Source organism: Fistularia commersonii, chromosome 14 (genome assembly GCF_037954325.1).
Source record: "Fistularia commersonii isolate RoL2024-O1a breed Wild chromosome 14, RoL_Fcom_v1.0, whole genome shotgun sequence".
Classification (NCBI taxonomy): domain Eukaryota; kingdom Metazoa; phylum Chordata; class Actinopteri; order Syngnathiformes; family Fistulariidae; genus Fistularia; species Fistularia commersonii.
In genome coordinates, this window is record NC_141297.1 from 1,346,194 (window position 1) to 1,483,869 (window position 137,676).

General features: G+C 45.4%; 12 protein-coding genes and 1 long non-coding RNA gene across 28 annotated transcripts in view; 3 read left to right on the forward strand and 10 right to left on the reverse strand.

Annotated features, from left to right (window-relative positions):
* LOC147226829 (cell division control protein 42 homolog) overlaps positions 1–992 on the reverse strand; it is a 5,423-nt gene extending 4,431 nt beyond the window's left edge. For both annotated transcript variants that reach the window (XM_086158987.1, XM_086158988.1), the window contains exons 1-2: positions 875–992; positions 253–402 (exon numbers count right to left, since the gene is read on the reverse strand). In XM_086158987.1, coding sequence (XP_086015113.1) covers positions 253–357 — 105 coding nt within the window. In that variant the 5' untranslated portion in view covers positions 358–402; positions 875–992. The remainder of the gene's footprint in view (positions 1–252; positions 403–874) is intronic.
* Positions 993–8,490: 7,498 nt separating this feature from the next.
* On the reverse strand, positions 8,491–13,004 carry slc60a1b (solute carrier family 60 member 1b). The gene is made up of 10 exons (XM_086159644.1): positions 12,762–13,004; positions 12,429–12,627; positions 12,097–12,339; positions 11,839–12,001; positions 11,558–11,673; positions 9,924–10,097; positions 9,694–9,841; positions 9,546–9,616; positions 9,284–9,404; positions 8,491–9,155 (listed from the first exon to the last, which is right to left on the reverse strand). The coding sequence occupies exons 1-10, from the start codon at positions 12,989–12,991 to the stop codon at positions 9,061–9,063; spliced, it is 1,560 nt and encodes a 519-aa protein (XP_086015770.1). The 5' UTR covers positions 12,992–13,004; the 3' UTR covers positions 8,491–9,060.
* A 7,954-nt stretch (positions 13,005–20,958) lies between these two features.
* Positions 20,959–37,776, forward strand: lemd1 (LEM domain containing 1). 2 transcript variants are annotated; one of them, XM_086159711.1, is made up of 6 exons: positions 20,959–21,007; positions 32,846–32,963; positions 33,823–33,963; positions 34,035–34,099; positions 35,378–35,451; positions 36,232–37,776. In XM_086159711.1, exons 1-6 carry the CDS (start codon positions 20,963–20,965, stop codon positions 36,533–36,535), a joined length of 747 nt encoding a protein of 248 aa, XP_086015837.1. In that variant the 5' UTR covers positions 20,959–20,962; the 3' UTR covers positions 36,536–37,776. The 2 variants fall into 2 exon arrangements, with proteins under 2 accessions (XP_086015837.1, XP_086015836.1); XM_086159710.1 differs by lacking the exon at positions 20,959–21,007 and adding an exon at positions 30,051–30,510.
* Positions 37,777–42,619: 4,843 nt separating this feature from the next.
* pm20d1.2 (peptidase M20 domain containing 1, tandem duplicate 2) lies at positions 42,620–48,996 on the forward strand. Its single transcript, XM_086159291.1, has 13 exons — positions 42,620–42,908; positions 43,010–43,096; positions 44,950–45,185; positions 45,274–45,360; positions 45,445–45,578; positions 45,684–45,803; positions 45,887–45,962; positions 46,061–46,122; positions 46,211–46,289; positions 46,374–46,445; positions 47,719–47,884; positions 47,961–48,060; positions 48,176–48,996. The coding sequence occupies exons 1-13, from the start codon at positions 42,689–42,691 to the stop codon at positions 48,303–48,305; spliced, it is 1,569 nt and encodes a 522-aa protein (XP_086015417.1). The 5' UTR covers positions 42,620–42,688; the 3' UTR covers positions 48,306–48,996.
* A 5,151-nt stretch (positions 48,997–54,147) lies between these two features.
* On the reverse strand, positions 54,148–57,257 carry LOC147226833 (acidic mammalian chitinase-like). The gene is made up of 10 exons (XM_086159966.1): positions 57,233–57,257; positions 57,126–57,155; positions 56,842–57,046; positions 56,346–56,402; positions 56,077–56,242; positions 55,873–55,997; positions 55,678–55,801; positions 55,430–55,612; positions 55,110–55,226; positions 54,148–54,288 (listed from the first exon to the last, which is right to left on the reverse strand). The coding sequence occupies exons 1-10, from the start codon at positions 57,255–57,257 to the stop codon at positions 54,148–54,150; spliced, it is 1,173 nt and encodes a 390-aa protein (XP_086016092.1).
* A 2,896-nt stretch (positions 57,258–60,153) lies between these two features.
* LOC147226834 (acidic mammalian chitinase-like) lies at positions 60,154–62,502 on the reverse strand. The gene is made up of 11 exons (XM_086158984.1): positions 62,478–62,502; positions 62,375–62,404; positions 62,091–62,295; positions 61,941–61,997; positions 61,690–61,855; positions 61,484–61,608; positions 61,284–61,407; positions 61,020–61,202; positions 60,822–60,938; positions 60,422–60,572; positions 60,154–60,380 (listed from the first exon to the last, which is right to left on the reverse strand). The coding sequence occupies exons 1-11, from the start codon at positions 62,500–62,502 to the stop codon at positions 60,154–60,156; spliced, it is 1,410 nt and encodes a 469-aa protein (XP_086015110.1).
* Positions 62,503–63,593: 1,091 nt separating this feature from the next.
* Positions 63,594–66,759, reverse strand: LOC147226835 (acidic mammalian chitinase-like). The gene is made up of 11 exons (XM_086159025.1): positions 66,645–66,759; positions 66,548–66,574; positions 66,245–66,449; positions 66,107–66,163; positions 65,850–66,015; positions 65,171–65,295; positions 64,960–65,083; positions 64,696–64,878; positions 64,329–64,445; positions 64,099–64,231; positions 63,594–63,991 (listed from the first exon to the last, which is right to left on the reverse strand). The coding sequence occupies exons 1-11, from the start codon at positions 66,667–66,669 to the stop codon at positions 63,717–63,719; spliced, it is 1,437 nt and encodes a 478-aa protein (XP_086015151.1). The 5' UTR covers positions 66,670–66,759; the 3' UTR covers positions 63,594–63,716.
* Positions 66,760–68,774: 2,015 nt separating this feature from the next.
* LOC147226836 (uncharacterized) lies at positions 68,775–72,887 on the reverse strand. Its single transcript, XM_086159967.1, has 13 exons — positions 72,863–72,887; positions 72,748–72,777; positions 72,468–72,672; positions 72,280–72,336; positions 72,027–72,192; positions 71,828–71,952; positions 71,595–71,718; positions 71,337–71,519; positions 71,042–71,158; positions 70,731–70,863; positions 70,641–70,663; positions 69,125–70,530; positions 68,775–69,069 (listed from the first exon to the last, which is right to left on the reverse strand). Exons 1-13 carry the CDS (start codon positions 72,885–72,887, stop codon positions 68,775–68,777), a joined length of 2,889 nt encoding a protein of 962 aa, XP_086016093.1.
* A 1,788-nt stretch (positions 72,888–74,675) lies between these two features.
* nfascb (neurofascin homolog (chicken) b) lies at positions 74,676–94,344 on the reverse strand. 7 transcript variants are annotated; one of them, XM_086159321.1, is made up of 26 exons: positions 94,044–94,344; positions 89,063–89,186; positions 86,954–87,059; positions 86,662–86,852; positions 85,961–86,083; positions 85,668–85,886; positions 83,416–83,527; positions 83,151–83,338; positions 82,949–83,080; positions 82,708–82,851; positions 81,453–81,564; positions 81,215–81,378; positions 80,974–81,121; positions 79,884–80,008; positions 79,681–79,782; positions 79,242–79,439; positions 78,939–79,009; positions 78,637–78,859; positions 78,431–78,546; positions 77,939–78,149; positions 77,691–77,813; positions 77,349–77,522; positions 77,126–77,257; positions 76,970–77,039; positions 75,734–75,769; positions 74,676–75,622 (listed from the first exon to the last, which is right to left on the reverse strand). In XM_086159321.1, exons 2-26 carry the CDS (start codon positions 89,145–89,147, stop codon positions 75,397–75,399), a joined length of 3,531 nt encoding a protein of 1,176 aa, XP_086015447.1. In that variant the 5' UTR covers positions 89,148–89,186; positions 94,044–94,344; the 3' UTR covers positions 74,676–75,396. The 7 variants fall into 7 exon arrangements, with proteins under 7 accessions (XP_086015447.1, XP_086015448.1, XP_086015450.1 ...); XM_086159322.1 differs by lacking the exon at positions 94,044–94,344 and adding an exon at positions 91,308–91,379; XM_086159324.1 differs by lacking the exon at positions 94,044–94,344 and adding an exon at positions 83,616–83,665 and having other exon boundaries at positions 86,662–86,800; positions 89,063–89,596.
* A 431-nt stretch (positions 94,345–94,775) lies between these two features.
* Positions 94,776–103,611, reverse strand: LOC147226838 (calcium-independent phospholipase A2-gamma-like). Of its 3 annotated transcripts, none has more exons than XM_086159473.1 (9): positions 102,451–103,611; positions 100,359–101,757; positions 100,055–100,207; positions 99,826–99,983; positions 99,649–99,743; positions 97,979–98,150; positions 97,846–97,903; positions 96,332–96,526; positions 94,776–96,260 (listed from the first exon to the last, which is right to left on the reverse strand). In XM_086159473.1, the coding sequence occupies exons 2-9, from the start codon at positions 101,688–101,690 to the stop codon at positions 95,802–95,804; spliced, it is 2,622 nt and encodes an 873-aa protein (XP_086015599.1). In that variant the 5' UTR covers positions 101,691–101,757; positions 102,451–103,611; the 3' UTR covers positions 94,776–95,801. The 3 variants fall into 3 exon arrangements, with proteins under 3 accessions (XP_086015599.1, XP_086015598.1, XP_086015597.1); XM_086159472.1 differs by having other exon boundaries at positions 97,846–98,150; positions 102,451–102,891; positions 103,085–103,124; XM_086159471.1 differs by having other exon boundaries at positions 97,846–98,150.
* Positions 103,612–103,754: 143 nt separating this feature from the next.
* Positions 103,755–107,751, reverse strand: LOC147226839 (uncharacterized). Of its 2 annotated transcripts, none has more exons than XM_086159477.1 (3): positions 107,354–107,751; positions 105,212–105,400; positions 103,755–104,150 (listed from the first exon to the last, which is right to left on the reverse strand). In XM_086159477.1, exons 1-3 carry the CDS (start codon positions 107,498–107,500, stop codon positions 103,959–103,961), a joined length of 528 nt encoding a protein of 175 aa, XP_086015603.1. In that variant the 5' UTR covers positions 107,501–107,751; the 3' UTR covers positions 103,755–103,958. The 2 variants fall into 2 exon arrangements, with proteins under 2 accessions (XP_086015603.1, XP_086015604.1); XM_086159478.1 differs by lacking the exon at positions 107,354–107,751 and adding an exon at positions 106,618–106,763.
* LOC147226840 (monocarboxylate transporter 2-like) lies at positions 106,859–118,010 on the forward strand. Of its 3 annotated transcripts, none has more exons than XM_086159475.1 (7): positions 106,859–106,963; positions 107,736–107,843; positions 114,660–114,776; positions 114,878–115,108; positions 115,226–115,369; positions 116,407–117,240; positions 117,324–118,010. In XM_086159475.1, the coding sequence occupies exons 4-7, from the start codon at positions 114,892–114,894 to the stop codon at positions 117,533–117,535; spliced, it is 1,407 nt and encodes a 468-aa protein (XP_086015601.1). In that variant the 5' UTR covers positions 106,859–106,963; positions 107,736–107,843; positions 114,660–114,776; positions 114,878–114,891; the 3' UTR covers positions 117,536–118,010. The 3 variants fall into 3 exon arrangements, with proteins under 3 accessions (XP_086015601.1, XP_086015600.1, XP_086015602.1); XM_086159474.1 differs by lacking the exon at positions 106,859–106,963 and adding an exon at positions 114,499–114,578 and having other exon boundaries at positions 107,629–107,843; XM_086159476.1 differs by lacking the exons at positions 106,859–106,963; positions 107,736–107,843 and adding an exon at positions 113,944–114,578.
* On the reverse strand, positions 108,774–114,640 carry LOC147226841 (uncharacterized). 3 transcript variants are annotated; one of them, XR_015107101.1, is made up of 3 exons: positions 114,551–114,640; positions 109,385–109,531; positions 108,774–109,282 (listed from the first exon to the last, which is right to left on the reverse strand). It is a non-coding gene; the product is annotated as an uncharacterized LOC147226841 (long non-coding RNA). The 3 variants fall into 3 exon arrangements; XR_015107102.1 differs by having other exon boundaries at positions 114,540–114,597; XR_015107103.1 differs by lacking the exon at positions 114,551–114,640 and adding an exon at positions 112,475–112,738.
* Positions 118,011–137,676: the final 19,666 nt, after the last annotated feature.

The window sequence follows — 137,676 nt, forward strand, 5'->3', positions numbered from 1 at the left end:
CAAACTCCTACCGAATCAATCTGATTTCCATTTTACAAGCTTCTGTGTAATTGCGAGTACTTTCTTCTCGCAGCGGTTTGGGAAAATTGGTTTCGGTAAGCTATCATATACTAACTTGCTGTGCTTTTCACAATGACACAACAACACAGAGTTCTCCATGTGCAAAAATCAAATGTGCATCTGCCCTGCCGCTACTAGCCGGGCTGTAATGATAATGCAATAGTACAATACAGAAAAGGTACATATACTTACTGTAGGGACATATTCAGAGGGGAATTTATTGGTGGTGTACGAAATCAATAAGCAGGTTTTCCCCACTGCTCCATCACCCACCACCACACATTTGATAGTCTGCATCTTTAATTTTTATTAACTTTCTGTCACGGCTGGCAAAGCTGGTAGCTGATGGGAGGAATACGAACTAATTAAAACATTTCAAAACTTGAAGTGCAGTCAAACATTGGTTAGCGTGATAAGAAGTTAAACGACACACCCATCAAGCAAAAGTATGGAGGTTCACTTGTAACGCTGTGGATGGCAAGCTTGGCCAGCATTTAACCATTGACAATTACTTCGCTGATCTTACCGTTTAAAAACTGCTAAAAGTTGTCATATTGGTCTCGACAATATTGAAATATGTCGTTCGGAGAGCTATGCTAACGCGATGCTAGCAAACACAAGACAATACTAGCTAGCAGATTATTTGCGCTAGCTTAGCCACCGTCCGGTTGACGTTAGCTGGCAAACTACCGTAGGCCTAGATAGTTGCTTTGCCTCGGCTCCCATGGACAAACCGAAGAATGAACCCATTATCAGACCTTGTATCGCTTTAATACGACGGACAGAGATACCAGAATGTGTTAATAATACGTACCGGCGACCCTCCGTGTGTCTGCTAGCAAAGGTTTGCCGTCTATTTAGCCGGGCGTTGGCACCAGCAGTGCGCAGCAACTTAGTACAGACAGCGGCTAAGCTTCCAAGCGGACTTCCACTACGACTGTCAAACTACTGGCAAAACAAACCGGATATCACATTTAAAGTAAGTTATTTACAACACGTCGTGAATTCGGAGTCTGTGACCAAATTTAACGTAGAGATCTCGCGAATTGGATGGAAATCTTATTTAAAATACGTTCATTTTTGTGGTTTCCATCCAACTTATAAGTGTGACATACGCACACCCGTGCTTTTATTTTGAAATTAAATGTAGCTAGCTAACGTCAGCAAGCTTGACGAAAGTTCACGCAAGAGGCACATGCTGTCGGAATGATTACGTCACCCCCTTAATAATTACACAATAATAATAATAACAATAATGATAATAATAATAATAATAACAACGATTATTATTATTATTATTATTATTATTATTATTATTATTATTATATATACTATAATATAATATTATTGATATAATAATAACTATTATTATTAGACATTTATTCAGTTCTTGCCCATGGAGTGACCAACATCAGCACCAGCAACAGTGGAATTATATTGAGTTAACATAGAGGAATTGAAAGTTATGCAGTATATTTCAGGAAAAAAATCAATATGGTTCATTGGATTTTAAATGTTTTTTATATGGTACTAATATGCCCTCAAAGCTATGCCTTGCAGATACAATTGTCTAATCTCTGATAGTTTTAATCGAAGGAATAATTAAAGCTGCTTGTCAAGGATCAAATACCACTGCTGGCTGTCATTTAAGAGCCTTTTCATTTCAGGTTTCCTTTGGCTGCAACACAAAATCATCAACCCATATAGATTTTAGTCGACTCAGGTACAGCCACAGGATGTTTTTTTTCTGGGGCAACTGAAGCACGTGCGTCTCCAATAATAGTGTAAGGTTTCCCTACAGAAAACAAGAAAAAGCAGATCGCCATCATTCAGCCTCATGAGCATTTATGTGAAACAGAGCACTTCCTCAGAGCATCTACATTTCACTTCTTTATTCTGCATGAGAAAGTTGTCTTTTGGACAAAATGTCAATTTCTTCAGTATGAAAATGCAACTGAGTGTTTTTGTTATTTTTTGAAAGGTGGGGGGCTTGGTTTGGTTTGGTATCGATATGATGTTAATCACTTGAATAATAAGAGGATTGCATGACAGGATTATTCACAGCCTGCTTTATTCACAGTTTAAACCCTCACAATTCAAAAACGAAATAGAAAATGGGCACTTGATTGTCTAAGTGTGTGTTTCATTTGATTTTCTTTGTATGTGTCTCAACCCTATTCAGTAATCTTTACATCGTCTGACTTTCTTCTCTACATTTCTAAGTATCTGTAAGCATATTTCATGTTCCTTTTTTTTTGTGTTGCATTTCTACTCATCACAATAATCTGCATCATTATCAACCACAGTAACATTGAAATAAAGATGATCCAGCGTAGAATCGGCCACCAACTATAAAGTCTGGCACAGTAGAAGAAAAAGAAATAAGAATCAATTTGGGATCATATAAAGAAATATATATATATATAAACACAAACACAGAAATATATCTGTTTTTTACCAAACTACATTGAAACAATAATATGTTGCTGAATCATCATAAGATTTATGTTTTTGTCCTACCTCGTCACATCATGTATGGGAGAAGTTGAAGGCGTCAGTGTTGTCGGAGTTGTTGGAGTTGTTGGAGTTGTCGGAGTTGTCGGAGTTGTTGTAGCTGTTGTAGCTGTTGATACAGGTTTTTCTGTGGTTGTTGTTACTGCAAAAAAAAAAAAGATACAGCCCTTTTCATTTAAATTAAACAAAAATTAAAAAAAGAGAGAATCCCTGCATAAACTGACTAACAGATTCAACTGCTTTGCCAAATTGCCCAACCCAGTTTTTCTTTTTTTCGTTGAATAAAAGGGACTTAAAAATGACTGATGATAGCCAACATTTCCTCTCTAGAACAGATACATAACACCTTTGGCAGGAAGAAAACAAAGATATATATATATATATATATATATATATATATATATATATATATATATATATATACTGCTCAAAAAAATAAAGGGAACACTTGAACAACACAATGTAACTCCAAGTCAATCACACTTGTGTGAAATCATAGTGTCCACTCAGGAAGCAACACAGATTCATTTTGACTTGTTTTAAGGACATTACATCAAAGTTGGATCAGCCTGGAGTTTGTTTTTACACTTTAATTTGGAGTGTGATTCCTAATCCAGACCTCCATGGGTTGATACAATTGATTTCCATGGATCATTTTTGTGTGATTTTGTTGTCAGCACATTCAACTGTGTAAAGAGCAAAGTATTTCATAAGAATATTTCATTCATTTAGATCTAGGATGTGTTTTTTAAGTGTTCCCTTTATTTTTTTGAGCAGTGTATATATTTAGGAAATGCAATAATGTAAAAACAACCCTCCAAACTCTGTATCCTTACATGTGTAATGACAATAACGTTGAATCTAATCCGATCTAATGTAAATGATCCCTATATTCCTATCATTAGACTCTTAGAATTGTTCCTTTTCACCCAATACGTGCCTTTTTCTTCATCCTACCCGGCAGTGTTGAGCCAAACACTCAATATGGATGAAGTATTTTGAGGATTTATGCGCTGCTGACTTAACATAATAATTGTATGACTGGTGCTTTAATTGACAAAATGACCTCAGATTCAAAACCTTTCAAATTTTAGGGGCAGACCGGCACCAGCATGTTGGAATTTGGAGTAGTTAAGGGCTTTAAAAGTGAAATCAGAAAACATTTACATTTTCGAGAGACCTAACGTCACAGTTGTGTTATATAGACTTAAGCTATTAAGTAAGAGTCATACAGGGTCACATTAGTTGAAACGTACCTGCGTGGGAAAGGATCAGCCTGACCCCCGTGTAGATGTTCCTTCCAACCGTAGCGATCACGCACCAGTACATATCCTCATCCCCGCTTCTGAGGGAGGTCATGGTGACGTTGAAGATTCCCGCGTCTCTGTTATCCACGATGAAGCACCTGCTGTTTTTTCGTGTCTTGGGTGTTTTCTGGACGATAGTGCAATAGTCGTATACCGGCCCCCTGCACCAGTACTTTGTGTAGAATCTATAGTAAGGGTGATATTGACAGGGGACGGTCGTAGATCCTCCGTACGTTGCTTGCACCACCTTTGGAGCCGACAGCTGGCCTGAGATCACGGCGTGGTTCGCCAGCCAGAGGAGGGCGAAGAGAGGAGCTGCGGAGTTCAAATGTATTAGATCAACAGATTCGTTCCACGAAATGGAGATTTACGCATCCTTACCGTTTAAGAAATGGACCGATAATCCTGAGGTCTTCATGACCGAGAGTGGAAAGCCGTTGTGAAAATGATGCCGAATGAGCAGGGGATTTTTGCTTCTCCTTTTTTTTTTCGACATGACATCGACCAATGGATATTAAGCCGGATGATTCGGGGGTTTGTTACGCATTGCGCGAAAGTGGGAAACACAAAACCAGTTTAGAAACGTACATACAGCAGGTGGCGCTTTAACCCTCTTATTATGTTAATGCCAAGCTGCTTGGAATAGCAACTTTCTATCAGAAAGTAACCTGTAGCCTGTGTAATACAAGGAATCTGTATTCATGTACTGTAAAATAAATAGTTTTCAATGCAATCCTGATTGTTTCAATCATATATTCAATCAATCTATGTATTTATGGATCGAGCCTGGATGTTCAGAAGTCTTGCCCCACATCATATTCCCTTTTCAGACCAATTGCACAATCCCAGGTCAAACATAGGCTTCTTCTTTACTTGTACGGTCATCCGTAGCACACACATATCAGACGCTGTCTCGCTTATCTGTTGGTTTTGTTCTGCAAATACAGAGGATGGTGATTTTTTTTCCAAGGAAATGAAACTATATATTAGTCAAACACCATGACACTGCGATGATGGTAATAGGCTCCACCTCGGCCGAGAGGAGATTAATGGATGGGCTAAAAGAGGATGTAAAGGAAGTTGGCCTGCATTCACTGTCCTTTTTTTAAGGAAGTTGCAGATATGTTGAGATGTGTTCGTAGCACAGAATCCCGGTGAAACACGGTTTCCACTGTTTTTTTAAAACAGGAGCAGCGCCGCTCTGGTGACGTACGTTATGAGCAGACGCTGAGTAAGGTACGGGCAGATGGCGTGGAACACCCACAGGACGATATCTGTTTGTTGTTGTCTCGGGTTTTCCTTTCTCCATCCCTATCACCATGGTTTCCGCACAAAACAGTGCAATTTAATGAAGTTCTAATTACTCAGTCAAAGAGTTTTTGTTTTGATCACAGCGGTTTCCTCTCCAAAGCGGTTAATTAAGTAAACCTCAGGATTTCGCGACCAGACGATGAGATATAATATCCCGAAATGAAGGAACGACGTAAATTGCTCGGTTCTTCATTTTTGGTTGAGAGATGCGGATATGAGACGGAGATACAGTTGTTTTGCAGGTGCGTTGAGTAGCATTTCCTCTGCTTTCAGGCTTCGTCTCTGCCGAGGTATTTTCCTCTGACACCGGCATATCTTTTTATTAAATATTACATAAAGTGTTAAAGATAAAGAAGGCCACATTGTATGGGGGCTGCGCGATTAGATAAGTTCTGCTTTTACCCAATAAAAGCTTTTGATGTTAATGCAAATCCCTCATCGTGTCATGTCGCAATCCTCCTTTCTGCACGATTAGTGTTGTCAAACACATTTATCATCACATATCAGTCGCCTAAATAGGTTTTCAAAGGCAATTTCTGTCATTTTTCTGTGTGCGTGTGTGTGATTTGGATGTCTGAGGATGTGTGTGACAGCTCAGCGAAGACACCAAATGTTACATGCATCCATGTTTTCTCTCATTTTGGTTTATCTCAAACACACATTTTAATTTTTATTTTCGCTCTGCAATATAGAGAGTAGTAGCTTTCGTTGCAGCGTTGACACGTCAGATGGGTGGTTTGCCTACGCCTGTCAATGTATTTTAGTATTGATTCTTAAACGTGGCACTGTCGTGTGTGTGTGTGTGTGTGTGTGTGTGTGTGTGTGTATTAATGCACGGTATGGAACTCTGGACCCACTGGAAACATCATTTTCCAAATAAACACCTTTTTAGCCGATTAGCTATTTGTGTGCGCCAACTGTGTGCGCATACTACAGGATATTTTAAACCGTCTCAACTTGTATAGCGCTTTGCTCCAGACTGCGTTCATCCACTCACACACACGTGAGGCGCAAACGTCGGATTTCGGCGTCTTGCCAAAGGACACGCAGAGGCGTGGAATAGAACCGCTAGCCTTCTGATTGGACGACCGCCTCTCTGATACCGTGCGAGTTTGGATTATACACTGCTCAAAAAAATAAAGGGAACACTTAAAAAACACATCCTAGATCTAAATGAATGAAATATTCTTATGAAATACTTTGCTCTTTACACAGTTGAATGTGCTGACAACAAAGTCACACAAAAATGATCAATGGAAATCAATTGTATCAACCCATGGAGGTCTGGATTAGGAATCACACTCCAAATTAAAGTGTAAAAACAAACTCCAGGCTGATCCAACTTTGATGTAATGTCCTTAAAACAAGTCCAAATGAATCTGTGTTGCTTCCTGAGTGGACGGACACTATGATTTCACACAAGTGTGATTGACTTGGAGTTACATTGTGTTGTTCAAGTGTTCCCTTTATTTTTTTGAAGAGTATAGTTTCATGTCCTCTTACTTGCTCCTTTGAATGCTTCCAGTATCAGCATCATCAGAAATATATGCATTTGTTTGCAAATGACTCCTTTTCCGTCAGAGGACCGTCCCAGGGCAGACGCCAACCATTTATATCCCCAGGACATCGACTCGCGCCCGAGAATGTGTCTCCTCTATGGATTCACCTCTGTAAAGAACAACCGGCTGTCCAGCTATTACAGGAATGATGAAGAACTTTACAGCTCGTTCAACACCCCGAAGAACAAGTGCCTCGTTAAAAGCATGTCGTCTTCCCTTGTGCTCAAGGTAAGCAGTCAGTATAAAGAATTATAGAAAGCAGAAATGTAGTTTTTACGGCAGTATAAAAAAGTAGTGAATCCTTGCAAGGAACGGTGACTTGAAGTCTCTGCTCTCCGCCGGAGGATTGAACTTTGGCTCCACAGGGTCAGACAATATACAAATAATGGCAAACTTGTCACAGCAATTCAATAAATCTATTTCAGTAACTCTCCGGACCCGTATTAGATTCTCCGAAACGGGGAGGAGCCCCCCGCACGCTGCCAGACCTTAATCAACCCGGCCTTTCCATCCAGAAGATGGATATATGCAAAGCCGAGCGAATTAAACTATATGGCTTCCGAAACAAAGTTGGCGGCGAGCGTTTTGTAAATGATACCGTTCAACGTGAGATGAGAGGTGCCTTTGAGAGGGAGCAACAAGGAGCTCCTCGGCTGCAGTTTACTGCCGCGTCAGCTGGAAAAAAAAACAAAAAAAAAAACTATTGATTCTACTTATCAGATTCCCAAGCCTGGCCGGTAAGACTTTACAGCAATACTTGAGTCGCATAATGTATCGCCGCGGCTGAAATGAATGTCTCCGAGTCTCAGCTGCCGTAAAATTCTTAATTCGAGCCCGTTCTCTCGGGATATGATCGTCGTCCTGAACCACCAGAACCACCACGGAGACTTTCAGCGTGGTGTCTATCCAAATATTTCCCTCGCAGTGTATTAGTATCGTGCCAAAATGGATGCAAATAACCCATAAATAAGCTATAATCCTCTGTTCCGGGATTACGCAACGACAGTAGCGCGCTTTGGAAGCAGGCCCGGGATCTGCCGCACGCCTACGGTGGAAACCGGTGGGTTTTGCGTAGGACAACGTAAAGCTTCCAGATCACGGCCAGAGCCACGGGCGCTTTGGCCTTTAAAATAAAAAAACGCGTCGGTTTGCATACCGAGATGTTTTGTGCTCCACTCATCCACGTTAGGGGTAGTTATTTGCCATCACTGAATCAAGGTCTTCAGTTAATCTAAATTTAATTTTTTCTTAATTACCTCTGTATACCCATAATGACTATCCCTCATGAATCAGCTGTAGGAATTCATTTGCACAAAAGAAAACCAAGGTATGTACCGGTATGTGCGTTCTACAACGGGCCACTCCTATTCCTCCCACCGATGGACTGAGCGCCCTCTGGTGGCGGGTCTGGTTCAGGAGGGATCTAGCGGTTTTCCGAAAGCGCCCTCAGCTTTGGGAAGCCCAACTTCTTCTGAACCGGGACCCGGGAACCGGTCCTGCCGGCGTCCCGTTCCTGCCGCGCTTGAGGCTGAAGTTACAGATTTACCGGTTAAGAGCTCGAAAGTCCGTTTGGTATTTGTTTGTTGTCGCAGGATAACTACCAGGAACACAAAGTCCTCTCTGCAGGTGTTAAGCAGTGCAAAACGGCTGCGGTTTATACGGCGAGAAGAAAAAAAAAGGAAATGGCGAGTTACTCCTCACCTCACTTCAATGAACGCCGTGGGTCTTTGCAACCGATATAAATGCTTTAATATAACCGCGACATGTGCGTTTTGAAAAAAGATGTAAAAACCAAAAGACAGAGATAAAAGATCGCAACACAAAAAGATTGACAGGACAAAAACATCTCAAGTAAAATTCGACTCTCATCCCTGAAGAACTCTTGATACAATTAGAATTTATGTATTTTAAACTTTCACGCATTGCAGTGAAAACATAAAGGCCTATGAGTTATCAATATATCAATAACGGAGTTTGAACCCTTGAGATATTGCCACTAACAAGTTGCGAGGATTTTTACCACGCCGTTTCAAGAGCAATAAAAAACAAGAGTTGAGCGGATAAAAACCCTTAAAATAGATAGACCACGAATCTAAAATCAATTTATAAACATTTTGAAAAATATACAATGACGCTTTTATTCACGTCTATTATTCTCCATCCGCTCCGGTCAGTTTTTTGCAAAGTAACTCTTCAGCACGTTTGTCTTTGTGGGCAAAAGTGAAACATTTACTACGGACTATCACTATTTTACATAGAATAGTTCTCCTACTGTGGCCAGTAAAGAAGGAAACATCAGCCAGGCCTCCTCAGCTGCTCTGCATTTCATCTTTCTGTTCTGTTATGACAGATCCATTTGTTTCCGGTGCCGCTTCTTCCACCATGGCCGACTTTTTGGCGGTGCCTGTTGGGATTACGGAGAGGAGCGGGAGTGAGTGATGAGAACAATGAAACGCATGGAAATAAATCCTCGGCAGATCTATTATCGCTGATTACTGGGCAGCGCGCGAAGGATGCCGGCGCATGATTTACCTGTGAGGTAATTTCTGTGCATCCGATGAAACAGCAGGAGACCAATGAAAAGGATAAAACCGATGCAGGCAATTATCATTCCGCAGAGGAGGAAGCTATAGCTGCCTTCTGTCTGGATAATCTAGGGATGAGACGGCAACATTTAACTTCTGTAGAATAGAAATCTCCTCTGGGCGCCTTTTTGCAATTATACTGTAAGCCGTGATATCTACTACTGCGTTTTTTTTTTTTTTTTAATCATAGAGATATTCATCAGACTTACTGAGCCGACCAGAACCTGCATCACCATCTCTCCCAGCCCAGCGCTCGTGACTAGTACAGAGGTTGCACATCCTGCGAAAAAGAAAGGTTTTATTTCCATCCGGCGCTTTGAAGACGGCGTTCTATTTTCAGTGAAATGCAGTTAATACCCTGGTAATCGAGGATGTCTTCCGTATAGGCCAGCATGCAAGGGAAGATGCTGCTGAGGAAGAGTCCGCACAGACACGTCCCGACGAATAGAAACGTGCTGCTGGTGTAGAAAATAAGCAGCAGCGACACGGTCACAATAGCGCCGGCCTGCAACGGCAACCAGGAATCAGGACAAGGCTGAAGTGTGTGACCTTTAAGATTCAATATGTCGCGACGGTGCTTTTATTACCAGATTGAACACCAGCAGCTTCACGGGCCGGAAACGGTACGAGAGCGGGATGGACATCAGCCGTCCGGCGGTGATGGCGGCCCAGAAGATGCTGGCCAGGTAGCCCGCTTTTTTATGCGGCAGCAACAGCGGCGGCGACACGGCGTAGGTGTAGACGAAACCGGCGTAAGCGCCCTGCCAAAAAGGCCAGGACGCATTTTTAACAGAGTCTTGGCGGAGCCGGTCATAGCTGTTAGTGCCATTTTCCACTTTTTGTAATTCAGTCTCAGATTTGGATATAATACACTGCTCAAAAAAATAAAGGGAACACTTAAAAAACACATCCTAGATCTAAATGAATGAAATATTCTTATGAAATACTTTGCTCTTTACACAGTTGAATGTGCTGACGACAAAATCACACCAAAATGATCCATGGAAATCAATTGTATCAACCCATGGAGGTCTGGATTAGGAATCACACTCAAAATTAAAGTGTAAAAACAAACTCCAGGCTGATCCAACTTTGATGTAATGTCCTTAAAACAAGTCAACATGAATCTGTGTTGCTTCCTGAGTGGACGGACACTATGATTTCACACAAGTGGGATTGACTTGGAGTTACATTGTGTTGTTCAAGTGTTCCCTTTATTTTTTTGAGCAGTATATTATTGCATTATATTTTGGTGATTGTTGATTATAGCATAATTATTTATAATTACTTTATTGTATTTAATTTTGCTTTTTTGTTGAGTACATGCTTATTCATGGCATATGTATTTATGTTTATGTTAACCAAATAAGGTTCGGAGCGGGCGCTGAGCTATGACGTGATCAGCTCAAATGTGTAAAAAGGTAAAACTGTTGGATGGCGTGTGATTCAGTAAAGGACGGAGCGAACACACTGTTTTCTACCGTCGTCAACAGTAAACACGCGTAGAGACTCGTTCTTTCCGTCTTAGAGTGGTTAAATGAGTGAATACCTTGGCAAATACTTAGAAGGAACTTTAGCCACGACAATAGCAAATGACATTTGTGTTTCTTATTCTCCTCCCTTCCTACTATTATCTATTATTGTTATGTTTTTGCTTGAAACTCTGACACAACAATTTCCTTCGGGATGAATAAAGTTGTTCTTATCTTATCTTATCTTATCTTATTTGTCTGGGATGTAATTCCCTGAATTCTTGGCTCGACTTTTCATTGGGGTGAGAACGATGACTTTATTCCAGGCTTGTAAATTCGCGTCGATATTAATCGTTTTTTGCGTGGATTCGAAGGAGCCGTCCAGCGGATCCCCCTCGCTCACGGGCCCTTCGCACGTTTCCCGCTTGTATCTCTGGTTATTCTTGGATGCCGACTTTGCTGTCGGGCTCTCGTTTATTTTACTGAAGAGTATAAATGTAACGCGTGCGCGCGACCTTGCGAGGCGAATGGATGTGCGGCGAGAGGAGTCATGCAAAAATATTGTAACGAGGGGGAATGCAGAAAATGTACTTTTCAATACTTTTTCTTCTCCGAGCGAGGCCTCGCTTGTAATACATGACTTTTATGACCTCAACACTGAACATCATTCATAAAATGCATTTTTATTTTTATACCGATATAAAATTTTAACTACGTTATTCTATTATTTATCTGCACCCCTCACTCACCACTATTCCATCGGTCATGAAGAGCACCATCCCACCAAGGACATGAATCATAAAGAAGGATACTGGCAGCCCACGCAGGTTATCATTCTGACAGCAGCTAAAGATATCCCCATGACCTGTAACAGTATGGAAAGTCATAAATGACAGATTGTGGCACGCAAAATGGCAGTTATTGTTTTTTTTTTTTTTTTTTCTTTTCCCCGGGACAAAGCATGCATTATTCATGTTCAAATTGGATTTCTGCACATGAAAAAAAAAAAAAACTTTCCTCACAGCTTTACCTGCGTCGCGGTGTTCATCGCGCTCCACGTCCGTGCCCTCTGCCCCCTGCTGGCTCTCCATAGCCAGCTCATCTTTGTCCAGGAGATTGGGAGCGCCGCTTCCACAGCACGGCAGGAGCTTCTCTCGATACATCAGGAACAGGACCGCCATGGGCACCGGCAGCTGAGGGCGCACAATTAATATTCGGCGATGTTATCGTTCGCGACTCTCGCCGATCATCTGACATGTGAAGGCGCGTCCTTTCTCGGGCCTCTCACGTTGATAAGCGCCATGATCCAGAACGCGTAGTGCACGATGGATTCCTCGTCCCACCCCCGATGGGGGTGGTCGCTCACGGTTACGTTGTGCTCTGCGATGGGACTGTATCTCATCAAGCTCCTGAAATGATGCATGATCTCAGTGCCGTTGCCCGTGTGGTTCCCGCAGCCTTCCTCCGAGAGGAAGGGATCCGCGATCAGCGGGCTCACCAGGGCTCCGAATCCGATGAAGAAGTGAAGCGCCTGGGGGGGGAAAAGCGGCGGCGCAAAAGCGAGAGGCTTTTAATACGAACGCTTGCGACGAAGCCGCGGCGCCGACTCTCGCCCGTTACCTGCAAGAACACGGCCGAGTCTTTCTGATAGATGGTCACCAGCTGGATGTTCGCGATGGTGTCGATGATTCCCATCGCCAAGCCGGACACGGCCATGGCCACGGCCAGCACCAGGACGTTATCGCACAGAGGAATTACGGCAAATATCACGGAAATAACGAGAGCGGAGACGAACAAGGCCGTCAACGCGCTGAGCAACCTTGAGGAGAGAAAGGGCACGGTTATTGCGGTCGGGTTGGTTGTTAAGATTGTTTTTTTTTTTTTTTTGAAGACTACCATGCAGAATAAGACATCTGCAGACTCGGAGTCACGCTGCGAGTTCGCCGTACTTACGTTCTCTTGAAAACGCCTCCCACAGAGCTGCCAATCAACAGGCAGAACTGTTGGGAAAAGAACACCCAGGTGATCTGACTTAGTGTTGACTTTGTTTGACATTGCAAGTCCAAAATTGTAGGTCCGAGGAAAGCGATGCAGAGTCCGAAGCTGAAGAAAACACTCCAGTAGGTCAGCGTGTGGTGGGCATTCCTTTTGAACAGGGTCACGATCCGCTCCTCGAAAAACATTTTGCAACCGACCGACGCGCCGCGGCCGGGATTTCTTTTTTTCTTTTTGTTTTACTTTGTCTTATCGCGATCTCAGGACGCGTAATCGGCCCCGCAAAGCTTTGCTTGTATTACAAGGACTTGCTGGAGGTCTTTTAAAGGTTTTAGCCTCCCCCCGTTTGGATTGCTTAACCGATAAGGAAGTCCTCTGGAGTTAATGTGTGAAGTGGAGATACTTTTGGCACTCATATTTGTGTCAATGATTTGTGGTAAAAAAGAGAGAAAAAAAAAAAAAGAGCCTCTGTCGAAACGCTACCGGCTGTCGAGCGCTTATAGGCAGCTACATCCGTGGACGTTTCCTAATTATGGGAATGAGATGATGCAGGGATGTGTCACACACACACACACACACACACACACACAGACACACACACACACGCACTTAGCCGTGACTGTCGGAAAACACACACCGTGCGTTTGAAGTCGTGTTTTAAAAATGGTAGTAAATTCGTCGGCGCTCCCTCTTTCTCCAATAATTGTGTATTCACTTGTATTTTATTTGTTTTGGAGCCGCGTTATGAAATCAGAATATCACATTCAATTAATATTCTTTTGATACGTTTATTTATTCGTTTTCTTTTCTCTTTTTAAATATAGCGTTACCGTGCCTGTTACTCGAGATTTTTGGATTTAAATTTGAAGTACTGGGCTCTCTTACAAAAGGCATTCTTAATCTCAATGGGACTTAAATAAATTAAAATGAAATAAACCACAGCGATGGTGATGAGCCATAAATCATGTTGGTCCAGACAGAGATATCACAACAACTACGTGATGAATGAAAATTTGTACGGACATTTATGGTCGATCATTCATTCATTGGCGGTCCCTTGACTTTTAGTAATGAGTTTGAATGACCTTGATAATCTGCTGACTTGTAGAACCTCTTGCCTCTTTGATTTATGGCAAAATACTTGCAACACTAGTGGCATTTCCATCAGCCTCAGCTGGAGGTTCTGCTCAGAGTGTACATCTTTACTTTCTGTATTTATTCATGACTGTCAGAGACTCTATTGCAAGATCAATCAACTTCTTTTCTTTTTTCTTACCAGCCCAAGTGTGTGTGTGTGTGTGTGTGTGTCTGAAGTTTTACAGGCATGGTAGGGATGGACATGTGCCGTGATACTGCACACTGCAAACGTTTAGCTCAAGTTTCCCGGCGGATTCCGGCCAAGAGGAGAACAGGTGCACTACAACTTGTAGATCGTGCACGATTTCCATACGTCTGGGTCGACAGTCACTGATCAAGTGCAATCTTAGAAAAGAATAATGAATATTTCATCTCTTAAATGATTGCAGGCAAAGGTCCGGTTGTGCCCAAATATGGGCTTAAAGCACAGGAACTTGAAGGCGTCTATTAAATCTGAGTGATCCTTCATTCTGCATATTATGAAATACACCTGCACACGCGTGTTAATGTTTACGTGACGTGTAAATACAAGCTATAGTTGATTCAAACATCTGTGTCATGTCTCCGATCCTTACATCTATTCCACAATGCAGCGTTTTCAAGAATGTTGCGCTCGTATTTAGACACGCGTCACATAATCTTTTTGAACGTAAACAAAATCCTCGGCCACAATTCGCACGTTCTGAGATGCTGGCAAAGCGCTGAGAAAACAAGTGTTTACACAAAAGGCATTTATTAACAATGCACACTTGCACGCGCGCACACACACACGCGCACACGCGCACGTACGCACTTCCTCTTCAGGAGATATAGCAACACAGGATGACTATTTCAGGTAATTGTCAAGTAACACTTTCACAGAGGTGTGCAAAGGTGTTAAAAATCAACAACAATTTCTAGTTACTGAAGTAGGACATTGGTTTTTGAATGAACTTATTATTTACGCAGACTCGGTTAGGAAATGTATCGTAACCCTGCGTTTTTTCTGCCCACAAAAGGCAAATCTAACCCGTGTACATCGGTGGGAAAAATCAAATTTTCATTTAAACATTTAACATTTAAACAATATAATGTAACTGCAAGTTAAAATGAATTTATTTTGGCTTGTTTTAAGGACATGACATCAACGTTGGACCAGCCTGGTGTGTTTTTACACTTTCATTAGTAGTGTGACCCAAAATCCAGACCTCCATGGTAAAACATTTGTATTTAGTACATTTATTGTTCCCTTTTTTTTTTCGAGCGGTGCATTTTGGATGTTCTTCAATGTTAAATCTGCCCCCTGAAACCGATGTAACATTGATGTTCCTTCGACATGACATATAAAACTTGTTTCCAGCGTGATTATCCGTTTAAACATTCTTCAAAATGAGCAACTTCAGTTAGAAAGTTGCAGAAATGTCACAATTCGCGAGACCGAGTGACTCACTGTAGCGTGGGGGGGGGGGGGGTTTACCTGGGCAGGATGTCAATGTGTAGAAATCTAGGAGATGTGCCATCAGCTCCGTCTGCAAGGAGAAAAAAAAAAGAAAAATTCAAAAATGACTTCAGATCAGCAAAATGCATTAACATTTCCTGCAGGAACGGATTTAGACTTTTCGGCTCTTTTACTTTTTCCAACAAATTCAAGTTTATGCCGCTTCATAATTCAACCTCACTAGGTCTGAGCAAGAAACAATGTAATATATACTGTCCTGCTCTACTTATGCACCGGAAAGGTTGACTCTCCAAGTGCGTAACATTGAAATAAGCAATTATATTTATTTGCGTCTTGATTCCCTGCACGTCCGGAGCTGGATTAGCTATTTGAAAAAAAAAAACCTTTCGGGCCGTGCACGATGCAGCTGCAAGAAGAGGCTACTTTCTTCATCACATTAAAAGGATGGGAATGCTAAAAATAGGCTATGATGATTTTATTGACCAAATGACCCAATAACATGCGTAGTTAAATTCCCCCGAACCTCTACTTCTAATATCAACGGCGGTAAAATGCATCATGAGCATTAATGCAGCGGCCGCATTAAAACCGAAGACTTCCCGATCGTAAAATACATAAAAGGGACCATTTTGCTCCAAAATCACTTTTTTTTTTCCCTTACTTTTGACACTATTAGCAGACCTGCATTTACTAAAACAAAGATGGAAGTCGTTTTACTGTTAAGTAATAGCATTATGAGAGTGTCACACCAACACACATTCAAATGTCAGAGAATATATTCATATAAAACCTGAATGTTTGTGCGGTGGGCACACATGGGATGATATTTAAAAACATTTAAAAACAGACATCCTAAGTCACTTCTCTACCTACTCTTGTGCGTTGCAGAAAATAACAACGCTCGCTATGTGGTCTCTTCCCAACATCGACACTAGATGGAGTAAAAGTACAACATTTATCCACCAGAGCTCCAATCTGGTACTCAGATATTCAAATATGACCACACAGATTTTGATTTAACTTTTTTTTTTTTAAGGAGAAGAAGGTGCATTGAGCTCACAGACAATTTGTTATTTCCTCAGATGGGTTCGGGGCGGCCTCAGTTATTTAATATTTTGCTCCCGGTTTGATCCGTGGGACACGCTTTTCCCATTCTGCTCAATAGATGTGTGAGGACACGGCGATAAAAGATGAATTCAATGAATTTTCCTTTGCAAACACTTTCCAAACATGCTTATTATCACTCCCCCCAATACAACACACACACACACACACACACAGTGGTGGCAGCCATATAAAGAGCCATCAAGAGCAGGGTTTATGCTGCTCTGTCTCATCTCCATAGGCTGACATTCAGCCAACTCCCAGTCAGAGGCCCAAGACAGGACCAGGACAATGTGATAAGAATCATAATCCCAGTGATCCCTCCTCCCTCCTCCCTCCTCCCTCTCTCCCTTCCTCCCCCCATTTTTACTATTTGTTTTATCTGTGCTCTGCTTCTTTCAGGGCCAGTGGAGCAAAGTGAATTTTGCTATGTGTGATAAAAATCAGAAAAAAAACAACAAAAAACCATGAACTGAATGATAATAACCACACACACACACACACACATAAAATCTCACTCTTTTACATATAAGCTTGTGGGTAAATGTTTTAATAATGCATGAATGAGCAAAGAAAAATAAAAAGGGAACCGATGTCACCGAGAAGCTGGGAATCATAGCGCGCTTTTGTGCGATTACTTGCAAAGTCATGCGAGTGAGGGGATTTGCTGAAGAAGACATGACAAAGGCTTCTTGTGGCGAAATAAGAAATGTATCTGTCACATGTCAGCGTTTGTGCAGCGGGTCCCTGCAGCCCCGGATAGAAATGCCCCGCAGTGCACCCCACGCACCTCCTCGGGCCCAAAATAGAGCCATGGATATGTGGTATGCAAACAGACACGTCTGCAGGGCGAAAGCACGCCGTCCTACCGGACGCTGGACCTCCGGAGCCAAAGCAGGGAAGGGCTGAGAGTGGGAGTTAATACATTTGTGGAAAAAAAGGAGTGATTTCCACGGTAGACCTTGTCCAGTTTGTGCAAAACGGCGAGGAAGCGTTCTCCGACCGCACACCGGAATGACAGAGCGAAGTGAATTCTCCAAAATGGAAGAGCTGGACGCGAGTTTCGGCAAGATCCGAAGGCTTGAAGCTTTTTTTTTTCCTCCACGTTTTGCAAATGAACTGAATGTGTGTGTTACTTCACTGATGACTCTCAGTATCTGAGCTACCTAATAATCCCGCCCCCCCATTCGCGTTTGCCTTAAAAGAATCCTGATATATATATAAAAAAAAAAACAAATCCATAATTCTGAGCTTGTTTTATCTCATAAAGGAAATGCATAAAATGGCCCTTCAGCGAACATCTACGACGCCCGGGCAAATATCGACGCCGCCGGCGTTCTAATGTGGCTCGATAGGACTCGATCTGTATCCATCGGAAAGATGTTTGCGGTTGTGGCGTTCTTATTTTTCAGCGGGGAGAGAGGATAGAACGGCGAAGAGAGCTGACCCAGAGATCATTTAATAAAGCGCCAGAATAGCTCTCAATCTTGTTCCTTTTTCCTGTAGCGTCCACATCGATCGTGTAGTTTATTGGACTCGGTACAAAGGCTTTCTCTCCAACAGTTCAAACTTTAATATTATGTGAATAGAAGTTTAAGCCCAGTTGAGCGCTGGTGCTTATCCAGAGACTTCAGTCAGGAGTTTCCACCCAAGATTCATAAAAACTCAGCAACCGATCACATCTGAAGCCCTCTGAAGATAAACGGCTTCTGCCAGCCGATCCTCGCTTTGTACTCCACATGGCTGGAGAAACGCCGTGTCTGTTGATCCATGTTATATTGGCTCATTATCCTGCGACGTGCAATTCGGCGAGGGATAGTTATTGCTGCCCTAAACGTAAATAGTTCAACAGCCAGTTGATGTTTTGTTGTCACGAGACTCTTCAGCTGTTGGTATTTCAAAATTCTCGCTCTGAATTAACCGGGAGAAAGACGCGACGCTCACATTTCAAACCGTACGACGGCGAAAATCAGGCGGAGGTGCCGTTTCTCCGGCTCGCGTCGGCTTTTTCCTTCGGTCGCTTTGGAAACTCGGGTTACTTTGCAAAGTCGGCGTCGATTTTTATCGTTCCTACTTCGGGATGTGTCACGGGCTCAATTTTGATTTGTCAAAATAAAGAGTGCCGGATCTTCAGATGCAGCTGATTAGGTCCAAACCAAACCCTTCTCCCTTTGGCCTTTGTTTTGGATAATGTTATAAAGAAAGTGCACAAAACATCAATTTAAATCCAAACGAGATGATTCATCCATTGTTTGAAATGTCGAGAACAAAAGGCCGTTGACAAATGCAGCGAGCGTAGAAACAGGCAGCGCTTCTCTGCGGCACTTAAAATCAAATCAATGCTGAAATAAAAACATAAAAATAAAAAGGAAGACAACTTGGTGGAATTAGGGATGGCTATTGTGGATGCTTTTAAACCAGATGCTGGAAAGTAATTACAACAAATTACATGTCTTGTATTGTTTGTTGATTTTCGTGCTTTTCTTTAGCAAAGCAAGGCATTTTCCAGAGCCGCCCTTCCGCAATAACAAATCAAATGTACGATTGGATGTGACACATACTTCCGTGGGATAATTTCTGTCTTTTTTTTCCCTTTAAATGTGATCAATCGAGCTCCTCTGGAGTTAAAAAAAAAAAAAAAAAAAAGTCGACTAACAAAAGGCCCCAGTTTCAGTTAAATATGTCTTGGTAAAAGAGGAAGTGACAGGATTTCGCTGGACTCCGGTGGACTTAAAAGAAGAAATGAAGCGTGGAGGAAACGCTTTGCCAGTATATCAGCAGAGATAATGATTTGAACGGCGTGATAGACTGTTCAACCTCAGTGGATTTCATGAAAGGCAAGTGATGAATTCCAAACCTTGCAGCAGATAACGGATTTCTGTATTGAGGAACCAGATTTGTTTCCTTGAATTTTTTTTTTCCTCCCCTGTTAGAGCCAGAGAGAGAGAAAGCTGGAGAACAACCCGTGCATACAGCTGTCTTTTAGCAGTACACACATCCGGACACAGAAAACACAATGATGATTTATTCTGTTCTATCATAAGACGTCTCCCTCTCCTTCACCCCGTCCTCCTCTCCCCCAACGTCCCCGACACAGTTGTAGAGTGCGGCGCAGTGATGCGTGTCCTAGTGAAACCTGGTGAATAGTAATGAACCCAGCCTGTGTGTCTATTTGCAGGGAGGCAAGAGGAAGACGGGGAGAAGGGGTAGGGAAGGGGTTTGGCGGGGAAGGAGGAGGCGGACCGAGTGAACACAGGGCTCCTCTTGCGGCATTGATGCAGCACAAGCGGCTCTGGGAAGCACGGTCACGTTAATCCTTCGCAACCCTTCACATGATCTCCGCCGCTCATCCTCCGGCCTGACCTGAGCGGCGGCGGCGGCGGCGGATGACGTCACTCATTAAAACCTTCGAAAAAAAAAACTGTATCTTTTCTCCGGCCGTGCTTCATTATACAGTAGCTCATTCTCCCCGTGTAACCCCTCCTCGCGTTGACGGGGTGGGGGTGTATTCGCGGAGGAAACGGATTGGGGGGGGGGGGGGGGGGGGTTGCAGAGTGAATGTGGCACAGAGAGGGGCAACAGCACCTGCTGTCTTCATCCCAGACTCACCAGGAAAACGGCATTCTCTCTCTGCTCATGATGGACTGTTGGGAGGACAAAGAAATGAGAAAGAGGCTCAGACAAAGACCCGCGAGCGAGAAAACTTCTGCTCGGCGCTCGCCCGCCGTCCCGCTGCTCATTTGGTGACCGCTTTAAACTTCGCGGCCGAACGGCGTGGACGCCGAGTGTCGCGGGGACGAAGTTGGCGTCCCCCCTCCCCTCCCCTCCCCAGGAGCGGGAAAGAGCATCCGCAATGAAAAATGCGAGATTCCGTTTACAACCGAGGGGGGGGGGGGGGGGACGAGTGACTGGAATATTCTGACTGGCTGCAAAGATCAACTAGAGTGCCAGGATTGAAAGGAAGGGAACAAACACAATAGACAGCCCCCCTACCTCAGCCCCTCTTTTATCCTTTTCCATCCAGGACCCGTGGGCACTCTGCCAACTTGGAGTCTTAAGAACTCATTCAAAGAAAGCCAAAGAAAGGGACTTGTTTAAAATCAGGACCCATTCTCTCAAGTCTCTTGTTTTTCCTTACATTTCCCACGTGAAGAGGGATTTCTGGTTGATGTTTTCTCTGACACTGCATCCAGGGAAAGGAAAGGAAAGGGGGGGGGGGGGGGGGGGGGAGTCCGTGTGTGTGTGTGTGTGTGTGTGTGTCTAGAATTGCCATTCATGTAACGTTTCGTCAGATTTGTGGTTTGAGACTTTTGTGAGCTAGTGATCTCCCCTATGAGCCCCCCTTTCTCCCTCCCTCTCTCTCTCTCCCTACACCAGTTTTCATTCTGCTTTTACTCCCCGTCTCCGCTCACATAACTCCTCCTCCTTCCCCCCCCCCCCCACTACCCATTGTCTCTCCATACAGTATTAGGCTGAGGGGATGCCATACTGGCTCCAGCGAGGGACACAGGAGAGGGAGAAGGAGGTAAGAGTCAGATTTATAGCACGGGAGCAACATCCGGCATGATGAACGTCACGGTACTTTCCAAAGTGTTAAAACGGCGCCGGTCAGATTACTTGTTATATTTTCACTGAGACTGACTGACAGTGGGGAGAGGAAGCACCTTCACTGATGCTTTTTTGTTTTTTTTTTTTAAGGGGAGGAGGGGGGGGGGGGGGGGGGGGGGGTTATATGCTGTGTGTAATGTTTTGGCCTGTTTTGATGCTCTCGCTCGCTACCGGAAGGTGCTTTTCTGATGCTTACAAGTAAAAGCTTAGAAAAAAAGCAAGTTAAAAGCTTAGGTGTGCACAGATAAGGTGCCACCTTCTATTTTTATTCAACACCAGTTACTGTCTGCATTGTTGCTGCTCAGCTGATCATTTTGAGATGTTTTTTTTCCTCCACAACAAAAGAGGAATGCGGTTGGAAAAAAAAACAAACAAACAAAAACAAAACATAGAATCATAAGAGGCTGTTAAAAACATCTGGTCACTGATGATTGGCTGAATTGGCTTCCAGCAGAGAGGGAACCATGTACAATGTTTGGGGATTAGAGCTAATCCCGCCTGTGGCTAAGAGTCACCTTCTTGTCTGGACAGAGTCTGACACAGGAGCTTTTCTAATTTATGCTGAGACACACATGGGCACAGGTTCCCCGGAGCTCAGAGGTCTTTTTTCAAACCTGGAAAAGGCTGCTCGGGTAAACACCTCTCCTCTGTCACTACCTAGCACTCTCCTTCAGGGGAACATCCGGCGTGAGGCCGAAACCATGAACTTCATTATGTTTGCGCGATGCGGTAAAGCCGGATCGTCTCGCGACGGTGCGATTTTCACCGAAACTGGGACGAACGCTCGGAAGATGAAAAACTATCTCACAAAGTGTTTTTTTTTTTCCACCCCGAGATCCACTGCATTGCTGGAACAACTTGAAACAGGTGCATATAAAGACAACTAGAAGTGATTCTCTCAGCACTGAACAGTTGCAGCCTAGTACAGGAAGCTCTGTGTGCTTGTTCAGAGAGAGGGAGGAAAAAAAAAAAAAGAAAAAAAAAGCAGGAGGCTGTCTCAATGGGGCTTTTGTTGTTTGAATTGGAGACACCAAAAGCACAAGAAACACTGACTGACAAATACCTGGCCCCTCTGTGCCTCAAATACCTCAGCATTGCACTTGATACAATGTCAATAAATGCCTCCTCTGTCCTCCGTAGTAGCCCGTTTCCCCTCTGTCCGTGAGATTTTTTTTTTTTTTTTTTGCGTGTTTTTACAAAGGCTACTGTTTTCTGAGCAGACATCTGGGTGAGCAGATTTGGCCCGCATAGCTCAAACGCCGAATCTCTCAGTGAGGGGTTTGACGACGGTCCAAAAATCATCTGACTGTGCAGCGCGTGAATCCGTTGTAAACAGACTGAATACCACTTCGGTCGTTTCGAATAAACGCATCTTCCCTTCCTTACACGTTTCCCCGCTTTCGTTTTCATACCGGCGTTAAACGGCCATGCTAATATATACGTCTCTTTCAGGTGATGTTTGGAAGCACGAGGGATATTCGTGTCATTAGCGCCCCCGTCTTTGCAGCAACAGCAGTAAACCCGAAAAAAAAAAAATATTTTGGTCATTATTGGAACACCGCAAGCTCTCCGCCCCCATTGGCTAAATTAAAAAAGAGGGTTAATGATCTCCTTTGTGCTTGAGGAAACTAAAGCGGGAGGTTCGCTTCACGATCGTAGCCAGGGTTTATGTAATCGGTTTCAAATTCAGAAACAAAATCCTTTTGATTAACTTTGCGCATTTTCCCAGTAGACGGCTATTTAAAACGGCATTCTTAATCAAAGATTACTCTTCAAACACCCGAAAAGAATTGATGTTTGTGTGGGGTTCGAGCATTGGCTAGGGGTCAATCTTTTCGAGATTTCTGCCTCGAAAAGCACAACGCTTTGACTCAATAATCCAAAGACAATTTAGTTTTACCCCCCCTGGGCCTTGTGATGAAAACATGGAGTTTCTTTAGTTAATTATAAATGTTGTCTGCAACCTGTCCCCTGTATTTCTTATTTATTCATCCTTTTTTTTTCCCACGTGTCTGCCCCGAACTGTCGGGAGTTTTTTGACACTGTACCAGAGTCTTGGTATTTATTTCTTCCGATGCAAACCGCGACTGTGTCTTATGGCTTTCTATTCCTATGTGAGTTCTTTCTAGTATGTCATGTAGGATTTAAAGCCATTGGATGCACAGCGGACTGTCAACGGAGGCGTATTCGTCGTTATTCTTCTATAACTTTTTCTTGCAAATGTCACCTATGCATGCTCAAGCTAGTCAATAAACACGCTCCGCATTCGCAGTTCTTACTTTTGGCTTCCGTGCCGGTGTTTGATCCCATCTTTTTGCATCATCTAGAAAATGTGATGTTACATAAGAAAAGCTACGGCCTGCAGCGTCTTCAATCTTTCTTAGCCTCGGTTTTTCAGACTTGTGGGGCACGCGGGGATTTTCCGAGCGAGGGCAAGCATTTGCTTTTTGGTTTGCAAGATGATTGGGAAATGGCTGCCCAGGTTTATAAAAGAAAGTTGTGACAGAACAGATGTTCAAAGAAATTATACGGTTTCTCCTGCTGTCAGCTATCCTGCCATTTTCATCAACAGCTTGCAGCTTTTTATTTCTACCGAGAAGTTTACCGTGAGAGTCCGTGCACTGAATGTGTATTAAATCTATAATGACTGTGAGATATTCTGTGCCACCTATTTGTTTCACCGTGAAAGTCCTGATTTTTTTTTTTCCGTTATCCCCTTTGAAGACGCCCTATTATTTCCATGCCATTTTATTGTTATCTAAATAAAAATATATACGAGGTATAACATTTTGACGACCTGCGAGGGCCCTGATAAGTAAATGGCTGTAAAACGTTTCGATCCTACCCAGTAGTAACACTTGTTCATTGCAGTCATTGCAAAGACTGTGGGGCCTATATGAAAATATGAAAATTCTTTTGGCAGATTAATTTTGATTGTTATTTTTCCGGCAGGAAGCTTCTCTATAGCTTGGTGGAATTTTTTTCATGATATATTGGCGCTATTGTTCAGGATAATTTAAAAAAAAAAAAAAAAAAAAAAAGCTTATTTGTCAATTGTTTGTCGTCGGCGATATGTTAAATTTTTTTCATTTTTAAACAAAATTTCAAGATTTATTTTTCAAAAGAAATTGGATTCGGTTTCTTAATCTGATTTTGTGTTTATTTCCGAACGAGGCCAGAGCGGGTGGGGGTGCTGGGGGGACGGACGATACAACACCACAAAGAGCTCAAATCTAAAACTGTACCGTCATGGCTCCATGGTCTGCAGCTTATCCAGTGGAACTGAGCCCTTCAAATGTGGCCTCTCATGGTTCCTGCCCCCCCTCCCTGTTAAGTAGAGTTTTCAAAAGCATTCCAAGAGCATTCAGCATTCTGATCCCCCCCAAAAACTCGGCTGAATATCTCCCCTGGCTTTGAACCTGGTAGTATGCATCGTATTATAGGAACTACTCCGGTCGTGCATCACTTGGCGGCATCCGATTTGGTGAGATTGTGTATCGTCCGCAAACGTTTTTCAAACCGTATAGTGTAGACGTACAGTTACTGCTAAAGAGTTTACATTTGGCACAGTTGCTTGATAGTTTGATATCAAAATATTTCATTCAAATTCAACACTACCGTGGCCCGCTTTAGTGGTATTTTTCTATAAATAAGATTCAGCCAAAATAAAGTCCATGTAGACTTTTTTTTTTTTTATAGCAAAAAAAAGAAATAAAACCGACGGGTCCCATCTTGGCAATTCCGGTCCCTACAGCTTCCTGGAAATCACCACTGAACAAACATGTTAGTAATTCTCACATGCCAATGTTTGATGTAATCTAAAAATGGTCCAGTACAAACAGCACAGCAGGAGATCAAGTCTGTTTGATTCAGACTCAAATATCGACGCAATGGAGTGTAAACACCTGCTGTCCTATTATCGCTTATTTGCATTTGCAGAGCAGTGAGACTGGGAAGCTGCTTTCTGATTGAATATGCTTGGGTATTTTGTACACTTAGTGCACATTTTGTTTTGACTAGCATGGAGGGTTTTCAAGTAATAATGTTCTCTGCAAACATTTCTAAGTTGCCTGCATTTTTATTTCTTTTTGCAACTGTTTCTGCAAGACAGACTTCTATGGGTTGTTGCTCTTTTTTTTTTTAAATTAATACATTTATTTCTTAATTAGTGATATTTATTTACCATCATTCAAATCAAATAGGTGACCATTACCAAGGTCTCCATTCTTACAAAGGAAAAGTAGGTTGATTTTACATGCACTTGATTGGGGCCTGCTGAGAGGGGTGTATCGGTTATGAACACTCACCTGAAATAGACTTGTTCTTGTCTTACTTTTTCTCTTTACAGACGCTACAATGGGAACTACTGTCTTCTACACACTGTATTTAGGGCGCAGCACTTCATTAGAAATGCGGCGAGCGGTGCGTATCGATGACGGGAAAGTACGGACAATGACCAAAGACTGTGTCAAGCATAAAGGTCAAAGGTAAACATAAATTTAACTGCCAGACTGGAATTTACATTCACAAAGGTATATTTGATATTTGGCCTTCCCTATCATCTATTTTTGATGAATAATGGCTGATATAGATCTGTAATTTGCATTTCTGGGGTGACATCAGTGTCTGGCACAGGCTCTGGATTTACTTACAGCTGGCAATCAACCAATTCCTCTATTGACAAACTAAAGTGCTGTGTTTATGAAAACAGTATGTAATCAGTAGTTGGAAGTCAAACAGATGCATTCTGTCATTAACCGGCCCGGCACGGTCTTTTCTGAGATACGAGATCGCTGCTCTAAGACCACAACACCCTAGAGGACAGCCATTACACCCACACGTTGTCTAGACGGGTTCCCTCGGAGGTGGCTGCCGACATGCACGTTCACGCACGACATGGTTATCTGTTCCTCACTGCGGTTTCCGAACGCTGCCATCCATCGTGCTAATCGGATACGGTGGATTTATCACGCTCTCGGTTTTGTCGGGAGCAAAGTAACGAGCAAGCCCTTTGGCGGTTACTTTGCAGCTAATTCAACATTAAACATTGGCACAAAAACATTTTTAGCAGGTAGCACACCTTTAGGTGAATTTTAAAACTTCAACCTCATTTCTTAGGAAGCAGTCATACAGCTGGGTGATGAAAATAGCAATGCACAGCCCCAGAGGTCATCTCCCCCCGAGTAACTCACCAAGAAAGCGGCTCCTTTTTGTTTCCCCTGCTATTAGCACCATAAAGCACTTCCTGTTCCCCCTACAGGGCTTTCAATGATGGGAGCTAATTAATTGCGGTCATTAACACATCGGATTGTGGTGCGGAATGTCATTAATATGTATAACTATTTTTGCTAAATGAAGACGGACGTTTTTGACCCACCGGTGTGCAAAACTGACCCTTCTATAAGGATTATGCAGGAGACAAAAATTATGAAATGAGGTAGCTAATCAGCCCCAAACCAAGGATTCCCGGATGGTGCTGCAGAATGTCATTAATATGTATAACTCTGATTTTTGTTAAATGAAGAGCCGTTGATGAGTAAAACTGACCCTCCAGTAAGGTTATGAAGGAGACAAAGTGGTGAAATAAGCGAGCTAATCGGTCCCACACCGAGGATTCCTGGACTGCGGTGTAAAATGTCATGAATAGTTATAATCCTATTTTTGTTAAATGACATGGGACGCTTTTGACCCATTAAAGTGTAAAACTGACCCTTCTATAAGGTTTTGTAGGAGACAAAATGGTGATATAAGCTAGCTAATTGGACCCTAACCTAGGACTCTGGGATTGAGGTGAAAATGTAATCAATATATTTAAGTGTATTTTTGTCAAATGATGAAGGATGTTTCTGATCCACTGAAGTGTAAAACTGACCCTTCTTTACAATTTTGTTGGAGCCAAATTGTGAAATAAGGCAGCTAATTGGTCCCAAACCAAGGATTCCTGTGCAAAATACAATTAATATACATAAGGGTATTTTTTCTTAATGATGAAGGATGTTTCTGATCAATTGCTGTGTAAAACTCACCCTTTTTTAATGATGTGCAGGAGACAAAATTGCAAAATAAGCAAGCTAATCAGCCCCAAACCTTGGATGTCTGGATTGCAGCGTAAAATGCCATGAATAGTAATAAATCTATTTTTCTTAAATGACATGGAGCGTTTTGAACCCATTAATATGTAAAACTGACCCGTCCATAAGGTTTTGTAGGAGACAATGTGGATAGAAGCTACCTAATTGGCCCGAACCTAGGATTCTGGGATTGAGGTGAAAATGTAATCAATATGAAAGTGTATTTTTCATCAAAGATTATGGATGTTTTTTATCCACTGGTGTGTAAAACTGACCCTTCCTTTCAGTTTTGTTGGAGATAAAATTGTGAAATAAACCAGCTAATTGGTCCCAGACTTCGGATTCTGATGCAAAATATAATTAATATACATAAGGATATTTTCTTTTAATGATGAAGGATGTTTGTGATCAATTGGTGAGTAAAACTGACCAATTTGTAGGAGGCAAAATTGCAAAATAAGCTCGCTGATCAGCCCTAAACCTTGGATTGCTGGATTGCAGTGAAAAATGCCTTGAATAGTTATAAATCTGTTTTTCTGAAATGTCAAGGGGTGTTTTGAACCCATTAATGTGTAAAACTGACCCTACTATAAGCTTTTGTAGGAGACAAATGGTGATATTAAACAAGCTGATTGGCCCTAACCTGGGATTCCCGGATTGAGGTTAAAATGTAATCAATATGTATAGGTTTCTTTTTGTTAAATAGTGAAGGATATTTCTGATCCATTAACATGTAAAACTAACCATTCCTTAGGATTTTGTGGGAGACAAATGGTGAAATAAGCTAGCTTAACACCCCTAAACCTAGCATTCCTAACAGGCACATATCCATTTGGGTCAACTGTCTATTTTTTTATTTGCTTTTTGACTGATTTATTCATTTATGATTTACATATTGACTATCAATCATCATTCAGTGCTGCTCCCATTAATGTGTAAAACTCACCATTTTATAATGATTAAAAGGAGACAAATTGCAAAAAAAACCTAGCAAATCACCCCTAAACTTTAGATTCCTGGATTGCAACATAAAATGCCATGAACAGTTATAAATCTATTTTTGTAAAATAACATGGAGCATTTTTTAACCCATTAATGTGCAAAACTGACCCTTCTTGAAGGTTTTGTAGGGGACAAATGGTGAAATAAACTAGCTTAACACCCCTAAATCTAGCATTCCCAACAGGCACATATACTGTACATTTACTGTCTGTTTGTTTGCTTGTTGACTGATGTATTTATTTATGATTTACTTATTTACAATCAGCCATCATTCAGTGCTGCTCCCATTAATGTGTAAAACTGACTGTTTCATAATGATTTGTAGGAGACAAATGGTGAAATAAACTAGCTTAACACCCCTTAACCTAGCATTCCTAAGAGGTACATATCCATTGAGTTCAACTGTCTATTTGTTTATGTGCTTGTTGATTGATTTATTTAATCATGATTTACTTATTTACTATCAGCCGTCATTCAGTGCTGGTCCCATTAATGTGTAAAACTGAGTGTTTTATAATGATTTGTAGGAGACAAATGGTGATATAAGCTAGCTTAACACCCCTAAAACTAGCATTCCTAACAGGCACCTCTACGTTTAAATCAATTGTCTGTTTGCGTGTTGACTGATTTATTTATATATGAATTACTTATTCACCATCAGCCATCATTCAGTGTCGCTCGCATTAATGTGTAAAACTGACCGTTTTACAATGATTTATAGAGGACAAAATTGCAAAAAAAACAAACCCAAGATAATCAGCCCCAAACCTTGGATTTCTAGATAGCAGCGTAAAATGCCATGAATAGTTATAAATCTATTTTTGTAAAAAAGACATGGAGCGTTTTTAACCCATTAATGCGTAAAACTGACCCTTCTTAAAGGTTTTGTAGGAGACAAATGGTGATTTAAGCTAGCTTACCAACCCTAAACCTAGCATTCCTAACAGGCACATATACATTTAGTTCAACTTTTTATTTGTTTGTTTGCTTGTTGACAGACTTATTTATTTATGAATTACTTCCATACTATCAGGCATCATTCAGTGTTGCTCCCATTAATGTGTAAAATTGACCATTTTATAATGATTTATAGGAGAAAAAATTGCAAAAAAACCCCCAAAAAATTAGCTAATGAGCCCCAAACCTTGGATTTCTGGATTGCAGCGTAAAATCCCATGAATAGTTATAAATGTTTTTTTTTTGTTTTTTTTTTGTTAAATGACATGGAGCGTTTTTAACCCATAAATGTGTAAACTGACAGTTTTATAATGATTTGTAGGAGACAAATGGTGAAAAAAGCTAGCTAAACACCCCTAAACCTAGCATTCTTAAGAGGCACATATCCATTTAGTTCAACTGTCTATTTGTTTGTTTGCTTGTTGACGGACTTATTTATTTATGAATTACTTACTATCAGGCATTATTCAGTGTCGCTCCCATTAATGTATAAAATTGACCATTTTATAATGATTTTTTCGGAGACAAAATTGCAAAAAAAAAATATATATATATATTTAATGAGCCCCAAACCTTGGATTTCTGGATTGCAGCGTAAAATGCCATTAATAGCTATACATTTTTTTATTTTTTTTTTTTTTTGTTAAATGACATGGAGCGTAAAATGCCCATTTTTAACCCACTAATGTATAAAACTGACTCTTTTATAATGATTTGTAGGAGAATAATGGTGACATAAGCTAGCTTACCACCCCTAAACCTAGCATTCTTCACAGTCACATATCCATTTAGTTCAACTGTCTATTTATTTATTTCCTTATCGGCTGATTTATTTATTTATCCCTTACTTATTTACAACCAGCCTTCATTCAGTGCTGCTTTTAATACCCAGAATTAGAACCTTACAGAAGTAAACCTCCTGTTTGGAGGCCGCTCGGAGACACAGCTAGCTTGTTTACCTCCCGGCGGCCGACATGTTGGAATTCGGCCCCCTCGCTGTCAATCAAGCGTCCGGCCGCAGCTGTTCGCCGGCCGGCGTCAGGGACCCTGCAGCCCCGCAGCCCCACAGCTCCGCCAGGTGCATCTCATTTCAACACGGCATCTCCTCCAAAAAAAAAAGAAGAAAAAGAAAAAAGAGAAAAAGCTAGGCACTCTTTCTCTTCGCGCCATGCCGGTGTTCGCGGAGGACCCAGCTCGGCTCTCCGTGTCCCGACTCAAGTCCGACCTGGTCGCCCACCAGGTGCGCCTGCCGCCGGCCGGCAGCAAGAAGGAGGTCTACGTGGAGCTGCACCTCCGACATGTGGATCGAAGGCACACCGTGGGTTTCTCCAGCGACGAAGAAGAAGAAGAAGAAGAAGAAGAGGAAGAAGAAGAAGAAGAAGAAGTGGCAGTGAGTTTGAAGGGGGTTTAACGCTCTAATGCTACCGTTCCCTGTGCATGAACTTCAGCTGCAGGAGCTTCTCCCACTCTTTTCTTCTTCGTCCACCTCCCTGCAACATGAAACACCTCGCTGCAATTGTTTTCAATTCATCAACCCTCCTCTCAAGTCTAAAAATGACTTTATATTGATTTAAAACCAGGGGCGTGAGTATGAAACAATTTGCATCCCGTTTGTCGACTTGCCCGCTTCCAATGAGCCGAATGCATCATATAAAGTGCCGTGTTTATTTGAAGGATCACTAACCCAATCACTGGCTAATAACAATGCGACAAACGGTTTATATATGTCATTTCGCACTAACCTACCCACCGCCCTTTACTCATACATCATTTATCGGTGGGAAAATGGAGCAGGTCACTGTTTGAAGGACCACAAATATAGTAATGTCGTGAATAAGTGATGATCGCTTCATCGTGACAACGACATTTGGAATTCAACAGAAGTGTGTGCTCCAAATGATAATTCTTGTGGGCTCCTGACTGGCTGCATGAATGAATTTATGATTTCATTGCTGTTGCACGTACCCTTACTATAAAGTGTTGCCCTTGCGTTACATCATTTGGGAGGTGCTCCTTTCCACAGCCATATCACTCTCACTTTTTACCGGCTTTCTGAATACGGTTAAAAATATATTGCCGGCACGGGGCCTGTTTATGAAATATACATGGCATGGCCCTCAAGGACACCGTGTGCAAGGTGTGACGCCGGAAAAGCCTCTGCAGGCGGGTCATGGTTTTGGACTGACTCGCAGCGATGCTACGGGAGCGTCCGGCGGCTGAGAAGGTGGAGATCTGGGTCGCCACGGCCGTCTCGGCATGCCGGGGCGCTCGAAGCCCTCGAAACCGCCAGCTGTATAGGTGGTATGAGTTACAAGATATCTTTCTCTGCCTTTGCAGTTGTGCTCGTCACACCTGTCGTGTTCATTCACGCGTCGAAGGAAAAGGAACTGGAAAGTTGTCACGAGCCCGATTGCAGCCGTTGCTTGCATACGTTGGCTGGAGATGGATATATCGGTCAGCTGACGTTAATATAGCTGATATGAGCACTTTAGAGAAACCTTGGTATCTAATAAAGAAAAAAGGCGAAAGATTATTTTCCATTTACCATCTGGATTCCAGCAGTCTGTTAAAATTGGTTTTTGGCTGAATGTAGATGACGTTCAACTTCTTTCTGACACAAACTGATGCCTTATTTACATTACATTGACTTTAATATCAGCTGGATGACATATGATAGGATGACGATTTGATGTTATCGCGCGCAAACCGATATTATCATTCAAATTTGGTTCCGATATCAGCTCACATCAATATCGTTTTTTTATTTTTTTTTCCCCTGTCTTGTTCTAAATTTAACCACACACGTTTGTTTTTTTTTTTGTCTTTCCACATTTCATTAATTTGCAAACAAACGCACTTCCAATAATTAAAGCTGAAAAGATTAATCAAGCTGAACAGAGAATGAGTCCGCCGCCATTGTGATAACTCATCATTTGTTTAATTAGCTCAATAATCTTCCAGGCGTAATTGGTGACGTGCAGGCAAAACATTTGTCGCTTGTTCCTTCACTTGTTAAGCGAGATGTATCACTTTGAAATAAACAAGCGGACGAGGCTGAAAGGGGAAATGATCTACTGGAGCTACAGGCCCGAAGAATGTCAATCTGCAGTCGAACAAAGTGCAACCATTCCTCCTGAAATACCAGGATGAATGCGAGTGAGCGAGGGCGCCCGATTACAGTGAGAAACTTACAAAGGAATTCTGTAAAATAAACTGTTCCGCGTCCAGCGAAATTGCGGTGAGAGCGAGTCAATGAGGCCGGTTTCCTCAAGCATCAAAAGCATCTCGGATCCAGGAGGAAACCGGAGCAGGAAGTGGTCCGGCAGACCTCGGACCCACAGCACAATATGCAGCGAAAAGGGGCGAGCCGCGATGTTACTGTCGTAAAATATCTGTCGAAGAAAAAATAAAAACAAAAGCTACTGAGTTCATTATCTCTGGCTTTGGATAGCGGGTTAGAGAATCAGGCAAAATACAATGTAAAAACATCCAGAATAATTTGGTCTTAGTCGTGGCTCAGATCTTGTAAAACACAGTTGTTTGAAGCCTTTTTGACATGAACTCGATCCTTCCGTCTAAATCTCCTTTTTATTATTTTGTTCATTTTGATCATTCAGGATTTCAACGGGAAAGTTCAAAACGTGGACTTCACTCCACACCTGTGACTGCAGCCCTTGTCTCTTCTTAACCAAAGAGGAAAAAAAAAAAACATTTCTTTTCTGCAGGAGGCGCAGAAGGGAGAAGATCTGGACAGTGCGGAGAGGCGTGACCCCGGCGCCTTGACCGACGACGACCTCAGGGCTGCGCTGCTCGTGCATGGCGTCAACGCTGGGCCTATTGTTGGTAATGTTGGGCTAAACACGGCCTTAGGCTATGTCTTACCTGTATTTATTCATGTAATACCGAGTCTACTAAGTGAGTCTAATACGGAGTCATTTTGTTTTTTGTATTCCTGCCTTCCCGTCATATACACTGCTCGAAGAAATAACTTGATCTGAATGAATGAAATATTCTTATGAAAGACTTTGGTCTTTCCATAGTTGAATGTGCTGACAACAAAATCACACAAAAATGATGAATGGAAAGCAAATGAACCCACGGAAGTCTGGATTTGGAGTCACACTCCAAATGAAAGTGGAAAAACACACTTCAAGCTGATCCAACGTTGATGTAATGTCCTTAAAACAAGTCAAAATGAATCAGCGTTGCTTCCTAAGTGGACACTTTGATTTTACACAAGTGGGATTAACTTGGAGTTACACTGTGTTATTTAAATGTTCCCTTTATGTTTTTTGAGTGTGACAAAACCAAGCGGCTTTCAGACTTTACGATTCAAACAAAAACGTGGCGTTTGGCATTCAGCTACGTACTTTTACTGCCGTCAATGCACTCAAAACAAAATATAGCATCCTATTTGTTTGGCTTTTCCCATTTTTTTTTTTTTTCTTATTTCCTGAACATTACATGTCAAAACATAAGCCTTTGCATCATCATGTCAAGTACATTAACTGTAACGCAGCCATTTTTCACAATGAAACTCAACATCTGTCTAATGCAGAGTCTCTGCAGTGTGATAAACAGAACTATGCAATTTTAAATAAGGAGTGCTCGCACAATTCGATACGTGCGGCTTCAAATACTCCGACGTAAACAACTACTGGATCTACTTCTCTTGGAATATAACGTAAATAAATTTCGCCAGCCTCCACCAGGGCTCTGTATGAGAAGAAGCTCAGGAAACTGCTTGAGTCCGAGAGTCCCAGCGAGCTGGATGGAGGAGAGACGCGAGTCCTCTACTCGGACAGCGAAGAAGAGGGAGAACCCGAGAACGCCGAAGAATCGGGTAAGACGCAAGGGAGACGGGTTCGATCTGGCAAAAGGCGGCGTTGGATAATCGGGCGTTGTTTTGCGCAGGTGTTGACAGAGCGGCGCAGGAGATGGTGGAACATTTGGAACAGGAGCAGAAAGACACCAGACAGGTCAGACCTTCTGAAGGCCGTTTGGAAACGGTCATTTTCCTCCAGTGCCACCTCGTGGTTAGAGGTTGCAACTACACATTGTATGGTTTCTAAATATTCATGGTTTGAAGCCAAAAAAAAAAAATAGTCTTGAGTTTTTACTCCTCAGCTTTTTTCCTCTGAGCTGTGATTATATTTACAAGCAGTACTACACTACTAAACACTACAAATGTGATTTCTCTTCTCAAACCAAACCAATTGAAAGAATCTTACGCCTTTGTTTTCTCTGATTGACGGGGTCGGGATTTAAAAAAAAAACAATTCCTGCTCCGCTACACTCAAGCGGAATTCGGAGAATGCATTCGAATCATCGGGGCAGAGTTGGGCCGCCTCTCAAATTGCCTCTGGAATTAGAGAATCCGCTGTAGATCGACGCTCGGGAGTAGGCCGGTCATACTTCGCTGGACGGTTATAAATTCTCCACAGTTCCTGCGTAATGTGGTTTTACTCTTCGAAAAGGCATTTTTTGCGAGTGGGCAAAGCTTGTGCTGCTGTAATAACACTGACCCTTGCAGGCAGTGTCCGGATCACAACGGGACCCGTCCAACGGATCCGCATTCCCCGCTCAGTCCTTCAGCATCTGTCAGATGGTGGAGGAGGGAAGTCGATCTAGCGCACTTTTAAACTTTTTTTTTTTTTTTAAGTTTCTCGGGCCGCTCGCTCACCCGGTGATCTATGTCTCCGCTGCGCGCAACAGATGGAGAGTCGGAGGTCGCCCTCTTGTGTAGCCGGCGAGCTGAAAGAGAGCAATGTGCAGAAGCATTGGTCACGCTTCAGCGCGGTCAGTAATGCTCACATTGTTGAGTCACACTTTATTGCGGTGCTCAAAGTGTCAGAGGACGGGGAGGGCAACCAGTGTGACGTGTAACGTCTAACATAATCTCTCACATCTACTGTTTGTTTTTTTTTTGTTTTTAGCTGGACAAGAAGATAGTGGAGGGAGATAGCAGGAAAAAAACATCCACGCTGCAGAAAACACAGGCACACAACACTTGTTTTTATATTTCCTTTCGGATCACTTGATGGCTTCATGGGGTTACCCTTTGTTGACGAGAAGGAACATCTGATTACGGGTGTCTTATTTTCAATTTTTTTTTTTTCCCTCAAGTGAAGGGTTCAGGTCACCCCTTTTTTTGCTTTTCCTTTCTACCGGAGACCTCTCTCTCTGTGGGACACAGCTGTCGGGGAATTTGCTTCTTCCGATTCAGTGCATTTATCCATTATTTATTGTTGTTTTAGCACCAACAGAGGCCTGTGGAAGATGCTTTCAAAGACTCAATTCCAGACACGGACACCAACTCGCCAGGAGCCTAGTAGGTACCATCACAACCAAGTGAAGTATTCTTTTCCCACATTGTGGAAATTTGCTTTTACTTCCACCATGAGGCTGCGCATATTATAAAAAGACACATTTTTGTCATACGCTTTTGTGAAAATACATCTCACAGATGGTCATCTGTTTGGTCATTCGTTTGGATTTTCTTTAACAGTACAGCCAAAACAAATTTGAAATTACATTACAAAGACTTAACGACACACTGGAATGCTGTAGCGATCAATCGTTTGACAGAAACTTATCCGCAAGCTCACTTTCCAATGTAAACCACAAGCAGATGATATATCGGATACAATTGTGATATGTTGACTTAAACGTGAGATCCAGTGAGTTGTTGCATTGTGTGGCAGCTGCTAACCAGGTTAGCTAACCAGGTCTGTCAGGTGAGGAACAGGAAATAAAAACCCCTGGTTTGGAGGTTGAACAGGAATAATGAAGCAGGAGAAGATTTTCTTTTTTCTGTCTTGCTCTCGCCTGTGTTTCTGCCTTTCTGTTTATATTTATAATTTTAGTTCCTTTTTTGTCATTAAAACTGTTACACTGCTGTGAAAAAGGAATTTCCCCTTTGGGGATCAATAAAGTTTATCTTAAGATCATCTGGTCACAGAAAGGAGCTGATGATCATTTTAGCTGTTTTCTTTTGCGGTCTGAATCCATCCAATCATATGTAACATCTCCCTCTAACATCACTGTTCAAAAGAATTTACCAACATGTTTTCAATTTCTTTTTTTTTTTGTTTTTCCCACTTTTAAATAGCGCAACACGTCGCCGGCCTATAAAGGGTGCAGCTGGAAGACCTGTTCAGTACATCCACCCAGACGGTCCCGCCACCCCGGAGAGGCAGGACATGCAGTGGCGAATTGCTCCCATCTACATACAGATTTTTGTCTTTTTTATTGTAGCGTTCCTCATTTACCTCATTTATGCTTGCGTTGAAGACAACTCCCTCAGCCTGGGTTTTGACTTACTGGGCAGTCTGAACCTGGCGGAAGAGGAGGAGGAGAGTCATTTGCTTCCGGCTGAGACACAACAAACGCAAACAGTCGTCGCACAGGAGTAACTTTGTGCTTTTTAACCGTCCACACAGCTTTGCCAGGACCCTGTGGGGATCATTTACTGTAAACGCTATGTTCACCATGTGAAAATTGGTGAAGATCTCTTGTTTCTTAGTGTTTGCTCGTCCTGTTTGACTCTGAAGCGGAGATAAAGTTAACATCTCTGACAAGTGTATATATTGACTCCTGCTGTTAAACGGTACTTTGCTGTCGGCAAATATGATGTGAAGTATGTCGGTGCCTTTTCGGAGAATGTCAATGAATTCGTTTAAATGTAAATTTGCTTTTTAGTATTTGAAAATTAGTTTAATAAAGAATGACTTGCTGTATTTTTCCCCACTTGAATTTGACGATGGATGCTTGTAATGAAAAGCAAAGCGTATTTAAGTGCCACTCCATTAAAAATGATTTAAAATGTCACATTCTAAAGAAATATTCAAACAAGGGAGACATCTTAGAAATTCAACATTACCTTTTTTGTGCCTGTTGTCATCATGAAGTGCTTCGAGAAAGCGGTGCTGGCCGACATCCCGGTAACCCCAGACCCCCCGCAATTTGCACACCAACAGGTCCACCTCCAACGATCCCTTTCCCACCTAGAAAACAAGCACTCCTACATCAGGATGCCGTTTGTGGACCACAGCTCCGCATTCAACGCCTCACAAACTCGCACACAAAATGTCCACCCTCAGCCTCTGTGACTGGCAGGATAGGTTGCAGGACCTCAGCCGGTATCATCACGAACACGTGCACTTCGGATGGCCTACAGGATGGAGGTGGCCAGCCTGGGGAAGCAGAAGGAGGACAACAATCTCACCCTCATCACAAATAAGACCGAGGAGATGATAGTGGACATGAGGAAGGAGAGGAGACCTCATTGGCCAATGTTCCTCCGAGGTCTTGAGATTGAAAGAAGAGCGGCTTCAAATACCTGCGTGTTCAGGTGTTTATTTATTTTATTCATAGCTTATTATTTTTGTCACTCTACTTATAATGCTTAGTTCTGTTGCGTATTTTTCACCCTCACTGTTCCTTGATGTTGCCCGTTGTTATCCCTGATGTTGTTGCTGTTGTCTGCTGTCTCTTTATCTGCTGTCTATTTATTAAGTCATGGATGTCTTGCTATCTATATTCATACTCATTTTTTTTTCCCTTTTTTTTTTGACATAACTGTCATAATACTGTGACAAAGAAATTTCCCCTATGGGGATCATAGTTTATCATAGATCAAGTTTATCTTGTCTAATCTTATCTGTCCAAATAAGCGAGGACCTCACCTGGTCAGGAGAGCTCAAAAGCAGCTGTACTTCTTGAGGAGGCTGAGGAGGTTTGGCATGTCACCGAATATCCTCAGCAACTTGTGTAGCTGCATTGTTGAGAGCATCCTGAACAAAGTCGGAATTTCACTGTACAGAGAAACACGTTTAGAAAACCTCAATCTTAAACTTTGAATCTTTAAAGCACAGTACTGCCAACTGACATAGAGAATGATACCATGCTATTTTCCGTGGCTTGATCAGTAGAATAAATTGAAAAAAAAAATTGTCCAGAGGAAAACATATATAGCGTTGATCTAAATGTTCTATTTTCTCCCAACTGAAAACAAAAATAATATACGTTGCAATACTTAAGTATTAATAAAACGTGTCACGACTGCTGAGCTTTAATAGGTATGTTGGTGCACATCATTAGTGGCACTTCCACATTCTTCCCTGCCGTCGCGCAAACGGCAAAGGTTAGAGTGTCACCTGTGCAGGACGCCCACATTAACACCTGAGCTTTCGGCCGTTAATAGTAAATATAATGCACATTCTATTTGAGGTGCCTTACTCAACACTCAAGGACACTGTATAGACATATAGACAAAATATACTGCTCAAAAAAATAAAGGGAACACTTGAACAACACAATGTAACTCCAAGTCAATCACACTTGTGTGAAATCATAGTGTCCGTCCACTCAGGAAGGAAGCAACACAGATTCATTTTGACTTGTTTTAAGGACATTACATCAAAGTTGGATCAGCCTGGAGTTTGTTTTTACACTTTAATTTTGAGTGTGATTCCTAATCAGACCTCCATGGGTTGATACAATTGATTTCCATGGATCATTTTTGTGTGATTTTGTTGTCAGCACATTCAACTGTGTAAAGAGCAAAGTATTTCTTAAGAATATTTCATTCATTTAGATCTGGGATGTGTTTTTTAAGTGTTCCCTTTGTTTTTTTGAGCAGTGTACATATTTGAAAAAGAAAGATTAGAAGTAAAAACCAAGTGACGAAGTGGTGAAAAAAAGAAACAAAATTACAGTTTACCTGTTAAATGGATCCCCGTTAACCAAGATGTTATTATTCTATTTAATCAATATTTGTACCAGCTACATAAAAACAATAATATAATCTATCAACATATCTCAGTTTGTATAAAAGTGTAAAAAGAAGTTTTCACGTGTGCGTTGCCATTGTTGTTTTCATCACAACGTCTGGGTAGTGGCGTCACAAGGCTGACCTGGGCTCAGTCCCGTTCATTTGACCTTACCTTGCAAAAAAAAAAAAAAAAAATGCCATCTGTGCAACCAGAGAGAGACGAGAGCTGAACACAGAGGACAAAATAAGCTTCAAAAAGAAAGACGGACTAAGATGCGAAGAGGAAAGAGTTGGAAAAATGCTATGCTAACAGAGCGAGAGCATCCGTGGTACGGAGGTCTACTTTTTGGCATTGGCTGTTCACTGTGTACTATTGGACCGCTGTGTTGACCGACCGGGTGACTTGTCGTTGACTTCCTCTGTGATTGTGCCGGTGCAGAGTCTTTCGTCATCAGATGCTACTTCTGCAGGAGCGGGCCGTTGACATCCTTTAGGAAAACATCCAGCAGCTCCCGCCAGTGCCGTTTCTTTGGGCAGGTTTCACTCGTTTGAAGAGGACCTTTGGTATGCTTGTGAATGAAAACTGTAGTTACGGCTTTGGCCTCAGTAAAGGGAAGTTTAAAGGTTTAAATTAGCAGCACCCGTGAGTTCTTTCAGCAGCTTAGCCCAGCTAACTGCGTCAAATGCATCTGGATCCTTAAGAAATTGTGGCCCTACACAAGCAATTTCCCACTCCTTTCTTCTCTTGTTGTCCCTTGGAAAGTTACCATCAGTCCCTTTGTTTCCCTCAGACTGGAAATTGCACCCAAAAGCAGCTTCATGTGGCATCATTATCATATATACCACACCGTACAGGGCAGAAGATGAGCAACCTGTATGCGTCGTCAACCCAGAATGCACTGCGCTAGCGAAACAATAGCTGTGCCGGTAGGTTGAAATGTGTTACAAAATGCAATTTTTGGAGACTTAACAATTCCATGTGCTTTCTTTTAACATCACATTTGAGTATAAGGCAAACATTAAAGTACACTTATGCCGATTAGTCCTCCCAGGTGGGTTTCCCTGAAAACTACAGGAGGCCAGCAAAGTTCTAACTAGCGTCGCAAAGAGTTTGCTGCACAGACCCACCTTGAGGAGGCAGGAAGCATTGTGAAAGTCATGTTCTTTGACTTCTCCAGTGCTTTCAACACCATTCGACCTGCCCTGCTGAACAGGAAGCTCCTGGACATGCAGGTGGATGCTCCACTCGCGACCTGGATCAACATTACATTACATTGCATTTGGCAGACGCTTTTATCCACAGTGACTTACAATAGAGGACATAGGAACTGCAAATACACGATGCACAGGAAATATACAGAACAGTAAGCTTGGGTTAGTGAGGGTTTTTTTTTTTTTTTGGACAGAGACACACAAACGTACACACACACACTGCATAGCCTAACTTGCTGCCAACCTGATCTGGGGCATCAGCGCAGTAAAAAGTCCTGAAAGAGAAATGTTTTTACCTGTTTCTTGAAGGTTGAGAGAGATGATGCTAGTCTTGTTGCTTCTGGGAGTTTGTTCCACCACTGAGGTAGTAGAACTGAGAACAGTTTTGCCTGAGATCCCTTCGAGCGAGCAGAAGGTACTGCTAGTAGGTTTATATTAGAGGAACGCAGCTCTCTGCCGGGAACATAAGGTCTTATCATTTGGTTCAGATATGCTGGACCTGTTCCTGAGGTGGTTTTGAATGCCAGGGTCAAGGCCTTGTGCTTGATCCTGGCAGCTACTGGTAGCCGGTGCAACTGGATGAACAGAGGTGTAACATGGGTTGAGCACGCGAGAAGACCAGCAAGTCCTTCTCATCAACAACTACCTCACAGGTCGGCCGCAGTACGTGAGGCTGGGAAACATCACGTCGGACGCCATTGCGAGCAGCACGAGGGCGCCACAGAGGACGGTCCTGTCTCCCTTCCTGTTCACGCTCTACACCTCAGACTTCAGGTTCTCCTCGCAGTCCTGCCACCTGCAGAAATGATGACTCTGCCATCGTGGGCTGCATCAACGGAGGCCAGGAGGAGGAGTACAGGAGCGTGGTGGACAGGTTTGTGGAGTGGTGTGGACTGAACCACCTGCAGTTCAATGTGTCTAAGACAAAGGAGCTGGTGGTGGATTTCAGGAGACAAAGGACCCACCTGAATCCGGTCACCATCAGGGGTACTGATGTGGACATTGTGGACACCTATAAATACCTGGGTGTCCACTTGGACAATAAACTGGACTGGACCTTTAACACCAATGCCATCATCAAGAAGGGTCAGAGCCGTCTGTTCTTCCTCAGGAGGCTCAGATCTTTCAACATCTGCAGGACCATGCTGCAGATGTTTTACCACTCGGTGGTGTCCAGCGCCATCTTCTACGCTGTTGTGTGCTGGGGCAGCAGGATCAAGACAGCGGACACCAACAGACTCAACAAGCTCATCAGGAGAGCTGGGTCTGTCCTGGGAGTAGAGCTGGAGTCTGTTGTGCAGGTTTCAGAGAGGAGGATGATGAGGAAGCTCCTCAGCATCATGGACAACATCCACCACCCCCTGCATGCCACGTTGATGTCCTGTCAGCGCTCTTTCAGTCGTAGACTGATACCACCAAAGAGCTCCACTGAATGCCACAGGAGGTCTTTCCTACCTGAAGCTATCAGACTTTTTAATTCGGTTGGTATTCACTCAACCCAAAAGGGCTCATGTTACACCTCTGTTCATCCAGTTGCACTGGTTACCAGTAGCTGCCAGGATCAAGCACAAGGTCCTGACCCTGGCATTCAAAACCACCTCAGGAACAGGTCCAGCATATCTGACCGAAATGATAAGACCTTATGTTCCCAGCAGAGAGCGGCGTTCCTCTAATACAAACCTACTAGCAGTACCTTTTGCTCGCTCTAAGCGATCTCAGGCAAAACTGTTCTCAGTTCTACTACCTCAGTGGTGGAACAAACTCCCGGAAGCAACAAGACTAGCATCATCTCTCTCAACCTTCAAGAAACAGGTAAAAACGTTTCTCCTTCACGACTTTTTACTGCGCTGATGCTTGAGCTGCCCCAGATCAGGTTGGCAGCAAGTTAAGCTATGCACTGTGTGTGTGTGTGTGTGTACGTTTGTGTGTCTCTGTCCAAAAAAAAAAAAAAAACCCTCACTAACTCAAGCTTACTGTTCGGTATATTTCCTGTGCATCGTGTATTTGCAAGTGTATTTGCAGTCCCTATGTCCTCTATTGTAAGTCGCTTTGGATAAAAGCGTCTGCGAAATGCAATGTAACGTAATGTAATGTAATTCCTCTTCCCTCAGTCGCAGGGAATCTTCAATCTTTGTAGTTACACCTAACAGTTAAGACAATTCATATTTCATTGTATTTCTTATTCTTCCTCCTTTCTACTATTATCTATTACTGTTATATTTTTTACTTGAAACTCGGGCACAACAATTTCCTCCGGGATTAATAAAGTTGTTCTCATCATCTCATCTCAAAGGATGCTGGGGAAACAACACACATATAGAAACAATACTTTTTTTTTTTTTTTTTAAATAGGTAAGAGAACGGGGTCGTGTTTTAAGACACCTGTAAAAAATGGGAAGGACAAAATACACTGTATTTTGAAAAAATGTAAAACAATGTTAACTTAGCTTCTTTGCGACAGTTGTGTCTGCGTTACGGCAGGCGCTTAGCAGACCTGTCAGACGGACAGCTGTTGTCCGCGCGCGCCTCACCGTTCGACTTCCGGCATCAGCAGGAAGCGGGTAGCGCGAGCGCGAGCGCGATGACGACCGCCGCTCTAAACCTCAACATGTCCAAGTTCTCAAAGTTGATCCTGAGCGGGTTTTCAATCGCGTTTTCGGTGATAATTGCCGTGGTTTTCATCAGGACTCTGACCATGGGCGTGGACCAGCAAGTCCTTCTCACCCGCTGGGAGAAGACCGTTAACATCTCCGCTGTTTTGGACGAGCATCAGCGGGAGAAGCTCCTCGCTAATTTCAAAGGTAAATAGCCGCTTAGCTAGCTAAGTGCAATATTTACCGACGGCGTTAACTAACAAACAAAACACAAAGAAATCACTTTTTGTTTTGTTAATCCACTCCAGAAGCGGTGCGGATCCCGACCGTGTCGTTCTCGGACACCGACATCAACACCACCGCGCTGCTGGAGTTCGACAGGTTCCTCCGAAGAAGTGAGTTTACCTTTTTGTTTTGCTGCTGCCGTATCAAAGGTTAGAGCTCTGCTTGCAAAATTGTAGCCCAACTCTTGTTTCTGTGCGGTAAAAGCTGCTCTACGTTTGCATAAAAACGCTATTTTCCTTCCTATCGATACCAAGAGAGTGCAACTTAAACCTGTTTCTGCGGTTGCAGTAAGTAATCAACCGAGGGTACCATTAGCATTGAACTTGAACAGGATATTGTTAATAAATAACTCTGGAAAAACAGTCTGTTTTCTGTGCTAGTTTGCCAACATGCATTTTTGTGTAGTTTTGCAGTTATGTGGCGTTTTCATTAGACGAAGTGGATGTGAAGGAGTCATCCTGAGAGTAACAATTGGATGCAGCAGAAAGTAGTGCAGTGCAGGGAGTTGGGTCATAAATATAATTAAAACAGCAGCATGTAAAGTAACGGGATACATAGAAAATAAATATAAACTCTTGTGCAATAAGAAGAAAAAAGTGTCGTAGGAATAATACAGCAAAGTAGAAGGACCTCACAAACAAACTGCTCAAGCCGAGAAGGCTTTTAAAGTTTACCCTTCGTTCCTGGATCAGATTGCATTTGAATTCAAAGTCCAGCTCATTGGAATATGGTGAACCCTGTGCTGCTCAGGGCATGTTTCACTGAACTGGACCCAGGGAGAAGGTGGTCTCCTACATGTGACTCTCTTAATATGCAAGCTTGTTCTTTGTTGACGACAAAGCCTTTTGTAGAACGTTACATTTTGAGTAAGAGCCCGAACAGGGTTAGCAGCTCTGCAAAAAAAAAAAAAACATTGTGTCATGTTTAGGCAAACAATTCAAGGTTTGTACATTGTCAGTCACTGTTAATATATTCAGAACATTTTGCATAAGTCAATGAAATGTACTTGTGCAGAACGTTAGTGAATTGCACCGGCTGCACTTTGCAAGTCGAATTAGGTTTGTCTGTGTTTGTTGCAGCTGACGGCTTCAACTCACTGCCTCCGGCTTATTTACCTTTAATTCACATGACCTTTTAAAACAAGAGCAATATTTCTTTGTGGATTTCTCCACCGCTTCTGTCCGGCTTCTATCACATGACTGGGGAATTCTGTTTTAGTTTTTTACAAGAAGTATGCATGGTTAAACTTTTGCAGTATTGATGTCAAAACCTCACACAAATGGCAACAAGAGGGTTGCATTCACAGATCCTTCTAGAGTATTGTTTCTCAAATAGTGGGGCGATGCTTATGGTGTAGCATTAGCTCTATAGTGGAGGTTTTTTTTTTTTGTAGCACTAAGCATATGTACGCACAGAACAAGGCAGGAAAGATGAAGTGCAGTGAACAAACCCTAAAAAGATGGAAACATTTTTAACAGGGATGATAAGAAAGGCGGTGAGAAACGGAGATAATGATACGAACGTAAGTCACACGAAAGCTAAAACGAAGAAATACGACGACGCGTATGTAGCGCTTAGCTTCACTGTGACTACTGTGGCAGATGAGAAAAGACCAGTGTGTTTACTGTGTCTAAAAATGTTGTCAGCGGACAGCATGAAGATAAATAAATGAAGGCGTCACTTAAAGACATTACACCCCTATTATAGCGATAAACCCCTCGAGTTATTTCAGCAAAAACATGCAGAATATTGGCAACAATCATCCCGATTTGTGAAAGCTACTCTAGCGAGCACTGTTATGCTAATAAATGTAAACAAAGTTATTCTTCTTGTTGTGCAGAGGTGTGCATAACAATTTTTATAGACAAATGATACTACTTATAGTAACAGAAAATAATTGAGCTGCACAACATGATCATCAGATTGAGAAGTCACTTATTTCCAGTACTTCTCCCTGTTTCAGTCTTCCCTACAGTTTTCTCTTCACGTTTGGTCCAGCATGAACTGGTAAACAATTACAGCCACCTGTTTCGGGTGCAAGGCTCACAGCCGGACCTGGAACCGTACCTGCTGATGGCACACATAGATGTGGTCCCTGCCTCCGAGTCGGACGGCTGGGAGGCCCCGCCTTTTTCTGCCAAGGAGATCGATGGCTTCATATATGGAAGAGGGACCTTAGATAGCAAGTCTTCTGTAATGGTGAGCAAACATACAAACAAGTTTAGCCGTTGTACCATTCATCGGTCGTGCAGCTTTTAGCCGAGCTGAAACCATGTCTGTCTTCCAGGGTGTCCTCCAGGCTTTGGAATACTTGCTAATTAAAGGCTACACACCACGCAGAGGATTTTACATTAGCCTTGGTCATGATGAAGAAGTAAAATGACTGATTATTTATTGTAATTTATTCTTTGAGTTTGATGTATCTGTGAAATAACATTAGTCTTCTTTTTAAATGAAGGTCCAAGGCCTGAACGGCGCGTTCAACGTTATGCGTGTCTTGAAGGAACGTGATTTGCATTTCTCTTTTATCCTGGATGAGGGTTTGGCAATTATTGACGGAGTCGTCCCTGGACTCAGACTGCCTTTGGCTCTGTAAGAACCTTGCGTGCTCTCCTGCAACGACTCAGCGCAATCATGGCATTAAATGTCATTTCTGTATCGGAGACGCACCGTTTTGTCCGTGTCCATCTCTCGTAGAGTCGGGGTGACCGAAAAAGGCTACGCCAATCTGAAGCTGAGCGCGACCATGAGCTCCGGCCACTCCTCGATGCCGCCTTCCGAGACCAGTATCGGGGTCTTAGCTAAAGCAGTCAAAAGGTAAAAAGAACATGACTTTTGCCTTTTTTTTTTTTTTTCTCGCGGTGACGTTTTATCAAGGCTTCATACCTCTCTCTTCTCAGATTAGAGGATAACCCCTTGCCGAATTTATTTGATCACGGGCCTGAGAAAAAAATCTTTGAAAACTTGGCCCACGAGGTGAGGCATTCATGGAAACATGACCAATCAGCTGTTTCTTAAAATGTACTATTCACTCCATATCTGTTGTATTAACCGACTTATTTTTGTGGCATTAGTTTTCGTTCCCGATGAGGATTATAGTGTCAAATTTATGGCTCTTCGGTCCACTTCTTTCCAAGTAAGTACTAAATGAAATCAGCATGCAATTTTTCTGACGCACCTCCAGGATGCACGAGTACATTGTTTTTTTTCTTTTTTATTTGCAGGGTACTGGAAGCCAAACCAAACTCGAACGCTATTGTTCGGACAACGACGGCAGTCACCATGTTTAATGCAGGAGTGAAGGTGTGGTTATTGACCCACAGGAAAGGAGTATGCACCCTTTTCAATTTTAATATGAACAATCCAACATTTTCTGTCTTTTTGCAGATAAATGTCATTCCGTCCGTAGCCGAAGCATATGTCAATATACGAATTCATTCAACACAGACATTGCAAGAGGTAAGAGGTTAAAAGCTTCTCATGCCGAAATATGAAGCGTGTCTGGGGAGCGTTATCCTACAAGAATTATTATTCAGAATTTATCTTATCTGGCTGTATTTACACACCGCATGTGTGTGTGTGTGTGTCAGATTTTCCGATCAGCAACCGGTGGTTTAGAATCACTCAGCTTTTTTTATCAATTTGCATTTGCGATAAGAGTATCAGCCAGAATGAAAGGAAAGGCGTTCCGGCAGCGGAGATGAAGATGGAGATGATCAGGAATGAGTCCGTCAGAGGGACAGCACATGGTAGATGTTCTGGAGATGGTCACACACACACGGAGATGCTTTGGACATGGACGGAACCCTATTTTCTGTATCCTCCTCTCTCACGCCAACTAACTTCATATCTTCTCATAAATCTTCTCAAGACCTGCAATTTCAGCATCCGTGTACCAATATATTCACTATCGCTCCTCTGAACATGGATTCTGCACTCCAGGACAGGTTTGAAGACCCACATCGGTGCATGTTTGCCTCTCAGGCTAGCTGTGGCTCTCATATGGACATTGACCATGACATTTCAACACCACAATTGACAGCGTCACAACAGAGAAACAGAAGTGCGGCTCCTGCTGAAGGCACGCTACAAGGCGTTCAGATGCACCGGCCTACAGCACGTCCAGGGCAGATCTGAAGAGGGATAAGAAGGCCGAACACGAGGTGAAGGCGGAGGAACGCTGTCAGCTCCAGGGGCGTCACAGATAACAAGAGCAGCAACACCTCAACCCGCTACCATGGATGTGCCCTTCCGCAATCGAGCTGAATGACTTCTATGCCGGCTTCGATAAGGACAATAAGGAGAAGGTTATTCATATCAAGCCCTCTGATGACCACCAGCTATTCGCTGTCTGGCGCACAGACGTACAGAACGCACAGATCCGTATCAATGCATGCGAGGCTGCCGACGCTGGCGGCACACCTGGATGTGCGTTCGCCGCGCTGAGCATCTTTCTGGAGTCTTCGTTTCATTTCTGCGTCCTGCAGCTCTTCCTCCCGTCTTTTCTTCAATGCCACTGTTCCAAACCATACAGCATCGCTAGTCTTGTATCTCATCGAACCCCTGACACTTTTGTTTTGGAACTAAAGACTCAGACTGGGCTGATGTTTGTAAATCATCAGGTTGCGGAATTACAATTTTACCACTCGACACTTACAGTGGTTTTTCTCGAACAATATTGTCTTTTTCGAGGATTTGCAGTGTCTCTGATAATTGTCACGATCTGGCTTAGGTGCTTTCTCTCCTGGAAGCCACCATTGCGGACCCTCGTGTGAAGATCGACTTTATCACCGGGTTTGAGCCTCTACCAGTCAGTTCCACCGATGAGACGGCCCTCGGCTACCAAGTCATCAGGAAAACCTTGTCCGATCAGTTTCCCAATGTTCCAGTGGCTGCAGGTAAAAATCCGAAACCCAACCGAGCTGTCGAGGCTAACGTGCGCGCCAGTCGCTAACGCTGCGTTTGAACGTGCAGGGGTCTGCATTGCAAACACGGACAGTCGACACTTCAGAGATTTGACCGATAACATTTATCGCTTTATCCCTTTATTGCTGAAAACTGATGATTCCACGCGGTAAGAATCCGTCTCATTCACAATAAGTGCAAGTAAAGAAACAAGTTTTTACAAGTTCGCAAAGTTCAGAAGTAGTATGATGAAAATAACATCTGTTTTTTTGGTCGTTGCGTAGAATCCATGGCAAGAATGAAAGGATTTCCAAGAAGAACTATGAGGAAATTGTACAATTCTTTATGAATTTCATTCAAAACTGTGACATTCAAAAGCTCCCGGAGCCTCACAGTTCTTCACACGAGCTCTAAACCGCCTTCTTTGCACAAGTGGCCACAGGTAACAATCTACCAGCCGATAAATAAACAGCGGACAGCAGCCAAAACTGGCATCGAGGCTAAAGCCACGCCACCCGGAACGGCCATCCATCCCTTCCACCGGCCGTGCAAACTGCAAAAAAACGTCTCAGATTTCACAAATTTCCGAGCTGCCGGTCCACGAGGGATGCTGCCCGGACGCGATTGCAATCTTGTTATGACCAAACGGAGACGACTGCTTCCGTCTTCTCTCGGGATAAAGAGATTTTAGAATGCTGTGATTTTTATTTTGAACTTGAAATCCATACAGTCCAAGTGAAATGACATTGATTTAGTCATTGAAATAGTGGCTGCTCACTCTAGAACTGCTGTATTGTGACCTCAAAATACATTTTGTTGCTGATTCTGAAATTAAGGTATATATATATATTCATATATAATATAAATCTTTGTGAGGTTATTGAATGCACTGGATTCATATTTAAATGGAGTTTTAATTTGCCACAGATGAGCACGAGACGACAGAAGTGGTGAACGTGTTGTCAAGGTTTCTTGAGAGCGGCTGTTTGTTGCACTTGCATCTGTGGTGATTTTGTTCAGGGTTATTTTTTTTCTTTTGACGATGGTGATCGGTGGGTTTATACACTGCGTTGCAGATTTGATGTGAATTAAAAGTGCCATACAAGTAAAGTCCGATGGGTCTGTTGACTTTGGCTGAAAACGACAGCTGGAGTTCGTCAGTCGCCGTTCGGGGAAGGAAGGACCGGAAACTTTGGAGGTTCAGGGGAAAACAGACAGAGGGCGCCAGAGAATAACATACCTCCAAAGTATAGCATCCTGGATCAAAAATGGATAAAATCAAGCGGGATCAGCATCCTGCGCTCGCCCAGGTCACTTAAAGACAGAGAGGATCTGTTGACATCAGTCCAAACAGTGATGTTCTCCAAAATTTCACATTTTTAAGGTTGTTACTTTTGTATTTGGTGTCTCTTGACGTTCATTAATTCGTCATCCGTAGGCCGGTGAGGATCTCTGCTGCCACATTGTGAGAGCAACCATCCACACGTCATATGAGATGAGAACAACTTTATTTATCCCGAAGGAAGTTGTGCCAGAGTTTCAAGCGAAAACATAACGGTAATAGATAAAGATAATATAGAGCAGTGGTCCTCGGATCCTTTGGTACTTAAAGAAAATCTAGGTACAAGTGATAGTTTTTTCATTAGACCTTCTAGATCTTATTTTGAAAAGCAACTGTTTCCGCCTTTGCGCAGCAGTTGATATTATAATTCATCCATCCGTCTTCTCCTGCTTATCCTGCACTCAGGGTTTTTACAATTAACTCCCCTGTTTTTGCACTGTGGGCGGAAAGTGGAGAAAACCCTCACAGAAAGAACCACTGCGCCGCCGTGCTGCCCTTAACATCGCCTAATATAATGTAATCATTGCATTCCAATTAAATACCGTGAGCTGACAAATTTTGAATTGTTGAACCCCCGCGCCTCTAACTGGACCGCTGATATAGAGGCATGCAACCATTCACATGGGAATGTATCTTAGCAGCACAAATGACAACACGCTAACAGAAAATAGCCAAGCTTTATGGTCCTAATGCACAGAGGATGTCATAACAGGCTATGCTATATAACTTGATTACGCAATGGGTAAGTAAATGCGTAATATTTATCATTGTGCACTACAGCGTGTCATAGGTGAGGTAGAATTGCTAACATGAAGCTACAATTTATTTCAACAAGACCCTGCATTATCTGCCGTGAGCCCTGTTTACTGCAATATGAATGATTTCGTGCAACCGATATGGGATAACCTGAGGGACATCGGAAAGCTGGGATACAGCGATCCCTCGCTATAACACGGTTTACTTTTCACGGTTTCGCTACTTCACGGATTTGCATGGTGCATTGTGTTCTGCATTCTGATTGGCTAAAAAGTCACTCCGCTTCTTCTCTACCTGTGCGTCAATAACGTTGCAGTTTAATATGTACACGTACGTAAAACAGCTTGCCGAATTTACATGACGTACGTGCAAATTCTCTCGCGATTTTGAGTTTCTCTAAAACCCGTAATGTTGACAAAACGCTCTGGAGCGACAAAAGCACCTTGCAGGGCCCAAAAGGCAGCGGAAGATGCTATCTATGGCAGATAAAGTTAAACTTCTGGACATGCTAAGGGAAGCTAAAAGCTATGCGGCTGTAGGTCGGCATTACGGAATTGATGAATCTTCCGTTCCTTCCATAAAGAAGGAAGAAAAAAACATAAGGACGACAGCAGCAAGAAGTTTTTAATAAGGATGCAAAAAGGGTTGCAACTGTCCGCAATTTTTTTCATAATCATTTTTAATTTTCTCCCGTTTAATCCAATACTCGGGTCGCGGTGGTCGGTGCTAATCTCTGCAATTTGAAGCCTTCTGTTCACATTGATGATTAAAATTATTATTTGACAGTACAGAAGTTATTTGTTGAAAAAAAACCTTTCTAAAGTACAGTACTTTTATTTGTGAAACAAACGATTGAGCCTGTAAAATGGGTTGTTCTTTCTTTTCAATGTATAATAGAGTATTTAATTGTATATTATAAAAAAAAAAAAAAAGGTTTCTACTTCACGGATTTTGCCTATCACGGGTTCTTTTTGGAACGTATCCCGTGCGAAAAACAAGGGTTTACTGTATTGCGTTTTCATCAGCATTTTGCATTTTCCTTCATTGCAAAGGGTGTCATTGTGATTTGTGCATTACCTTCGCAGCCTCTGCTTCCTGGTCGTGGGGAGTTAACTCCGTTCACGTAACTGTAGAGAGCCTTGGAAAACAGGATTCACGTAGCCTCCGGCAGGGCTTGTAGCGCAGCAGTTGTCTTTGCTTTGTTGGGCTTAAGTACTGAAACTCAAACATGTTACTAGAGTTCACATACCTGGTGAAATAAGTGATGAAAAGGTCCCAACTTTGCAATGAATGCAATTTCATAACTAGCCTTGACATTTTTCCTCTTGCAGAGGGGTTTCCTCGGTCTAAGCCAAGACCATCAAAACCAGTCCTCAGTCGCTAGATTAGCTTGCGTTGATATTTCAGCGAATCCAAGTCACATTTAGCGAGAATACGAAGACGTTCCCATGAGTTGAGCTGCATGCAATATATTCATATTTCTATAAAATCTCATCTTTAATCCAAAACACCTTCCGCCGGCCAACGGGGTTTCAAGATAAACATTCCTGTGTAGATACGTTTTGTGTTGCAGGAGTTTTTCCTGTGTAACAACCATATCCGCCCTGAAGGTAAACGTCTGAGCTTTGAGTCGGTCAAATAATTTATCGAGCTCATTCCATTCTGCAGGAGACAACTCGCTTGAAAAAAACAAAGAAAGTGAGCACACAACTTTAGATCAATAGCTGCAGGCAATACCTTTCAATTGGGTCTGTATTGGGACCAGTTAGAGAAATAGCACTCAGGTCAGGAGCATAACTCGTAATCTCAGAATAGATTGTTAATCCTTAATCTTTTCCCTTGAGGGGCAACAGCAACCTTCTCAATCTAACCCTATTCTCTGTATCTTCTCACTACATCCATTAATATTTGGTCTTCCTCTTCACTGTGCGCACAATTATTAGGCAAGTGGTTATTTTGAATATCATTTTATCCATAATTTCCAACACCGAGCTGTATAAACTTGAACTCTAATTGGATTTAATGCATATCAGGCGATGAAGGATTATTTGGTAGATTCTTCTCAGGAAAAGTGGGGCAAAAAAAGTTTTCAGAGTCTGAAAAGTCCAAAATTGTGAAAAGGGAAGCAGCACTTTAATCATCTAAGAATTGGGGAGTGATCACAGAACCATCAAATGTTTTGATGCAAATAGTCAACAAGGTCGCAAGAAATGTGTCAGGAAGAAATGACGCAAATTAACCGCCAAAGATTGGAGAAAAGAAACAAGAAGCCGTTCTCCTTCGGCGAAATGTCAAGAATGGGCCGAGAAATATCTGAAGACAGATGTTTCAAAGGTGCTGTGGACACATGAGATGAGCGACTCGGAGTAAAAGGATGGACCAGTGGTCGGTTTGTGCAGATATTAAAGAGCTAGTTGGACCTTTTTGAGTTGAAAATGGACTCAAAATCAACTCTGACCTGAAATTTTTAGACACTTTCCTCAAGCAGTGGTTCAGGAAAAAGTCTGCATCATTCAAGAAGACGGATTTTTAAGCAAGAAAACGCTCCATCACATGCAAAGTAGTCCAGTAAAGGCCTTAAAGATGAATTACTAATGACATAATCCTACTGAACTTTTGGGTCATTTTTAAGCAGATTTTGGAGGCACAAAAATTTTATTCTGATCAGATCCTGATGTGAATGGAAGGCTTGTGACTCAAAAACAAAGGTTGCTATCTTGGCCGTTTTTTTTGAAATTTCAGAATTTTTGTAAATTGAGTTTCTCATTTTAACAGATGAAAAGTGAGAAGGGAAATGCTTTTTCATTTAGTTGCATAATTCTGCACACTAATAGTTGCCCAATGTGTACATATACTCTTTAAGCCAAAACTTCACTTTTTACTAAAATATTGAGGTTTGAAGGTTTAACATTTTGGATTGAGCAAAAGCTCTGGAGTTGTACAATAAAATTAATCCTCAAAAATACAACTTGTCTAAGCATTGGTCTCTCTAGAATCCTTAAAGTTTATCATGAGATCAAAACACTTGAAGTTCCTCAACTTCAAGGTTTTCTTGAACAAAGTCAGATAAAGTAGTTGTAATACTTAGTTTCTTTCCTGCATTTGGTTGCTCCTATTTGTTAGACTTAAACATAGAAAACCTGGGATGCCAAACTGTTGCGCAGTTTATCTAAATGCTTAAGATTGAAAACCCTTTTGTAAGTACAGCTTTCTTTAAGGCAAAACCCCTTTGATTACACATTTTCTGGGATCAACTACATATGTTGATCAGAGTACCGATACTCTACCAGAGAAAGCTAAATATTGTGAAAGCCACCCTTTCTGGTGGAGAACTCTGGTACCTTCCCATTTCTTTCCTGTGAGACAATCCTATTGATGCTCTTATGGTCCTGCAATGGCCTTGAAGAAAGCTACTGGCTCACATTTCATCCAGTTTTGTGGGGAACACTTAAATTCTGTATTGTTTAAACCTTCGTCTAAACATGACATCCATAACCAACAGATCAGAGGCCTGCTGGAAGAGAGGCAGAAGGTTCCTGTTTTGCCACCAGTAGACACATGGCCTAACCTGATAAGCCTCCATCAGATCCAGAAAGTCAGCTTTGACAGGAAAAAGAGGGCCACTGTGGTCACCCGCTCTACCTTGCCTCAAGACATGTATGCCTTTAGGTGACTCTTGTATGGCATCTGTGACAGCCAGTGTGGTATTTCAGTGGAAAGGCCTCAAAAACTTTAGGGGTGAGCAGACATGTAATGCAGCTTCCACCAAAACTGAAGTAAGCCACCTAAATGTAGTACAGGTTTCCTGCTTGTCTGAAAGAGCATACATGTGGTCTTGCAGAAGGGTCAAATGTGGATCCAACCTCGTCCATTATAGCAAAGTCTTTGTCGTCTAAAGAACCATCATGAAAACGTGCAGATCAGAAAGGTCTTGTGCATGTTTAAAAATTAGACAACTGTTAGAAGAAAAACACTTTATTTCTGGCCTGTTACACTTTCAGTGATCCTAGAAAAACATTAAGCAATTCCACTTGTCATTGATGCAAGCTATGCCTCACAGGAACTGCCTGAATCCTCGGATGAGTTTTCAGTAGGTGCAGCATCTAAGCAGAAATAGCACATTAGAGGGTGGGGGTTGGAAGGAGAGTCCCTATAGATCTATTTACCTGAGACCAGAAGAGCATGCAGGTGACTAATGAGAGGGTATTGTCCCTCCCCACAGAACTGCCCGCTGAAGTCATCCAGATCTAGTGCCCAGACATTGGCTCCTCCAAACCCTTTACTTTTCAGATATTGCACCTAAAGAATCAGATGATTGTAAGAATGCAGCCTCAGAGAGGCTGAAGTGTCTGTTCTCATTGAGCTGGTCCAAAACATGGATAAGGCAGAGGTTTATCAGGAATGGTATTAACAGCCAGCTTCTGCAAATCTAGTTAAGACTTCCAACCACACAAGCAGTGGAGCTTAGGCTACTATTTAAGCCAAGAGGCTCGACAACCTTATGGCAACTGGACTCCGTCCCCTTGGGGGGGGGGGAGGGAGTCACCCCAGTCAGCTCTGAGCTAAATGAGTAGTCATGGGCAAGTTGACATTATCCACCATGGACAGATTACAAGATCATCTGGCAAGTGATGACTGAGGGGGAAGTACTGGTATGTAGATTTGCAAAATAAGACCAAAATTTAAGGATGTAAGCACTGGGGTCTTTGCAGAGCAGGTTTCAGAGAGTGTACAAGACTAGTCAGTCAAACAAGTGATTCTGATGGTGGCATCAGACTGGAACCCTGAGGTTCTTTTGAGAGTGATGTTATTCCCACCTTGGTTGAACGCAAAGGCCTAGGACACTTATGGCTGTAAGAGGGCAAGTTGAGGATACAGGGTTTGAGCATTCTGTGGAGTGCTGAAGCAGTTTATCCACTTCTGATTTAACCCTGGTCTCATGCAGTTAGTGAAAACTGCAGATTCAAACTTGGACTAAAGGCTAGTGCTGGGATTTGATATTGCAGAAAGAGCTTGCAGTGAGATCTCAAGTACTAGTGCTGCCTGCAGTCCAATCTTTGGTACTTTCCTGCAGGCAACTTATTCAGCTATAGCTTCCGTAAACAGAACATTCCTCTTACCTTGCCTTCAATGCTGCGCTTGTTGTCAAAGCCAACCCACTCGTCATTTTTAACAGCATAGGGCACCTTTTGCTCGTCGATCCAAAAGACACTGGCACCTTGGAGCCATGCGCAAATCTGTAGAGATGGAAAATTAGGCTTGGCCTAACCGGTTGCAAGAGTGACCCTGCATTCACCTCACAGCAATTTGAGGTTGCCGTCAATGCTTGGTCAGATTTGAAACATCTTTAGTCATCCATTGACATTTATTCAAAAGAATCTCCAGTTTTGAAATGAATTTCTTAGCACATGAACAGTTCAACTTGTAGTTGAATTCTCACCTCATAGTATGACCAAAAGCCAGCTTCAAGGGTGTAGGGTCCAGCTGCAGCAGCACCACTGGTGGGGGCTCCAACATCATTAGCTGCTGTTGATGTACGAAATGTGCGTCCATATGTGGCAAAACCAACCAGGAGCTTCTCGGCAGGTGCGCCTTGGTCTTTCCAGTAGGTCATTGCAAAATCCTAGAGTTGAAGTCAGTTTTAGTCTAGGATTGAAAGGATTTGGCTCTCAGCAAGAGCTTACCCACCAAGTTGAAGTCGACCAGTTTGCCTTCATCTTTAGGACCACGGTACAAAGGACTGTTGTGACCTGTGAAGTTATCCCACTGTCCATGGAAGTCATAGGTCATGACACTGATGAAGTCCAGGACCCTTTCAGGTGGACCGCATAGAGAACATTAGAAACAGCCTTTCTTCAACTTGCAAGCATTTCATGAACTCACTTTGAAATTTGTGGAATCTCATAGCCACTGTCAATTTTTTCCTTCCCAGCTGCTACTGCAGCTGCCAGTAGCAGCGGTGACTGCTTTGTCTGAGCACCTTCTTGCTCAAATGCAGCAACCATTTCCTAAATACAAGAAAGTTGAAGCTGTGCATGACAACCATTTAGTTCTATCCCAGACTGAGGAGCACATGTCCAAGCTAACCTGACACAGTAGCGTGAACCTCATCTTGTCCTCTGGGGGGCTTCCTCGGGATCCGGGATACTCCCAGTCCAGGAGCAGACCGTCAAAGCCATGCTGTCTCAAATAAGTGATTGACGAGTTGATAAATGTTTGACGGTTAGCCGAGGTTGAAGCCATGGTGGTGAAGCTGTAGAAGCAAAAGCATTAGTTGGCTCGCCAGGATGCTCTCACTACTTTAAATAAAGTCTGGACAGCATCATGACCATACTGTCAAAGCAGTAAAGACTCACTGTTGGACTCCAAAGACCCACCCGCCCACAGCCAACAGAGTCGTCAGATTGGAGTTTCTGGAAAATCAGCACCGGTAAAGTTGGAGCGACTTCTGTACCACAAAAGCATTTGATTGCAGGTATAAAACAGTGAGTACCTAAACTTTGCCACCTTTATCCAACTCCCTGTAGTCCCAGCTTCTCATGTTTTCTGCCCTGCTACAACTAATCAGCCTTCTTTCAGCACCTGCAACCATCATTGTCCATGGAGATACTTGTCTACCCTCATCTGTCCACCGCTGTAAACAGGCTCACCGACCCTGATGGTCACAAAGCTCATACATGTTCTGCACCTGTCCAACTCTTACGCCACTCCAGACCTCTTGGCACCCAGTTGTATGCTTTTCCTAGATCTACAAACGCACACTGCAGTTCCCTCCAGGCTTCATAAAGCAAATACTGACTTTTACTCAAAGCATGAATTAACTCTGTTAACATAACGCTACAACCAACTCACTTGCTTCTTAGTCCATTGAAGGATTTGTAGAGGGTTTCATCATTCCACTCAGAATTTGTGAGCATATTGGTGGGGCTGATTTTGGCAAAGGAGTAGATCAGGTGGGTGCAGAGGTTGGGGTCGATGTTTTCAACTGTGAATTTTCCTGCGCCTGGTCGGTACTGAGCCCAGTTGGTAAAGTAGCATGCCAATTTGGTGGAGGACACTGAAAAGTGTACTCTCAGTTAAGTGACTTCCACAAAAAACTCTTGTCATACAAATAAAAGGAAGTTGGGAAAACATACCAAGCTGCGCAAAAATCAGGAGGGACAACCCTAGAGGAAAATACAGTCAAAGGGTTATCCTTTCCTCTAGATTGCTATTCTAGACTGAGTGAGGAACTGGAACTTACCTGCCAGAAAGCTTAAGCAGGTCATAGTGTATCAGTTGTCGTGTTCCTTCCTTGGGCTGCAATCACAACAGTTGACCAGAGATTAAAATTAAATCTGATAGTTTGCTCCTGCAACACCTTAAACATATGGGAGAGTAGGTTTTAACAGCTTCCATAGCAACTAGGAATACAAGTGGGTGTAACAGGTATGTTTTTGGGACCCACTGGCAGTACAACAAATCTTTCTGTAATGCATTTCATTGACTGAAGCAAAAGGCAGTCAAAGAAAGAAAAGTAGTTCAGTACCACATGTGTACAGACACAGTCCAAACAATCAAACCAGTACTGTTGTGGTGGAAATGGGTACACACCAATACAGGGGACCAGACCACAGAAACACTGGTATGCCTCAATGCAAAGTTGGTGTCTTTATACTGGCCTACAGTGCTGAGGATCAGCTTCAGGTGGGTGTAATCAGGTGAGTGACAGCAGGTGTGTTGGGCGAGCAAGGGATACCGAGCAGTGCCAAAGTACTGAATCCAGAAAGGTGAATGGATTGGAGACCACAGGGAAAGAAGAAAACCCTTCACATCACCATCCGAACATGTTCTCCCCCTATTGTTGGCGGTATTGCATTTCTTCTTCTTTCTTCAGTATTTGCCCTCCATAATGTCAGGGAAAAGGGATGCAGCTTCCCCAACAACAAGTGAATCAAGCCGTCTAGATTTAATATCACATTTCCTCATGGCTGGTGAAATGTTCATGTCAGAAAAGTACAAAAAAAAAAAATCCTAAAAGGAGTTGCAGTGCATGAATGAGATATGTTGGATGTGGATCCCTGATCTCATCAGCGTGCCATCTTATTGGGTGCAGTGATGCCTTATAATGATTTGATGCCAATGAAAGAGGTCAATAGTCATGACAAGTGACTTGATAACCAGGAAAATAACCTGTGAAATTTGAAATCCAGCCTGTAGGGTTTTTCATCCCCGCCAGTGATGCATCCCATCACTGCAAACAGAATGATGTCCTTGCGGGAGGCAACAATTGTAGGAGAACACCATGTAGAGGGCGGGGCTGAGGACGCCTCTCTGATGAGTTTCCATTCTTTTGTGATTGGTGAGGACTGCAGAGAAGAACGCCACTGCCTTCTCTGCAGAGCATCTACCACCGCAGAGTCCGAAGGAGAGCTGCCGCCATTGCCAAGGACCGCCACCACCCCCAACCCAAACACTACTACCCTCCGGCCAGAGATCCAGGACTCTGAAATGGAGAACGACACGACTGAAGAACTCATTCTACCCAGCTGCCATCAGACTCCTGAACAGCTGATAGGAGTCAATAAACAAGTTGAACTTCACAACAATCCTGCACTTCACATTCAGCACCCGACTCAACTGTTTGTGTAGCCTAACTGAGGATGTGGCGCAGGGAGTAGAAAGCTTGTCCTTGGTACTGAACATTCCAATGTGGCGTTTCGGTGATGAATTAATGGCGGAGACGTGAAAGAGTTTGGGGTAACGGTCGACGCCATGACCCATCGGCCTTGGGCACCATGTGAAGCGGGGAGTCCCACGAGCTGTTAGACCACCTAGCAATCCCCAGACTCTCCATGGTGGCCAACTCCTCCCTCGCAGTTGCTTGTTTGGCTGTGTCCAGGTACTGCGCCTGTGGAAAAACCGGCGGCCCCACGTTGAGGATAAAATGCTCCACGCCGTGTTTTGTTGATCCGGTGGAAAACGTGGGCGTCGCCAGTGACAGAAAATCTGCCAATAACCTTTGATAAACATTCCCTGAAACCAAAAAATTGGTGCACGCACACGGCCCAAACCTTTTCATCTTGCACCATGCGTCCATAAGACGGCGACTAACGGGCCGTTGGTGCGCAGAAAGTCTGCGCCGATGATGGGGGCGATCACGAACCCCCGCTCAAAATGGCGGCCATCCAAGCAAACAGACAACTACCATGAACCGAAGGTAACTACAGTGGACCCATTTGCGGCACTGACCCAAATGTCTGCCCATGTCAGTGGAAGTAGGCTCTTCTGCGACCGAGTCAACCAGGAAACCGAGCCTGGCTGAACAGCTGGGTGCCTCAACCGGCGCCCACAGCTGCTTCTGAGCAAACTCCTAATTGAAGTGTTAAGATGCTGAACTGCTAACTGGCAACCAAATGCTCACGGTTCATCCATGATGGGATAAGTGAAAGGAAGTTTCTCCAAGGGATTAATATTCACGATTGGTGCGTTCAAATTTCAACTTCATGCAAATACTGTTTCACCACAACCTAGTTGGCTGTACTGCAACCAGCAAAATAATTTCATGTTACAGGGAAACCTTTCCAAACTGCACATGACAAACTCTAACGTGGCAGCTTTAGCACCTGAGGTGGACCGGTTTGGTGTCATAGAATTGTGCTAAGCAAGGGTTGCCATAGGGGAATCTATTCTTTTCACAGGGTAATTCCACCACAACCAGAAAAACCCAGGGGTCTCCTTCATGATGCCTCCCCTATAGCAGGGATTAGTGGACCACAGGGGTACATAGACAGCACACTTGGGCTTCCAACTGCCAGTTTCTTTGACAAAGGGGAGTCTCATGAGCCGAAACACCATGATGGATTTTGAGAGTTGTCCACTTCTGTTAAATGGCTTTCAGGACAAATACATAGATGGTACTTTCTTAGCCTATGGTCAGGGTAAAGGCTAATAGCAACCTGTGTGACACAGTGTCCAACAAGTGTCGCAAACCATCTAAAGTGTCTCTTTAAATGCTAATGTCTGAAAAGTAATCAGAAATGTTCACCATGAATCCCTGATCCAAGTAGCATAACCGTGAGGTCTTGCAAGGATTCTTAGTCACCTAAAGAGATTAAACCAGTTCCCTCATAACAGAACACTAGTATTTGAGATTTCATTTTGCTGGTGGAAGAAAGCCTTTATTTATGCCCAGATGCAGCACTTGCAGCTGTCCTGGAAAACCAGGTCAGCGGGACATTTCTGCTTGTAGGTCACGCCATGGGCACACTGGTAGAAGGCATTGCGGTTGTTCTTGTTGGGGTAAAGGCCATCAGCTTTCCCATCACAGAAACAGGGGCTTCGATGAGATGTTGTAGCAGCGGCGGTGGTGGTATTTTCCATTGGTTGTGCTGCTATGGAAGGCGGCATGTCTAAACAGGAGAGAATATTAGAGTCTCCAAGGACTTTACACTGTGCAGAGGGGCTTTACCTGAATACAGAAGAGTGTGCAGGTGTCTGATAAGGGGGTATTTCCCTTCTCCACAGAACTCGCCAGTGAAGTCATCCAGATCCAGAGACCAGACATTGGCGCCACCAAACCCTTTACTTTTCAGATATTGCACCTAGAGAATCAGAAGTTCTTGATTATACCCCAGGTTAAAATGGAGCTGTGGCACATCATTTCATAGACTTCCTGTAAAACGCAGGATTAATGGCATGCTGAGATTTGTGAGAGACTTCAAGAATCAGACTGAAGAGGGGAATGACCTGGTACCTCAGGCAAAGTTCAACCTTTGGCACTTTTAAAAGTTCCACTCAGCATTCATCTTTAGTCACTAAACTGACGGAAAGTGAAATACAATGATGTTTACCTTAATTTCAAAGCTTTGCTTGTTATCATAACCAACCCACTCGTCGGCTTTCACAGCATAGGGCACCTTCTGGTCATCAGCCCAATGGACACTGGCACCAGTGACCCAAGAGCAAATCTGTTCAAGTGAAAGCAGGCTTTTCGTCACACAAACTGCGACATGTATCACAATCAGGAGGAGGTTCGGTTGAATTCTCACCTCATAAGTTGACCAAAACCCGGCTTCACGGGTGAAGTTCCCGGCTGAGGCGGCACCACTGGTGGGGGCTCCAACACCATTCGCTGCTGTAGACAAACGAAACGAGCGCCCGTATGCGGCAAAGCCAACAAGGAGCTTCTCAGCAGGTGCGCCTTGGTCTCTCCAGTAGGTCATTGCAAAATCCTAGGGTTAAAAAAAAAAAAAAAAAAAGTTGACTTAGCTTTTTAATCTGGAATTTAAGGGACATCTGAGATTTTAACTCACCAAGTTAAAATTAATCATGGCGCCTTCATCTGAGTGGCCACGGTACAAAGGACTGTTGTGACCAGTGAATCCGTCCCATTGTCCATGGAAGTCATAGGTCATGACACTTATGAAGTCCAGGACCCTTTCAGGTGGAAATCATGAACCAGAACATTAGATGTATAGTAAACTAAATATATAATAGCACTTGATAGACTCACTCCGACACTCTGGGAATCTCATAAGCGCTGTCAATTTTCCCCTTCTCAGCAGCCACTGCAGCTGTCAACAGTAGTCGTGACTGGTTGGTCTGAACACTTTCTTGCTCAAATGCCAAAAGCAGTTCCTAAATACAAGATACACCTCAAACTAGTCAGAAGGTAAACATTGTCTCACAGCCTGATGGGGTGCAGATCTCAAAGCTGACCTGACAGAGTAGCGTGAACCTCATTTTGTCCACTGGGGGGCTTCCTCGAGCTCCTGGATACTCCCAGTCCAGGTTCAGACCGTCGAAGCCATACTGTCTCAAATAACTGATTGACGAGTTGATGAATGTTTGACGGTTAGCGAAGGTTGAAACCATGGTGGTAAATCTGTAGACCAACCGCAGTTGTTAGAGGTATTTCACTACTTTAGTTTGGACAGCATGTCTGTCCTGCCAAAGCTGTCAAGACTCACTGTTCTACTCCAAAGTTCCAGCCGCCCACAGCCAGCAGAGTCTTCAGATTGGCGTTACTGTGAAGGACAGGTTCGCTTTTGTGAGCCAAATCTGTCAGAATTCCATGAAGTACAGAACTCCCCCTTAATAAAGCTAAGCAGTAAACTTGCCTGCTTTTGAGCCCATTGAAGGATTTGTAGAGAGTAGCATCATTCCATTCAAAATTGATCAGTGAATTGGAGGGGCTGACTACAGCAAAGGCATAGGTCAAGTGGCTGCAGAGGCTGGGGTCGATGTCCTCAACGGTGTATCTTCCAGCACCTGGTCGGTACTGGGCCCAGTTGGTAAAGTAGCACATCATTTTGGTGGCGGAGACTATTAGACACATGGGTGACGTGAACTTGCCAGACAGATGAAAGGAGTCATACAACTAACAGAAGTTACCACAACATACCAAGCTGTGCGCACATCAGTAGGGACAACCCTGAAAGACAAAAAAAAGGTAACCAAGGGTTACCCCTTTCTCCAGTTTGACAGTGGGAAGAAATGAGCATTACCTGCAAGAAGGCTTAGGTGGGCCATGGTGCATCACTCAGGGTCTTCCCTCCGTTGGCTGCAATTACAAGAATTTCTAGGTGAAGAGCTTTTTCAAGACTGTATTGTGATTGTTTGCTCCTGCAACAACTTGAACATGAGATTAGGCTACACTGCTGCCCCAGCAGCAGTGAATACAAGTAGGTGAACCAGATATGTTTTTGGGACCCATCAGCAGGACAGAGTTTTATACTAGGATTTGGTTCCCCTTCTTAATTGTCTGACATCCAAGCAGATAGGAGTAAGGAAAAGGTACAGTCAAGGAAGGAATGTGGTTCAGTACCAGGCACACATACACACCGTCCAATCAAACCAGCAAGTTAAGCTGGGAATGACCAAGATGAGCTACAGGGGACCAGACAGAAGAAACTCTGCAGATCCTCAGTGCAAAGATGAAAAGCTGGTATTTTGGTAAGTATGAGGTTGGTGTCTTTATACTGGCCTTGACTGCTGGGGATCAGCTTCAGGTGGGTGTAATCAGGTAAGTGACGGCAGGTGTGTGGGCCGAGCAGTGCCAAAGTAATGAGTCCAGGGAGGTGAAAGTGTAGACCGGACTGGAGACCACAGGTCAACAAGAAATCCTGAGCCTGCCGCTGACTGTACTTTTGAAACCCCTGTTCTTGTTCTCTATCCGAGGTCTCTTCCATCTGTGAAGCCAGTAAAGACGCCACAGGAAGGAAGACGAGCAGAGCAGAATCTATTTGACGATGCAAAGGCAAAAAAAGACAGAAAAAAAACACATCCAAACGCAAGGGTCTTAAAAAAAAACAACAGAAGTTCAGAGATGAGCCACCATCTTGGCCTTGATTTTGAAATCTTGGTACTGATGCTCTGCAAAGGGCGCTGCTAGGACATGATTGCAATCTTGATTTGAGCGAATAAAGACTACAGCCAGACACTTCGTTGGTCTTCTGGGATAAACAGATTTTGGAATTCCGTGATTTTAAGCCGGGAGCACTCCTAGTGGGGGCTACCTTGCTCTTCTGGAGGACAAAGAACGCTTTGTTACCTCTTATGTTGACCACTGAAGGGAGCAGCTGACACTTCGAAGATACACAATAAAAAGCCGAGTAAAGGCGTGATGTTGTATCATTTTATTGCAGTACCGCTACTGTATGATATTTATTTCAACAAGACACTGTATTTTCTGCAACCCTGCATTCGCCTTCATCGGCCTTGTTTCTCGGACCGATGATTTGTTGTCAGGGCCAGTCGCAACATTTGCACGCGTCATTAAAGACCAGGTTAGCGGGGCATTTTATGATCCACGTGATTCCGTTGCTACAACTGTAAAAAGAGCTCGGGGAATCCGGTTTTGCGTAAAGTCCGCCTGGCCTTGAGGCGCAGAAGTTTGTGATCGGCGGTGCTGAGGTACTTGTCTTTTCTCCTGGATCAGATGTGGTGTCGGGTGATTTAGTGATAAAGGGACCGTCGGGATTCGCTGTGGTTTGAGGAGGAGGAGGAAGGGGAGGAAGGTCTGTAAAATAAAGATTCGTTGTCATTGTAATGTGAATCACAATGATCATTTTTACTCTTAAAAATCTAGCAGTTGTTGTGCATTTTAATCCCATCTATGTTACCGACCTAAATCCAAAAGGGATCGGAGATGGTTGATCAAGGCATAGTTTCCCTGCTCACAAAACTCTCCACGAAAGTCGTCCAAATCCAGGGTCCAGACGAAGGCCCCTCCAAATCTGTTGTCTTTTAAGTAACGGACCTGAAGGCAGATTGAAAATGACACTTCAGCAAATCAATAAATAATATATCTGGAGATTATCTTACAGAGCGGTAGAGTTGAACATATGAATGATTACCTTTGTCTCAAAACTTTCTTTGTTGTCAAATCCGACCCACTTATTCCCTTTGGTGGCATAAGGGACTTTCTGATCCTCTATCAACTGGACATTTGCACCTTGCAGGAAAGCACAAATCTGCCAAAGAAAGGAGAAAAAAGACATTTCTAACAAAAGATTCACGGCAAATCATATTCAACAAATATGGACCCTGAGTGGATGATGGCGAGGAGTAAATAGTTCAGCTGATTATTGACTGTTCCCAAGAACGGGTTGACCACTCGTCCCTTACTGGCTCACTCTGCTTGGAACCACTTGCCAAGAGAGTAGTTGACTGTAGTTCTTGCATGTGGAATCAGAATTCTGGAGGTTTTAAATGCCAGTTTACCTCATAATAGGACCAGAATCCGGCCTCCCTTGTAAAAGGACCAGCAGGAGCAGCCTCGCTTCTTTGTGCTCCAAGCTGACTGGATTGAGTGGCAAGTTGAAAAGTTCTGCCATACGTCGCGAAACCCATATTGAGCTTTTCCACAGGCATCCCTTTGTCACGCCAGTATCTCATGGCGAAGTCCTTGAGTGTAAATAAAATGTAACTTTCAAAGGATCACGCCGCTAGCGTTAACGTACGGCAAACAACGACCTGGTGACTTGCCGTATTGAAATAAACATTGTCGCCCGTGTCGAGGGATCCTTGGTACAAGGGACTGTGGTGTCCTGTGACGCTTTCCCAGCTTCCATGGAAGTCATACGTCATCACTTGCACAAAATCCACATATCTGGCAAAACATAAGTGATGAAAAGGTCACGACGACAAAGCGACAGACGATCACAGAAATTCTGGGGTTAGCATAGTTTTGGTCTACTTTGCAATTTCTGCAATTTCATAACCGGCGTCGATGGTCGCTTTCCCCGCAGCCACAGCGGCAGCCAGCAATAATCTGGGCCGGCCGGTGTCGGTGCCTTCCGCCTCATAGGCCTCCGCCAGCTCCTGTAAACTCAAACGTGGAAAAGTGAAAGCGTTGTTTGTGGGCAAACTACGGCCCGCGGGCCACATGCGGCCCATCGGTCGTCTTAATCCGGACCCCCAAAGATTGGTACAGAATTCATACTTGATGTGAATAATTGGATCAATGAATGTCGGCGCTCAAACAGGAGATAATTTCATTTTTGGAGCTGCTTGAGAACACTTGAGAATTTTCCTGAGCTGAATGACAGATTGGTTTTGTGATTTAGCCTTTACTGTGGACATACTGACACACATGAATGAGCTGGATGTGAAGCAACAAGGGAAAAACCGGTTTGTGCATGAAATGCGAGGAAACGTCAGAGCCCTCAAAACCAAGTTGGTTTTATTTTCAAAGCAAAAGTAAGATGACTCTGATATGTACCGTTAACAAATCCCCTTTTTTTTTTAATATGTATCTTGTCTTGTGCCGACCCGGCCCGTCTGTCAAATTTTAAAAGTCAATACGGCCCCTGAGCCAAAAAGTTTGCCTTAGAACAAAGGGTTATGAGCGCCTCAGTAACGGCTCTTAGTCTGACCTTGCATAGTAACGTGAACCTCTGCTTATCTTCTGGTGGGCTTCCTCTTGCAGAGGGGTATTCCCAGTCCAGGTCAAGACCATCAAAACCAGTCCTTCTCAGTAGCTCGATGGAGGAGAGTACAAATGTGTTCCTCTTAGCTTGTGTCGAAACCATTTCAGAGAATCTGTGTAGAATTTTGGGATTAAGACGCCGTTATGTGAGCTGCATGCAACCCATTCAAACGTGGATATTTATTCACTTGATTTTCACGTCACCTCTGTGATCCAAAATTCCAGCCTCCAACTGCCAATAGGGTTTTAAGACTAGGATTCCTGTATAGACATACATTTTACTGTGCTTCATGGTTACGTCCTGAGGAACAACGGTACCCGCCTTGAAGGTAAACAACTGACCTCTGTTTGAGTCCGTTAAATGATTTAAAGAGCGCCTCATCATTCCATTCCACGGTAGATAACACATTTGCCTCGTTAATAGCAGAAAAAGCATAAACCAAGTGGGTACACAACATCGGATCAATATCCGAAGGCATGAACTTTCCATTGCCAGGTCTGTATTGGGACCAGTTAGAGAAATAGCATACAAGTCTGGAGCATGATCCTGAACATGGAAAATAAAAAACGATTGGTAAGTCCGGAAGAAAATGAAATAGCTTATATTGTGATCAAAATGCCGCTAGAATTTCTTTTTTAACTTACCCAAACTGCTCAGGAACAAACAGAGACCTTTAAAGTCACAGATAAAATAAACATAAGGTGAAAATTCATTTTATAGAATTTTATCTGTGTCCCTCACCTACAACTGGAATAAGCGTGTTCATATTTGTTGGACTCCACTCTCAGTTCAAATCGACAATGAACTAACAGAGACTGCAATAACCTAGAGAAACCTTGGACTCAGAAATGCTGCTTCCATCGATCATCAAAGGTCAAAGACCCTTTGTGGATGCAACTTTTTGTCCAAAGCAAGCAAAACAAAGCTATTACTTGAGATTTCAGGAGTGTGCCAATACTTTGTATACCAGGTGCAACAATACTGAATGTTGTGCCATCATTTTCAAAGGTTCAAGGATTCAAAGTAGTCAGGAAATGTGTTTCCTTCTGCAATGAAATTCTAACCTTGCTGTCCCCAGAGAAGCAAGATAGTTTGACAAGGTAGTAGAAGCAGGAGGCGGGTAGTGTGGCAAGAACTTGGTAAAAATAAAACATGAAAAAGGCCGGTTAGAGATACGGTGCAAATGTATGCTTTCCAATTAAGCATGATGTAATTACCAATGCAATGGAGCCTCAGGGTGGTACAGGTCAGTGTCTCCCTGAACCAGTCCCAAGCCAGGATAAATGCAGAGAGTTGCATCAGGAAGGGCATCCGGCGTAAAACTTGTTTCAAAACCAAATATGTGAATCAAATTTTGTGAGCAGCAATATGGCTTCATGTTTAGACAGAGCACTGCAGACACAGTATTTGCTTTGAGAATGCTAATAGGGAAGCACAGAGAATGTCCGCGGGAGCTTCTTTGCGGTTTTGTAGACCTAGAAAAAACATATGAAAGGGTGCTGAGGGAAAAAGTCCTCTGAGGAAGACAGAAAGGTATGTTAGACTGGTGCAGGACATGTATGCTAACTTTGAGAGTGGTGAGGTGTGCTGTAGGTGTAACAGAGAAGTTCAAGGTGGAGGGGGGACTCCATCAGGTATAAGCTCCGAGTCCCTTTTTGCAGTGATGGACAGCCTGACAGATGATAGACAGGAATCTCCATGTACCATGATGTTTGTGGACAACATTGTGATTTGCAGAGAGAGCAGGGAACGAATCTAGAGATGTATGCTCTGGAAAGGAGAGGGATTAAGGTTAGTCGCAGCAAGACAATACATGTGTGAATGAGGAACCCGGGTGGAACAGTGAGGCTGCAGGGTGTGGAGATTAAGAAGTTGGAGGATTTCAAGTATTTTCGGTCAACAGTCCAGAACAGTGTGGAAAAGTAAAGAAACAGGTTCAAGCAAGTTTGAATGGGTGGAGAAAAGTGTGAGGGGCACTATGAGATAGACTAGCCAGAATGAAAGGTGGAGAATACAGTGAAGAGACCAGCAATGCTGTATAATTTAGGAACAGTGACAAAAAGACAGTTGGCAGAGCAGGTGGTCACAGATGAGGTTCTTGGAAGTGACCAGGATGAATAAGATAAGGAATGAGTCTATTGGAACAGCACATGTTCAATGTCTTGAAGGTCAGAGAAACCAGATTGGGTCATGTAGAAGGATAGCGAACATATTGGTAGACTGATGCTGGAATTGAAGCTGCTAGGCAAGAGTCTTACAGGAAGACCAAAGATTGGATTTAGTGAGGATACAGAATAGATGGTGTGGCACTGTGGCAAGCCCTTAAGGGAATACTATTAGAAATTCTGAGATTGGCAGGTAAACAAGTCAGTGCAGGAAGGCCATGAATATTCTAAGGTAGTTCATGACTCTTTAGCCACTACTGTAAAATCACAAAAACATGTGCAAGTCTAATATGCCAGTGAAGGCTGGCCATGTTTTACACTATTTATCCCTGCCAGCAAGTACTATCTGCAAACCTTATGATTGTCATGTTGTGACTAAGATGGGCAGAGGATGCTGCCCTGAAAATTGTTTGATGCTGGTAGAAGTCAGAGTTAGCCAGTCACTTAGGGTGGTGGTGCAGGCAAAGTAGACGTTGTGGGTCGTGAGCATACCAGTCAGCTGCAGAAGTTAGAGTAATTGAGTGTGCTGGACCTGTGTAAGATTTCTAGCTTTGCTAAGCTGTTGCAATGACAAGGGGTGGGAGCCCACATGGGAGGCTAAGTACCCCAGGAACTTTTGATCCCTGAACTAATCACATTCCAATTTTACAGTAAAGTTACCCCAGTAAAGAACTTGAGCATAGTAAAGTTTGACAGAACATTTTATTTATGGCATGACACAGCACTTGCAACGGTCCCTGAAGACCAGGTTACGGGGACAACGCCGGATACTGGTTTTTCCTTTGATGCATTGGTAGAAGGTCTTGCACCTCTTTTTGTTGGCATAAAGGCCATCAGCTTTCCCAGCGCAGAAATTCAAGTTTGGCTCAACTGTTGCTCTGGTTGTAGCAGCGGTGCTCAGCAGTTGCTGAGGGCTTGCGGCCAAGGTTGTAGCTGCAGGGGTGGTGCTGCTCTCCGTTGGCAGAGGGCTTGCGGGCAAGGTTGTAGCTGCAGGGGTGGTGCTGCTCTCCGTTGGCAGAGGGCTTGCGGGCAAGGTTGTAGCTGCAGGGGTGGTGCTGCTCTCCGTTGGCAGAGGGCTTGCGGGCAAGGTTGTAGCTGCAGGGGTGGTGCTGCTCTCCGTTGGCAGAGGGCTTGCGGGCAAGGTTGTAGCTGCAGGGGTGGTGCTGCTCTCCGTTGGCAGAGGGCTTGCGGGCAAGGTTGTAGCTGCAGGGGTGGTGCTGCTCTCCATTGGCAGAGGGCTTGCGGGCAAGGTTGTAGCTGCAGGGGTGGTGCTGCTCTCCATTGGCAGAGGGCTTGCGGGCAAGGTTGTAGCTGCAGGGGTGGTGCTGCTCTCCATTGGCAGAGGGCTTGCGGGCAAGGTTGTAGCTGCAGGGGTGGTGCTGCTCTCCATTGGCAGAGGGCTTGCGGGCAAGGTTGTAGCTGCAGGGGTGGTGCTGCTCTCCATTGGCAGAGGGCTTGCGGGCAAGGTTGTAGCTGCAGGGGTGGTGCTGCTCTCCATTGGCAGAGGGCTTGCGGGCAAGGTTGTAGCTGCAGGGGTGGTGCTGCTCTCCATTGGCAGAGGGCTTGCGGGCAAGGTTGTAGCTGCAGGGGTGGTGCTGCTCTCCATTGGCAGAGGGCTTGCGGGCAAGGTTGTAGCCGCAGGGGTGGTGCTGCTCTTCATTGGCAGAGGGCTTGCGGGCAAGGTTGTAGCCGCAGGGGTGGTGCTGCTCTTCATTGGCAGAGGGCTTGCGGGCAAGGTTGTAGCCGCAGGGGTGGTGCTGCTCTTCATTGGCAGAGGGCTTGCGGGCAAGGTTGTAGCCGCAGGGGTGGTGCTGCTCTCCAATGGCAGAGGGCTTGCGGGCAAGGTTGTAGCTGCGGGGGTGGTGGTGGTCTCCATTGGCAGAGGGCTTGCGGGCAAGGTGGTCACGACAGTGGTGGTGCTGCTCTTCATTGGCAGAGGGCTTGCGGGCAAGGTGGTAGCTACAGTGGTGGTGCTGCTCTTCATTGGCAGAGGGCTTGCGGGCAAGGTGGTAGCTACAGTGGTGGTGCTGCTCTTCATTGGCAGAGGGCTTGCGGGCAAGGTTGTAGCTACAGTGGTGGTGCTGCTCTTCATTGGCAGAGGGCTTGCGGGCAAGGTTGTAGCTACAGTGGTGGTGCTGCTCTTCATTGGCAGAGGGCTTGCGGGCAAGGTTGTAGCTACAGTGCTGCTCTCCATCGGCAGAGGGCTTGCGGGCAAGGTTGTCACGACAGTGGTGGTGGTCTCCAGTGGCAGAGGGCTTGCAGGCAACGTTGTCACGACAGTGGTGGTGGTCTCCAGTGGCAGAGGGCTTGCTGGCAATGTTGTCATGACAGTGGTGGTGGTGGTCTCCATTGGCTGAGGGCTTGCGGGCAAGGTTGTAGCTGCAGTGGTGCTGCTCTCCAGTGGCAGAGGGCTTGTGGGCAAGGTTGTAGCTGCAGTAGTGCTGCTCCCCGTTGGCAGAGGGCTTGCAGCGGTAGCTGTTTCAATTGGCGGAGAGGTTGTAGCTGCAGTGGTGCTGCTCTCCATTGGCAGAGGGCTTGCAGGAGAGGTTGTAGCTGCAGTAGTGGTGTTTACCATAGGAAGAGGGTTTGCAGGCACTAACAACAGGAATAAAGGTTGCATTAGAGAGGGTGCTTTAAGAGTTGATAGTTGTAGGGGGGTTACCTGAAAATAGAAGGTTGTGTAGGTGTCTGATAAGGGGGTATTTTCCATCGCCACAGAACTTTCCACTGAAGTCATCCAAATCCAGGGCCCAAACATTGGCTCCACCAAAGCCTTTACTTTGGATATATTCCACCTGGAGAATTACAAGTTAATATTGCAAGTTATTAGACTAAGCAGTGGCACACATACGGAGGTGAGCTTGAGTGATTTTAACCAGGTACCACAGCAGAGCACAAGTGGCACCTGCGGGCCAATTTTTGGCTAAGTTCTAAGTGCCATAGCCCCCATAAATGGAGGGATAAGATGCTTACCTTCATTTCAAAGCTGCGCTTGTTGTCAAACCCAACCCATTTGTCCTTTTTCACAGCATAGGGCACCTTCTGCACTTCAAGCCACTGGAGACTGGCACCTTCAAGCCAAGTGCAAATCTGTAGACAGAGAAAAATTAGGCTTTTACCCACTATCAGCTGCAACATTGGACTTCAATTGTTGAGGTTGGGTGCCTTTTTGCTGGGATTTACAAAAAGCAATGACATGTTGGGACAGTTCCTGAAGCCTCTACTGTAAGAGTAGCAGACTAATTAGGCTACAGCCAGATAGTCTCACCTCGTAATAGGACAAAAACCCAGCTTCACGGGTGAAGTACCCAGCAGTGCCACCACCCCTGACAGGGACTCCAAGACCACTTGCATCTGTAGCTAGATGAAACGTGCGGCCGTAGGTGGCAAAGCCAGCCAGGAGCTTCTCAGCAGGTGCGCCTTGGGATTTCCAGTAAGTCATAGCAAAGTCCTAGGACAAAGGTTACAACTGAATCTAGATTCTTTATTCTGAGGTGGAAGGTATTAGTTGTGCAATTCTACCCACCAAGTTGAAATCAACCAGTCTGCCTGAATCTTTGGGGCTGCAGTACAGTGGGCTGTTGTGACCTGTGACGCCATCCCACTGGCCACGGAAGTCATAGGTCATAACATTTATAAAGTCCAGGATCCTTTCCAGATGAAGACATTAAACTTAGGGTCAAGTAAAGCCCATTTGCAACCAAAAAAAACTGATAATTAGCCATAACGGATCATAAACTTAGTGGTCAATGGACTCACTTTGACACTTCAGGAATCTCATAACCACTGTCAATTAATCCTCTCTCAGCAACCACCGCAGCTGTCAACAGCAGTCTCGACTGGTTGGTCTGAACACCTTCTTGCTCAAATGCAGCAAGCAGTTCCTAAATAAGAGATACAGCTCAACCTGGCATGAACTTTTAGCTGGACTGATGAGGGCGCATATCACCAAGCTGACCTGGCAGAGTATCGTGAACCTCTTTTTGTCCTCTGGGGGGCTTCCTCGTGATCCAGGATACTCCCAGTCCAGGTCCAGACCGTCAAAGCCGTGCAGTCTCAGATAATTGATCGAGGAGTTGATGAATACTTCACGGTTCGCGGCGGTCGAGACCATTGTGGTAAATCTGCGGACCAATGTCAGATGAGTTGAAGGATTCCCTTTCACTAGGTTTGAATAAAGTCTGGACAGCCTCAGATCCATGAAGACTCACTGTTCTACTCCAAAGTTCCATCCACCCACAGCCAACAAAGTCTTCAGATTGGGGTTACTGTAGAGGACAAGTTGATAAACTAAGTTCTGCTGTTGAGATGCAAGTAGCCACCAAGAGTACAAGACCTACTTCTCTGCTATTGTGGAAAGCTAGGATACAAAAGTTTCACTGCATAGTATGGAACTCACTTTTCTTTGAGTCCATTGAAGGATTTGTAGACTGTTCTATCATTCCACTCAGAAATTGCCAGTGTGTTGGTGGGGCTGATTTTGGCAAATGAGTAGATCAGGTGGCTGCAGAGGCTGGGGTCAATGTCATGAACAGTGTATTTCCCCACACCACGTCGGTACTGTGCCCAGTTGGTAAAGTAGCACACCATTTTGGTGGACGAGGCTGAAAGGCACATTGAGTTAAGTGGCTCCCAGAAACATGGGAAAGTGAGCCAAGCTATACAAATAAAAAACTTACCAAGTTGCACACAAATCAAGAGGGATAACCCTGGAAAAATAAGGGACCAAGATTTAATTTTTTCCCCACCCCTCCAGATTGCTTTTCCAGTCTGGAAGGGAAAAACAAAACCTACCTGCAAGAATGCCCAAGTGGGTCATCGTGTCAGATGAGCAGCTCCCTCCAGGGGCTGCAATTACAATTGATAGTTCAAGAGCTTAGTCTAATTGTTTGCTCCCAGAACAGCCAAAGCATACTGGAAATAAGGCTAAACTGCTACCCTAGCAACTGGGAATACAAGGTGTAATTGGTAGGACAACAGATCTTTCTGCAATATCTCTTATTGACCAATGCACACAAAGACTAGAGGAAGCAAAAGAAGGAGCAGTGTCCATTACCGGGCCGAACCAGCAAGGTGCAGTGGGGACACAAACAGAACTCCAGACAAGAGCGCCTCTACTGAACCCGAGGACAATCTGGCTACCAAGTGTCTGAGAGGTTGGTATCTTTATCCTGGCCTCGATTGCTGGTGATCAGTTTCAGGTGGGTGTAATCAGGTGAGTGAGAGCAGTTGTGTGGATGGAGAGCTTTAGAGCTTGAGCAGTAAAAGGGTACTGAGTCCTGGTTGGTGAATCTGCAGATGTGATTGGAGGCCACAAGCAAACAAGAAAACATCCTGCCGTTCATGATATTTCCAGTTTGTGAAACACTTATTCGTGATAGTCTGAAAGTCTGATAAAACAAGGCAAAAGGTCGGTAAAGATGCTCCAGGGAGAATGGTGAATGGAAAAGAGGACAGGAATTTCCATCTGTTTTTAAAGCCAGATCAATACGAAGTAGCCTAAACCAGATCCAAACTGTATCTGTGTCGATTAGTCTGATGCAGATGCCTCTGGCATCTGCAGAGTATGTACTGTATTTCCTCGCAGCTTTGTTTTTGATGGGCTGCGGAAAGAGCCTGGGCTGCTGAGCCCTTTCTATTGGCTTTTTAAACACATCAGTAAACATAAATCCGACATGAACGATTGACAAACAAAGAAGAAGGGCAATTTCTTATTACTTTATTAGATACCGATCTGCTGGTTGCCTTCCGAATTCATTGGACAGTCCAATGGCATGACAAAAAAGCTCATAGAGGCCTGTGAATTACGTCGGACAAACCAGTAAGCAAGTACCTTTTAAGAGTACTCTGACGTAATTTAACATTTAGTTTTTCTTTCCCTATGTGTTCAAAAACTGTGGTTAGGAACTGTGTGATCCCCACCTCCTGACAAGTTCTAGAAACCCAATCACCAACATCCTCGGACAGCTCAGATGGCTCCTCCTGTCTAATATTATGTGCAGTACAAACTCCTTCTTCTCACCTAGAAAACCCTCAACAACCTTGCCCCCTCCTACCTTACTGACCTTCTCCACTGCCACACCGTCTCTTGCTGTCTTCGATCTGCCGTCTCCGACCTCCTGACCCCCCGTCAGTAGAACCAAGCACCGAACTATAGTGGACCGAGGCCTTGGCGGTGCTTCCCCTTCCTTCTGGGATCAGGAACTAGGACTCCCTTACATTGCCAAGCGTCTCTGAGTAGCCCAAAAGGCACCATAGAAATTCGATGTACAATTCTTTTTATAAATCAATCAAATGGCTTTTGGAATCACCTTAAAGATGGACGCTTGAAATCTGAAGACAGTTTTTGGGTCCAGCCATACTCGTATATCTCACATTTGATGGTCTTGATGTAAATCAAGTTAGCAACCCCTTCCTGATTCTCACAATCTCAGAAACATAAAGACGCATCTTGGAAGGGTGAAGGATTCCAGATCAACAGAATATCAGTCCCTGCTGCACGACCTGGTGACAGAGCGACAATCTTCTGACTAAGAGATGCGGTTAAACCCAAAGCCATGAAAGTAGTATGATAGTAAAAGCTACTTAAATCAGTGTCTCACAGAAATTAATATTTCCACTTTATTCACATCAAATTGCAAAACACAGATGATATTAGGAGTCAAGCAAAACACAGCGGTTACATCAGAATTAAGAACACCGGCATCCTTTTGTTTTTGCAAGAGACGTTGCTGATTTTACGGCTATGAGTTGAATTCCGTGCGCGGCCCGGGGCCTCCCATCCACCAACACACACCAAAACGCAAACCTGCCATGGAGCTCGGATGAATTGTTAGTACCCGGGGATATTCGCCTCTACTACCACCAAAACTCTGTGCGGTACACAGAGTGTTCCCGTTTAGGAACTACACTTTAGCCCATGCTAGAGTCGGGGTCGGGTTGCAGACGATCTGCATAAAAAAGTAACTCAATCTCATATATATATTTTTTTGCTTTCCTTGCAAGTGCTTTTATCAACATGATAAACTGACCCACTTCTGCTTCATTTTGATCCATCGCAGTCTCTCTTGTTGACAGGACATTCCAGCAGGTGCATACATATGTACAGTTGGACACGTACTCTCGGCACGCATTCCTATTCGCGAGTAAGACTCTGTGGAAAACTCGGATGTTCTTGCCATCAGAAGAGTGAGTAGTCCCCGTGGACTACTCGGCCACCTGACTAAGAACTCATGAAAGCTTGTCGGAGGGTAAAAGCCGGTCCCCCCCGGCCCTTCCTGGAGGTGAAACTTAGCTACGTTGAAGCCGAGATGACCGGCGTTTCTATTTCACGCCACGGAGTAGATGGGAGAGTGGAGCTCCAGACTTCCTCCGAAGTCCACCTCCCTGATATCCCTCCTGTGTCCGGTGTACTGGCCAATGAAGGATCCGTCCTCGCTGAACTGTATCTCTCCTCCTTCTCCGTAGTCCACCAGACTGTCGTCGCTGTCCGACGGCTTTATCATCATGGCCTCCATTGACGGCTGACCCCTCTGAAGGCCCCTTTCCTCCTCCCTACAAGGTAATTATATTTTTGCCATCAGGTAGTTCCTCCCCAGAAAACTGAAATGAAGGAATTTTAAAAGTCTGTCCTATTTGGTGGCTCTATGACCAATGCTTACGTACCTCCGTGGGTAGGGTAGAGTGGTGACACGTGCTATTCTAAAAAAATACAAAAACAGCGTGAATCCCAACCGCCACTTAGTTACTCACCGCCTTGAAAACATCCTGACGTTTACAAAAATACGGGTTGTGAATTAGTCTTTTTTTCATACCTTTCAAGAGACCTTGAGTTGTTCAGTGCCAAAAGAACGAGGGTTGAGGTTTGGAGAGGGTAAAGGTAAGAGGTTGTGTCAAAAAAAAAAAGAAAAGAAAAACAAATGAGAGAGTAGTGTGAGGTTCGGTCAAAGAGTTATGCCAAGTGTTAAACCGACTGGGTCTGTGCGTGGGCAGCAACACGGGAAAATATGACCGCTTTTAGAAGTTCCCTTCCTGCAATCTGATATTTGGGTAAACATACTGTGCAGAGACTGTCCCTGGCAAGTAAACATGGATCCAAAAAAAAAAAAAAAAGCACAAATCAGAACGTCTAAAAAGTAAAAGTATGACATTTTCATTCATAAGCCGATGAAACTCATTATTTTTATAAGATGAGAATAGACTTTATTGGTCCCCGACGGGGAAATTCAGTTGTTACAGCAGCATTTCCGGGTAGAGAAGTGTGACAATTGTAATATTAGAAAATATGGGATTCAGGTACAAAGCAATGGATTATAAACAATATATACACTAGAATACGAAATTAGACAATATAAAAAGAACTGAAAGAAATACCGTGTGCAGGGAATGCTTATAGAATTGTAAGGGAACAGCGAACATCATGTGGGTCGTAAAAATAAATGAAAAATACGACTGTTTACATGCCAGTGACAACTTGCACCTTTTTGAATTTTTTTTTAGCACTTTCATGCGTGTTATTTGTTGTTTTGCCTTCACTCGCTTACTGACACCCTCCTAAAGTATGTGGCTTCACTGTGGACGGCAAAGCGAGAATTTTATTGTACGGGGAAATTTCGTTTTCGGACAGAACGGGTGCCAATACACGCTTTGAATCTCCAGAAACTCCACAGGGTACCTTCTGTGCTGATGCACAGGCACAGAGCAAAAGGAAAGAAAGTTATATATTACTACTTTTCTTCTTTAACTGCGAGAGGTTATCGATTGTAAATAGTACTTCCATGTCATCGGCAGCACTTTCTTGTTCACATCCTTAAATTAGCATCTCTAAATAAGATTCTTTGATAATAAAGATGTCCAACAATCCAGGTTTTCTTCTGGTGAAAGTAAAGTTTTGGTTCTTACCGGTAATCGAATGACCCCTCCTGGTCTTTGTCGTCCACCGGCTCCAACGAGATGTCTTTTTTCTCTCGGACTGAACGCGCAAGCAAATGCTTATTGCAGGAGATGAAAAGCTCCGGCTTTGCGATGCGGTGGAAAAGCGAGTGTCGGAGCACCTACCTGGGTATTTCCCTCCTCTGCTTCTCTTGATGAAGCACACTACAAGCAGGATGATCACAATGAGAGCCACGGCACACATGATCCCGATGAACCAACCCTGGGTGGAGATGTCAACCTGATCCTGAGCGTAGACTGCGTAGATGGACACATGCGCAAACACATCTCCAGACTCGCCTCCACACAAGGAAATTCATGGGGTTTCACTTTGCGGACGAGTTGTTACTTTCGGTGGTGTAGTGCGGCGACTCCTCGGAGTGCCATTCCCCGGTCCCGATCCGGGTCTGCGCGGCTACCGAGAACCGGTATCGGGTGTAGCGGTCGTATCGACGCACGGAGAAGCTGGTCACGTTCGGCAGCAGCTCCTCGACTCGCAGCTCCTCCCTGGAGGTGGTGTTCACTTCAGGCGGAAATTCCAGTGAGTTTGGAGGAAGTCCTTGAGCATACAACTCATGTTGCCTCCGTTCAGGAGAAGCCATATCAAGTTGAGGCTTACTTTCAGGAACGCGATCCCAAAAGTTACCGGACTACTTTTCAGTTTTTTAGAAGCGGTTTTCTTGCGGCGTACCTGTCTGATACTTGAGGGTATATCCAGTGATGATCCCGTTGGGCTCTGCCGGCAGATCCCAGTCGACATAAATACTGTCCAGATGCCGTTGCTGGATCCTAAAGGAGGTCGGTGCTGACGGCACTGCGGCCAAAAACCATTAGAAATGAAAAAGTACTTTTGGATGGTAACCATGGGTGACTTTCTTGCCTTAATAAAAGAAATACATGTACATTTTGGATACAAACATCCCCATTTCGGGCTCTTACCCCCTTCAGGTGTCGAGAAGTGTATGGTGTTGCTCGGCGGGCCCTCGTACCGGCTGTTTGTCACCACTATGTACATCTTGTAGTTGCTGTAGGGATGGAGGTCGTCGATGACGCCGGACGGATCGAAGCCGACTTCCGAGAAGGCTTTGGTCTTCATCCCCCGGTTGACTCTAAGCCACCTCAGCTGGCTGCTGTCCCTCCAGTAGTAGACCTGAAAGACGACGCTGAGGTTTGGAATAAACGCGGTACAGAAATTTCAAAAACAAACCTGGTTTGAAGTATCTATCGTTCTTATCTGATGACCGTAGCATGTAATCCTTACACAGATCTTCTTAGCTAGTCATCTGGAACCAAGACACCGAATGGGCTTCGCTGCTTTTTGGCAGGTAACAACCCCTGTCCTACTCTGATAGGGGACCCTGAAGTATCAGTGAAGCCTTTTTATGTGCAGTATCTTTTGTTTTTTGAGTAGACTCCTGGGAAAAGACGCACCTTGTACTGTTTGAATTCTCCCATCAAGGTGCTGCGGATCACCGGGTCCCAATGGGCCGTCACCTGAGTGCTCTCTATTTCGGACACTCGCAGGTTCAAGGGGGCGGTCGTAGGACCTTCGGGTGGCGCAGAGTGGACAACGCACTTTATCCGAAGATGTAGATAAGGAGAAATTTAAATTTTAGCGAAAAAATAGCGCTACTCACGGTCTTCCCCGGAGTATCCTATTACAACGGGAGATTCTGGCCCCAGACCGAAGTCGTTGGCGGCCTGAACCTTGAGCTCGTACGGCGTGAAAGTGTCCGCGTCGTAGATGTAGTATCTCAACCATTTGGTGGTTGCGTTCTTCCACTCCTCCCTGGAGTCTCTGCGGCGCCACCACACCAGGTACTTCAAGTGAGGCCCGTTCCAGTCCTTGTAGGCCAGAGGCTGAAAAGCACAGTCCGTGATATTCGTGTTTGCAGATCAAGAAAGCGCCTACGGTCGTTTTAGACGAGTACGCTTTTACCTCCCAGCTGATCTCCATGTTGTTTCTCCAGGTTCCGACTCCTTTCAGATTCTTTGGTATGACATCTGGCGCTGTGCGAGAAATCCAACAGGGTGTCAGCAGCAGTGATTTAAGCACGGCCTTTTCCTCATTTGCATCTGGCATTGCTTTTGCCATTTAAAAGCGAGAGACGCGTGTTTTTAAATAGGTTCACTATGAGAATTGAACGGTTCAGTTGGAGGTGATCGAACCCTCCTTCTCCTTTTACAATGTGAGTTCATTTAAAATAAGCCAACGCAGCGTCAGAAAAGCACGGAAACCCACGTGCGCCGCCGGTCCGGAAGCGCTTCGACGGGCGACTGGGGCGACTCGCTCCGATTTCGTTGATGGCGATCACGCGAAACTCGTAGTGGGTGAAGGGTATGAGATGCAGAATGACAGAGTTGAGTTCCCCCGGGTACGTTGACAGGTTTTTCCACTTCCCCGGCAACCAGTCGTCGTCATCGTATTGCACCAGGTATTCTGCAGGGGGGCGGAAAATCGTTCAGAACGGCAGGAATAAATCTCAGAATAACGTCCAAGAACCCTTGTCGAAATCTTCTTGTCGGGACAACTGGACTTGAAGAGGAAATTCAAGTCCAGGTGACGATTTCACCAAGACTTCACTGTGACCCGGGTGACCGAGACCCTCCACAGACAACGTTCAAGAACAAAAACAAATAAACAAAGGAGATTCTGTGTCAGGGTAGCCTACGGTTCCCACCTGTGATGGGACTATGGTTGCTGTCTCCTGCAGCCCAACTGAGTCGGACACTTCGCTCATATGGATCTGACAACTCCAGGTTCCCCGGAGGATCAGGACGATCTACACAAAAACGCATGGAAACAACACATCGGAAAGCTTGGAGTGTTAAACGCTTCTCTTGCCACGTGGCTTAAAGTGCACTCCCTGTCTTTTCCGCATACCCATCACCATGAGGCGCGCTGAGGCCGACTTCTGTTCCAGTTCGCTCTTTACGACGCACGCGTAGTTTCCTTCGTCTTCTCTGTTCACGCTGACAATGACCAGATTTGTTTCTTCCAGGGAGATCCTACGGGTAACATGAAGATACGAGAAGTGAAGATACCATGCGAGGAAATGACGGTCGTCCTCATGCTTGGGGAATCAAATTGCCATTAGCTGCAAGAAGTGGCCCTTGGACCGGAGCGATCGTCCAATTTCCGGCAACGGCACGTTGAAGTGTTGTTGAGCAAGAAACTGAACCCCTAACTGCTAGATGGTAGCCAAACCATCATGGTTCCTCTGCAGAGAAGGAATTTCTCGCACGGGATTTATAAAAGTATAATAAATAAATAAGAATTCACAACTTATTCAGAAACATACAATCATTCACCCTCTCATTCACATGTCTGGGGTGTCAAACTCATTGTCAGCATAACGGTTGCCCTCAAAGGGCCACATGTAACGGTAGCAGTATAAATGTAACTAAATGTAATGTCAAATAAATGGAACTACTCCTCAATGTTAAATAACTCAAGCCTCAAGGCTTTTAATTCTTGGACAATTTGTTGTTTTTCTGGTCGGCTAACTTTAGCATACTTAGCTTGGTGTTTGTAGATTGTACTCTTTGACAACCGACGCTGCCTCGTAACACAAAAGACATACCGATTTTTCTCCTTGAAGAGCAAAGACGTACTTGCGGACCACATAAAATGACGTGGTGGGCCACATTTGGCCCGCGGGCCTTGAGTTTGACACGTGATGCAGGGTCTCCGGTGAACCTTCTGCATGTGTTTGGACTGTGAGGAACCCGGAGAACCCTGAGGAACCCAACGCTGACACTGGGAGAACATGGAGACTCCACCCAGGAAGGCCTCCTGTGGGAACACCTTCTTGCTGTGAGGCGGAGATGCTAACCGCTGCGTCAACACGCATATATGATATTCTCCATGAAGACGTGTCATCAAAAAGGTTCTCAGCACGAGCTTTAACCAAGTCTTACTTAGTCTACCTTCTGTTGTTTGGGTTTGAGCTCTCCTCTGATGAAATACCAACCTCCAGCTGAAACTGACTCCCTTTTTGTCTTTCATCCAAGTGGTCGTGACGGGAGTGGAAAGATCTGCTTTCACCTCACACTCGAAGCGCACAGTACTTCCACGGATGACCTTCATGCTCACCGGCTTTGTGACTATCAGTGTTGGCTCTTTGCGGGAGAAAAGGAATTAAAAATAAATATTACACAGCTGTTTTTCTTTTTTTAGATAGCTCAGTGAGGTCATCTGGCGGCGTCCGTCACCTTTGACCTCCACTCGGATTTGACTCTCGTCCCGTCCTGCGACGTTGCTGACGACGCACAGGTAAGTCCCTTGGTCCTCCATCTGAGCGCTCCTTATCTCCAGCGTCCCGTTACCGTGGGTCTTGAAACGGTTCCCTTCGAGATTCCCCTGTCCGTATTTGGACCTGCGTGGGCGGACGCGCAGACAAGTTACGCAAACCTGACGACGCCTCGCGGCCGGCGCCGGCTGACGCCTCACCATCGCAGCTCGGGCACCGGGGAACCGAAGAAGCGGCAGCCTAAAAATGCACGGCTTCCCTCGGTGATCTTCATGAGTTCGTCCTTCGGCCCCAGGATCCTCGGAGTGGCATCTGGAGGAAAAAATTCATGCGTGCGTTAAATTGTATCGCTTACTCCGCGCTCTGCGTTCCATAAAGAAGGAAGAAAAAATCATAAGGACGACAGCAGCAATGTAAAAAAAATAAAGGTTTCTACTTCACGGATTTTGCCTATCACGGGTTCTTTTTGGAACGTATGGTAAATGTGGTTTCTATTGCACCATCGAAAAGACAGCAGGCAGAGCTGGAGGTGGAAGGGATGAAGATGTTGAGGTTCTCTTTGGGAGTGACCAGGATGGATAGCATCAGAAATTAGTCCAGCAGAGGGACAGCACATGGTAGATGTTTTGGAGAGAAGCTCAGAGATGGTTGGGTCATGGACAGAGGAAGGACAGTGAATATATTGGTAGACGAATGCTGGAATTGGTGGTCTCGAGGAAGACCAAAGAGAAGATTCATGGACGTAGTGAGGGAGGAGGATCCAGAGAATAGGGTTAGATGGAGAAGGTTGATTCGCTGTGGTGACCCCTGACGGCAAAAGCCCAAAGGAAAAGAAGACTTTGTCACAGGGGTGCAGGACATGTATGACCGAGACCAAGTGATGACTGAGATGGTGAAGAGTCTGGTTAGAGAGTTTCTGAAGGTAGAGCTGCCAGGCTGGAGGTCTAGAGGAAGACCAACGAGAAGATTGAGGATGAGCCAGAGAATAGGGGTTAGATGGAGAAGCTTGATTCACTGTGGTGACCCCCTGGAGGGAAAAGCCCAAAGGAGAAGAAGAAGAAGGAGGTTGTTATTGCACCATATACCGGTACGGTACAACCTACTGACCTTTGTACCAAACTGTACACAAAACATCCCTCTGCTGCTCCACTCTCTTACCTCTGCATGCACTTTATACCTCACAGCTCGTAGTTTAATGTTTACTGTTTAATGTAACGGTGAACTTTACTGCTAATTTGTACTCTTTTATTATTATTGTTATTGTGTTAACGTCATGTCACGGTGGGATTGTGAGAAATGTCTTCTCCACTCCTCTGTATGTCTAGTTCATGTGGAGAAAGTGACAAGGAAGCTGACTTTGAAAATAAATTTGTTTAATCTTGCTCATGTGGATAATTTGTCTTTTTAAAATAGTCCAGTGATCATTGTTTTCATGAAGACAGAGCGATGACTCACGCTGCACGCTGACGAAGGCGTTGGCCAATAAGTAGCCGAACGGATTGGACGCGTTGCACTGATAGACGGCGGTGTTTTCGGCCGTCACGCTGTTGAAGCTCAGGGTTTCTCCTGACACCTGTCTGTTGGACTGCAGGGTTGCAGCTGCGAAAACAAGGGAAGAGCGAGAACCAGAGTGGAAGATAGACTGACGCTACGCTACGCTACGCTACGCTACGCTGGCCGAGCTTCGGACGCTTACTCTCCATCGGCTCCCCGTTGACGAGCCAGCTGATGGTCGGCCGCGGGACTCCGTCGGCACGGCAAACCAAGCGTCCATTTTCCTCGGGGGCCAAGACCAAGTTGGTCGGTTTCTCCAACCAAAAGGGAGCCGCTGCGGAACCCATTGGCGTTAGCGGGGCATACCGAGATCCGCGGACGGACGACGGCCTGGAGTGTCTCACCTTTGACCCGGACGGTTACGGTGTGCTCGATGTAGCGGACCTTGTTGGTGGCGGTGCAGGTGTAGTCACCCGCGTCCTCGAAAGACGCCTTCGGGATTTGAATCATCTTGTTGAAGTTCTTCATCCTCAACCGCGCCGTCGCAGCCAAGGTCGCGCCGTCCTTCGTCCAGGTGATGCGCGGGGTCGGCCTTGACGATGACAAAAGCGGCTTTACGCGGGACCGATTTTCTTAAAATGGAGGTGGAAATACTGTAAAACAACTCACACTCCGGCAGCGATGCACTCCAGGAGCAGCTCTTCCCCCTGCAGGACCTGTTTGGAGCTGGAAGTGCCTCCAGGAGACAGCCAGGTGGGGGCAGCCTCCGCCACCGTACGAGCTGAACGGGGGGGAGAAAACATGCCGGTCAGATGCAAACCCACGCGACGGGAGACGGCGGGTGAATTCGGGGCAGGGAGCACACTCACCGGCGTTAGTAAACAAAGTGGGGACAGATGGAGTGATGTTAGAGTGGAGCCTGAAATTAGAGCAGAGTGCTGAGTGAGGATTCAAGAAAAAAAATACAATGGTTTAAAATGTTATTAGTGTGTCGGCGAAGGGCAGGTTACTATAACAGAAGCAACAAACTATTTCTTTTCCCTCACGCAATTTTGCACAATTAAAATTTTGCACAGTCCAAACTTTGCACCTGATACACTGGACTTGTATGCCCGAAGTACATTCATCAACTCTGCTCATTTTGTATTGTTTCAGGTTTATTATTCATAGAGGTTTTTTTTGCATTTAATTATCATTTAATTTAATTTTTTTTAATTTTATTTAATTTTATTTAATTTTATTTAATTTTATTTAATTTTATTTTAATATCCATCTAATGTGCATATCTCACAGACATCTTACTGCATTACATCTGTATCTCTGCTACTGGCTGTCCACCAGCCTGAGGAAACTAATTTTGTCCCATTATCTAACAGGAATGACGATAAAAATCCCTGAATCTTCAATACTTTTGCAAGTCTGTGCAGTTATTTTCCTTTTCATGCCACATCCACGGCACCGCCGAGCCACACTTCCTCACTACTTTTCCTGCCTCCCGTTTGACATCTCGGCAAAATTCGACATCCAATTCCGGCTGCCGGCTGATCGTTTTTCCCGGCGCCGAGGCCTTGAGCTGCGCCGCCGATGATCCAGCCATGCCGATCGCGCTCTCCATTCTGATACGTGGCAATCGATGCGCCTTCCTGCACATGTTTGATAAAATATAATTTCACGGCGAGGGACCGCCGCGGGGATCCGTTGATCCACCCGCAGAGACCCGACACCGCTTTAATTCGGGGCGACTAAATCTGCGTCCCTGTTTGTATAATCCCGACATCTGCCCCGGCAGGTCTAACAAGCCACATCTTCGCCGCGCCCACGACAGAAGAGCCCCTTCTTTGTTCGCATAATTGTCTGCCGTCAGACTTGTCGTCCCGGTCAGGCCGTCTGCGTCTTCCTGTAAAACCGCCCGGACGAAATCACACGGGGGGGGATTTCACTCTGCTTCTCTTTATCCTGCAGCCCGGCTTTTTCTACGAGGCAACTTTTTTGGCCTCGATATAAAAACGTCCATGCCGCGATGTCACGTCGCTACTCAGTGACCCGTTGTATCTCCTCCGTGGGACGTGATGATTGTTGTGGAGGTTCCCATTCCACGAGAAACTTCTTGATGATTGACAATAATCATATAACCTCAATCCACCACTGTGAAGAGGAAAGTGCAAATAAAATAAAATAAAATAAAATAAAATAAAATAAAATAAAATAAAATAAAATAAAATAAAATAAAACAAAAAAAAATCAAATAAAATTGAATAAATTAAAATAAATTGAATTAAATTAAATTTAAATTAAATTAAATTAAATTAAATTAAATTAAATTAAATTAAATTAAATTAAATTAGGTGGAATGGTGGCACAGTGGTTTGCGCTTCTGCCTCACAGCCTTTCTGTATGGAGTCTCCATGTCCTCTACAAGTCTGCGCGACTTTCCTCCAGGTTCTTATGGTTCCTCCCACCATCCAAAAACATTCATTGGACCCTCAGAATATTCCGGATGTGTTAACCACAGCGTGAAAAGTTGTTGCACGTATCTCGCCACTGTGAACCTGACTGCAGGAAAAGCGGTAGGGATGATGAATAAAAGTAAATAAAGTGAAATAAAATGTTCTGGCTGTGACGTCTTCCTCTCCTCTTCTGGACATCTTTCTCTAAACCATTCCAATATTTTACCAGAAAAAGAAAGAAAATGTATGTTCAGAGTGTTATGACGGTTTCGTTTTATTGAATAAAATGAAAAAAACAAATAAAATCCTTCAGCCGCGAAGCTTTCCTCTCCTCTTCTGAATGTCCTTATCTAAACCCCTCTATCATATATTATTCCTTTTTAAAATGACGTTCTCCAAAATGTGTTAGTCACCAGGAAGCAGCAAGTCTTAGAGTCGATGTGAGTGAGATCTTTGAACACCCAGAAGACTCACTTGTAAGAACCTTGACGACCACCGGCATCTTCTGCTGGATGACGTTCTTGTACGGGAACCTGGCGCTGCAGCAGAAGTCTGCGTCCGAGTCGTTGAGCAGGACGTTGGCGAAGTACAAGTCTCCGTTCACGCCCATGGACACCCTGCGGTCCTGCTGCACGGCCTGCATGGTGGGGAACGCCGTCTGGATCGGCCAGTTGAAAGGCCTGGCGTACGAGCCTGGAACGACACGCGGCGTTCGAAAGAGAAAACCCGACGGCTGCGATCCGAGATTTGTCTGGTCTTCGGCTTACAGCTCGACATCCAGTAGGTTTCGGGTCTCAGCGGTCCCGGCGGGGGGTCGCAGGACAGGACCAGGGGCATCCCGGCACTTATCACCACGGGTTCTACGATCTCCCTCGGCCAAACGGGAGCCCCTGCGCAAAAATAAGGTATAAACAACCTTCAACAACCTTCTCCGTTAAAGATCTAAACGGCAGGAGGAGGAGGAGAAAAAATTTCCCTTCTGACTAAAGTTCTGTTTGTGTCGAGCCCTCCTGAAGCTCTACTGTCCCGCCGTGATGAATAAATATATGAAACGTTAAATTTACATGACGACGCTGCAACGTTTCCGACTGTGATTGGAAAAATACACCCGATGAAAGTGAAACCACTCCGTGTTTCTAAAGGAAAACACCCATTTTTTTCAAATGACCCTAAAATTCAGCCATCTGCTGGAAAAAAAATGTATTTCATTTGGAAAAAGTTCATCTTTGGAAGTCATTTCGAAACAACGTTATTAAAAATGATAAAAAACGGAATAACGAACATGGGAGTGCTTGAAAACTACCTGCTGTGTGGATAATACACGTTTTTATTCTTTTCTTAATTTCTAAAATGGCTTCGATATAAGAAGGCTGGGAAAAACAAGCTAACGCTTTAGCCAAAAGCTCAAATTGTTTTTAATACGAATCCCAATTTTCTGGTTTATTTATGTCCAATTGTTTCCACCTACTGTAAAGCCGTAGCCTGATCTTGTTGGAGTACGCCGATCCGAACTGATTGGAGGCGATGCACTGATATTCCGCCTCGTATTGTTCCGGATTGTTCCGGGCGTAGATGTCCAGCGTCCCCGAGCGCCTTCGCATGGACGCCTGGGGATCACGCGCCACGTTGAAGTATTTCCCGTTCCGCCTCCACGAGAAACTTCAACGGTGGAGCGGAAAGCCAAAGGACACGGGGAGGTCAGCGAGCGGCGAGGGGTTTGGGGTTAAAAGCTAGCGGCGCGGCGGTTCGCGGGCTCTTACATGGGGTGAGGGTTTCCCTGGGCTTCACATTCAATGACCATCGTGTCCTTGGGGTCCACGACATGTTCCTTCAGCGACTGCTTGATGATGGTCGGAGGTTGTCTGACTGCAGAGAAAGATCGGAAAGTCAACTTCCATATACATTTATTAAAACTAGTTTGGAAAAGCTCACACTCATTCAAATGTCAAGCAATTTATTGATATGACTATGACTCATTTTCAGCATGTTTGTCCTCAAAGGGCCACATGTAACAGTAACAGTATAAATGTAACTTCTTCTTCAGCTTGAGGTTTTTCCCTTCAGGGGTCTCCACAGTGACTTGTGTGCAAACCATCTCAGTCATCACTTTGTGTCGGTCATACATGTCTTGCATCCCTGTGACAAATTCTTCTTTTCTTTTAGGCTTTTCCCTTCAGGGGTCTCCACAGCGACCTATTCTCGGTATTCTCCTCAGTCACACCAACTAACTTCATATCCTCTCTTACTACGTCCATCAATCTTCTCTTGGGTCTTCCTCTGGACCTCCTGCCTGGCAGCTCCACCTTTGGCGACATTCTAACCAGAATCTTCACCATGGTTTGGACATAAACAGAGGAGTGTTTGTGTGCGAACCATCTCAGTCATCACTTTGTGTCTGTCATACATGTCTTGCACCGCGGTGGCAAATTCTTCTTCTCTTTTAGGCTTTTTCCTTCAGGGGTCGCCACAGCGAATCAACCTCCTCCACCAAACCCTATTCTCTGGATCCTCCTCTCTCACGACGTCCATGAATCTTCTCTTTGGTCTTCCTCTAAACATCCAATGCTAGCATCCATCTACCAATATAGCCACTATCCCTCCTATCTCCATGACCCAACCATCTCAGTCCGGCTTCTCTGACCATCTCTCCAAAACATCTACCATGTGCTGTCCCTCTGCTAGACTCATTCCTGATCCTCTCCATCCTGGTCACTCCCAAAGAGATCCTCAACATCTTCATCTCTGCCACCTCCAGCTCTGCCTCCTGTCTCACCACTGTCTTCTCCACCTTTCCTTTCATTCTGGCTGATGTTCTTCTATCTCTTGGTATCCCTGACACTTTTCTCCACCCATTCCAACCTGCTTGAACCCGTCTCTTCACCTCTTCTCCACATTCTCCTACGCTCTGGACTGTTGAACCAAAGTACCTGGAACCCTCCACTTCTTGATCTCCACTCCCTGTAGCCTCAGCGTTCCACCCTGGTTCTTCTCATTCACACACATATATTCTGGCTTGCTCTTCCTCTCCTGTCCAGAACATACCTCCACCTCTCTTGATTTTCCTCAACCTGTTCCCTGCTCTCACTACACATCACAATGTCATCTGCAAACAAACAGTAAAAATGTAATATAAAATAAATGTAACTACTCCTTAATGTTAAATAGCTCATTCAAATTCAATATGTTACATATGCATTTGTATAGATGTAAAATAAATGATGTTTACTAGTCGCTCTGCTACAACTCAAATCCTTTTATGGTGTCAGGTTAAGAAAGCCACCTTGCTCCATCAATCAATGATCAAACTATCCAAGTGAATAAAGAAAAATATCATCCAACACTAGTCACAACATTCATTTTGTTCAAAATCATCAACTTTTGTATTTCTCACTTCCACTTGTTGAAAATGACATAAATGTGGATTCACTGCAATTTAACACCGTCACTTGGCAGGAACACGATCGTGGTAAAAGTAGTTTATGATCAAAGCATGCGTTTGAGTTCTTTATTTTAAGACAAACGGACCCTCTAAGACGTTCTCGCGGGCCACAGAAAATGACGTGGCGGGCCACATTTGGCCCGCGGGCCTTGAGTTTGACACATGTGACTTGTGATTTATCACTATTATTATTCTTGTGGAAATTTCCTGGCTTGGCAATTGGACTTCCTGGAATTTCTCCACCTCGAGGCTTCTTCATCCTGACCTGAGACTATTATTATTATTATTTATTCACTTTTTAGAGTTTTTTTTGGTGGTTGGGTATTTCTATTTTTTTTTTTTTGTATTTATTTGTATTTTTTCAAGCCTTTTTTTTTTTTTCCCATTTCGGTTTGCCACGTATCACAACTAGGAGCTGTTACAGACTCACTTTCCAGAGGGACGTCCAGACTTGAAACGCACTGCCATAAGAGCAGCAGCAGCAGCGGCGGCGGCGGCTCGACCAGCGTGCACATCTCTGCGGCGCATGGAATCCCACGGGAGATCCGCTCACTCTTGAAAGAGACAAGACGCCGTTGCATTCATGTGGTGGATGAAAACAGATCGGAGGCGAGACGACAGATGGCTTCATGGTGAATGTAAAATGAGTCTTTCAGTGCTTTGTGTCCTGCAGCTTCTACCGTCAGAGAAACATCCAAACAAATATATTTAAATAGCCTTTGTTAAGAGTTGACCCGCTGGTCTGCACATCTCAAATATTGGGCATTTTAACCAACTCCAGCCTCCAAGCAGGAAAATATATTCATTTCATGGAGATTCTTCTCAACAACTAATCATATTTCCTCTTTAAAAGTCAAGTACCGTAATTTCCGGATTTCCATCAGTCGCTTCACACGCTTTGAGCACTGATGATGCAGCTAATTTGGATTTAATAATAGATTTAGACTAGATAAGATAAGATAAGATTCGATATGGCACAGTACGGTAAGGTAAGATAAGATAAGATAAGATGAGACAAGGTAAGGTAAGATAAGGTAAGGTAAGATAAGGTAAGGTAAGATAAGATAAGATAAGATAAGATAAGATAAGATAAGATAAAATAAGATAAGATAAGATAAGATAAGATAAGATAAGGTAAGGCAAGGTAAGGTGAGGTGAGGAGAGGTAAGATAAGATAAGATAGGGTAAGGTAAGGTAAGGTAAGGTAAGGTAGGGTAAGGTAAGGTAAGGTAAGGTAAGATACCATCCAATCAGATAAGCTAAGAGAAGATGAGATAAGATAAGATGAGATAAGATAAGATAAGATAAGATAAGATAAGATAAGATAAGATAGGGTAAGATAAGATAAGGTAAGGTAAGGTAAGGTAAGGTAAGATAAGATAAGATAAGATAAGATAAGATAAGATAAGGTAAGGTAAGGCAAGGTAAGGTGAGGTGAGGAGAGGTAAGATAAGATAAGATATGGTACGGTACGGTAAGATAAAGTAAGGTAAGGTAAGGTAAGATAAGATAAGATAAAATAAGATAAGATAGGGTAAGATAAGATAAGATAAGATAAGGTAAGGTAAGGTAAGGTAAGGTAAGGTAAGCTAAGCTAAGATAAGATAAGATAAGATAAGATAAGATAAGATAAGATAAGGTAACGTAAGGTAAGGTAAGGTAAGGTAGGGTAAGATAAGATAAGATAAGATAAGATAAGATAAGATAAGATAAGGTAAGGTAAGGTAAGGTAAGGTAAGGTAAGATAAGATAAGATAAGATAAGATAAGATAAGATAAGATAAAATTAATTGATCCCCATGGGGACGTTCTTCTGTCACAGCAGCGTAACAGTTATAGTATCAATAAATATGGGTATAAATATAAATAGAGACAATCAAAAGATAGCAAAAGACATCCACAAATAAATAGACAGCAGAGTGAAAACAACAACAACAACAACAACAAAAAGGATAAGAATGAAAAACAGAATGAAAAAAAAAGACAATAACGGTGAGAATAAACAAACAAAATGACAACAAGGGTAAGAATGTAAACAGACAAAAACAGTGATGAAAATAAACAGGATGGGAATGGACTGAGACCAACAAGGATAAAAGTAAAAATATCTAAATAAATTGTAAAATAAAATATATAATTTAAAAGAAATATATTATGAAATATTTTACATTTTATAAAAATATAAAATACAAAATAATTTGTAAAGGCGTGCGAGCTTCATCTCAGAAACATATTTAGCTCGAGCACATCGAACCCAGGATGAAGACGAAGGCAGCCGTCGATTGCATCTTTCTGTCGTGTCACAAATGGAGCGCGGCCTAAATATTTACAATTTTGTTTTAATTTTCAATTTTAGTGGGTTCAGCTTTATAGTCCTAAAATGACGATACTGTGACTCTGAGAGCGAGTAAATGTGCGATGACCTCCAAAGTCAACTTTATTGTCAATACTGCCATATTTTCACACATACAGAGCGTTCAAATGGCGTTACTCTAACAGCCACGGTGCAAAAGTCCAAAAAAAAAAAAGATAATAATGATTTGTCACGACAAACACGACGGTATGCCGAGGTAGAAATTTAATTTTTTAAGTGACAGTAGTGCTAAGGTGCAGCTGCAAAAAAAAGTGATCGAGATATCTCCGTCATGCGAGTGTGATGAATATATTTGGACGTACCTCTCGTGCGAATTCAAATCAGGACTCCCACCTCCCCATTCCCGTGTCGACTACCTTTTCCCTCAGAGATGCGACCCTCGTCCTCGCGGAGCGCTAATTAAAATCCTCAGTCGGCATAAAAAAATGCCAGGTCAACAAGCCTCCAGGAGTTTCAGCAATAGAGTTTTCTTTCTGTTGCAGTCGCTGGCGCGCAGCCTTCCCCGCCTCATGAATGATGAATGAGCGCCATTCACCACCTACACCTCGCCCACCGCCCCTTCACTGCTCTCTAAAGATCCCTTGAAAACGGCGAGCAAACGGCGAGCAAACGGCGTTGCGGGAAACGTTCGGGAACGGCGGTTTTGATCCCCACCCTCCCCGTCCGAGGCGGTCCGGTTGTGGCGCGTCGGCGCGCGGAAGCAACAAAAACGAGCCCTCTCACGTGAAGAAACGTGGGTTTATTGTGGATTGAGCCTGAAAGAAAACGCCTGTTCCTCTCGAAGGAATTCCACATGTGACAATTCTGGTGACCCGATGAAGCGCGGGGAAAAGTTTCGCGAAATCGATTTCGCTTTCACGCTCGAGGGTTTGGCTTCGTTTGGAAATGGCGAGGAGAAGCTGACCCTCTGTGACATCCAGTGTTCTGGCGATGTAGCCTCGTACCCCCACCAACATCTGTATTGATGACTCAAATGCATTTGCGAAACAAAAGCAGCGGCGGCGGCGGCGGCGGCGGCAGCAGGCGCACGTCGAGCCTCTTGGCGTCCGTCCCCGAGACCTTTGTGGCGAAGCGGGTTCGAGCGGCGATCAGTGCCTTGCACCAGATTGAACAGCCAAGAGGCAAGAGGGGCGGACAGAGCGCGCTCAGTGACGACAACAACCGTCTCTGTGCTCGAGGGTCCTCCTCTGGCACGCTTGCTAGGACCTCGGGTAAGAGCAGATGGTGTGTGTGTGTGTGTGTGTGTGTGTGTGTGTGTGTGGGGGGGGTGATTAACCAAACAAGTTGGCTGTTTAGACCACGCTTCGCGCTTTGACGTCACCCGGTTCGGGGGGCGTCACGTGAGGAGGTCGGGGAAGAATCTCCGGTTGAGAAACGCGATCGTTCCCACCGCGGCCGATCTGAAGGATTCCTGATGAAGAACCTGCAGATGTTGTTTTTCTGAAGGAGGTTCCAGCTGTTTCTGCGAGGGGGAGGTGGTCACTCTCCCCAGGGAACATCCGAGTTTTATATTTACCTTAAACTTGAAAGGTTAGAAGTGTCGAGAAAGTCATACGACTGAATTCTGGTCCAAATCTTCTCATCGTCGCAACGGGACGTGAATTTCTTCACTTGGAGGCACGTCTGTGGAGGTTCTCAGTTGAAACTTCTTTTTTTTTTGGTGACTTGTTACAGGGGCAGTGAGGCCCAGACCTCCCGCTCCCCCACCACATGGTGCTCCAGGCCAGCCTGGAGACATCATCTCCAGTGTGTCCTAGATCTTCCCCGTGGTCTCCTCCCAGACGGACGTGCCCGGAAGAGTCCAGGAGGCCTCCTGACCAGACGCTTGTTCCACCTCGTGGCGGCTCTACTTCAAGCTCCTCACAGGTGACCCATCTTGTCACCCTATCTCTGAGGGAGAGTCCGGCAATCCTGCGGAGGAAACTCATTTCGGCCGGATCTCGCGCTCCGTCCTTCCCTTACTCGTGATACCGAGCTACTTGAAGACCTCCGCTTGGGGCAGGACCTCTTCCCTGACCCGGAGTGGGCACTCCAACCTTTTCCGGTCGAGCACCGTGGTCTCAGATTTGGAGGTGCCCATCCTTGCATCTGAGTCGCATCCGCAAAAAGCAGAGACTCGGATCCCTTGGACGCCTAGAAGTTCAGTCCATAAAAGTTATGAACAGACGACAAACGGAAGTCCAACTCTCCCTGGAAACGGGTCCGACTTACAACCGACGATGTGGACCGAGCTACAACTCCGATCCTAGAGTTGGGTACCAACGGGAGTACGGGTCGAATGCCTTCTCCGGAGCCACAAAACACAACTGGACTTGAATATCGTCACCCTCTAAAAATAATCGCCTACAAAATTTTTTTTTTTTTTTGCCTAAATCGTCTCCTCATGATGTTGACCACCTCTGGCAAAGATTGCCTACATCCTCCGTTAAACAGATTGTGCCATTCTACCCTTTTAGTAGAAATTGCCTATGTTAAGAGTGTGTCAAATGGTTCAGTTATTTGTGTTTCCTGAAAAATCAGAAAAAAATGACTCAGGCTATTGTTTTAAGAAGTTATATATGTAAGATATATATTCAAATCCAGTTGCCAAAAAAGAAGATTTCAACAAGAATGCACTTGAAGAAGTATTCACCCCTCATTTGAGAAGCTTCTTCCCGCCCAAAACTCCGGCCGTAGGTCATTAGAACCGAAGAAGCTTCTCGGAAGTGAAAAAATTCGAGTCGGGCTGCCGAGACGAGAAGATTTCGACGAGAATTCACGGTGAGCTGGATGACTGAGAACCTCCACGGACAGGAACGAAGCAAAAGATGGCTTCATTTTGGAACGACTCATCTTTCCGCATCAGTATCGCTATTAATTTGGGTGATGAGTTCAACTTCATAACAAACGCGGGTGAGGAGGGTTTGGCCAATTAAACGCTGTCCTCCAGATCATCGAAACCCCGTCTTTCGCGGTTGCCGAGCGACGGAGTGCGACGACAAACGGCGTCAAATCCAGATCGTGACGATCGCGAAACGCCTACCGGTCGTCGATCCTACCTCTCTGTGCTCGGCTTCGCTCCTCGGTCCCGTGGAGATCGATCACCGCGGGAGGCGACCTCCTACATCCCCGCCGTTGGCGCTGATCCTCCCGGTCGTGCTCGGCTTCAGCGCGTCCACTCCATCATCTGAAAGCAGGTGAGGAAGCATGACGGGACACCGACGGGGCCGATCGGGAGATGCGTCCCCGGGCTCGGGGGGTCACGTGTCGCCCCCGAGAAGCCCGTTCATAATAAATCCTTTGTGAAAACCACACATAAATATCACGTCATCTCCGCCGTGAAGGCGGCGTGGAGTTAAAGAGGCGGGCGGGCATGTCAGGCGCTAACGGCGGGTTAAAGGCCGGCGGTGACGTCCAGCCTTTTGGACGCTCATTGGAAAGGAATGGAGCTTATTTGAAAAACGAGAAATGTTTCGGGTCTAATTTCATGCACTGTGTTTCTATTTTTTTAGCTTAGCAAAGCGCTGCACGGGGCGCCGGGATACTTTCTGACTCTGTATCTTCACCCTGGCTGGCACGGACGCACAAAGCGTGTTTGTTTGGACAAAGCCGGCCCTTTGTGAACATCGAGAGGAACGTCTTCTGGACAAAAGGGCGGAGAACGACGCCCACGGCTTCAGCGATTGGACAGATTCTCAAGTCATTGATAGACTCGGCGGTCATTTACCAAAATCCGTGCGAAGAGGAAAGCAAATATTTACTCGGCTTTCAGAGGAACGACAATCAAACGATTGAGATGAATGTAGATTTATTTAAAATAAATACACTTTGGCACTATGTGATACGTTAGCAGCAAATGGGTGCAGGGTAGCTTATTTCATAGAACTGTGCAACAAATCCATGCGTGTATTTTTCATAAAGTGCCTTCACTTGTTTTTCTATTGTTATTTTCTACGTGAAAAGTCAAATAAGACAGTAAAATCAACTGGATTGAGCTCGGGGTCGTGCCGGTCATGATCAGAATCACGTTTTCTTGATTTCTCCCCAGAGATCAGGCGTCACGAGTCCGCGGCAGCTTCGCTCGCTCGAAATAGCCGCGGATGTCTTTCCGTCGCGCTAATTAGCACGACATCGGAGGAATCTTCAGAGCGAAGACGGGCCGCCGTCTCGAGCCGACAGAAAACGACAAGATTTAAAGTTTGGACGCAAGCTGGCAGTCTGTCTACTTGGAAGCGGCTTCTTACAGCGACAATGTTTACACGCCGTTGGTCTTAACTGTGTGAAATAAAGCGGTAATTCCCTAATTAGCATGAAACTCACCACGGGAAGGGCAGAGCTGTTGGAAATGTGTCAGTCTTTTTGAAATCACAAAACCAAAGCGTTGCGGCGTCCATCAGACGACGGCGCTACATTGTACACTGTCGGCGTCTGACGGGACAGAGGTTGCTATTGCGCTCTTTCCAGACTTCAACTTTTCATTTTAATTTAATTTATAGTAAGTTCCCTGCAATGAGCCCATCATGGATGAACCATGAGCAGTAGGCATACCGCCACCCTGCGCCAGGGGAGCAAATAGGGGTTCAGTGTCTTGCTCAAGAACACTTCGCCACACTAGGAGGAGGCGGGACTCCGACCCAGGATGGGGAAAGACTCGTCTCTATTTCTGAAGCCGATCTTCAACTTCGGCATCTCTCAGCATCTCCCCAGAGAAGCCGTGCTTTTTCGCCATTCCAAGGGTACATCGGGGGCGAGTCGAATGCTTGCGGTGTTTGTACGGATAATATACGCGCTGTTATGTATACATGGCGGATATGCACTCACACCCATCTCTGCTTCATCTCCCACACTCTCTCACTGATCCAGTCCTTGGTTCTGCCGGCTGCCGATCGCTCGGCGCCGAGCACCAAACACAGCCTGGCCAGTTTGGGCCAGTTCCTCTGCAGGTAGATCTGGGTGTCCCGCTCCAGCTGGTCCAGGGCTCCCGGCCGGCTCTCGTCCAGGGACACCCCGGCGCTTAGCATGGGGTTGAAGCGGAAGTAGACGTCGGGGGCGAGGAGGTCGTCCAAAAGTGTGTGAACCCCTTCGGTGTCGGTGGCGCTGCAGATCAGGCTGCTGATCTTGGCTCTCAGACTGGTGGAGGTGGCAGGTCCTTTCCTGGCGCTGTCGTAGCGGCCGGTGCCCAGAGACAGCACGCACTGGAAGGGCCGGTTGGGCCACAGCAGGCGGCTCTCGTGGACCGCTAGCGCGCAGGGATTGTTCATGATAATTCCCCCATCCTGCCACGGGAGTTAGAAATAAATCCTCTGGAAAAGACAAACGGGATGAAACGATAATCCGGTTTTCCCACCTGATGAATGTCGCTTTGTAAGAGGAACTCCTGGAAGTATCCCGGGGCGGCGGACGAAGCTCGCACCGCCTGCCACATCTGATAGCCGCAGCCTCCGGCGTAGCGGCTCAGCGATCCGGGTTTGTGGTTGTAATTGCAGAAGACAAAGGCTTTGGGGCTGCTGCCCCAGTTCACCACCGCGCTCACGGCTGAAACCTGAACGTTGGGGAAAGAAAAAAACACTCACCAGACTCATCTGGTGACCTTCTGAAATTTGGATCTTCTTTAGTGTCAAATGTTTGCTTCGAGCCAGTGGACCAAAATCCTGCTGTTTCAACACTTTTGGACCGATAAAAAGATTCGCATAGAACATAGAAAGTTTTTCAACAAGATGCGACGCTTTCATTCATTCTGCCTCCCTGTGCAGTTGAAGGTAGGCTTACCGAAGCCCCTTGTCACAAACAAATCGGCCAACGAACACAGTTTTCCATCAGATTTTGACTCGAGCTGCGAACAAGCCTCGGTGCACGAACGCACAAACAAATAAACTCGTGGGTGATGTGATGTCGTAGCGTAGCGGCTGTCGTGCGCGCTACTCTGCGTTGTTTGCATCAAACATCGTCGTGTTCTCTGATTATAACGCTTTCTTGTGCTTTTCTCAGTAAGTTGGCTCATGATGGTTCCAATAAAAGCTAAAAGTGATGGCGATAGCGGCGTTGAGAAGAAGCTAAGAATTCCCCTTGATCTGGAGAAGGAAACAATAGCTAAACGTGAGAGTGGTATTGGTGTTATTACGATACGGCTAAGGCAGCCATCTGTACCACCCTGCGCTAAAGGGGGCTAATGGGGATAAAGGGGCAACTATGCTAATGAAGCACAGACCTCAAGTCTAAGACGAAGTAGAAAAGTGACTGTTAGTTAGGATGAATGAAAGACAGCTAGCTGGAGATAGCATTAGCGTAGCGAGGGTCTCGTATGCGAGAGAGCGCAGTTCAAATGCTGGCAAGAAAAGAAAGAACACCAGACATACAGTAACAACTGAGGTTATCTTTAATTCCTTTTTGTATTTTTCCCACAAATAAACCCATAAAAATGTGTTGATGGAGTATGTTTCTTGGGATTCAAGAACGAATTCAATTCGTTAGCCGAGGTTCTCCCGGTTTTAGGATGGGGGTGGAGTCTTCCACTGAACCTCCCACATGGTTTTGGACTGTGGGGGGAAACCGGAGAACCTGAAGGAACCCCAGGAAGATAAGGGGAGAGCATGGAGACTCCACAAAAGACAATGAAAACTCAACAAACACCACCCGGGACTTGTATGCTCGGGAAAACAAGCGGGTCTAAAATCATCAACAGATTGGAGCGGCCTGTTTTCAGGAGGTAGACTGGTCCACAGAGTTGGTTTCACCAAGTCAGATAAGTTGGTGCAAAGCCAATGACTACATTTTAGGTGAAGAGCAACACTTGACAGCCTGCCTTTGCACAAATTGCAAGCCGGTGATGTGATGCTGAATACGGCATGGCAGGGTTCTTACCTTGGGACTGAACTCGTCTCTGGCTGTTTTGATGAGCACTTTATCCCCCAGCTTTTCTCTGAACGTGGATAAAAACAGAATGTTTATTCCCGTCCTTGGCCGCCTCCCTGCCGTCCTACCGCGCGAGGCGTACCGCAAGATGGTCTCCCAGGTTTCCGTGTTGTAGTAGGAGTGAGTCCAGCCCATCTTCACCGTGCCGACCAGACGGTTCTGCCGGAAGACTTCAGAACCGAAACGGCGATACATGTCGGCGCACTCCTCCAGAGAAAAGCGAGCCAGGCCCAGCATAAAGGCGAGAACGGCGCCTTGGGGGAGAAGTGAAAAAAAAACAGGAGACATAATGAGGTACTTGCACCGAGGCGGCCAAAACACCCTTTATTCACGCTACTTTGTTGTGACATTGGAAAATGAAAACACCCACGGGACAATTACATTTGATCACAACATGAAGCTGGTCGGCTAGAAATAGCATGCCGTCGCTGGACGCCTTCATCAAGGAGATTGAGGAGTTGGAGGACTTGAAGTACTCAGGGTCAAGAGTCCAGAGCGTAGGAGAGCGTGGAAAAAAGGTGAAGTTCAAGCAGGTTGGAATGGGTGGAGAAAAGAGTCGGGGGAACTATGAGCCAGAGGGAAAGGAAAGGTGGACTGGACAGTGGTGAGACAAGAGATGCTGTACGCTCTACAAGCAGTGACTAACAGCTGGATGTTGATAAAGAACCCACTTGGAGGCTAAAATCTGCTTGTCCTTTGTAAAAGTGGAGATTTTATGTCATCATTCATTCAAGGTGTACAAGACAGTGGGAAGACCAGTGATGCTGTATGGTTTGGAGACAGCGGCATTGAAGAAAAGACAAGAGGCAGAGCTGGAAGTCCCAAAGATGAAGATGCTGAAGTTCTCTTTGGGAGTGATCAGAATGGCTAGGATCAGGAATGAGTCCATCAGAGGGACAACATATGGTAGATGTTTTGGACATAGACTGAGATGGTTGGTTCATGTACAGAGGAGGGATTGTAAATTTGTGGTAGACGGATGCTGGAATTGGAGGCCTAGAGGAAGACCAAAGAGAATATTTAAGGATGTAGTGAGAGAGGATATGAAGTTAGTTGGTGTGAGAGAGGAGGATCCCGAGAATAGGGTTAGGTGGAGGAGGTTGATTCACTGTGGCGACCCCTGAAGGAAACAGCCTAAAAGACAAGAAGAATTGGTCATACATGTCCTGCACCCCTGTCACAGAGACAAAGTGATGACTGAGCTGGTTTGGACATGAACACTCTTCTGCTCATGTCCAAATCATGGTGAAGATTCTGGGTAGAAGGTTGCTGAAGGTGGAGCAGCCAGGCAGGAGTTCTAGAGGAAGACCAAAGAGAAGATTGTTGGACGTAGTGATTGGTGTGAGAGAGGAGGATCCATGGAATAGAGTTAGATGGAGAAGGCTGATTCGCTGTGGCGACCCTTGAAGCGACAAGCCAAAAGGAAAAGAAGAAGAATGAGGCCGAAAACATTTATGAGGTTGCTTCATCCAGGGAGGAGATCTTTACCAAATAGCAGCAAATTCCCCCCCAGGTATTCCTTGAGACACGATTGAGATATGTTTCTAGGTGCTCAAACTGGAGACATTTCCCCTCCAGGTGATCTTAAGAGACTTTACTTATCAGCTCTGATTCAAGACAGGATTAGGATGGAGGGGAAGCGGGAGCATCGATGCAGTACGTTTCATGTTGTGATCTTGCCAAAGAACCTAGCAGGGGAGAACAAGGTGAAGAACACACACTCACACACACACACACACACACACGAATCACCTGTGCTCACTCCGCAAATATAGTCGAACAGCTGGTGAACCTTCTTCCCCGTTTCTGCCTCCAGCATCTTCAGCACTTGCAGCGGCACTACACCTCTGTGGAACAAGCAGAGACGTGCTTCATGACATTCAAGCTAGATTTCAGTGATGGTATTTGGTGCTTTTGGGGATTTTCTACCTCGTTCCACCGCCGTCGATGGAAAGGACTCTTATGCCGCGGCCTTTGACCGGCTCCACGTAGCCGATGAGAGCCAGCGTTTCTCTGATGGCTCTCTGGAGGGCCTCGTCACGGCTGTGGGTCCGCCGCTTCTTCAGCAACACCAACTCCGTTTTCTCCTGGAAATCCGGGAAAAACAGCTTTAAGAGCGCAGAAGGACGCTTCCCGCAGAAGAAAGGGAGAGACACACCTGCCACATCAGAGCTTTACGCGACGGGTGTCGGAGGAGGTGTTCGTTCAAAGCCTCCACGCAGGCGATCAGGGCTTGCGGAGTCGAAGCCCGGCCCAGGCTGTGGATCAGCTCGCGGATCAGCTCCTCCGCCTGCTTCTGGCTCAGAACCAGCTGAGAACAAGGAAGAGAAAGCTCTCGTGAGGCCACAGCCTGAACCAAAAACCACCCGGTGAAGAGTCTCCCCAGAGGTACTTTGCACTTCTGGAAGCATTTACATGATTTGTAGGACACCTCCGGATCGTAAGTCATTTCCAGAACTCACTCTTTTGCTCAACAACGCCTCGGGTGGAGTCACAGCGGGATTTGGCTTTTTGATCCGGGACATACTGCCAAGTCTGAGGTAGGATCCCAGCAGGGCAGGGATGGCGGCCGCTGGCTGTCGAAGGCGGTCGATGAAGGACAAGGGTTTGGGTCCGTCCGCGACGACGGGTCCGACGTCCGACCCTGCTTGAAGATCCCTCTCCTCGGATCCTCTCGGACCCTTGAAGTACCGATTGATGTGGTTGGACATGTGGAAATGGTTCTCCCCAAAGCTGGTGACGTTGCTGCTGGTGTGAAAAAGCCCAGTTTGGCCGATAGGCGGCGCGGTAGGGTTGGCGCCTCCTCCAACCTCCGAGGTAGACCCTGTTGGAAAGGGTTTGTTGTAACTGCTGCTCTTCTCCGCCGGCCTCGAGTCCACCCGGTCACCATCTCCGGCTTCATCTTCAACGTTGGCGCCGAAGTACTTATTAATGTGTCTTGCAAATAGACGACAGGCGTCCTCCCAGCCGGTGGAAACATTAACCGGTTCCCCCGCGGCTGGATCAGCACCTGATGTGAATCTTTCACCTTCTTTGGACGGACATTTGTTTTGAGTCCTCCTCTTGTGTCTCCTGGTCCTCCCGTGGAGGTGATCCGCCATTCCCGGCTCCTGCTGAATTTGCTTTTTCGCGAAACCCCGGGAGAAGGCGGCGTTTATGTGATTGGCCACGTTGAGGTAGCTCTCGCCGAATCTGGTGGCCAGGGAGCTGATGTGGAAGAGTTGCAGCCTGCTCGGACCGGAACCCGAGCTTTCCTGCTTGTCTTTTCCCGTCTCCCCGGTATTGCCCTGCGCGGTCACCTGCTTCCTTTCAAGCCTCCTCTGCGATCGGCCGACGTACTCGGGAGTTGTGACGGCAAGACCGGCGGTTCCAGACAGCGGCACCATGTCCCTCCGCTTGAAGTAGACATTAACGTGCCTGGACAACCGATGGAAATGCTGGCCGAGACTTTCCCCCAGGAAACTGGACTGGACGCGGTTTTGGACTTCCTCTAGGATCCCGACAGGAGCTTCCGCCTTGAACTTATTGGAGGACGAATAAAAACGCGCGTGTTCGACTTCTTCTGGAAAGCCTCGGAGGACGCGCAGGGAAGGAGGGCCGCAGTTGGCCAGGCTAAAAGCGTTTAAAGTAGCTTTTCTCGTCTCGCATCTACGGAGGACCAGCAGCGCCGTTGGAGCTTTTGCCGGACGGGGGTATTTTTTGAGAAGGCTCATCAGATACCTCACTTTGCAGTAGGATCTCAGAGTCTTGTTTACAGCGGCGGGACACATGTTGGCGTGGAGGTAGCGCCCCATGTCGCGGACATTTAAAGTCCAAAAGCCACGTTTGCTTTAGACCACAAGGCCCTAATGGGACGAGGACCTAGAAAAAAATGAGCACAAACACATTTTGCCGTTAGCAGTCGTTCGCAAGAAGACTTTAAAAGAAAAAGTATTTCACCGAAATTCACAAGAGTCAAACTTTTTGATGGCGTGAGTTTCCCTCACGCCGCATCACTTTGCGGTTCCTTTATCCAAATCCCGTCTCTTCTCAGGAGCATAACATGAAACCCCGGGGCAACCACAACGGTCCGACCGGCACATAAATAATTCCTTCATCTGCGAATGAATCAGGCCGCTGACCGCGGATTTGAGAATTTAAACCATGTTGTCCTCAGCTGCTCTCGTATCGCGCCACTTTAAATGCATGGCGGCTTTTCAAGGACACTCTCAGAATATCTCAGCAGTAGCAGCCTGTCGGAAGCGGCAACATTTATAGAGAATAAGAAATCAATCCTACAAGCGTAGCAGTATTCTGATGGCGCTCTGCATTATAATCATCTCAAATACAATCTCAACATATTTTCCTATTCTTGCGAAAACAGGTGAGGGAAAAGAAATAAAAATGATCAAATAAATGACATGGTTTATTCTGTGCCTTTAGATGCAGGGATACAAACAGGCGCAAACATGTGATTGTTTTCCCCGCCGGTGCAGGGGAAGGTCAGGGACCCGCAGGAGCTTCTGGCTACTTTAACCTTGACAACAAGAAGCGATCATAAAAGGTCAAGATTACCTGCAACGCCCCGCGTCTGATCTCCACAGCACCCCTCGGACCAATTTTCTGTTCTTTAGCAGCCGCTTGGAGGCCTGTCGGGAGCTGTGTTTTGCTACTTTACTCAAGTCTTGCTTTCTTTCTTTTTTTCCTTGCGAGCTGGAAGCCCATTGGTTGAGGTGGGGAAGGGGGCGGGGCTTCTCCCCGGCCTTTTAAAACCAAACAGGCTTAAGGTCACGCGCTGCCGCTGCGGACGGCCGACAGCAGACCCGGGGGTCTGGCGAGCTAATCTTGGCTGCTTTGTGCGTCACGACATAAGAGTGTGCGCTATACGTGCACGCACCTTGTCGGAGGTGTGATTTGATCCAGGACATGGATGGCGGTTTTAAAAGTACTCCCGCTCCTCCCTGGCTTTCTAGGATTTTTCCAGGCACGATTCAGCCGGTGGTTCAAAATCCCAAACTGTTGAACCGCAGAGGAGTTTTATTTATGAGGCTAGCAGTGACTTGAACTGCAGAATCAAGGATTGAGACAAAGGTCACGGACACAAACGTGTGAAACGACGACGCTATATTGCAATGTGTTCTATAAAGGCCTTGGCCTTACAACTACAGTACACAACCTTTGACAATAAAAGCGACGAGATAAAACTTACATTATAACATCGGGCCCATCACGCACAACTTAACATCCTGCTGGAGACATGAAATCAGTTTTGAAAAAGGCTGGCGACAGCGGGACGCACTGGACTGTTAACTAAAAACACATTGTCGTGCTATAAAAACTGAGGTAGCAGAGACAGATGGGATGCTTCTGCAGTGCAGGGAGAGCGAGGAGGACCCAGGACACGGCGAGAAGATGCCAAATTTAACGGTATTCCATCCAGAGAACCTCTCTTTCCTGCAGCCCTTTACAACAAGTCTGAGTTTCTTACATGTATGATAGCGATTCAAACTGCAGGCAAATAGAGCTATCGAGTTATCTAAATGTTGACAGCTCAATGGCCAAAAGATAACGTTCCTTCCTGTGACCATGGTAACCACAGAACGCATTGCTGGGGATAAACAGCAGGTATTTTGGACCTTCAGTGACATCTAGTGGCAGTAAGTTGTTGTAGTTTGCTTATAATGAGGCAGTGTCAGGAAATTGAAGGTATTTACCTGCAGATTTCCGGTGTTAGCGCAGCGTGACTGTCATTTATTGCTATTTCAAGGTGATCTCCGCCTGATCTTGACAGGGTTCGCTTATCAACATCACGGTGTTGCGTGCTTCTACATCCATCATCTTCCGGCTGTACGACACCGAACGGAAGCACAAGCAGCATCAACGTTCAGCACCAACGCTCCTGGATTCTTTATTAGCCGCTGAATTTCAATAAATACTTCCATTCACAAACTATAATAGATCTTAATTTTGACCTGTACAATCAACATCAGAACCCAGCTTAATGATTTTTTTTAAATACAGCCATTGTTCGCAACTATTTTGCTAATTAAGCATCCGTATATATTTTTTTTCGTTGCAAAGAGTCATGCTTTTTTTTCACAGCGTCCTGTATCGCACTCGTCTCCACGTCCGGTCCACTTCAGGCGATTCCTAGCAAAGATAGCGTAGGACTTGTCCATCAACGGCCTCACAGGAGGACACATCATGAAGCGGCCCAAGAGGCCGAGGCCCACCGCACCGTACATGACTGCGAACGCGGGGACGCCACGGTGAACCTACAAATATGACAGAAAGGTGAGGAGAGCAGCAAAATACTTCTAAATGTAGGATTCTGATAACAGTGCAAAAGCAAAAATAGTTGAATTTTTGATAAAAGCGCAGGCTCATGGCTTGTTACGGCAGGCCTGAACGGCTCATTCACGCTTTCAGTTACACCTCGACAGGATAAACCCATTTTCCTTGAATCCATGATTGATCAAAATGGATACGAACTGAAGAAAATCTTTAAAAATATGTTTCTGTTTTAGTATTTTAGCTTGTCGCGACGCAAACTGACAAACTCTGATTGAAAGGTAGTCTTGATGCCTGGCTTCTTGCATCATCAGGAAAAATGATGGCGGCGTTTGACGGCCAGTGAGCCGTCCAGATGAGCAAACTTGCACATCTCACAGGTGGCGGTAATTAATAAAACACTGCAAGCACTACGACGTGCGCTTACACAGTGAATCATGGACATTCCCTTGCCAAATGGAAATAATTTACTAGTGCGCATATAATCTCACAAGGGTTTGTTTCATATCAATGCATTTGTTTATCTACTATTCTTTCTACTTACCTTTCGAGGCTACTGCTGTTTTTATCTAGTCATAACCTCAGGGATGCGTGTAAAGAACACACACCTTTCACACGTCAATGTAAACACTTTATATCAAGGTATTCATTGAAATAACACATTTGGGGGAAGAGCTACAGGACCAGGAGTATTTTAAACAACATGGTGGGTTATCAGGACAACAAAACTGTTCAGTCCCGTTAATTTCGAACGTATCTGTGAATCAATTTGTTATTTCCACATAATTTTTCCATCAGTTTTACCATGAAGTATGTCAAGCATCCGTAGCTGACATCACGTAGGCACTAACTAGACATTTCCTTCCACTTAAAAAAAAAAAAAAAACACGTTCTCTCACACCGTGCTAAGACAGACAATATGCCTCTGTCAGCCGGATTTCTGAAAGTGCAACACCAGCGGTATTTTTACAGGCGCTGACAGATGTTTGTCTAAAATGGTGCCGCGCGGTGTTACGATCATCACGTCCACAGAGGGGACACTTACCTCGTCCTTCTCATCAATCACATGCATTTCGCTCATCGCCATGTCATAGCTGATGCCTTTGTATTTCGCTCCGTCGTATTCCGGGAGCGAAATGTCGACAAAATCGACCTTCTCCGGTCGGTTTCTCTGCACAAACTGGAGGAATCGGATCTCCGTCACACATATGGGACAAAGGCCATCGTACAGCACCTGCGAATGGACGAGCCGAGGGAGACGTACAGGGTTAAAACAGCTATTTGTCATGCACATTTCAAAACAAATTCTTTTTAAATGGTGACCTCATTCAAATTTGACATTCTGTGACGTTAAATTCAAGGATTCTTTCTTTCTCATTTGCATCGATAAAAGAAATCAATTCATTCTCGTCTTTGGTTACACGTCAAATCAGTCCCCTTTATGGATGAACCACGAGGAGCAGTTGGGGGTTTAACATTTTTATCATTCATTTCAGAAAGTGAAATTCGCATATTACACACACTGAAATTTTCATGCACTTCTTTGCGAGGCTTGGACGCTTCCTACTTGGTCTCTGGTTCAGACGTGGCGTGACAGAAGGAAGTGGCATTTATAGCGTTTAGTTTTCATGCGTGTGAACTGGCGCTGACTCCACCCTGCATCCACTCCTTGTGAAGCTCACGCAAATTCTTGACTGGGTTTTACTTGCCAATCCTCTCAAGGCTGCGGTTACCTGGACGGCGAAGGCTGCCTTCTGGACGTTTTCTCCTGAAATCTCAGGAAATCTTTGCAAGTGACTTAAGTTTGCCCTTCATACCATCCACGTCATGTATGTAACGCCGCACTCTGTAAATAACTTTTTATTTTTATAAAAAACCTGTACATGCGCCGAGTTCTCATTGCAAAATTTCCCTGTTAAATTTAAATAAATCCTGGATCTCCTTGATTCTTTAAGCCAGTTGACTGTTTAGGGTGCGACACTGTGACTTTCTAATATTGAACTTTTTCAAAATATTATAATTTTCGGAAATCCCGAATTTTGTGTTTCTTTCCCAGTAAGTCATCAAAACTTCAAGGAATAAAGGCTTGAAAATATCACTCTATGTGTAATGAATATTGAAATAATGACTATTGGATGGGTTTCACGTTCTGAAATGATTGTCAAAAAGCATTTCCTATGTTCCTGATATTCTAATTAGGTGCCGAGATGCACCTGGAAACTGCTCAGGTATTAGAAACAGGAATGTTCGGACCGCTCTTAACCACACCTGAGCCACGTGGTCAACATAAAAGGATAATTTAAGAGTATTGTTTATCTACTGCATGCTTTTCTCCACAAGAATTAATATCATGTGCGACGTAGCATTTGGAACATGCATTAAAAGACTGCCAAGTAGTTAGTCAGAGCAGTGTTTCCTTATTTTTAACTGATGCAATATGCAAGTTGTCACCTGAGGCTGGTTGGAAACAGATAACACTCCCCTGGGGAAGTGCATCCAGTCATGCACAGTTCTTCTCGGTAGTAATACGAATAGTTTTCTTCCAGTTTTTATGTTGTTCTACCGCTTTTGTCATGCAACACTGCAGCCCAATATAACTGCCAGGCTGACTTTATCTGGGAATATCCGCCTCACAAGGACAGGAGAACCAAGTTTCTGCAACTTCTCAGCCCTGGGCGGTCAGAAAAAGAAAGAAAAAGAAAACTTCTGGGCTACAGATTGAGATCTTTGATGAGTTCGGGAATTTTTTTGAGGGAAGACTTTGAACATTTGAATTTTTAACATTTTCACATTTTGGGTAGGTCAGCAGGAACCATGTTAACCCACCTACTTGTCATGAGTGATTCAAACTTGTGTGTCTACACCGGTGGCTAACTTGGGTTACTTGATTTGTGTTAAAATATTGGGAAATAACTTAACGTGGTTTACTTAATTACTAACCGACTAAATTGGACATTTCTAAGAGAAACGCATGATGAGCGCATGTTCTTTGCTAGCTTAGATCGGGTTAGTGTTAACTTCCGTGGGCCGGTTACAACCCAGATGTATTGACTCAAAGGTGCTTAAACACTTTTAAAACCCCTAAAACCCACATCTGAGAGGAACAGCAAAAATTTGAAAATCCTCTATGAAACGTTTTTGGTTTGTTTTGGTTTTTTTTTGAGATTGGGAAACACACGGGACTCACCTTGACAGCGGCGGCGGGGGCGGACCCGAAAGTCCGCTTCTGGTGCCGGCAGCCTGTGGTTCCCCCGGCTAATACCGCCTTTGTTTCGACAAAAGCGGGCACTTTGAAAAAACCCGATATCAAACAAATCCTTGCTTTGGGAAACATCTGAAAAATTGCCACAGGGCGACTGCGGCTAGTTCATAAAACCGTGCGGCTGCTAACAACAAGCAGCTAGCTTAACGTGTACACTTGTAAACTAAGCTAGCTCGACTTACACAAGGGGTTCAATTACCATGAAAACCACCGCAATGAAACAAAAACAACTCGAATTTTCCTGTTTTTTTTGTGTTAAACTAAGGCGATTTCTTTCTTTCGAACTGGATGTCCGCTTTCATAACAGTAACCGGGCAGGAGGCGTGGCCGTGGGAAGGAAGTGGACGGTGTCCCGATGTACCGGCCGGGGGAAACGAGAAGCCGTTAAAGCGACACTCTTTCCAACCATAGGAAGGTAGGAACTTCAATATTTGCATTAAAAAATGTTTTTTTGTGTTTTTTCTTTAAAGCTACACATTTGAACGTTTCCCAAATTTCAATTAGGATTTTTTTTTTCATTATGACGCTTTTTCTAACCTCTCATTAACTGGCCCTCTGGGTGCCTGTTATGCTAGCAAAACAGCTGATGTTTGCTTCTTTGCAGATGATAAACTATTATTGCTACTACTTCTACGTCTTTGCCATATGATTGTCTCAAAAAGTCAAAATTCTGTGATACGGTGGCAGAAAATTTAATGTTTTACATGTAAACCTGTTGATAATTTTGATTTTTTTATTTGCTTATTTTTGGGAACCATTGTATTGTCAACCTGCAGCTGTCACCGTTATGACAAGAACTGGCAAAGTTAATTCAATAAGCATATGTTAATTTTAGCTGGTTTCTAATGATAGTATATTAACGTCATTTATCAACTAAATGACCATTTTGAAAGTGCATCACATTTGGAGTAGAGGGATCAAACACTGGAAACCGCTTTAGGTAACTCATGCTGAGCTGTTGTTTATTTTGCAATTTTAACAAGGTGGACAAAACTTTTGAAAGAAACAAACCAAATAAAGTGCTTAATTTGGACTCAAAAGCAATTGAGGCACATTATTCATTTTATCGGGACGCTAGAACACGCGTAGCACACATGCTCTGCATTTTACAAGCTCTTACATGCTCTGCACACAAGCCGGACCAAATAAAGACAGAGCTCTCCGGTCAACAGATACCATCATGTTTCTGCAACCAACTAGCTGGCATCATCAATAACAGCTGAAAATATATGAATAGCGACATGCAACATTTTCATCATGGCTTTACATATTGTACAGTATCACCGTCACTATCTCTTGGATATTGTGCCTTTTTCAAACTACGCTCTATGAATGACACTCTAGGAGATAATTTTGTTATATGTGAAGTATGTAGAGCACTCAGACCCTCGCTGAAGTCACTGAGGTCACAGGGGTTTCATCAACATCAAAGTGGACTCAATTCTGGAAGGTTTTTTGTTTGGAGGGGGAGGGAAGACAGATTTCGCTTCTGCTGAAGGCCTGCAATCTATGTTTTATGTTTGCCACTTTGGTACCCAATTTGTGGATATCATGAAAATGATACCGTCCTAACCGGTCTTATTTGACAGAAAATAGAAGCTCTGTTGATTTTCCCATGGTCCTTCAGTCTTTTCTGCTATGCCTTCCACGATGGTCCCATTTGCCTAATGAGGAGTGCTTTATCCAAAGCTATTCAACATAAAATGAAGACGAAGTCAAAGAACTCTCAGCAAGACAGGAGGAAGATGAAATGATGCTCAGTAATCCAGAAAAGTCAGGCTTCTTCCTCCGACATTTGAAATATGGCCGCTATAGTGTGTTTTTTTAGCTCGCCTTCGTTGAAGTTTTGCATCTCTGAAACAAAAACAACCCAAAATACTAACTGACAAGCAAACGTTGTACACAGTTATGATATGCCTTGTTTGAAGTTTGTTTGTTTTCCCCACCATTAAATACCTGCGGCGTGCCTTTTGATCCAGTCACTCTTCCCTCTGCATAAACAACTTCCGAACATGCCTCTGAAACGTAGTGCGCATTCTTCACATGTTTGAGACGGATATACTCGGGTCGTTCGCGTCAAGTGACAGAGCTTGACCCCAGATTCTAGCGGGGTTCAGGAAAAAAAAAACAGATATTGAAGGGGAGAGAGAGAGAGAGAGAGCTATATTTTAGTTAATGACTCCAGCACTGTTGGCCATATTGATGATCGGAAATATTATTATTATCATTATTAGTGATACTATATTGATCCTCATGGGGGGAAATTCGTTGTCACAGCAGCAACAATAAATATATCAATAAATATGAATATAAATGTAAAATAGAAGAGACATATAAATAGAAGAAACAAGTGACAACAACAACAGCAAGGATAAATATAGATTCTTCTTCGTCTTTAGGCTTTTCCCTTCAGGTGTCGCTACAGAGAATCAACTTTCTCCATCTAACCCTATTCTCTGGATCCTCCTCTCTCACACCAACTACCCTCATATCCTCTCTCACGACGTCCATAAATCTTCTCTTTGGTCTTCCTCCAGACCTCTTGCCTGGCAGCTCCAATTCCAGCATCCGTCTACCAATATATTCTCTCTCCCTCCTCTGTCCGTGACCCAACCATCTCAGTCTGGCTTCTCTGACCTTCTCTCCAAAACATCTAACATGTGCTGTTCCTCTGATGGACTCATTCCTGATCCCCTCCATCCTGGTCACTCCCAAAGAGAACCTCAATATCTTCATCTCTGCAACCTCTAGTTCTGCCTCCTGTCTTTTGGTCATTGTAACTGTTTCTAGTCCATACAGCATGGCTGTTTAAAACACCTTTCCTTTCATTCTGGCTGATAGTCTTCCATCTCTTCGTGCCCCTGACACTTTTCTCCACCCATTCCAACCTGCTTGAACCCGTCTCTTCACTTCTTTTCCACACTCTCCGCTGCTCTGGACTGTCGACCCCAAGTACCTGGAATCCTCCAACTTCTTGATCTCCACTCCCTGTAGCCTCACCGTTCCACCCGAGTTCCTCTCATTCACACACATATATTCTGTTTTTCTGTGACTAACTTTCATTGCTCTCCTTTCCTGAGCATACCTCCACCTCTTTAGATGTTCCTCCACCTATTCTCTGCTCTAACTACAGATCACAATCTCATCTGCAAACATCATGGTCCATGGAGATTCCTGTCTAACCTCATCTGTGAGCCTGTCCATCACCCCTGCTAACAAGAAGGGGCTCAGAGCTGATCCCTGATGGAGTCCCATCTCCATCTTGAACTTCTCTGTTACCCCTCCAGCACACCGCACCAGTGTCTCACAGCTAGCATACATGTCCTGCACCAGTCAAACATACTTCTTTGCCACTCCAGACTTGGAGTGGCAATACCAGAGCTCCTCTCTTGGCTTTTTCTAGGTCTACAAAAACAGAATGCAGCTCCCACTGGCCTTCTCTGTACTTCTCTATTAGCATTCTCAAAGCAAATACTGCATCTGTACTACTCTTTCAAGACATAAAGCCATACTGCTATTGACAAATGCTGATTTCTGCTCTCAGTCTAGTTTCCACTACTTTTCCACTTCAACTTTATCCCTCTATAGTTGCCGCAATTCCGCGCTTCTCCTATTCTTAAATATAGGCACCATCACACTTTGTCTCCATTCTTCAGCCATCTTCTCATTCTCTAAGATTCTATGGAATAATCGAGACGGAAACCCTAACGCTGCCTCTCCTAGACACTTCCACACCTCCACTGGTCTTTCCACTCTTCATCCTCTTCAATGCCTTCCTCACTTCACTTTTACTAATCTCTGCCACTTTGTGGTCTACAATAGTCCCCTCCTCTACCCTTGCCTCTCTTTCATTTTCCCCATTCATCAGCTCTTCAAAGTACTCTTTCATCTTCCCATCAATCTTCTAGTATCTGTCAATACATTTCCCTCTCTATCCTTAATCCCCCGGACCTGTTGTACATCCTCTCCATCATTATCCCTCTGTTTTGCCAGCCTGTATAGATAGTTCTCTCCCTCCTTAGTGTCCAGCCGAGCATACAGGTCATCCTATGCCCTTTGTTTTGCCTTTGCTACCTCTATCTTTGCCTTATGTTGTATCTCCCTGAACTCCTGTCTGTTCTCTTCAGTCCTCTCAAACTCTCACTTCTTCTTTGCTAACCGCTTTCTCTGTATACACTTCTGCACTTCCTCATTCCACCACCAAGTCTACTTTCCTTCCAGATGACACATCAAGTACTCTAGGAATCCTACCTGTCTACCTGATAACACTAGCTGTAGTTGTCCAATCATCTGGAAACTCCCTGACCACCCAGAGCCTTACTCAACTCCTCCCTGAAAACCATGCAACACTCCTCCCTTTTCAGCTTCCACCACTTTGTCCTCTGCTCTGCCTTTGTCCTCTTCATCTTCCTTGTCACCAGAGTCATCCTACAAACCACCATCCTATGCTGTCTGGCTACACTCTCACCTACAACTACTTTGCAGTCACTGATCTCTTTCAGGTTACCTCGTCGATACAAGATGTAGTCTACCTGCGTGCTCCTACCTCCGCTCTTATAAGTTACCCTATGTTCCTGTTTTTTCTGGAAAAGGTGGTCACTACAGCCATTTCCATCCTTTTTGCAAAATCTACCACCATCTGTCCCTCTGCATTCCTATCCTGGATACCAAATCTTCCCATCACTTCTTCATCCCCTCTATTGCCTTCACCAACATGTCCATTGAAGTCTGTACCAATTACTACGCTCTCATCTTTGGGAATATTCTGCATCACTTTATCCATCTCGTTCGAGAACTTCTCCTTCTCTTCAAACTCCCATCCCACCTGCGGGGCATAGCCACCAACAACATTGAGCATCACGCCTTCAATTTCCAATATCAGACTCATAAGTCTATCTGACATTCTTTTCACCTCCACAACGTTACTAACAAACTCCTCCTTCAAGATAACCCTTCTAAGCTTCTAGCCTTACTACCTCTCCACCTGGTCTCCTGGACACAAAGTATATCCACCTTCCTCCTCTGCATCATGTCGACCAACTCTACCTTTTCCTGTCATAGTCCCGATATTCGAAGTCCCTACTCTCAGTTCCAAACTCTTCCCTTTCTCGGTTCCCTGCAGGCCATCGGTACCAATGGCGGTCGTTGTTAACCCGGGCCTCGACTGATCCGGTATGATCTGGTTATTATGGTCGATTCGCATGTTTGGTTTTGGCAAAAGTTTTACTCTGGATGCTCTTCCTGATGCAACCCTCTGCAGTTATCCAGGCTTGGGACCGACTGGCTCGGGGAGACACCGGCCAGTGCCGCTTAGAGGCTGCATTAAGGATAAAAATAGATAACAGAGTAAAAAAAACAATAAGGGAAAAATGGGATAAGTAGGGTGAGAATGGAGAGACAAAAAGGATAAAATAAAAATCAGATAATTGAATATAATATCTCCAATCGGGCTTTTGTGATAACACTCCATTTAATACTGGCTCCCATACATGCTGCTTCCTAACTGATTATTGAATCATGACGAAAATATGTTTTAAAGAATCATTTAATTGTCACGATGAGTTAAGCAGTGCATTATGTAGGCATTAATGGAATCTGGCCTCTCTCAGGATGAAAGTGATGCTCAAACAGGCATAGCAATACAATAGCAAACAATAGCAAACAATAAACCGTTTTACAGGATTGCCCGAGAAACATCAGCAGGAAGATTGGGTCGTAATGTGCCTTTCACTAATTTAGGCATTCGCTTCCACAATTTTGACCTAAACGATCCTGAAATGTAATTCTGAATATCGAGAAACGGAATGCTCAAGAGGGACAAAAGTGTTTCTTTGTTTTGTTTTGTTTCCACTATGGAAACAGCTTGATGATGCTAATGTCAAAAAGAGCAATCTGTTGCAGAAAGGCTATGAGCGTGCAAATTGCTGTACAGAATATAACGGCACAACTTGCGTGATCTGAAAATGCCCTCCCTTAATACCGCCTGTTAAACGGAAGCGCGCATAAAATGCTCGTTGCATGAAAGAAACACATCGAAACCTCTGCCTAAAGCCCCGTCGCGCTTTATATTAGCTTTAAATTAGCTTTAAATTAGCTTTAAACGTTGCTAATCGGTCCAAAAACATATTTAGCGATTTCTCGTCGTGGCCACTGGACTCGCATTTCCTCGCTTGAAAATGTCGCCAGTCTTTGTTTACATGCAAAGAAAGAGTAAACGAAGCATTGAAACGTTGAAAAATGTGGCCCTCGGTCCGATTGCACCGTCGACATAGTCCTCTGTAAAAATCTAAAATGCGCTTCCTTGGACCTCCCTCTCTGGTGTCAAGAGCGAGAGGGAATATCTGTCCTCATTTCCTAAAGACAACAGTGCGGCGGTCTTGAAAGGGGTTACTGACTGGGTGTACCAGGCAAAGCTCGGCGGGGATGAAGGGGCCCCCGGTTCACAATCCGTTTGAAGCGATTGTTGACAAATGGAAAGTCGAGTCGCTGAGGAGCGCCGGCAGAAATATCCCAGATACATTTTTTAACGTCTTCTATTATTACCTCTAATTTGTTTTTTTTTTTTTTTTTTTTATGTATCTGCCACAGTCCAATCCATATGTGTTTTAATTTTGTTGTTTCCCTCATAAGTCAGCCGCACCGCCGGCCACAGCATGAGAGCCAATATTAATCTTTTTGACAGCATAGCGGTTTTTAATCCCGCCTTTCATCGAGAGCTTTTCTTCTGTATTGTTTGCTGCCAAATGTAGTCGACCCATACCATCTCGACGGCGTGCCGGTGTGAATGTGCCGTGACAGGAACTCCCGAGAGGAACCGGGCATCTTTTCTTCTCTGGAGTTAAAGTGCATTCTTCGTGTTTTTTGAAAACCAACTGCAGCGACAGAATTCCAAATTCACCGACTGATTGTCACAGAAAGAGACAAAACAAGGCCTGGAGAGACACTGATTTCTGTCATTCGTGTTCCTATTATTCCCCTTATTATCTTTGGTTGTTTTCGCTGTTGTTTTTGAATAGCTTAAACATTAATCTAGAAGCGTTTTTTTTTTTTTTTTTTTTTTTTTTTTAAAGGTTATGCTTCGACCAGGCGGACAACACACACCCACACTTACGGTATCATTACCCGCTGCTGCGGTTTGCTTGTTTTGCTCGTAAGTAAGATGCCCCGCGTCCACCGTTTCGCGCCGGGGGTCTTGTTTTCCTTCCATACGGTCACTTATTTATCATTGCAGGCTCACGTGATGAGATCAGAAGCCTTAAAAGTGGGCCTCTCAGGGGGAGCGAGCCAGAGCCGGGCCCTGCCGCCGAGTTCATAGACCGTGCAACGCGACTGCAAGGGCCGTGCAGAGGTGAGCTTCTGCCAATTCCCTCGTGATCATGAAATGTATCCTTTTTTTTTTTTTTTAAATAAAACATGCCGCAATTCTTGTAACCTCTTCCCTCTGTCCAGCCTGTGACGCAAACATGCCGCCGAAAGCTGCAACCGATTTGGGGTACACCCCGCCGGACGGAGGCTGGGGTTGGGCCGTGGTCTTCGGCGCTTTCATCTCCATAGGGTTCTCATACGCATTTCCCAAGTCGCTCACCATCTACTTTAAGGAGATTCAGGAGTATTTTTCAGTTTCCTACAGCGAGATTGCGTGGCTGTCCTCGGTCATGCTGGCTTCCATGTACGCAGGAGGTCAGCAAAGTTCCAAGCCACTCTGAATTTGCACAAAATTTTCACTCGTTTTACGCTCGCCGCGCGTTCGGACCGTTTCGCCGCCGCAGAGCAACAGTGTTTCCCTCCTGTGTCCAGGGCCCGTGAGCAGCATTCTTGTCAATCGCTACGGCAGCAGACCCGTCGTCATGGTCGGCGGGCTCATGGTCAGCGCCGGCATGGTGCTGGCCTCTTTCGGGAGCTCCATCGTTCATCTGTATCTGTGTGTCGGAGTAATCGGAGGTAAATGGTGTTTTCATACTAGCTGTACTTCCTGTTTTTTTTTGTTTTTTTTTTTCATTGTAAGAAAATCAGTAATATATCCCTAAATGTCAGTCACTTTGTGTGTCAGATGTTTCGGTTGCAGTATTAACTTCTCGTTGCCTGGTTGCATGTGGTGTGTTTGTCTACTCGGGGCGCTCGTGTCTCTAAGTGAGGGGGAGGGTTTTTATTTTATTTTATTTTTTGTAGTTTCCCTGATTTCCATGTATATGGTATTATGAATTTACAAGCTTGAGTTAACTCTCAATTCGTCCCGGTCTTTGACTGACAAAATCCACACATCGATGACCGGCCAAATCACTCGACTAGCGGAGAGCAAACAAAACAGTCAGACTTTAAACTTTATATTTAATCTAGTGCACATGAGCCGCCGTCTCTCGACGGAGAGAACGTTGTTCTCTGATTAATGATTTTTTTTTTTCCAGAATTAGTGATTTCCTACGTTGGTTATTTGTTACATCCCCCGACGTCTGGTCGAAATGAGATGGGAGGCTTTTTTTTTTTTTTTTATAGACCCGAGCGTGTGGATTTTAGTGGTCAGCAGCGATGATTCGCTCTTTTCGCAAACACCCGCAGGGTGTAAATTGCATTCCTTTGGTCGGCCCGCCGACAAGCCTTTAATGATGCTAAATAGCGAAGCTGTTGCCTTTGCAACGGTCAGTGTGACTCGGGCGAGGTGTCGCCGCCGCCGCCGCCAAAGTCCCAAAACCGTGACTCGGATCTTTTCCAACTTTCCGCTCGGCTAAATCTTCAAACGTAATCACGTCTTGTGAATGCGCTCTTTAGGGGTTTGGCTAAATCCTGCTCAAACTACTCTGGAGAGGCGCCAGCGGACTGCTTTGTATCACGTTCACGTGTTCTCTAGCGGCGCCGTGAAGCGTCACGCCTTCGCGTCGCGGTAATTCCTTCGAATGTGCGTTCATACCACGGCGTTTCAGTGTTCGTGAAAGCGTCATTTCAATATGCGCGTATTCACGGGCGCTTCGTTTTGTTCACAGGGTTTGGTCTTGCCTTCAATCTGCAGCCGTCCCTGACAATCATAGGAACGTACTTCCACAAGAGAAGGCCGATGGCCAACGGACTCGCCATGACAGGGAGTCCGGTCATCCTGTCCACGCTGGCGCCCCTCAATCAGTTTCTGTTCGATTGCTTTGGCTGGAGGGGCAGCTTCCTGGTCCTGGGGTCCATAGTGTTGCACTGCTGCATCGCCGGCGCTCTGATGAGACCGGTCCGCAAAAGGGCGCGCACCGCCGAGGCCGAGCCTGACGCGCGGGACTGCAACGGAGCGTCGGTCGAGGAGGCGGCGCCGCAAGAAGAAGGCGAGGCGGAGGGCGGCGGCAACGGCTGCGCGCGACGATTTATCGACGTGTCCCTTTTCAAGCACAGGGGTTTCCTTATTTACCTCGTCGGCAACGTGGTGATGTTCTTCGGCTTTTTCGCCCCCGTGGTTTTCCTGGCCCCTTACGCCAAAGATCTCGGGATTGACGAATATTCGGCAGCTTTCTTGCTGGCCATTTTCGCCCTGGCCGACATGTTCGTCAGACCGGCGACGGGCCTCTTGGGAAACTCCAAACTGATCCGGCCGAGGATCCAATACTTTTTCAGTTTTGCGGTTTCCTACAACGGCGTGTGCCACCTCCTGTGTCCCCTGGCGTCCGGATACACGGGCCTGGTCGTCTACGCCGTCTTTTTCGGCCTGGCTTTCGGGATGCTCTCGGCGCTGCTCTTCGAGGTCCTGATGGACCTGGTCGGGGCTCATCGCTTCTCCACCGCCGTCGGACTGGTCACCATCATCGAGTGCGTCCCCGTGCTTCTCGGACCTCCCCTGTCAGGTGGGAAATGTTCGCGATTCGCAAAACGTCGTCTTCGTGTGCGATAACTGAAGTGTTATTTTGCCCCCTCTCCCCTCTTTCAGGAGCTCTGGTGGATTTATTAAAGGATTACAAGTACATGTACTACGCATGCGGCGTCCTCATGCTGGTGCCGGGGATATTTTTCTTCGTCATGCATTACTACAACTACAAGAAACTGGAGGAGCAGCAGAAGCGCAGCGCGGCGGTGAACATGAGGACTTCTGAAGGGGACGTACAGCTGGGCGATAACGGACGAGAAGAAAGAAATGGGTGAACTTGCCGGGTATGGTTTTACGTCAGTGAGAGGAGAAGCTGCACTGGTTCTGTTGACGACATGCTGTTTGCGGTTTATTTTAACTACAGATCATTCATACTTAAGGATATTTTTTTTTTTCCAAGTTCGGGGTAACATCTGTAGATCTCTTGCCTTTGGCTGTTATTTTATGTACCGATTTTATACGATTACCTCAAACAAACTGCCTCTCTTGATGTTTCTTTTTTTTTTTTTTTTTTTTTTTTTTTTACTTTTCCCAAGGGGCCGTCTATTGAAGTTAATTCTTTTAACCCCACATCGCATGGAACTGCTGCTACTTTCACTTCCTTACCACTAGATAGCAGTGCAAACTATCCGGTTGAGCCCCTCGTTGCATCACGTCTGAGCAGGCTGACCGCGTTTACCCCGAGGAATTAGAACCGGGCAAAAACAAACAAACAAACAAACAAACAAATTAAAAATGAATGTGAATATTTCAGACTTTGCGTCTTGATATACATCTGTACTACCTGTCGTCCCCCGCCTCCCTGTTCCCAAAACCCCTTTATTTATGAATGTAGTTCCAGTCTATAGTAAAAATCAATTGCTGCGCGTGCATAAATATTCCGTGTGAAATTCTGAAAATATTTTATGACACGCACCGGCAACCGATCACTCGTTAAATGTCTCCACACCGCTCTCAAACATCCCTTTTTTTTTTTAATTTTCTTTTTTTTTTTTTTTCTTTTTTCGATATCTAGCCACAGGGCAAATAGTGCTAATATCAATGCGTGTATTCCTTTTCGGGAGACGCTATATATCTGCAGTGGAAAACACCGGGTGTGGAGGATTGTGCCTAATTACAGGGAAAATGCTCGATGGCAGTTAACACCGGTGACTCCAGCGATGTCTAACGCTCGGTCACATTAACCTACCGCAGGTTCAATTTCCTATAAACGCTACATGACTCCGATGCTCGGTGCCAACCCTTGAGCGTCCGCGGTACAAGATGCATGGACGAGCCGCTCAGGTGAGGAACAAGGCCATTACCACGGATGCATGTTTAAGGGGTCCGTCTTCATCTCGTGCCCGCGAGGTGCGTATACACTCCATTTTTCAGATGGATGGAAATCATTTATGCTAGCGAATCGATAGAGTCCTTTATGAACTTGGATAACATTATCTGAAAATCAGATAATCATACCAGGGACGTCTCCGGCCCGTTGGAGGCCGGTCTTCTCCGCTTCCGGACGGCCTCAAGTCAAGGTAAGAAGGAGAACTTCGTTTGAAAATCCCTCGAAGGCCGATCGTGCGGACGGACGGAGTCACGTGTGTGTGACTGGAGAGGCTAATTAGCGAACACAAAGTGAGAAAATGAAGACCTTCATTCGGTGACGGCTCCCCGTACGCATTAGATCATGGACAGCTTGAGTATAATCACCGCGACCAACTGTGACTCATGTCGGCGAATCTGGCTTCGAGTGGGAGAACCAAGATTTAATCTGGACAACACCGCGCCCCATTGCCCGCGCTGGTCGCCGCCGTGTTTTCCAGGCACGGGGAGGGGGTTTTAAAACGCCGCATCCCGGGGTTCATTTAAACCGTTCATCGTGGATGGGGATGTGTGTAAAGGCGGGAGTGATACTGTCTATTTAATCCAGCATGTTTGTTAATAATCTCTGCTAATCTTCTTTACCCAGAGCAGCAGAACTAATCTGTCTTCACAATATTTACACTTGCGGGGAAGGGCAATGTCATGTGAACCGGAGATTTACGACTTTATTCATCAGCCCCGTGGATCGAGCCATTAGTGACACATCCTCGGTTTGAAATACGCATCCGCGGCGAAGGCAGCTAATGTGGCTACGCAGGACATGTTGACGTGTTCTAGCAGATGGGGGCAATTACCATGCCAGACTATCTAAGGAGCGTTCAATCACACCTTCCAGAAAGCAGGGAGAACACGTCCTGCTGAGCGTCTTTGCCCGGCGATGAAACGCCAAAAAAAAAAAAAAAAAAAAAAAACTCACAAGAGCTTCGGTTCTCACGACGGTCACCATCGCATCGCATTGATACGTGTATTTTTTGCTTTCTTTTCACACGGGGAGAATAAATTCAAATATACACTGCTCGAAAAAATAAAGGGAACACTTAAAAAACACATCCTAGATCTAAATGAATGAAATATTCTTATGAAATACTTTGCTCTTTACACAGTTGAATGTGCTGACAACAAAATCACACCAAAATGATCCATGGAAATCAATTGTATCAACCCATGGAGGTCTGGATTAGGAATCACACTCCAAATTAAAGTGTAAAAACAAACTCCAGGCTGATCCAACTTTGATGTAATGTCCTTAAAACAAGTCCAAATGAATCTGTGTTGCTTCCTGAGTGGACACTATGATTTCACACAAGTGTGATTGACTTGGAGTTACATTGAGTTGTTCAAGTGTTCCCTTTATTTTTTTGAACAGTATATTTCTGACCGGTTGATATTTCTCCTTCACAGGCGGTCGGGCGAGCGGCGGAGAACACAAGGATTTTTGATTCGCCATCCCCGATCCCTAGAGGGCAGGCTGAATCCAGATGAAAGATATCCGTCCCAAACAACTCGAGAGATGCCGATTATTCCCGCTCATCTCGGAGCGGACGGACGTCGGCGGATATAAACCGTGTAGGTGGCGTAATGGGGCTGTTTGCGGGGAGAAAAAAAAAAACAAAAAAACGTGAATGTCAACAGTATTAGCGTGTGGAATATTCGGAGGCATTTATGCCAAGACGGTGCGTATTAAGAAAGATTAAGCCGGCTAAACTTTGCCGCCGCTGCCGGACATCGAGTTTCCCGGTGGAATACAAATCAGACAAAAACACAGCGAGACTTTCCTCTTTTCGAGCTTAGACAAAAGAAGAACTACCCAGTCATGACTAATGCCTGCAAAAGAAATCGAGTCGCAAAAGCAAACGGACTTAATGAGATTATGTTACCCCATAATTAACAATCCGTGAAAATGGCTGGAATAGAATAGAATAGCCTTTTTTTTCTTCTTCTTTTTTTTTTTTTTTTTTTTTTTTTTTTTTGACGGTTCTAAGAATGTCTGAATTATCATCCGGACGCACATTTACCCCACTTCTCCAAGTCGACAATGACGAGGCCCCTGACCGATATCCTTAATCTGCCACTCAAAATACATTTAGTCTTTGTGGAGGCAAACAGGCGTCACTGAAACGCCGGCCGTCGAGTCTCTCCGCCGCCTGTTAAAGCCATTGTTGCGTTTTATCTGGGCAACGCAGGCGACCGCTGAGGCCGGCGTGTCGGGGGGACGGAGCGGCCGCCTGAAAATTACAGGATTATAATCTACCTTTTCAATGCCACGTCGGTTTGATTGAAGAGCACAAACCGATCTGGGCGTGTCCGCGGAGGTTCTGGCCGAGAGCTGCGTTCCTCTAATACAAACCTACTAGCGGTACCTTCTGCTCGCTCGAAGAGATCTCAGTTCTACTACCTCAGTGGTGGAACAAACTTCCGGAAGCAACAAGACTAGCATCATCTCTCTCAACCTTCAAGAAACAGGTAAAAACTTTTCTCTTTCAGGACTTTTTACTGCGCTGATGCCCCAGATCACCAAGTTAGGCTATGCAGTGTGTGTGTGTGTGTGTGTGTGTGTGTACGTTTGTGTAAGTCTTTGTCAAAAAAAAAAAAAAAAACTAACCCAAGCTTACTGTTCTGTATATTTCCTGTGCATCTTGTATTTGCAAGTGTTATTTGCAGTGCTTATGTCCTCTATTGTAAGTCGCTTTGGATAAAAGCGTCTGCCAAATGTAATGTAATGTAATGAATTCTCGTCCAGATCTCCTTCGCCGCGACAGCCGGACTTGAATTTCTTCACCCTTCGTCCGAAGCGAAGAAATTCCAAGTCGAGCCGCCGCGACGAGAAGATGTCGACAACTCGGACGCGATTCCTCGCGCGGGCGATGTCGTCTTATCGGTTTCAAACCGGAACGATCTCTCCGCCCTCGACGGAAAAGCGTCGCGAATCGTCCAAATTCGGACTGTGGTAGCTTGGACCTCCACTGTCCGTCGACGCCGCGTCCTCAGGGTCGGACACCCGAGCCCGGGCAGGAAGACGAGGGCGGAGTAGAAATAATTATAAAAGCAAGTGAGGCGTAGCAGCTTGTCCTTGCCTGAAAATGAAAAGCGGGATGAAACGCGACGGCGCGCATCAACGGCGAGCGTCCAGTACGCGCTCCGCGTCTTAACATCTGTGTAATTACACATAAGGAATCTTGTAATACCGCGACTCTGTTTCTAAATTGTGTCATCATCGCATTTCAGGCAAAGGAACCAGAATAATTACATCTATCATTACCTTGAACCAATCTGGTCCGTGAGCAGGGGGGGAGAGACGGCGATGACGATAACCGGCGCTCTAAATGTGCAATGATTTATTCTGATACCAAGAGTGCGCCGTGCTGAAAAAGGTTTTGAGTGCGCCGGCACGGGTAATGGCGAGAGCGCGCTACAGTGGATGGAGTGAATCAATGTCCTCAGAGGTTCTTTGTGTTTCAAGGGCAGCCTCCCGAGTCTGGGGCTGACATGATGAGGTTGTTGACTGTCACGGCTGCCTCGCCGAGCCCACCGTAGGTGTACGATTAAATCTCCGTTCCTTAAGAGACGTCGAGCCGTTTAGAAACCTATAAACCGTACGGTGAGGTCGATAAAACGTCTTTTAAAATCAGATCTTATAGGTCGCGTCGGAGGGAAACGCCGATAGAAAAACCGGGATGCTTTTGTGCGCCGTGTATATACTAACCGCGCGTTTTCTTTTTTTTTTTTTTCTATTTTCAGACCGCGCAGACGGCCAGAACAAGCGGAAAAAAGAAAGAAACAAATCTTATTTTTTCCCCGGCTTGTTCCTGAGTCATTTTCAAATAGTTTCAAGGACTATCAAAGTGAACTGATTCAGGCTGACACGGCTCACCGACGGCCAACTTTGAACAATGAGCGCGTCTTGATATGGATTGTTGCTCGTCGCCATCCGGTTCCTTTGTCCAAAAAAACTATTATCGCCGCGACGACGAGGTACAACATCTCGCCGCGAGACACGTGTCTTCATTATATCGAACATGAGTCCGACCGATGAATCAGCCCCTGCACGCTCATACGGCACTGATTTATCCGTATTCATTCGCGTCTGAAAATAGTCCCCCTCCCGCGACGGTAACGCACGTTTTTCGCTGATTTTTTTGTTGTTTTTTTCTTAAAAAAAGAAATCCAGTGCCCTGTTGCAGTAAAGAAAATTAATTAGTCCGGACAAATGCACTAATCCACTGTTTGTTTTGGTCTTTTTCCATGAGCATTATTGTAACAAACCCGTCAAATTAAATTAGAAAATCACCAATTTGCATTTGCCCTTCACAACAAATACTACATTAGCCCCGCGGATTAAAACGCAATATGACAAGATTTACGAAAAGGGTTGAAATTTTTGTTTTTCTTTTTCGATGAGTCGGGAAGATTCTGTCAGATTGATATGATTTTCCGTGTCTTGTCTCTCGGAAAGCGCCCGGCTCGAAGGGGAACGTCGAAAAGAAAACCACGAAGAGGTACGACGCCACCTTTTACATTTCAACTTTGCTTACCTGTATCAGTAACGTACGTAGGTGCAAAAATGAATATCTTATTCAATGATATTTTTAACAATATTACCGTATATTTTGGATCTTAAAGATCTGCAGCATCAAGCTAATGACCGTTGGAAGCTTTGGATTCCTTCTGAGCACAATGGCAACAGAAAAACCGAACCGGGGGGCAACTCGACGGGATGCGATGTAAATTTCCGAATAAAATAACCCTAATTTTTGTCAACATTTAAACTTCTGCAGGCATATTCATTTTCCACATTGGTTAATAAGTAAATTCTTCTTCTTCTCCCTCGGGCTTTTCTCTTCAGGGGTCGCGGCAGTTAATCAAACTTCTCCGTCCATCGACTAACTTCCTATCCTCTCTCACTACGTCCATGATTCTTCTCTTTGGTCTTCCTCTAGACCTCCAATTCCAGCATCCGTCTACCAATATATTCACTGCCCCTCCTCTGTCCATGACCCAACCATCTCAGTCTACGTCCAAAACATCTACCACGTGCCTGGCAGTTCCACCTTCGGCAACCTTCTCCCCAGATCTTCACCATGGTTTGGACATGAATAGGAGTGTTCATATTCAAACCATCTCGGTCATACATGTCCTGCACCCTTGTGACAAGTTCTTCTTTTCCTCTGGGCTTTTCCCCTTCGGGGGTCTTCACAGCGCATCAACCTTCTCCATCCAACCCTCTCCTCTGGATTCTCCTCTCTCACACCAACTTCCTTTATATCCCCTCTCCTACATCCATACATCCTCTTTGGTCTTCCTCTAGACCGCCGATTCTTCATCGACTACCAATATATTAACTGTCCCTCCTCTGTCCCTCTGTCCATCTCAGTCTGACCTTCTCTCCAAAACATCAAACTGATGGACTCATTCCTGATCCTCTCCATCCTGGTCACTCCCAAAGAGAACCTCAACATCTTCATCTCTGCGACCTTCAGCTCTGCCTGCTGTCTTTTCATCATTGTTCTAGTCCATACATCATCGCTGGTCTCACCAATGTCTTGCACACCTTTCCCTTCATTCTGGGCGATAGTCTTCTATCTCTTCGTACCCCTGACACTTTTCTCCACCCATTCCAACCTGGTTGAACCCATTTCTTCACCTCTTCTCCACACTCTCCTACGCTCTGGACTGCTGACCCTAATTTCTTGAAATCCTCCAACTTCTCGATCTCCACTCCCTGTAGCCTCACCGTTCCACTCGGGTTCCTCTCATTCACACACATATATTCTGTTGATTTCAAGAAAAAAATACACGAAAGAAATGCCTGAAAGGCATCACATTTTCTGCAGTCACTGTAAGCTGGCTCCAGATAATCCATTCCGTGCACGCATTCAATACATCAAGGAACTGATTAAAAGCAGTGATTGCCACACAGGTGTTTGGGCCCTGCAGTCCCGTCACATCAGAAGCCTCAGGGAGAGGCCAATTGACATGTTGCTCACCGGTGCGTCGGTTCTTTAATTCTCTCGCTGTTGTACATGTTCAGTACTCGCCGAGCCAACTTTGAAGCTTGTTTCGGCAGTTAGGCGCCGCGGCCAACGGACCGCACAGAGGCCGTGTCACAAAATCAATTTCCGGATGCGAGAAAACGTCCGCGTGGCGGCTTACTCATAGCGGGATACTCATCGCAGGCGACGGAAGAACGAGGAAAACCTCGTCTGAGAGTCGCTGGCTACTCGCCCGTCTTCCCCCAGACTGTCCGTCACGGTATTGGACTTTATTGGGTTTGCAACATTCTCCGCGGGTTGACGAGATGTCGGCGTCACCGACGAGCCCAGTCCACCTGCGCGCCGGCTCAGCTGGTGGCGCCAGAGCAGGTGAACCCGATCCAGGGAACCGAAATATCGGACAAAACAAAGTGGCATCTTAAGGACTTGCGAACCGGAAGTGGGAAGTCGAGAGGACTAAGAATCGAAGAGGCGTCTAGAGCGAACTGTCCCGTGACACAGTCGGGTTTGGATTGCGTAAGGAAACAAGTTTGTTGACTTTATCTGCGAGTCCTCTGACGTGGCTCGCTTGTCATCCCTGACCTTCACGTTTTAATGTCAGAGACTGAAGAGGTGAAGCCGGAGAAGAACGGACCTTCGGGATTTAACTATTATTTTCGTGTTGCGCTTCCAAACCTTCACGTTCTCCCCTGGAGAAAACCGATGAGAACCAAACTGAGGAGGAAGCAGACACGATTCGCCGCCAGCGCTTTTACAAGTAACTGAAATGTATTATTTCGGGACGCGACGGAAAACTCCATTTGCGAAAAGACGGACAGTTCTGAGGCTGCCGACCGCCGTCATGTGGAGGTCAACACAATTTTGTTTTGCATTAGGCGCTAAAGGCTATTTCCCTGTAGCGCAGGGCTGGACTGCACTCTTTAAAATGATCCACAGAAACCGTCCTTTCCATGGGTGAGCCGTTTGACAGCAGCGGAAAAAAGAAGAGGCGTCCTTCTGCCTCGACCAACCAGAGTGGAGATAAAGAGCGACGCCGTTCCTCCGATCAGATCCATTGGTTTCCAGTGAAACCACGTTCGGAGCCACTATCGGGATCCAATATTTGAGCGCGTTCGCTTCCCCTCGGCAGGATTTCCAAACAAGTCGTTTTAACGGTTCCAAGTCTTAATTACTTTCACTGTCAACAAAACCGAGAGCCTAGCAAACAGAAATTACTCTGAATGAGGGAACATTGAGATCCAAAACAAAACTCTGGGGGAAGAATTTTGATGAAGACCCTCACCTTTTGGGGTCACCGCATAATTTGCCTTTTTGAGGGAGTGGTACAGTGGAGTAACTTTTCAAAGAAGACATCCAGATATGCTGGATGAGTTGTGAACCATCAGGAGGTGTAATAGTGTGACGTCCCCATTTGGAGGGAAGCGACAAAACTAGATGTAATTTGTGCCAAATAAGCATTTATTACGGACGATAAGGTACAATTGCAATTCTAGAGGGGGGAAAAGGGGTCAGGAGTTGCATACAAAGGCCAAAACAGTATTTTGGCTAACTTGGCACGCTGCACGTCAGCCACCACCTTGAATTTCACATTTCGGAAACTTGTATCCGCGATCTTGTTCTGTCACTTCCCACAGCTTGTGGCATAGGTGAAGGTAGGAACGCGGATCTACCGGTGAATTGAGAGCTTGGCCTTCTGGCTCAGCTCCTTTACGAACTGGTACAGAATCAGCATCACTGCAGACCCTGCACCGATCCATCTCCCGCTCCATTCTTGCCTCTTTTGAAGAGATAATTTAAAGTCTACATCTTTGGCAGGACCTCTTCTGACCCACAGTGGGCACTCTGACTGTTTCCGGTTGTGCACCGTGGTCTCGGATTTGGAGGTGCCGATCCTCATCCTGGGTGCGAACCGCTCAAGTGAGAGCTGGAGATCTCAGACAAACAGAACATTGTTTGCAAAAAGAAGGTACTCAATCCGGTGGCCGCCAAACCGGATCCCCTCAACACCCCAGCTGCGCCTGGAAATTCTGTCTTTAAGTTAGGAACAGAATCGGTGACAAAGGGCAGTCCTGGCAGAGTACAACTCACCAGAACTGAAGGGGACTTAGAACCGACAATGTGGAACAAGCTCCGACACTGGTCATGCAGGGACTGAACAACCTAACGGGTTCAGAACCCCATATTACCAGAGCTACCCTCGCCTCAGTGTCCAAAGCCGTATACAGCTTGGCCTGCCGGTGCCTCCAGAGCCCCACAGGCCGGAAAGACTCGATAGGACTCCTTGCTGGGGTCCATCCATTCAGACTACATGTCTCGCGCCTCCCTCAGGAGGTGGCTCTCGCAACTCTTGACAGGGGACTCTGCCAGATGTTCCCAGCAGACACTTTACATTTGGGTCTGCCAGTTCTGACCAGCATCCTCCCCACCGTCGGAGCCAGCTCACCACCAGGTGTTTGTTGACAGCTCTGCCCCTCTTGTCACCCGAGCGTCCAGGACATGCGGCTGCAAGTCCGACGACACGACCACAAGGTCGAACAAGGAACTGTAACATAAGCTGCCAAGTGCCCATATGGACATTTTTGTCTGAACATGGTGTTTGTCATGGACAATCCGTAATGAGCACAGGAGTCCAGTTCGGGGGATGCAAACAGTCAACCTGCCCCCCCCCTCCCCAGCTGAAGGGTGAGGGAGGCTACCTTCTGGTCTACCGGGTTGAACCCAAACGTGAAGGCGCTGATTCAGGGGGTCAATCTATGACCACACCTGCCTGGCACCTCTCGCCGGTGCCAACTCCAAAGTAAGAGTCCAGCCCTTCTCAAGAGACCGATATCTAGTCCAGCTCAGCCTCACACACCAGCTCAGGTTCCTTCCCTACCAGAGAGGTGATGTTCCATGTACCAAGAGCCAGGTTCTGTAGCCGAGGGTCAGACTGCCAAAGTCCCCAGGTCCGGCCACCGCTAGGCTCACACTGCACCCAAACCCTTGGCCCTCCCTAAAGGTGGAGAGGGACTTGTGTCATCCTTCAGGCTGTGCCTGGCCAAGCCCCATGGGTGCAGGTTCTTGGGTCAAAACAAGTGGTTCTGAGCCACACTTTCTGGACCATTTGCCTTTTGTGACCTTCCATGGGGTGTAAAGCCCCCCAACAACATAACACCTAGGATCAATGGGACTCACAAACCCCTCCACCACATTAAGGTGGCAGCTGATGGAGGAGCTTCCACTGCAGGGTGGCCAAACTCTCCCTTAGGAAGGAGCTCAGAGTCACTGCTCCTCTGCATGGAGGACAGTAAGATGTGGTGGCTCAGGCATCTGGTAAGGAGGTATTTCAGGCATGTCCATCTAGGAGGAGGCCAGAAGACTCAGGAGAGACCTCAGGAGAGGCTGGCCACCTTGGGATCCCCCAGAAGAGCTGGACCATGTGGCAGGGGAGAAGGAAGTCTGGGAGATGTATGGAAGGCTGGAAAAGATGCAGTTACAATTCAAGGAGGAAAAAGGGTCCAGGAGTTACAATACAAAGGCTGAAACACAGTATTTGGGCTTACTCGGCTTGATGTACATCAGCTTACATCTTGGATCTAACAACCCCGACTCAGTAGGAAAATAGCATTTACGCTCTTGGCGTCAAACACTCCACATCCGCCGCCATCTTTACCGGTCGCTTTTAAAGACGTCGGCACGCCGTGATTGGCTGATGGACCTCAGGTGTTTCCATGAACAACACCTGCGTGGCAATCACAAACCGAAAGGCCGTGGCGTGGGATAAACGGGGAAAAAAACACATCTTTACGTCTTTGCTCGGATGCGATTTAAGATCGCGTATTTCTCGGGTTTCGTTCCCCCCCCTTCCTCTTCATCCCGCTGTAATGTTTCATTAGCAGGTTTGTGCTGAAAGAGGAACAATGATAAAACCTTCTGCAGCTGGGATCTGGAGGACTTAAAAGGCTCCGTCTTTGGAGGGGGCGCCGTCTAATGTAATGCCTAGTAATGCTAAATCATCACAACAGACGGAGACGAAACAATTAAAGGTTTTCTATACCGTCTCTTGTGATTTATTCCCGACTTTTTTTTTTTTTTCCCCCCTAGAAAGTCACTTTTATTCTTTTTTTTTTTTTTCGAAACGACACAAAGCGATAACTTTGGATTTTAATGACTCATATGAAGGATCGAGGATCACGTAGTTTTCCTTTTTTTTTTTTTTTTGCAGTGTTGGCTTTTCTCTCCAGTGTCGGCTTTTTGTTCGGGGATTAAATGTTTCCTTACCTGGAATGTGAGACTTAAGCTTTTTTTTTTTTTTTTCAGCACCAAAGGACAACAATGAAAATAAGCCCCCGGCTTTCTTGTGTTATCCCCGACTGTTTTAATAAATGCCCGGTGCGCTTTTGTTATTTGGTCTCCCTTTGAGCCGATGCCTGTGCGTATATTCATTTTAACGTATATATATTTAAATGATTCGGTTATTTGTGGTATTCAGTGGCATCCAGCTCCGATGAGGACGTCTCAGTCTTCTAAGAAGCGCTTAACTTTTGTTTTTTTGTTTTTTTTTTTAGACGATCTTAAACGCGATTGTACTTTTTCATTCATTTTCTGCGCGTCTTATCCCGCAGCTTTTTCGATTTCGACACGTCCGGCTTTTCCGGAACCACGCGAAGTCAACGAAAACCTTTTGGCGAGGTGCTATTTTAGCATCGCTAGCTTTAGCCGCCGCCGCTCCACGCGACACGCCGACAATCAGCAATCAGCGGATCCATTTAATATGTGAAAAAACACGCTTCTGCCGAAACCTAAATTACGCATGAGAAATTATCACCCCCGCTTCTCACGTGGGGGGAATTAATACCTTTTTGAGAGTGATTCGGTGAAGCTGGGATGGCGCGGAGTCGCATTACAACCCCGGCTGGTGTGCTTCTTCCCTGCCACGGGGACTATGCATCGTCACCTGCGGGAGTTAATTTAACGGAATGACAAACAACATAAGTCACAAACCGACTCCTGTGCAGCCAATCAGCTTTAATGTATTGTAATGTATTCATAAGGTCGTTCGCCGGTGATGGATTGGCTCAGCCGCGGAAAGTGGGGAGCTGATAAATAAATTTGTAAAGTCTTTATCCGTCCCCGCCGAGGCTCGGGATGCACGTCGGCGCGTGCGGCTTGAAACGGCGCGTGAACTTTTCACCGCCGTGCGGAGAATGTTCGCCGGTGACTCCTCCTGTACGTGCGGCGGACGAGGAAAAAAGGGTATCGGGTAAACAAGGACGGGTTTATCGCTTTCTTATTTTTTTTTTGGAGACGTTGAAAAGGCGCGGGTTGTCGTGCAGTTAAACGGCGGCGAGCGAAGCTTTTGCAACTGAGCCCAAAATTAAGCGGATGATTGCAAACGCGCAGGAGGTGTTATTCAACACCGTACTACAAAAAAAAAAACAAAACCGTCCCTCTCAGCCGTCTAAATAGGATGATTGGCGCCGGTCTGAAGTGTCCTTCAGCGAGGGGAGCTCTGGAAAGGGGGGGTTGGACGGACGCAGGCGGCGACATGTAGGAGGTGCCGGATAAAACATCGCTGATTAACTTGTTTAGCGGCGTTTCGTCCGCCGCGTTCACTGCGTTTTGTAGGCGTACGGACGCACCCGAGCTCCTTCCTGTTTGAAAAGCGTCGGCGTTCACAGTCAGGTGAAGGACGCCGTCGAAGGAGGCCCTATTTTGTTGCGAAAGGCCCATTCCTATTATTCCTTAACAACACGACAATCCAATTATCTCCCGGTGTAACTGCTGGATATAAAGCTAATCGCGCCGATCTATCAAGACGATATTAATCGAAACTGCCGCGATCCGTCATCTCCCGCCATCACGTCACGTGACAACAGCAGCTGTTCCCTCCCCGAATTATTCACGACCGCGTCGGAATCGGCGGACGGACCCCGCGACGGTTTCGCGGGGCGAAGCGTCTCGTTTGTCTGATGGATTTTCTTTTTAGCGCTTCCTCCCGTCGCGAGGGAGGCCCGTCCCTCCCGGCCGCCGCCGCCGCCGCCCGCCGAGGATTAGCGCGCTCATTACAACCCACGTTCGTTCTGTCTCCGGCCGTTTTCTCCGTCTCATCAACTTGCACGTGAACCCGGATGTCAAACCCCGGAGTTTAATTGGAGAAGACAATCGCGCGTTTTTTTACCCCTGCGAGGTAAAGCTTTCTGTTTTTGTTGTCGTTTCGCTCGTCTTGTCGCTACTCTCTCCGCTGTGGATTCATTTTCGGACGTCTTTTGTTCTTTCTAATTGTCTCCCTATTGATATTTAGATTTATTTGACACTTATAACGCTGCCGTGACGGGAGAATTTCCCATATGGGGATCGATAGAGTTTATCTTATCTTATCTTAAACCAGGCCGGCCGGACGCCGTAGCCTCTTTTCGGTCGGTTCGTCAAAAAAATTCGGGGCGACTCTCGGTCCACCAACGGCGTGTACCGTATATGTCGGAGTTACTGCCCCGCCGCACAGCGGATGATAGAACCACAGGCTTATCAATAATGCATAATATAGTAAGAGAAATGACAGGCACTCTGCTGGTAGCCCCTCTCCGCTAGCAAGCCATAAATTTGCAGGGTAATAATAATGGCTCTTCTCAGGGAAATAAAGGCCACCTCTCTGCGCCCCATAGTCATAAACCTGACTCGCTCTTCCAATGGCGAGAAAGAAAAATGTTTCCTCTCCCGGCACACAGGAGGCTCTCCGACCGGCCGACTCCGTATCCAATCATCTCATTTTACAGCGGGTGGGGAAAGAAATACAGTTTTTAAATTTTTTTTTATTTTAAAATTTTTTAACTGTTTTCCTCTTTCGGCGAGCGCGGCGATGTCGGGGTGAAGTCGGCGGGGAATAATCGCGAGATTCTTCCCGGCGAGGATTTTAATTTGCATTTTTCTTTTGCGTTTGTTGCTTTATCACGTGCGGTAGGATTGGATCGCGATTATTAAGTTTTTGTCCTCCCCAAACTGCTTTTCCTTCAAATTGAATCTTCACCTGTGCACGACTTCTCGGGAAGATTTTGCCTTTTTCAACTCGGATGTCTGTCTCCTGCTTTTTTTTTTTTTTTTCATGTGTTTTTTATTTTATTTTTCCTGCTCCCACGTCTCTGATCCGCGCCGATCCCCTTTTAAGATCAAATGGTCTTTATCTTAAGTTATCTTAAAGCGACCGTTTCCTGGCCAGGAAGTGCGCGGCGTGTGAAAAATGGATGCCGGAATCGACTAGCTTAGCATAAAGACCGGGGGGGGCCAGAAGGAGAACGGCCGGTTCTGTGTAAAAGTACGTGCGCTAAATAACACATCGCATATGTGCAGGATCTATATAATAGCCGCCGGCTAATCCATAATCCTGCCGTAGCTGCAAAAAACACAAAGATGTATTATGTTCCTCAGCTGTCCGTACAGATAAATGCACACAAATCAAGCCCATTCAGGCCGCGACGCCTCTTTTTCAATAAATCCCCCGGTCACTTTTTGGTAAAAAAAAAAAAAAAAAAAAGGCAATTTGGGCGGGTCGAACAAAGATTGCGGGTAACAATTCCGTTGTTTACGTTCCCCCCCCTCCCCTCCCCGACGCACGGAGTAGCCTCGGTTTCAAGCGAGAAAATGAAAAGGAGAAACGTGCGAGTATTTTTAGAGAAATATCAACTTTTCTAATTTCATCGTAATTGTCGGCGCCGTGTTAACAGGCGTGGGGAACACGATTAGTGTTTTTCTGCTCCGGCGCGCACCTTCGCCTCCTCCTCCCGCTCATCACGACCTATTTCTTCTCTTGATTTGTCGCGCCGCGCCGCGCGGGGAAGCGGAGAAGAGACGGCCGAACGGCGGCGTCGGGGAGATCGTGTTCTCCTGGCGGCGGAAACGTCGGGGGAGAAAACTTGACTGGAGACACAATTGAAAGGCTTGGTTCTATCGTCTTCTGAGGGCGGCTAAATAAAGGCAGATGAAACTGACAGCGGTGTCACGCTGGGGAGCGGCGGCGAGCCAGCCTTCGGCCCAGGGTTGTCATTAATTAAGGCATCGGCGGCTCCGTCCGCCGGGGGAGAGAACACACTCTCCCTTTCTAACTGAAATAATATTTGTAACACCGTGACCCCGGTGCACCCGGCGGGGGGGTCGAGGGGGAGCGGAATATTACGGCAGCGTAAGCGTCCGCCGGTAGAAAACGCTCAAAAAAAAAGGAACCGCGGTCTGACTTTCGCACCTTTCCATCCAGTCCTGATGGTTTTCGGGACCGTTCGCGTGTCAACGCCGACGGCGCTCAATTAAGCCACCGTACGATCACGGAGCGGCTTAAACTTGGTGCGTCTCTTCAGCTACTTGACTATCGTTGCCATGGCTACGCGGGGGAAGTCGACCGCGGGTGCAGAGGGTTGGCGACGGAGGGTTGTTACCTGCGGATCAGGTTCAGTGTTTGACCCTTCGCGGCTAATTGCTAGCTCCGCTCGGGGGCTAACGCGAGGAGCGCCGACGGGGGTTCGATAAGTGTGACGGCGAATGAGTTTCCACGGCGCCGCGACCGACGACTTCGGGCGCCGCCGCCGTCCGGGCAGGTTGTCGTGGTGTTTGCGGAGATGAAGTGATGAAGTGATGTTATCAATATCTGTGAAGTATCCACGGCTTAGCGGGCTATCACTGGCGCGATGCTAATCTAATGTTTGTGGTTAGCTGTGTAATTGTATCCGGCTAATCACCACCGTCGGTACCCCGGTGATGTTTTGCAAAAAGAAAAAAATCCTTAAATTTTTGCCAAACATTTGAAACATCATCCTCCACCTCCACCAAACACTTTTTTTTTTAATGTTATTGTTTTCATTCCTTTTTTTTTTTTTCCTCTCACAATTGCACCCTGTGGATGACATTAACCGGCACCGTAAAGTATTTGACGCCTGAACGTTTCACATCCGCGCTAATATTTGCACGCCTGGGGCGCGTACGTCCCCCATCGGATTTGCTCAACCCGGATTCCCCGTTTATTAAGATGCGCGAATTAACATCCGTACCTGTGGAAATCATTTTTGCGAATCCGTCGGTAGAAATAAGGTGCCGGGGAACAGCCGAAATGTATTTTTTGCCGCGACCTCCCGAGGACAAGTCGTCCCGCGCTCCGGCCGGCTTCTGGAAAAGACCGGCTGTCTTTCCAGATGATTTCCGCTCCCCCTCTGCAGCCGAAAGCATGTGGCGATTTTGCAAATGTGTGTGCAAATTGGTCCGTGACTCCGGGGTTTTGTTTGCCCTGAGCTCAGCTTCACCCTGTCAGGCGTCATAATGTGCTGCCTGCGCCGTCCCGCCGCGCGCGGTGATTTAAGCTCGACACCGGCGGGGCCGAGTAGGTCTTGAGATTATTGATTAGCTCCTCCGCGTGCGGTCGCGCCGACACAGGCCGTTGTTTCCATTAAAGCGCCGCCATGTGTCACCCGGTGCGTACTTGCAGACGCTTATACATACCATATATAAAATAACATATATGTGAAAAGCCTTTCATGCATGATACGCGGTTTTAAAGTGCTTTCCAAATATGATTTATGCTCGCGTTTATCGGTCCACGGCCGATGTATTGATCAGCGCTGCGCGCACATGGATTTCTCCAGGCGCTTATGTGTGTACGTTTGATAATCTACGCGAAGGATGAATTATTCACGTGCGTATGCGCTGGTTAGCGCCGGGCTAGCACGTGTTGTTGTTGTTGTTGTTTATTGTTTTCACTCATTGCAGAAAGCCAGCGCCAAATGCACGGGCGGTTCCAGACGTAATTGGATTTGAGAAAAAAAAAAAAGGGAGTCAATCCTGTGAAATTAGCATTTTTTAGGGATTAGCTCGTCCCTGCCGTTTCATTCAATTTCGACCGCGCCGTTCTGACCGACGGTATTGTGCGCTTCCAGGCTAAAGTCATGTAATTTGCTGCTATTTTACAGCGTTCAAGCGGTCAACCATCCAATAACAGATTCCGAAATGAATGATTCGGTAGCCAGTCCTCCGGTCGCAGCCGTGCAGGAGACGCCTGGACGAACGGTTCCGCGGACGGCCTCCGGCAACCAACCGCATTCCCCATCGAAGAGCAAACATCAGCAGCGGACGGTTCGATTGTCGCGCCGTCAGCTTTCGGCGAACACTCCGACGGGACCCTCTGACCTTGTCGGGGCGCCTGGACCGGAAATTTTGGACCCGAATCCCGTTGTGACTGCAGCGACGCTGGCAGAAACTCGATCACACATTCATCATCTACACTGAGGTACCATTCACCCTCTCATTCACACACCATCTGGAGACATACAACAGTTCACTCACTCATTCACGTCATGTAAGGACATCCAAACGTCTACCGTTTCTGTTAGACGTTCAACCACCCTAGAGTGAAATACATCCATTCAGCCACTCATTTTACACCATATAGAGACATACAACATTCACTCATTCACCCATTTGTCATATGAAGCCTGAAAACCATTCACTCGTTCATTCACACGTCATCTAGGGACAAAAAAACCCTTCACTCTCTCATTCACACTTCATACGGAGACATACAGCCATTCACTCATTCATTCATATAAAGGCATACAACCATTCATTCATTCATTCATTCATTCATATTGAGATATCCAATTGTTCACTCACTCATGTGTCATATGAAGCGATACAACCAGTCACTCAGTCATTCACACGTCATATATATAGACAACCGTTCACCCTCCCATACGGTCACGGAAACATCCAAGCGTTCACCCTCTCATTCATACATCATTTATACACATACAACCATTCACTCACTCATTCATGTCATTTAGGGACATACAAACAATCACCACCTCTATTGTAGGTCACATGGTAGAGTGAAATACAGCCGTTCATTCACTCATGCGTCGTATGAAGCCCTAAAACCTCAGCGGACGTCACAGCGGTGGCACGTTCCTGCGGGTTCCTCCGCTACAACATCAGGAGTTTATTCAGTTTATCCATCATGGAGTTTATTCAGAAAGCGGCAGCCCGGCTGGTGTTCAACCGTCCAAAATTGTCCTCTTCTTGTGTCCCTGCACTGGCTCCCGGTAGCTTCGCATCAAGTTGAAGACCCTGGTGATCGCCTAGCGTCTTATCTCCGGTCTCGGATCTTCTCGGTGGTGGAACGAGCTCCCGAAAAAGGTCAGAACAGCGGGGTCGCCGCCCATCTTTCGCCGTGAGCACCAAGCTCTACCCTGCTAATTGCGCTTAGCGCTCGACTCACCCGGAAAAAAAAAGAATTAACAATGAAATGAATGCATGTATGCATATGATTCTGGGATGGCTATTTGGTGGAGTGGTCACTTCTGACTTCCGACTACTGGTACTTTGGATCTTCGGTGACTGAATTGCACTTTTTGTAAGTCGCTTTGGATAAAAGCATCTACCAAATGACTGGAATGTAATGTAATGTTTTTCGATACATCCAAGCAGACCTCTGGAACCCCATGAAGAAACGTGGAGAACCAGATACTCCGACCCGGTGGAAGCGCTAACCGCCGCGTCCCCGGTTCGGCCCCGTCGCGCACCTCTCGGCGATTCCTCATTTGCCTCCTCGCCGTATGACTTGTTAGCGCCGCGACTCCGGGCGGGAAAGGAAGAGAAATCGCTGTCATTACGCCGCTTTGACTGCCAGCTCAGGAAGGAGGGGCGGCAGGAACGGCTCTGAATGATCAATTGGCTTCGGAGCGCTTTGTGAAAAAGCAGAGAAAGACCCGAGACACCGAAGTAAAGGTGGAAGCCGGAGCAGAAGGAACGGAGTGAAGTCCTGGACGCGAGCGCAGTTTAAGCCTCCTCGACGTGACCGAACGGCGCTTCCGTTCAGGCGCCGACGTGGTTTCATCAGAAAGCGTCGCGTCCGACGACACGGGCGACCGCAATTTTTGCGCGATGCGACGGAACCCGACGTGAATTCATCGCGGCGCGTCCGACACAATGAAGGCGCGATGGATCGCGTGACTCGGGTCGGCGAATGTCTCCGCGCACCTTTTCAGAGTCCTTCAAAAAGAGCCGTCATCTCCAGCAGCGACGGGTTGCCTATTATCCGACGTCGAGGGGGGGAAGCGCGACTCAACCGTTAGCTTGGGATGCGGCGCGTTGTATTGTTGGGTTCCCAACCCCCTGTCTCGACTGGAAACCTGCGGAGAAAGCTGCTTTTTACAGTATCGTGTCTCTGGAGGCGGCGAGACGGTTACTGGAACGGAACGGAAGTCGTCGGCGGCAAGTTTGCGCCGAAAGAATCGTCCACTTATAATAATAATAATGATAATACATGGGATTTTTATAGCGCTTTTCATGACACTCAAAGACGCTTCACCAGTAAAAAACAGAAGGAACAGAACATACGCAGAATTATTGGGAAGAAGTCCATAATTGCAGAGTGTGGCGATGAGCGCCAGTCCAGGGACGAGCTGGAGGAGCTTCGCCGGTGTGCAGCTGAGTGTCGCGCTGCTGTGAGGAGGCAAGTGTTGGAGCTGGATGTCGGAGATGGATTTTTGGTGGAGGGAGAGATGGTGGAGCAGGAGGAGCGAGAAGATTTCGGCCGATGGAAATGCCGTCTTGCTAGGCGCCATCGGGATCCGGAGTTTCGAGAGGCTAGCCGGCTAGCTAGCCAGCCTGCTCAGGTCGCCGTCGAGATCCGGAGTTTCGAGAGGCTAGCCGGCTAGCTAGCCAGCCTGCTCAGGTCGCTGTCGGGATCTGGAGTTTTGAGAGGCTAGCTAGCCAGCCAGCCTGCTCAGGTCGCCGTCGGGATCTGGAGTTTCGAGAGGCTAGCTGGCTAGCTAGCCAGCCAGCCGGCCTGCCCAGGTCGCCGTTGGGATCTGGAGTTTTGAGAGGCTAGCCGGCTAGCTAGCCAGCCTGCTCAGGTCGCCGCCGGGATCTGGAGTTTTGAGAGGCTAGCTAGCCAGCCAGCCTGCTCAGGTCGGCAAGCTAGTTTGGTAGCTTGCTGGAGATCGTCCAGGTGAGCCTTTGTCTTTGGTTTGGTTGATTGGTTGGAGAGCGGGAAGCGGCAGCCAAACGCGCCAGCGTCCTCCCGCCCGCCATCTTGCGAAAAA

Excerpts from the sequence above, each read along its gene's own strand:
- LOC147226838 (XM_086159471.1), bottom strand. The coding sequence starts at position 101,690 with ATGGGGCGCTACCTCCACGCCAACATGTGTCCCGCCGCTGTAAACAAG. Across the intron at positions 99,984-100,054 it reads GTAAAGCTCTGATGTGGCAG|GAGAAAACGGAGTTGGTGTT; the intron begins GTGTGTCTCTCC and ends CCGGATTTCCAG. Across the intron at positions 98,151-99,648 it reads TATTTGCGGAGTGAGCACAG|GCGCCGTTCTCGCCTTTATG; the intron begins GTGATTCGTGTG and ends TTCTCCCCCAAG.
- nfascb (XM_086159320.1), bottom strand. The coding sequence starts at position 89,213 with ATGCAACGGCGTCTTGTCTCTTTCAAGAGTGAGCGGATCTCCCGTGGG. Across the intron at positions 83,339-83,415 it reads GAGTGCATCGCTGCCGGAGT|GCCGACCCCGCGCATCACCT; the intron begins GTGAGTTGTTTT and ends GTCATCGTCAAG. Across the intron at positions 77,814-77,938 it reads CTTCTCGACACCTGAAGGGG|TGCCGTCAGCACCGACCTCC; the intron begins GTAAGAGCCCGA and ends TTTTGGCCGCAG.
- LOC147226835 (XM_086159025.1), bottom strand. The coding sequence starts at position 66,669 with ATGAACACGCTTATTCCAGTTGTAG. Across the intron at positions 66,164-66,244 it reads TTTAACGGACTCAAACAGAG|GAATCCTAGTCTTAAAACCC; the intron begins GTCAGTTGTTTA and ends ATGTCTATACAG. Across the intron at positions 63,992-64,098 it reads CCGATCCCTTTTGGATTTAG|ACCTTCCTCCCCTTCCTCCT; the intron begins GTCGGTAACATA and ends TTTATTTTACAG.
- pm20d1.2 (XM_086159291.1), top strand. The coding sequence starts at position 42,689 with ATGACGACCGCCGCTCTAAACCTCAACATGTCCAAGTTCTCAAAGTTG. Across the intron at positions 42,909-43,009 it reads GCTCCTCGCTAATTTCAAAG|AAGCGGTGCGGATCCCGACC; the intron begins GTAAATAGCCGC and ends AATCCACTCCAG. Across the intron at positions 45,361-45,444 it reads GCCTTGGTCATGATGAAGAA|GTCCAAGGCCTGAACGGCGC; the intron begins GTAAAATGACTG and ends TTTTAAATGAAG.
- LOC147226839 (XM_086159477.1), bottom strand. The coding sequence starts at position 107,500 with ATGTTTCCCAAAGCAAGGATTTGTTTGATATCGGGTTTTTTCAAAGTG. Across the intron at positions 105,401-107,353 it reads CCCCCGCCGCCGCTGTCAAG|GTGCTGTACGATGGCCTTTG; the intron begins GTGAGTCCCGTG and ends GTCCATTCGCAG. Across the intron at positions 104,151-105,211 it reads TGATTGATGAGAAGGACGAG|GTTCACCGTGGCGTCCCCGC; the intron begins GTAAGTGTCCCC and ends TCATATTTGTAG.
- LOC147226834 (XM_086158984.1), bottom strand. The coding sequence starts at position 62,502 with ATGGCCCACCTAAGCCTTCTTGCAG. Across the intron at positions 61,609-61,689 it reads GGTTCACGCTACTCTGTCAG|GAACTGCTTTTGGCATTTGA; the intron begins GTCAGCTTTGAG and ends TCTTGTATTTAG. Across the intron at positions 60,381-60,421 it reads AGGTAAAGCCCCTCTGCACA|ACATGCCGCCTTCCATAGCA; the intron begins GTGTAAAGTCCT and ends TCTCCTGTTTAG.
- LOC147226833 (XM_086159966.1), bottom strand. The coding sequence starts at position 57,257 with ATGACCTGCTTAAGCTTTCTGGCAG. Across the intron at positions 57,047-57,125 it reads CCTGATTTTTGCGCAGCTTG|TGTCCTCCACCAAATTGGCA; the intron begins GTATGTTTTCCC and ends TACACTTTTCAG. Across the intron at positions 55,998-56,076 it reads GGTTCACGCTACTGTGTCAG|GAAATGGTTGCTGCATTTGA; the intron begins GTTAGCTTGGAC and ends TCTTGTATTTAG.
- lemd1 (XM_086159710.1), top strand. The coding sequence starts at position 30,289 with ATGCCGGTGTTCGCGGAGGACCCAGCTCGGCTCTCCGTGTCCCGACTC. Across the intron at positions 33,964-34,034 it reads CGAGAACGCCGAAGAATCGG|GTGTTGACAGAGCGGCGCAG; the intron begins GTAAGACGCAAG and ends TGTTTTGCGCAG. Across the intron at positions 34,100-35,377 it reads AGCAGAAAGACACCAGACAG|CACCAACAGAGGCCTGTGGA; the intron begins GTCAGACCTTCT and ends TTGTTGTTTTAG.
- LOC147226836 (XM_086159967.1), bottom strand. The coding sequence starts at position 72,887 with ATGACCCACTTGGGCATTCTTGCAG. Across the intron at positions 72,673-72,747 it reads CTTGATTTGTGTGCAACTTG|CCTCGTCCACCAAAATGGTG; the intron begins GTAAGTTTTTTA and ends TGTGCCTTTCAG. Across the intron at positions 70,531-70,640 it reads CTGCAAACCCTCTTCCTATG|CCCTCTGCCAACGGGGAGCA; the intron begins GTAAACACCACT and ends TACCGCTGCAAG.
- slc60a1b (XM_086159644.1), bottom strand. The coding sequence starts at position 12,991 with ATGTTTTTCGAGGAGCGGATCGTGACCCTGTTCAAAAGGAATGCCCAC. Across the intron at positions 12,340-12,428 it reads ACTCGGCCGTGTTCTTGCAG|GCGCTTCACTTCTTCATCGG; the intron begins GTAACGGGCGAG and ends TTCCCCCCCCAG. Across the intron at positions 12,002-12,096 it reads GGATCATGGCGCTTATCAAC|CTGCCGGTGCCCATGGCGGT; the intron begins GTGAGAGGCCCG and ends GTGCGCCCTCAG.
- LOC147226840 (XM_086159474.1), top strand. The coding sequence starts at position 107,629 with ATGAAAACCACCGCAATGAAACAAAAACAACTCGAATTTTCCTGTTTT. Across the intron at positions 115,109-115,225 it reads GGCTTCCATGTACGCAGGAG|GGCCCGTGAGCAGCATTCTT; the intron begins GTCAGCAAAGTT and ends TCCTGTGTCCAG. Across the intron at positions 117,241-117,323 it reads TCTCGGACCTCCCCTGTCAG|GAGCTCTGGTGGATTTATTA; the intron begins GTGGGAAATGTT and ends CCCCTCTTTCAG.